The 116,582-nt window shown below is 49.1% G+C and overlaps 1 protein-coding gene across 3 annotated transcripts; it reads left to right on the top strand.

Annotated features, from left to right (window-relative positions):
- The first annotated feature begins 34,882 nt into the window (after positions 1-34,882).
- FLNB (filamin B) lies at positions 34,883-108,336 on the top strand. Of its 3 annotated transcripts, XM_075433016.1 has the most exons (46): positions 34,883-35,252; positions 59,355-59,603; positions 60,582-60,679; positions 61,571-61,718; positions 64,872-64,990; positions 65,739-65,816; positions 66,620-66,782; positions 68,075-68,272; positions 69,975-70,112; positions 71,327-71,453; positions 72,007-72,143; positions 72,514-72,707; positions 73,042-73,155; positions 73,671-73,814; positions 74,143-74,266; positions 74,530-74,690; positions 75,248-75,338; positions 75,605-75,774; positions 77,958-78,075; positions 78,782-79,044; positions 79,631-80,228; positions 80,423-80,596; positions 80,970-81,132; positions 81,520-81,680; positions 82,805-82,972; positions 84,481-84,604; positions 84,896-85,052; positions 86,770-86,959; positions 88,825-89,072; positions 90,823-90,897; positions 91,616-91,718; positions 92,598-92,738; positions 94,330-94,458; positions 94,957-95,130; positions 95,285-95,443; positions 95,821-96,024; positions 96,641-96,793; positions 97,118-97,240; positions 97,821-98,087; positions 98,545-98,682; positions 98,772-98,887; positions 100,728-100,860; positions 101,894-102,070; positions 104,480-104,698; positions 105,645-105,848; positions 106,564-108,336. In XM_075433016.1, exons 1-46 carry the CDS (start codon positions 34,904-34,906, stop codon positions 106,749-106,751), a joined length of 7,869 nt encoding a protein of 2,622 aa, XP_075289131.1. In that variant the 5' UTR covers positions 34,883-34,903; the 3' UTR covers positions 106,752-108,336. The 3 variants fall into 3 exon arrangements, with proteins under 3 accessions (XP_075289131.1, XP_075289129.1, XP_075289130.1); XM_075433014.1 differs by lacking the exon at positions 90,823-90,897 and having other exon boundaries at positions 34,892-35,252; XM_075433015.1 differs by lacking the exon at positions 104,480-104,698 and having other exon boundaries at positions 34,892-35,252.
- The last annotated feature ends 8,246 nt before the right edge of the window (positions 108,337-116,582 follow it).

The following is a 116,582-nucleotide window of genomic DNA, read 5'->3' as shown; positions in this document are numbered from 1 at the left end:
ACTGTCTTGCTCTTGCATCTCGGTATACTACGGTCTGCCTTGTGGGGTTGCCTTTCAGCTGGAGGTCCAGCATTGGGGTTAAGTGCATTTATGGAACTTCTGTTTTACCAGTACACACTGAATGGGCCAGCTAAGCAGTGTGAATCAAGTGAATGCTGTAGCAGAAACAAGATAGCGTAGCAGAGCACTGCATAAAACCCAACTTATCTTTACAGATTGTCATAGCAGGATGAAGCTTTGTGCTTCCTCAATGCAGTTTTAATCAATTGAGTTTCCTCAATGCAGTTTTAATTGGAGAGGTTCAGGTAACACTCTTTCAAACTTCTGAAATTCAGCATGCTGGAAGGGTGAAGTTGAGACGTGTGGCGCTTGCTGTGCACACAGATCTGTGCTGAGGCATCACTTAGTTTGCAAAAGGGAGTTGAGAAATTCTCCCCAAATATATTTGCTGCCTCCCAATAACTTTTAAGCTGGTGCTGAAGCTGGAAAGGATTTATTTTCTTTTGTTTTTGTGCTGCGTTGCCTATTGCTTGGAAAACTGACTCTTAAGCAAGGGGCTTCTACTAACAGCTTGACGTGTCAAAACACGAATTTTGAACACATTTCATCACGCGTTTCATGATGGAAAATGCTTCCCCTACAGCCTTCTGGAGAAAGAAGCCTTGCTGGTAGTTGCTGCTTCTGTTTTTCCTCAAGTATGTCAGGCTATTTTTGTTGAAGTAAGTTACTTGTCATCTTCAGTACGTGAAAGCCCTTGTGTCCGTCGTCGTGTTGTCTCTGAGTGTGTCACCCCCGCAGCGCTGTGCTGTGTGCGTGGTTGGTTTGGTTTCGTAGACAATGAGGTGCTGCCCTGGGAAGTGTGGCCTGGCCCGTGTCACCATGAGGGGTGGCAGGGGCCTGCAGGAGGAAGTTCCAGGTGTCTTGAGAGGAAGGAAATGAGGGGAAAACAGTGTGCTTTGGGGAAAGTTCCCACACAATGCAAAGGAGAGGCTTGGGGCGGGGGGGCATCAGGAAGGGAAGGGCGAAGGGGGAAGGATGGGGGTGTTCTAGGTTCTGCCTCAGAGGAGAACAGTACTCTGGAGACCTTGAGAGAGCATCCCCGTCTTCCCAGTTCCTGTCTGCTGCCCTGCCCAGCATGGCGGCGGATGGCCCCTGCCCACCCGCTGTCCTGTGCAGGCGGCAGCTGGCCCTGCAGTGGGGTGGAAGGTGCTGTTTCATGCACTGTGAAAGAGAGGGGCCTTGGAGACAATATCTGCCTTCCTGCCCTGTGCCTGAACCTCGCGGGAAGCCTGCTCCATTCTTTTCCCCTTCCTGGCATTGACCTGAGGGTCCGCTGTGACCCGAGGCTTCCTCTCGCCCGTGCGAAGCCAGCACCTTCCGCCACCACCGAGAGCTGGGCCGGCAGGCTTCCCTTGCCCCAAGTGCAGAAGTCTTCTGCTTTATGCAACAACATGGAGGTGACATGGGGCTTTGCTTGCAGCGTTAAGCAGGTGAACAATATAGAAAGCAGCTGCAGGTTACACCCAAGGGGGTTTTAATTAGAGACACCCTCCTAGTCACTGGGGTCTCCAGGAAGCAGAGGCTTTTGTCTCGGCAGTCACTGCAGCAGGAAACGTTGTGGAGTGAGGTTTGGTGGAGACCACCTTGCAGCGTACAGATGCACGCGCTGCTGTGAGGGCCCAGTGCCATGGCAGCTGTGAGCACAGCCCCCAGTAGTGGCTGCTCTCCTGGCCAAAGTGTCAGAACCTGGTATAGGGCACGGTGAAGGGCGGACCTGTGCCTGACGACGTCAGGAGAAGGTAAGATCTGTGGACCTCTTCTGCTGTAGGAGGAATGATGTTGGTGTCGGCACGTCCTCTGCGTGGTCTGAGTATTGCTTTGGCTAAATCGTGTATTTCGAGTGAGATGCCTTTGAGCATCTGTCGCCTCATTCATTGCCTCATCCATGGAGCTTGGCTGAAGCCATCCCTGTGGCTAAGACAGACAAAGATTCTTTAGAAACTTCAAAGAATCTTTGTTCTAGTTTTGTTTTGTCTAATTCTCCTTTGTATATAATAATGTATGTAATATATATGGAAAAAATTATCTTCACTTAAATGTTTTGTTCTCTACACACATGTAAGTGGGAAATGCTTCACAGATACTTCCTACAGTCCCGCAGATTCAGTCAGTGCAGTTCACAGTCCTGTTTTAATCTGCATTTAATGTTCAGTAAAATGAGGCAGTTTGTTAATTTCACCAGAAGCAGATGTCAAGTATAGCAGACACAAAGCAAAAAAAAACAAACCCAAAAACCAACAAAGCCCCCCAAAACAAAAGAAAAAAAGCTTTTGGACCCCCTCAGTGTGTGGCCTAAAGGCAGCAGTCCTTCCCACTCTGCAGCCCCAGCTGTGCTGCTCACTGGGGCCCTCGCTAGTCCCCGGGACTGTGTACGCTGCTCAGAAGGAACCCCCCGCCCCCCCCCACCCCACCCCCCGTTACAAGGCACGATAACACTTAGTTGTTACAACAATGTATCTCTGTGGGAAGAAAAATTCAGTTCACACCCTATAAGTCCAAACTGTAAGGTGAAAGTAATCCCTTTCTATTCTCTCCTAAACAGAACTGCTCCTGGGAAGCAGAAACAAACCCTAGTAATTGCTCTCTGTCCCTGGAGTCCCTAACAGAGCGTCTGCAGACGTGACAGGAACAAGACCTGCTCCGGGATCCCCGCAGTTCTCGGCAGTGGCAGAGATGGGTTCATGCGTTACTGTTTCAGTGCTGTGTGGGTGCTCAGTGCTGTGCTGTTACAAAGAAGATGACTTTATTTTCCTGCTGCAAGGAGGTTGAAATCTTAACATCCCGAACATATGGAAGGAGAGTTTTCTCTGACTGTCCAAAATCTCATACAATGTAAGCTGGGGGGGAGAGGGGAGGCCACGTGCATGCTCAGTGTTCAAGAAAAAGCTGTTTGTGCTTAGTATAATGGCAATATTTTTCAGTTGCAGCTCTCCTGTGCGGAATTTTAGTCTCCCTAATACGGGCAGAGTGAGAGCAGTGAGAACTACATGACTTTTAACTTAGCCAGTTTTCTAAGAACGAAAGAAACACGTGTCAAGTATGTGTTACGGGTCACTTCTGCACCTTCTTCATCTTTCTGTGTTTCTATTTATACCCTGGCCAGCTCCTACACTCTCCGACCTGGTGAGAAAGTTAATGTGGTTACTAAACTTTAAGAGGGAAGAGACTGGTTTCCTAGATTTGACCTGAGCGCCATTACCTTTATTAATATAAATAATGACATCATCCTTTATTGCAGAATGGGAACCTTAAATGCTTATGGGAGAGCAAATTTTAGAAACAGTGTCCTTATGAGACATATGTGATTCATCTTCAAGTGTGCATATTTTAGGACAGACGCTGTATCCTGAGCCAAATCAGCTCTGTGAATCTGACTTTACTCCATTTCAAACTGTAATTTATTAGCAAAAATTACTTTCTTTTCTTTTAAACCATGTGTAAATTGGTGCTTGCAGCCTGCTGGGGAGTGCTAGGCAAAGCACAGGCAGCTCTTTTGTCCTCTTCCAGCTTCCTCCAGAAATCTGCTTTTGCACTCCTCCAAAAGCCTTTTGTAAATGATGCCTGAACCATAAAGTAACGGGAACCGCTGTCTGGTTTCTGGGATTCACTGTGTTAGTCATTCAGCGTGGTAGTGTTCAGGGCAGTGATGAACTGCCGGTAAAGCGCTTGGTTTGCTGGTGTCTATTAGAAAATATCACCACATTCAGGTTCAGTCTCTTCTACGTAAGACGGCATGGAGGAAATGTGCATCCTTTTTGGCCAGAGCTGAAAAAGCAAATTGATACACCACAGTACAGCTGCAGCTGCTGCCAAGGATGAACATCTGCTCTACAGCTTGTCATTCAGCTTTTAAAGACGTCCTGTGAGCAGCCAAGAGTGCTGGCCCGGCTGGGTTCTGGCATCTGTTCTGTACCTGAATGGAAGATAACTCGCTCTGAAGGGGAAAGCCGCAGACTGGCAGGCTCCACCTCTGCGAGTGGCACACTGGCCGCAGCACACTGGTCTGTCTGCTGCCTGCTGCAGATAGAAAACTCTTTTTTTCTCCTCACCTGAACTTTCTATGCCATGTTTACTGAGAAGAATCGGTCCTGTAGTGAGTTGCCATGAGGAAAGCAGGCACATGCTCCCCATTTTCTAGCACCTGCTGTTGTGCAGGGACATGGTCTTAGTGTGCCTCTCCTCTCGTCGTCAGTCAGCGACTTCATCTACGCGAGTCATGCGAGGACAGAAGGCTGAAAGTGGTTTGGGTTGGTTGGTTTGTTTAAAAAAAATGCAGAAGTGTTTAGCAAGCATTAGCAAGATTGTTTTCAGATGGCTTGTTTTCAGACCTGACCTCCTGCCTGTGAACAGCCGGTGTCACAGTGCTCCCAGGGAGGACAGAGCCAGGAGGGCCTGGCGCGAGGCTCGCTCATCCTTAAACCCCTGCCTTTACTTCTTGCCTTTCCTGAAGCTAAGGAGAAAGCTCTCCTGCCACCGCCTCTGCCCCAGCCTCAGGGCCCTTCCCTCCTTGATGCAGGACTCTGCTCGATGCTGTCAGTGAGGAGCAGGAGCCCTCTCTGCTAAGCGGCTGCGCGGCGTAGCCGTGCTGGCACACAAATAGGGGTGCCACGGTCCCAATATCCTCCAGCTGTGCCCTGACCCTGCATACCTGCTGTCCTCTCTGAATTGTTTCCTCGGTAAATGAAGACAAATATTGCATTATTCTAGGGGAAGAACAGCATTTCCCAAACCTTTCTCATGTAGTGGCAGTTGCCACTGTTCCCTGGCTTTAAGCTAGGGCTGGCTCAGCAAACTTTTGGGTCAGACTTCTGATTTCTCTCGTCTGGTTGTTGCCTTTTCCCATTGCCGCTCACAGTGCTGCCAAGCAGGGAAGCGCTCATGGACCGACCCTTCAGCCTGGTGCCTGGCCCTGCGAAGGGCTCCGGTGCTGCCGGGACGGTTTGGAGGCGGCCACCGACTTGCCTTCTATGGCTTCTGCCGTGTTTCACTTGCTCTAATGCCTGTGTCTCACGCTAAGACGGGAGGAAGACCACATCTGAACATGTTCAGTCCTTTCAGCTCCTTGTGGGAGGGGTAACTCCCTGATGGCACTTCATGCCTTATTTTGATCTTATTTAGTGTCTTCACCCTCATCCCAAAACAGCAGCTTTTATGGACATATGAGCCCAGCTGGCACGGGGACAGAAGTGAGATGTTTTGGGGCATCTCACAAACAAACATCAGCTCCTCGCTGGGTCCAGGATTGTCTGTCTTACAGCAGTGCACCAAACAAATCCTTCCCAAGGGGCTCAGTGTGCCCCTCCGCTGGCGTGGGTCTGCCCAGCGCTACAGGCTGGTGTCCTGGCTGATGTGTAGGGCAAGAAGCAGTGTTCACTCCTCCTGCTTCCAGGAAGGTGAGGAGATTTTGACCAGTGTTGGAGAGGCTGGCCCTCATTTTGGAGAAGATTTTGGGTGCCACCTTCATGTGATGATTCTCAGGAGTACCCTCGAGATGCCATTTATCTAGGAGATTTGCTGTGCCTGGTAACTTTAGGGATGCGTGTTTCTTCTGTGGTCTTACTAAGATCCTGGTTAGCCATCTGGAAATCTCATCCTGTGATTACTCCAGAATCTGGAAGACCTTTTGTGACTACTAATCCCAGAAACAGATTTTCCCTTCATCCTGTCTGTCAACACAGCCTTTAACTTATTTTTATGGGCTTCAGCACATGTTTGAAGCATCACTGCCTTAGGATACAGTCTATGTTTTCCGGACTATTTCAGTGTTCTGTATATCTACGTATAGCACTTTCTGAAGAAGGGCTATTTAGTGGGTATTTAGTAGGAACTTCTGCGTCCTTCAAAACTCGACACATCTCCATTTGCACATCTAGAACAGGAATCAGCATGACTTAGCGTGTCATGACCATGAAATCCTAGGAAGTTATACTTTGCGATGCAATCTATTTTGCTTTGACAGAATTGAGTAATGTTTTCATTAATAAGATGTGGTAAAGATTGTATAAAAAAGTACTGATCTAATTGAAGCAAGGGGGAGTTAAAGCAAAAAAATATTCTGAGCTGACTGGTGCCATACTAGATTCTTAATTTTTTGCCTTTTTTGGGGGTCTTGTCCACTAGTAGTTGTTTACCCACCAAAATAACTTGTGTATGACATTTGCTTTATGTGTCTTGACTGCTTTATGGAGGCAGCAGGACACGGCAGGTAGGAATTGATCCCGTGTGCAGCGAAAGCTGTCCGATAGAGTGCCATCTGCATCGGGGTAGTTTCGGAGGCTCTGTGTTTTGATCTTGCCTTGAATTGTGGCCCCGTGTTCCTGCAAGGACAGCAGGCCCCAGGCAGTGGTTCAGGGAAACTCCCTGGCTGCGGTCTGCAGGACGTCGTCCCCATGGCTGGAGCATGCCTGTGTGGTGTAGAGGGCAGGAGGATGTCCTTGCGTGTATGCAGACCACAGCAGTGGGCTCACTTCAAGTCCACAGCGCTTCCAGGTTTGTTGGCATGTGCTTGATTGTAGGAGCGGGCCCTGGACTAGATGTGCTCCTTGAGCCCATCCTTCTGCAGCTGCAGAGCATCACGGAGAGCCACACTCTAAGAGTCGGGAGCAAAATGGGGAGAGCTGCCTCCTTTTTCTCTCTTGTTTAAGGAAGAATTCTCAAGACGTGAAAACATTTCTTGAGAACAACAGAAAAGCTTGACCTAATTGCTGCTCTAAATATATGCCTATGGCCCCTGAAAGGCCCAGCAGGATCGAAGGCCACCAGTTCCAGTTCTTATTTTTGCCAGAACTTCAAAGCGTTTCCTTTTATGCAGTAATCTTAAAACTAGTCCAAGAAAACACTCACGCGATTACTTAGATATTCCAGTTATGCCACCAATATGGAAACTTAAATGATGATATTTTCCACAGGCAAGGCTTCTGTCGTTAGTTAAACGCGATGGTCTTCTGCTTGCATGTTGGGAAGATACAACCTCCTTTCTATGGTCTGAGAAATGGTTGCTGCTCATAAGCTGAGCCAAGAGTGATAACTGGTGGACTAAGAAAATGGGACCATAACACAGTCACCAAAGACCTGTTTAGGCTTTAAATGGTTTTTAATCAGAGTCATAACCTTGTCTGGAAAAGAAGCCTTGTATGGACTAGCCAGTACTTATTTAATAAGCAGTTTGCTATGTTAGTATGTGAGTTTACAGTTACTGTCTTTATCAGTTGTGCATCATGTCCAAACTTTGAGAAAAAACTCATGTACCTACATTGATTAAAAGCAAAATTAGTCGGGCAGAACCAGCTCCTATCCCCCAAGTCTTAGTCTGTTCTTGAAAATGTTGTAAGCCGTAGTTCACCTACCTCTGCCAGTGTGGCCGTGCGTTTATTTTGTTTGTGAGGCCCTTGTGGAGGCTTAATTTGTGCATACTCAATAAGCCATAGCTGGTCTGCTCCAGAGATAATAACTGTATATTGTAAATATATTATAAAATTGAGAGGGACGTGGGGGTTTTTTGGTGGGTTGTTTTGAGATTTATTTTTTTGTTTTTCTGCTGGAATGACCTCGTGGTAGCACTTGACCTTGCAGTCGAGCTAAGTTAGGTTCATCCCTTGGCAGCTGGGCCCAGGAGAGCTGCAGCAGATGCTCCAGGTCCTGGTCAGGAGGAATTCCTGGAACGCTGAACGGCAGCCATCAGGGTCAGCAGAGACCCATTGTGCTTGAAGTGGTTTCAAGGGCTACAGGAAGCGTGGTCAAAAATGAAGACATCATTCAAGGATCGTTTAGATGCAGAGAATTCCTCCCGGTTAAGCCAATATCCTGCTGAGTTTCTCCTGGAAAAGAATCCAATGTGTAAGGCTGTATCTTTTCCAGATTATGAGGGATGGGATGCAAGAGAGAGAAACTTCTGTTTCTAAAAACTTAGAAAGCACGTGGGCCTCTAACTGTTTTCCCAGTTGGAAAGTTTGCTGTTAAAAAAAGGAAATAGGTTTTTATAAGCAACATTTAATTCAAGCTTTTGGCTAATTCTCCTGCTGCAAAGGTTTTAGGTCAAAGTCTGATTCATTGATGTGGAACTGGAATGAGAGGGATTAGGAGAGGAAGTAGACTCTGGAGTTAGGAAAACTCTCTGTTTTCTTGTCCACTAACCATTTTTTTCCTACCCATCAAATGTATATTTGACCTATGTTTCTAATTTAAGTGTCGTGGAGAAATGTCTTCCTTTGCTCTTTTTCTGCCCATTGTCATCAGTTCTGCCATGGGTGTGTTCGATGTTGCTCTTTTGGGAAGGGATCCTGATCTTTCCATATTTGGGGAGGTGCCTGGACATGACATGGTTGTACAGATGCTGTGAGTTTCTACATTTATTCCATTAGGTTAGAGAATGGAAAATGGGTGGTTTATTATTCTTATTACTCATTAAAAATATTTGTTGAAATAGCACCCTGTTCACAATGGGATGTTCTGCAGTAACGCAGGTGTTGGGGGAAGCCGTAGCCAGGACCTTCATTTTGTTGCTATGTGTGTGTGTATTTGCGTAGGTGCGTGTGTTCCGTTCAGGATTCCTACAGGGATCACTTTGGGGATCCATCTGAAAGCTTTTCTGCTGGCAGTAAGGTCAGTCTCCCTCTGTCCTTGCCATCTCCCCTCTGTGTGTGTGTGTGACCCCCAACTGCTGGTAGCCCTTGCTGTCCACTGCCCCGCTCTCGCCAGCCTCCAAAGCCTTCCCTTTTCCCCTTGTCCGTCCTCTTGTTGCCAGGTCTTAGAGACCTGGCAGTCGTCAATCTAATGTCACTTATGATATCCCATAATATCTGGAATGGTGACTGTGAGTGCTTTTCCTAGCTGTGTTCATACAGCAGCTACAAAAAGACTACCAGAGGAGACACGTCTGCGTCCTGGCCCGGCTCTGTTACTGTGGAGCTGTGATGGATTTACTGCTTTCATAAAAGCAGCAAATGGCGTTGCCAAACCCAGTGGTTTATCTGGGGCCACCCATGTGCTATGCAAAAAATAGTTCATCCTTGGAGAAAAGAATGAGGTGGGCTCTTTTCCTCGGCATTGCAATAATTGCTTTGGGAATAATTATGTTGCTCAAAAGAAAGAGAGCTGTGTTTTGTTTTGTGAAAGATCGGGGATGAGGACAAGGGGCGGTTAAATGTGACGAGTCCCGAGGCTGGCTGCGGGGCCGGGCGGCGAGGGCAGGCAGCAGCAGCCGCAGCGGGGCTCCAGCCCTGCCTGTGCCCCGGGGAGAGGGAAGCACAGTGGTGGTGGGCCCAGTCGCTGGGCAGGTGGGAGCTTCCCAGGAGATTGGGGGCATCCCGGGAGGTCACTGAACAGGGAGAAAACAGGGGACTTGGCAGCGTGGAGGATCGCATCATTTTTCTCCCAGTTTTTACCATGTAATTCATGCTTTGCTCTGTAAAGCATTGTGATATAGTTTGTATACATTATGTAAAATAAGTTGTATTCTATTATATTGAAGAAATATGAATATAAAATAAAGTCAAAGGATGGAATAAAGTAGCTGTGTGGTAACTGGACCCCCAGCCCCTGGTTGCACTGGTTGTCCTGTTCCCCAGGGCTGCGAAGCCTCTGGGGCCAAGACTGTGGTTACAGGTCTCTGCCACCCCTGGAATGATTTAGGAGTTTTCCACATGAAGATACGATGTTAAATACAGTCTGTCCTGGGTGAGAAGGGAAGCACAGATCAGTTTGTCGCACACTGTTCACCAGCGGAGCCTGTCTCCAAGATCTCAGGCTCTTGTTCTGTTCTGGCTCTTGCATCTCAGGAGCTTTAAGAAACAATTTTTAACTGTGCTTTTCTTTTTTTTTTTGAGGCTGGAAAAGCTTGGTTGTTTCTCCAGGCACAGCAGATATGAGCCCCTTAGAGGCAGTACATGTTGGTGATGGGACAGCATGCGGCAACTTCTAATCTTGGGAAAGCAAAACCCCAGATCTCCAGGGTTTGTATGGAGGGGGGGCTTGGGAGGGCGGTGAGGATGGCTACGAGCACTTCAGATAGGCAGCTTGCTATTGCTGAAGGTGGAATCTGCCTAAAAGTGCCCAGATGAATCTTTTATGGGAGCAAAGAAGTCATCGTGAGGGCGAGACCCTGCCTCCGCGTTTCATCCCTGAGACAGGAATTGCAGCCGGAGCCCCCCTCACCCGGTGTGCGTTGCAGGAGACCCGGCCTCCGAGGGCAGTCGGGGGGAAGGCCACAAACCCCTGCGGCTCCCGAGCATCACTGCCGGGTCGGACGCTTGGCTCCGCGAGGGCTGCTGAGGAGGTCGGCGCAGGGGGGCTGCCGGCACGAATACTTCTGCTCTGTGGGAATTTCCCCCTTGAACGACCGCTGCGCTTTTTAACCAGAAGATTAATGGAAGGGGCCGTGGAAAGGGCCAGAGTGCCGGGTATTAGTTCATCAGTCTCCAAGCAAGCACGCAGCCGGTGAGTCACCAGCACCGCTTCCTGTGCGCTGACGCCGTGCTTGGAGCAATCCCAGCGCCGGGCGATCCGGCCCAGCCCTGCGAAGGCTGGGAACTCGCAGGACCAGATCACCACATGCTGTGGCTGCGGGCTGCTAATGCTATAAAATAAAAACTAATCTAGATTAATTACACTGCACGCGTTACTCATCTATAATCCTGCTCCTCGGCCGCTTTCCCTCCCAGCACAGCTCCCTGTTGGTTTCTGTTCCTCTCTTAAGGTCCTTGGCTCCCTGCGGGTTCCTCTGTGTCTTCCAAGGAGTGGGAAGAAAGTGCCTTCGCCCCACGCACCGCTGGGAGCAGTTTGCCTCCTCTGACAGTTCTGCAGGGGAGGACCCGCATCTACGTATGTGGAGGCATAAATAGCTGGTGAGAGCAGCCAGTTGGCTTTGATGGGTCACCGGCCCCAGCAACGGCTCGCAGTGCCAGCGAGGTACCAAAGTAGAGTGAGGGGCTGGGAACCATCCTGGTGTCTGACACCAGATGTGATGGTCCTGCAAGAGGATGCTTCCATGGTTTTACAAAAATTTGCTGCTACTTCCTACAGAAAGAAGTTGAAAATTAAATTCAGCCATGCAGGGAACCAGTCTGTAGTTGCCACCACTTCATGCTCAGAAACGGGGCGTTGTGTCAGACCAGTCGTCTTCCTCGCTTAGAATTGGTGGTGTTGATGTGCAAACTCATGTGCTGTCACAGTCCTGGCTGCAGCACTCTGGGGTGAGCCGGCCCTTCATCGCGCTGCTAGGGCCAGCAAAATGCTGGAATTTCTCATTCCTAAAACACGTATCACACCCACGGTGCTGCCCCATGGTCGGGGAACAGAAACCCTAACCAGAGGTTCAGGGCTGGGGGCAATCCGGGTGCCCCCCGGCTCAGCCCCCACCTCAGGGAGTCCCAGCACGTGGTTTGTTTAGCAGGAGGTGTGGGGTTTGAGCTTGGAGGGACCCACGACAGTCGTGACGGAGCATCGTCAAGCAGGGTGCTGTCTGTTCCGCTCGGCTTGAAGCAGTGCTCAGCTCTGGCACACTTACTGTTACAATATGTGCTAGGGAGTGAAAAGGTGTCAGCTGGACCAGTAAGCGTGGAGGATAAGGTCTGGTTGCCGTGTGGAGCCTGTGGCAATGTTCCTGATGACTGGAGTGGGAGAAGCACCAAGACCCACATCTTGTGAGATGAGGAACAGCCAAGACTTGCTAAATCTGGACAAAATAAGCTGTACTTTTGTTTAGCTGTGAGTTGTTTCAGGCAAGCAGAGATTTTGAAAGGATCTTTGTACCTCATAGAGGATTGTTGAACTTTCATGTGATGCCAGTGGGATCAGTGGATGCTCCGGTGGGGTCCCGGGGTGAAGTGCCTGGAGGGCCCCAGCTCCCTTAGGAGCAGCAGTGGGTTATGGGCATCATCTGTGTATTTCCCAGGTTGTTCTGAACTAGTTCTGCTGCGGTCACTTCCAGCAGGTGTTTTTAAATGTGGTGACCATTTGTTCTTTTTCCAGCCTTTGTTTTCCTCTCCTCTTCATCGATTTGAACATTGCTGCCACAGAGGAGCAGACCAGGAGGGCTGGACCACTGGGCTGGAATTATTTTCCTTTTATTTTTCTGATTTTTTTTTTTTTTTAACAACTGCATTTTTAATTGACATGTTTAAAAGTATGGGCCTTATTTTCAAAACCAAGCGCACCATTAACTTTGTGAACAGCTGTTACAAAAGAGAGCCCAGACTGGAAACCTTTTGCATCGCTAACTCTGACCCTGTCCCTGCAGAAGCAGCGGTCGGTGCAGAGGACTTAGTTCTGGGGGTACGTACAGGAGAGGCTCGTGACCACCACAGGGCTGGAAGCAGCTGTTTTGAACTGCTTGTTTTAGCCTGGGCGGTAGCTTGAGCAGTCACTTGACTTGAAATTGGTGACAATGTTGAACCCTGGGGTTCAGGGAGGGAACCCCTCGGAAGAAGCACCCGAGGACCCCCGTTAGCAGGCAAGGGGATCCATGCGAGAGCAGCTGCCATCGCTGGTGGTAGTCAGGGTGGCAAGGGCCAACATGGGGCGGCCACATGGTGCTGGGTGTCTTGGCATAAATGAGTGCTAGGGATGTCCCCTGGAACTGGTTGCAGAGGAGGTCTCCGCTCCTGGTCCCTGCACGGGATGAAGCTCTTCCACCCACTCAGTCATCCCCAGCGCCACTCTTACTTGAGAAAGCAAGAGATTTCTGAAGTGGTTTAAATACTGTAATTTGGGGAATCTGCATGCTGTTTCGGTGAAACAGACCCTGTCAGCGCCCGAACCCTTCGCCCTGCGCCTGCACCCCAGCGAGCACCAGCCTTGGCCATGTGGATGCACCCTGTGTTTACTGGCAAAGATAAGGCACACACAGGTATGTTCTCGATGTGCGTCTGCTTGAAGTTGCTTTAAAATGCAGCAAGGGGCCAGCTACGGTTAAATGGACTCAGAGGCGAGGCCGAAGAAATGAGGCTTAAAATTCACAGCAGCCCAACCTGCCCCTCCACGCCGTAACCGTCTGAGTAACTCGCCGGTGCCGAGCCGTCGCCCTGCCTCCCGGGAGAGATGCTCTAGCAGCCCCTCACGCGGGCAGCTCGAATGATGTGCACAGGGGGGAGAAGAAAATCGTGTTTAATTGAAGCACTGCACATGTATAGATGTTTTTAGGATAAACAAAACTGATTGGGCAAATATTTATTTCTGCCCCTACTGCTACAAAGCAAACTTTCCCACAGCTTTTGACAGAGCTAATCTGTTTTTTAGTCATGATGGTGAATTTGTAACGACAAGTTTTCATTTTGAATGTTTCAGGATTTCCTGATTGGTTCTCATGCAATTATTTTGATTAACAATGGAGTTTTCAGAGCAACTTGAAAGGATCTTGGGGACTTAGGATAGACCTGGCTCTGTTACTGCTCTCTCACTGGGATTAGTTTCTACAGCTTTCTAGCACTTGTATCAAATTATTTGGAAATCAAAGAAAACTGCATCTTAGAAATATTTCAGGCCTCGACCCCTTCTGAGAAGGGCTTCTTTAAGTTTAGAAAAATGCTTGTTCCCATATAAAAAAAAACAACCAACAAAACAAACAAAATACCTAAGACTGTAAGAAGAATGAAAAACCAATGTATCTTTTTTTAATAAAAATGTATATTTTTAACAAAAAGATGAATGCTTTAGGTGGTCATTTCTGTGAGAAGGCAACGTCTGACAACAGAGACTGAGAAGTATTCGGGGCGTTTCTGAATAACGAGGAAATGAGGTCTCAAACTAGGAACCTCTGGATGTTTCTCTTTCATTATAAACGTAGGAGGTGGCTGAAGAAATTTGGAAAAAAACCCTGTTAGTGGTGTTTTCACAGATTTCATTGTTCTATTCGTATCATTTATGGGTTTTACCCTTTTTTTTAAGATGATGTGGAAATAGCTTTAGAGTGCACACGCCAGCAGATCCACACCGCCTGTCACCGTACCCCAGGCGATGGCATCTCCCTGCAGATGGGAACAGTCCTCTGAAGCTCCCATTCCCCCCAGAAAATGCCATCAAGGGCAGATAACCATAAGCAAAAGCAATGTATGGTGTGCTTGGACCTAGTGTACCCTGGCAGGGTGCAAATCAGCTGGGACTGCCCCTCCTTGAACTGTCCGCCCCGAGCGCCCGCAGCCCACCGGGCTCCTCCTCCCAGGGAGGTGAAGAATGGGAGACCTTGCTGCTGCTCACAAGAGATGCATGTGGAGGTAACCCAATCTCTCCATTATATTCAGTTGAGAAATCACCAGCATTTAATGCAACTCCTTAATTGACATCAGCAAGGGCAGAGGCCGGCCAGCACAGCTCCCCACTGCCCACCCCGGCCCCCTCCCTGGCACCGGGATGGCCATCCCTCACCCAGCCCTGGGGGAAGCGGGAAGGTTGATGTCAACCACGTGAGTCTACACGGTTGCGATGCAACGCTGTGAGGCGGCTGCTGGGACAGGTCCCACGTTCACTACTCATGTCCTAGATTGATTTGTCACCTTCTAATAATTTAAATCTAACAGCAGATTTAAGCGTCATAGTGGCAGAACCCAGCCAGGACGGGGAAGGGTGGTTTGGATACAAGCTGAGAAGCCTGTATTTGTTAATAACCCCCCCCTCTGGTTTTAGCTTTCTGTGAAAGTGAAGCTTTCTGAGTTCAGGCAATTACACAACCAAACTGCCCAAGTGTAGCAAACAGATTAGCTAAAGGTAAGTACGTTTAGTGGCGTATTTTCTTTCACGCCACAGAAAGTGGAAACATAAGCCATGCGTCTGATGTGATCTCCGTACAGATGGGTTTGAAATGCTGGCTCCATTCTGAAACATCAGTAATTTTACAGTGGACTTTTAAAAAGTATATTATTGCTGCTAATATTATGTGTACGTATTTTAGAAGTAATTTGCCTGGACTCCAATGAAACATTCTAACAGAGTTTTTTTCTCTAAACAGTTTTAACCCGTGTTTCTCCTTCTGGGGAGTGCTTTCGGCCCCCAGGCAATGCAGAAGAAAAATTGCTGGCTAAGTAACACCAGATGCAGGAGAGACTGCTGGCCGCTAGAGAGCTCCCAGATGAGAAGACCTTTCAGGCTGAAATACGAATTTATTTTGTAATGAAAGCAGAAACCCTCTTTTACTTCAGGACAGAGAGACCAGCCATGAAACACAGAAAGGTTTCTTGCTTGCGCTGCAGCAAGAGGCATCATTATCCGTAATTACATTTTTCATACTTGAAATCAAAAGCCCCAAAGCTGCCCTCCCTCCAGAGCAAGGTTTGAAAAATTGTCTTAAATGTTGGCCTGTAAGTCAAGTCACGTAGAGGGGCTGATCTTGGGGATGAATGACAAGCTGCAGCAGCCCGTCGGTAGGGGAGTCTGCACAGGGATTGTGTGTCGGCCATTGTCTCGAGTGCCATCGCCGGTGAAGCCCCGGGATGCCGTGTCCCCTGGAATTACAGCGCTGCGGTCGGAGCCTCCTACTTGGAGAACAAGGCAGGGGGGGCTCTCCCTACCCTCTCCCTCGCTCAGGCTCCTTGGGCTCCTCTTTCATTGAGGCTCCCATTACTGGGGACAAAAGTCACCTTTTGTGTAACTCGGGGTGCCTGGGTGCTCAAAGGGGCTGACTGTGGCCTGCGCTGACGGTCCTTTGGGAATCATCCGGGCAGGAAGAGGCGCTGATGGATGCATCCACCCGGGAGGGGTTGACTGAGGTTCATGGTGTTTCTGTGGGGCCAAAATGCGCTGAATTCACAGAATCACAGAATGTTAGGGGTTGGAAGGGACCTCTGTGGGTCATCTAGTCCAACCCCCTGCCAAAGCAGGGTCACCTAGAGCAGGAGAAGGAGAATCCACAGCCTCCCTAGGCAGCCTGTTCCAGTGCTCCATCACACTCAGAGGGAAGAAGTTCTTCCTCATGTTCAGACGGAACTTCTTATGCTTCAGTTTGTGCCCATTGCCCCTTGTCCTGTCGCTGGGCACCACTGAAAAGAGTCTGGCCCCGTCCTCTTGACACCCACCCTTACGATATTTATAAGCATTTATAAGGTCCGCTCTCAGCCTTCTCCAGGCAAAACAAGCCCAGCTCCCGCAGCCTTGAATTCATTCAAGGCTCTAGGCAAAGCCCGCACCCCGGGGAACTCGCAAGTGAAGCCCAGACGCAGGGTGAGGGGTGGGACGTGCTGGCATCGGAGCCGTGAGTTGCAGGAGCCTCATGTTTGTCATTTGCTCTGAGAACTTCGTTGCCAGCGATGGGACCCGTACGGATTCCTGCGGATGCACTGGGAAGGATGCGGAGGTTAAGCAGGGATGAGCAGCTGCTAGGCTCCGCATGGTGGGTGCCCATGGGACACTGCAACACCCCCAGGCACGTCAAGTCTATGAGAAAATCTCCAACACAGCTTGGCCCCGCTGCCATCCACCACCCCCTTGAAATGCTCCTGTCCCTGCCATGCGTGGCTGTCCCTGTGACGACCTGCAGCCTGCCCACCCGGCAACCCGTCCTGCCGGGGAGGCTGGCAAGTGTTCACGCCTGCCCCTTTCCTTCAACCGCCACAGCAGCCGAGTGAGAGCACAGCCCACATGTGACAGCAACTCTGAGAGCAGGGTTTCATCCCGAGCCATGATTTCATGCCTAACAAGTGGTATTTGAAGAAACCTTCACCAGGGCCAGACTTAGCTTAGTTTCCTGCGGGGCAGGAGCCTAAAAATTCCCGTCTCCTAGCCTGAGCAGTCTGCATGGAGCACGTGTGGTGGCCAAGGTGAGAGCAAGCCTGCAGCAGCGGGCAGGGGACAGAGCGCAGCACCTCGCAATGCAGAAAGCGTTTCCATCGCTCCACGGTTCTACAGCAGAGAAGTGCAAGAGGAACATGGAGGTCAGGGCTGACGTCATCACGTAACCGTTTCATGCATCTTGCTGGAAAAGCTGTATCTGGAGCTGCTGGTGGCTGGCCCTACCCATCCTATGCGTTATGGCAGTACCGCGTGCAGGGGCCGGTGCTGGCGCACAGGGAGCTGGAAGCCCAGTGGGCTGTGAGGGCCAAGCAGAGGCACGTTCTTCCCTCTGCTCTTGCATGAGCAGATGCCCTTTCATCTTGAGCTGGACCATCAAACCCCATCCCTGTCCCCAGGAACCTCTCTGTGGTCAAAGCCAGGAGGGAGGTGTCCAGGAACGGGCACAGCCGGGCTAGGTCTGGCTGGGGGCTCCTGGCAGCAGGGCTGGAGCTGGGATGTTTTAGGGCCACTTCCCAGCGCACCCTCATGGATCTGGGTTTCTCCTCTGCTAGAAGTGACTTCCATCCCCTGCAATTTCCCAGGGGACTGGTGAGAAAGGAAAAAAAGTGCTGTCAAAGGTTTTCCCTTTCCCTTCCCAAGTGTAAGCCCCCAGGGTCTCCGGCAGGGATTTGGCAGCCACAGGAATGCGTGGGAATACAGGAGGCTTTGGGACGGTGCTTGGGGGATGTAAGTTGCTAAGAGGAAGATCTCACCGCGGGCTTCTCTGCGGCAAACTGAGCCCCAAGTCTCAGAGCAGAACTGCCCACGCTGATCCCCACGTCCTGGGTTCGCCCAGACGTGTGTCCTCGTCTGCGGCAGCCTGGGACAAGGGTGTGCTCAGTGTCCCCAGCAAGGGACAAGCGCGGCGGTGCAGCCAGCCCTGCTGATATTTCACCTTCCAGGGCGTGAAGGAGTTAAACTTTTCAGATGGAAAACGAACTGAAGATCAAACCAGCAGCCTGGTGACCTCCCGCTGCCGGGACAGCAGCAGCTCCCCAGCCCGAGCCCGGCGGGTTCGTCCATCGGCTGGTCGGGCGGCAGGCAGCAGTGGCCGGTAGGTGCGAGGGGTGGCCTGGCTGGGCATCCCGCGGGACTCCCAGGCTGGGGCTGGTGGGCGATGGCGGGGTGTGGTGGTCCGGGGGATGGAGGGAGCGCCGGGAGCATCATCCCTGGTCCGCTTTTAGAAAAGGGACTGCTCAAAGCGAGCTGGTCCTACCAGCGCCTGGGGCAGCGCGGGTTCTTGCCTTCAGGGACGCCTGGTCGGCGGATCCTGAGGCTTCGGGAATGGCACGGTTTTGTAGTTGAACTCCTTGCATGCAGCAAGGGACGATGTCGTGGGTTTGTTTCTCCCTGACGAGGAAGGAATGATGGCCATATTCTTTAACCCCGTCCTCTGATGATGGGCAGCTATTTACCAATAAATGCAAACAGTGTGTGATGTGGGTTTACAGTTTCTAAACAGTGAAAGATCTTCTCGGTATAAATGGAAATTGTTATTATTTCCTTGAGCTGCAAACATCATGGTCTGATTCTAAGTAGTATCAGGCATAGCCTGTTACACTGAGTCTGTGCTGTCTGCCTAGGTCTTTGCTTTCTTAAATGGAAGCAAACAGTCACTGGTTCAAAGACACTGGGTCAGTAATTCGGATGCTTATTTTGCAGTAATAAAGTGGTGTAGTCTTACCTAGGAATTGCATAAACATTGATCATATCATTTACATTGTAAAATGTAACCATTTTACGTTATAGTAAAAATTCCTCTTGTTCAGAAATCAAGACTGAATCAGAGGTCATGATAATTTCTGGCGAACAAACAGGGATTACACTTAGTTCAAAGAAAAACAAATAGAACCACATCCCTAGAAAATTAAAACTAAAGTAGTATATTGTTCCCCTCGCCCTGAGAATACCCTCAACCCTTCTAGTGTTGCATATTTTTCCTTAGAAAGAAACTAGAAAATGTATTTCCCTAAAATCTGAGACTCTTTTTTTTTTTAATGAAGTGATCTTGGGATGGTGTCTGAAGGAGGCTGCCAGGCGGATGGCTGCTGAGCTGTAGTTTCTGACCAGGCAAATGGAATTGCAATCACCATGTTTCAGAGTCAGAAAAGCTCAGATTGCTCTTTACTGGCGTCCCAGTTGCTACAACCCGATTCCCACAAGGCACTTTCTGGCCAGAGATGAGGCTCTTGGTTACAGAAATGCAGATCTCCTGGTAAATGTATTTGGTTTATTCTCCCATGTTGTGGAGAACGAGTCAGTGTTATTCTTTGGAAGCATGAGCTCCTCCAAATGCTGACATGCAGGGAGAAAGAAAACAGCAATTTTTATTATCTTCTGAACAACAGCCGGCAGAAATGTACTTTGCAGCGAGCGCAGCCCGCGAGCCCTCCTGCCTTGGCCCCGGCACCTTTCCCAGGGGCTGCTGGCACAGCCGGGGACCCCTCCGGTGACCGCCTGCACACCGAGCAGGGGAAGCAATAATCTGAGCGGGGGGAAGGAGCCTGCGGGATACATTAAGAGAGGAGCTCTGAAAAGTCATTACTAGAAATGCAGGGGGGAGCCCTTCTCCTCAGGGCACCCCGGAGACAGCCTGCGCCTGCTCAGCGAGGCCAATGGGGAATCTGGGGACATCTCCTGGGGCCAGGCAGCGTGTGAGGTAGGTGACATCAGATGGGTCCCTGGTGTTTCATCTCTTAGGACAGCCGGCAAGGGATGCTGGATGCTATGGCTTTTGCCATGTGGCTCGCTGGCTCGACGCCTTCCTGCGATGGTGGGATTTGCCCTGTGGAAGTCCCTGTCTGCCCCTCGTTGTCCATAACTGAAGTCCCAGGGAGAAATGCCCGTAGGCAGATTGTGACACGTCCAAGGGGAGCAGAGCCTGCCCAGGCTGGTGGGGTTTATTCAGTAGGGACTTGATGCTACTCCCGTTCAAGCGGATAATAAAAGTCCCATTGACGTTTTTCATTTATTTAAGACTGTCTACGGACTCTCGATTACCACTGCGCCCTTGCCCGGAGTGCGCGAGTGCGCGGGGTGCACGGTGCGGCAGTGCAGAGGAGTCTGCTGTATCCTGTTTTTGTAAAGGGCTTTTCCTCTTAGAAGTTGTAGTGAAAACAAACATGTGGGAGAACAATGGGATTTTTTTTTCTGTTTCCCTCCACATTTTTAAATGCAATAAAAAAGTCTATTAAAATTAAATGAAGCATGTTAACATAAAAAAAGGATACCTATATGTTGGTGAGGAAAATAAGCATAACTAAGTGAACATGCAATCACAAGCACGAAGGTCATTTGCCTTCCTGAGCTCAGCCTGTATTTTTGCAGTTGAAAGTCTATTCTGAAAGCAGGGCACTGGTAAAGCAGCACAATGCCTGGGCCGCAGAGCTGTTCTCTGTAATAAAGGAGGGTCGGCCTCACGCCCCAGAGAAACACCCTCGCACGCTGCTGCGGCACTTGGCAGGCTGCTGAGTCGTCATCTCAGCCAGGAGCAAAGGGGAGCCCGCAGAAAGGATCTCCTTTCTTCAGATACACCTGTGGGTATTTTATTTGTTGTGTCTGAAATATTTGCAATAAGCAAGTAGGAATAGTTCTAGTTGCTGTAAAAGTGGAAGTAATAGGAAGGTATTATTTCTTTCTAGGAGCAAAACTTGGGATCGTTGTTTGTTGGACAAATTGCCCTGAAGGGAACAGGGACTGTGAAATCAGTGATGAAGTACAACGTAACAAGTGGAACAACCACCTTAATTGTTCCCATTTAAATTACGTGTGTTTTAGAGAAGCATCTGATGTTCTTTTTCCCATATGCAGCGGTGGAAGATCCACCGTAATAGGTGGACGAGGGTACAGCTGGTCATTCGCAATGCCAGGTTGCTCCTGTCGGAAAATGTTTCCCTGGCGCATGGCTTTGTGTAGCAGCAGCATTCTGCCAGGGAGCCTGTTTGCCTCTGGGGAGGGAGGACCCCCGGCCTCTGACATTGCTCTTCCCCATGCAGGCGCTGCAGCCCGTGACCACGTCTGGCCTTGACCTTCTCAGCAGCAGATCAGGCTCCCGAAGCCCTTTGCTACGAGGTGGGTTTCCCGTGCCACAGCCATCCTCCTCACCGCTCTCCCTTTTCTCCTTGTCTTCTCTGAGTGGTGGATACCACACCTGGGTGCGGGTTTCCAGCAGGTTTCTGCTATGTTGATACGGGATGAGACTATTCATGCCATTAATGCAGTCCAGCAAGTTTCTGATAGAGAAACTTGCACTAGACCCAGAAAAATACAAGACAAACTTCCCTTTTAAAAGAGATCACACCCACGGCTCTCCAGGTACCACAGAGTTAGGTTTGCTTTGTGTTTGGGTGTCACCAGCTCATTAAATAATCCCCTGCAGTGGCTGCTGCCTCGAGCATGGCTGTGTGTGAGCACCAAGGAGGGGGCACCTGCCTGGCCCCATCCATCAGTGGGCAGGTGAGGAAGGATGGGGACGTACTGGTGGGACTGGATTTCACCCCAGCGTCTTTCGTGTCTGTTGAGATCAAAATGCTTTGTGAAATCTGTATGAACTCGAAGGGATTGTTTTTAAGGGTGGGAGAAAGAAATAAGGTGCAATAATGTCAAAATACTGCATCCAGCACTACTCGGGGTGTAACATTCCAGATTTATTTTGAAACAATGTACCCTTTCAAGAATTGGTTTGCTTTTATTCTGTTCTAACACACCACACAAAGTCGACAAGAACGGTTTTGAAGCGCCTGAAACTGAGGGGAGCAGCTTTTTACCATCCCCTTCCTGAGAGCCACGCACATCAGGGTGTTGGCTCCGACTCACAGCCATGCTAAATATAAAAATCCTCGCAACATATGGCTCAACCTTTCTCTCTGCATGAAAGACACAATGTTGAAGTGATAATTTTCAGAACAAAGAACGCTTGGTCTAAACATTTTGTTTGGCCTAAACAAATTGCACTTGGTCTTGCAGTCACGTTGTTGGTGACAGCTCATGCAGCCTGCACCCTCCCCCTGTAATGCACCAGAGCGACGCAAATACACATCGTTGGGAAAAATTCCTTGTCTTTTGTCAAAGAGCCCAACTCCTGTCAGCAAACATATTGTGGGAATAGGAATCTGGAAACAAACAGATCATTAGAGGGTGAGTTAAGGTTTTATGATCTAATTCTAAACATGTTGAGTGAGGGAACCAGAGATGTGCAATGCCAGGAACACTGCACCAGAAGGGTTTTTTTCTATAATGAAAGTTGGTATTTTTATTGAATACAAAGTGCTTTGGGTGACAAAGATGGTTACATATGGAAAATATGAAGTTCCATTTGTTTTGGAGAATTAGGAAGATCACTTGATTAGAAGTAATGTTGCGCCGATGCAAGTTTTACATTCCTTCCTTTGTGGAAATTATTCATCCATTTACAGAACTTTAGTAACAAAGTACAATAATTTTCTGATGTGAAAAAGGGAATCTATATGAAGGACCTCTGCTTGCACAGAAGGTGGTGACTTGGGCTTTTGCAGTCACATCTCTTGTTGCGTTACATCCATGCTTTGCCCTGTTGCGTCTATAACGGGGTTGAGAACATAAGACAACTTCCCAGTTCAGAGCATCCTTGGTGGGATGAGCCCGCGCTGGGGCTGCGGTGCTGCTCTGGCTGCCACAGCCACTTGGGCTGAGGACCACTGGGAAGCCAGGGAGCTGGAGGAGCTCTTCGGAGGTCTTCTGAGATCATCTGTGGAGTCCTGAGAGGGCCTCGCTGTTGCCAGCATTTTAGAGAAAAGCAGTTGGAGGTTGTGGGGTGATGGGAATGCCCGGGGGCGTAGGGAGCCAGGCCCCATCCCTCAGCATGAGATGCTGCATCCCCTGGGGCGGACTGAGGGCTGAGCAATGGTGACCAGGCTTGTGCCTCTTCTGGGCTCTCATTCTTCTGATGCATCATAAAGGTCCCTCCTCCATGTCTAGACACATCGCTGTAGGACAGACACCCCCATTTGCCCCAGCCCCGCTCTGCAGGGACAGTCGCAAGGCAATCTGTGTCCTCGTGTATTTTGGCAGATGCTGGAGCTTTGCCCTCTCGGGGAAAAGCTGCTTTGGCCTCTCCCCTTCCTATAGCCAGACAGCTACTGTCTTGGCCCTATAGCTGTTCTGACATCAGCCCGAGGTGCTCCATAGCACTGAAGAGAAGGTTAGGGCCAGGGAGCAGCAGGACATCTCCACCTCGGAGTGCACCACCGAGCCCACAGAGACCTGTAAGTCTTCAAAGGCTGCTGCCCTGGCTGGCACGCGTGCCCGGAACGCTTTCTTCAGGCAACAGCAGCTCTGGACACCTCTGCCATTAATGGTTTCCTGTGTGGTGCCACGCTAATGAAAGCTGAAAAACCACTGAGATGGTCAACCTTGCCCACCTGCCACTTCCCCTCCAGCACTGCCCAGGCACATGCTGGTGTTCCCCAAAATACAAGGATCTGCTTCCTGTGGTGCTCCCACCTGCACCATTAACCCAGACACAAATGGAATATGAGAAGAGGGGTGAGAAAAACATTCATTTCCCAAAGTCTTTGACAAGATAGCAAAACCCTTCTCTTCCTTGAGCAGAAAGATGCCTTTATTGGAGTAAAAGCCCCTGCAAAGCTGGCTCACAGCCCCACGAGCTGCTTGTGGCCAGGGGAGACCCTCCCCAGGGGACAATGGAGCTCAAACCTAGAGATGGCTCCAGCTGCCCCTGCTGCTCGCGGCCCCTTTGCTGGAGGATTTCGCCATGCCGAGAGCGCGTCTTCTCTCGCCTGGCCCTTCGGCTGGGCTGTCTGCGGTGTGGTCAGGCTTTCAGTTATTTAATATATTTCAGTTATTTAAATGCTGAGTTTTATTTGCTGTTAATTTTATAGTGAGGTGGGGGTCAATCAATATCTTCTGCTATTTTCTACCTTCTCTCACAATACTGGTTCCAGTTGTTATTAACGAACCAACCCCCCCCCAAAAAACCCAGCCATCTCTGCGAATCCAGCCCCGTGCTCTGGGTAGCGGTTACAGGGGATGCACCGATGCCCGTCGCAGGGCGAAGGAGCAGCTTTTTGCTGCCCTTCTGCTGCACCTAGGAGAGAGCACCGACGCTGGAGCGGGCTGCGAGAGCGTGGGAGCACTGCCTGGAGATGCTGGGCTGTAGCGAGAAGATACCAGATGATAGTTCTGGAAAATCTGCCCGTCGGGGTCTGAGGCTGCCTTCAGAAGTGGTAATGGCAGGGATAATGTCTTGTTTATTGCAAACAGGCATCTGCAGTGACCTGGAAGGTCTGGATGTCCGACCGTGCTGCTACATGCATCAAAACCCCAGTGAAGAGTTTCAGCCCCAAATTCAGCCCCCAAAGCCAAACAGTGATGGTATCACAGTCGCTTTTCATTTCTGCGTGGGCACCGTGCCCATGCAGTTATAACACAGCTGATTCTGATTTTCGTATAGTTCATTGTTTACTTATGACTTACTATGAAGTTGAGCTTGTCTTCTTTATGAGCAGCCATGAAGATATGGGATTTCATCCTCTGGGTGATGACTCATTCGTTGGGTTGGACTCTCGCTCCTAATACGTGACATATTTTGGACTATGGGATGAACAGCATTTCTGCATGAGCCCAAATTAAATGCGGTGAATGGAAATAATTAGTTATTTGTTTTTAAAATCATGTTTGTAGCTGGGTTTGTGCTGGTTCAGCTTCCGGCTCGTTCCAGCGATGTGCTCAGGGGCAGGGTGAGCTGCCGTACGGCCGCGGTGCAGAGGTGACGAACAGCGTTTCGGGGTCAGACGTCTGAACGCGTCAGGGGCGACTTTGTTTCTGTTGCGCAGGGAAAAGCTTCGCAGCGCTGGAGCATTCGTCCAATACTTTCTATGAACTCTAATAACTGCAACGTTTCTTGTGCTGCTGCAAGCAATTTGAGAAACTAATTTGTAAAATCACTCATAAAAATCTCGTGTTCTTTCCATAATAATCCAGCTCCTTGGCTGGAAAAAGGCACACAAACCTTCAGAAAGAGCAGCTCAGCAGGAGAGTGCTTTAGCTGCTCTTGCCTGGGCCATGCTTTCCCCTCCCGTGGGTGCGTCGTGCCCGGTGAGCACGGCGGGAAGGATCCAGGCGCGGGCAGGAACACCGCCCCAGTAACGCTCAGCCACGGGAGGCGAGCGGGAAGCTCTCGAACCACCTCTCCCCCTCCTCCCACCCGCAGCTCCGGCAGCCAGGACAGGTACGCGGGAGAGGTCGGGGTCACTCCATCGCGGGGCGTCAGGGCTCCCGCGTTCGGGGGGCACGCACCGAGCAGCGGGGCCCTGCCCAACCCCCACTCAGCCTGCCGTCTGCAGGCTCCATCCCGCGTGGGGCACCCACGCGTGGTGGCCGCTGCCTCGCCGGGTCCCGCAGGAGCACAACAGGCGGCTTCGTGTCTGACCCCCAGCTCCCTTCTGCCCAGCCCAGGGCTGAAGCTCTCTGGGGCAGCGACGGCCTTTGCCATACCCCTGCGTCTTCCATGGCTGGCAGCGAAACGGACTTTGTGCTAGCAATTAGTGTTCCTAAGAGCTGTCGGCAGGGTTGGGATTTGCCGGGAAGCGAAACTCTGAGCTGCGCCAGCCGCTGCTCTCCTGCCTTGAGCCTTCTAGCCTGGAGTACAAAAGACGAAGACATCTCCCAGTTGCACTTCACCAGTTTGCAACCACTTCATCATGGCCCACCCCTCCCAGCTTTGCTACTGGAAACCTGCTGCTGTCAGGGAACCAGGGAGAGGAATTCTGCTTTGCAGAAGGAAAATTCGCTGCTGCTGTGAGAACTTCAGAAAACACAGCAGGCCGGTGCCTCCCCGGGTCTGCACGTGGCTGGGCACACCACCGCCGAGGCTGGCGAAGCAGCAGGAGGAAGGCTCCTGTGGGGCTGAACCAGGCTGTCAGAGGGCAGGGCATGGCGCGTCCGCCTGTACCGAGCTCTCAGGCCCCGGGCAGCGGCTGCGCTGCGGTACTCATGCCAGCTGGGCACCGGCGAAACCAGCCTGTTAACCACCAGGTTTGTGCTTCGCTCACAGGAGTGAAGGCTCTCGCTGCAGAGTCTTCCCAGCTCCTGCTCCCGGAGAGACGGAGATAACGCAGGGGTGCTGGTGCACGCCCCGCTCAGCCCGCGCTGGAAGACGCAGTGATAGCAGGAGCTTGCCAGCCAGCGACGGCTGGTGCCAAAAGGACCAAAGTCCTTGCAGAATGGAGTACAAGTGTTACAGGGAAAGTTCGACAAAAAGGAGATAGATCAGAAGAGCGTTGCTGTGCGGAAAGCAGGAGAAGGGGGCTGCTTGTGGGTACGCCTGGCCCTGCTGGCGTGTGTTGCAAACCGGGTGGCTGCGGGGGGTGGGTTCTGGTCCCCAGAGGAGCTGCTGCCACCTGCCTCCCCAGGCTCGAGCCTCAGCGAGGCCAGTAGCAAACAAGGGCTATCGGAGGTGCCTGGGTGGCCACCGCACAGTGCCCATGCCAGCAGCCAGGGCCTCTGAGAGCACAGCAGCGATAACCCAGAGCTTTGCAAGGCTCCTGCAGCCCTGCCCGGGCACCGGTGGAGTCCCCACTGCCAGGCCGCTGCGGAGCTCCCGTGTAGCACGACTGGCCCCAGCTGCATCACCTCCTTCCTGCCGCAACCTGTGTTATCACCATGGCTGTAAAGATAAAAACCACTTACCTGAGGCTGCTGCATGTATAGCTCATTCTTCCCTCTCCTTCTCTAACACCACCATCGCAGCAATGGGGCATCTGGGATGAAGGCCCAGTGACCACCCTCAAAAAAGCGTCTCAAGCCATGCCCCAACCCTGTTCCCCCATTACATTTTGCTCTTGCTCATTCCGATTAGCAGGGCTGGCTTGGTAGGGCTCGTTTTCTCCCCTCCGTGTCACACCACCCTCTGTTGATGTTTTCAGCCGCAGGGAAGCCACAATGCATACGACTTACGAGGCTCTTTGCTGGGAGCGCTGTACCAGATGGCTGATGTGAAGTGCAGTGCCAGCTACTGCTGTATACCTGAATTGCCCTTTGAAATAAGCTGTTCTTTGATTGAAAAGGATCTATTTTTACTTTTTGGTCCTTTTCAATCAGACAGCATGTGACCAGGCTCATTCTCGGTATTATCTCCTGTTTCAGGTCTCTGTCAGGCACGCAAGGAGAAAGAGGTGCCCAGCTATCTCCACCAGTAACACATTTCTGATGCCATCTTCTCTCAGTAACCTGGGAGTACTTCTTATTGCTTTTTTTAGCTGGTGGTTTTGGAGCTGCGTCACAAAATCCAGGAGAGACAAGCAGGAGCACAGGCACTGCAGGGTTTGCCCTACCAGGCACAGGCAGAGCCAGAGCAGAGCAGGGGTCCCCATGAGCAGACCTCGCACTTTTTAGGAAAAGTTTACACCCAGAAAACCTCCTGGGAACAGGTAAGGCAGAGATGGGGCCGTGGGGATGGGTGGTCTGATCAGCTTTCTTCCTGCCCTGTTTTCTCCCATCTGCGGGCTCCCTGTGGAGCCATCCCTGGACACCCAGCCCCCAGGTCCTGCTGAGCTGTGCCAGCACGCAGAGCCCAGGGCTTCCAAAGCCACCACCTCCCTCCTGCCTGCTCCCGGAGTGGCGTCTCCCATTATTTTCTGGGACACCACCAACACTCTGCCCATTTCCCCAGCTGGTGCTTCTGGTACCCACATAGCCACCTCTGCCTTTCCTCCTCGCAGGGTGTTGCTGGGCTGACCTGAGCCGTGGGACATTGTTATGCTGCAGCCTACTAACAGCGGAACTAACTAACAACTACGCGGGGGAACGGTGGCTTCAGGCTGGTCACTGCTGGCCAGGTCCAGGTGCTTTTCTTCCACCCTTTATTATTCTTAATTCTCACCCAAATCAGTGTAATGCTGCCCACAGAGGCCTCTGCCATTCCTTCTGGTTCTGCGACATGTTTAAAAGGTTAGTTCCCTTTCGAGGAGAGGAATGGCCCCAAATATATGGCCTCACACGGACAAGCATTTATGGAGGAAGTGAAATTCTCTAATTGCTTGGCTGGATCCAGCCCAGGCAGCCAGCGCCGCACCAGGCTGAGCCGCCGAACAATGCACAGCCCTTGTGTCCGAACGCGCCAGGCAGGGCTGATCAGCCTGCGTAGGGGCTAATAAAGGGGCTTGCGAAACGAGGCAGTAGTGTTAAGGCTGCTTATGCAAGATTTCTGTTTGGGAATATTTTTGTGAGAAGTCTTCAGCCTTTTGCAGAAAGCAAATCTACTTAAAGAGGTTTTTTGGTTGATTATTCACCATCATGAGAACACTGCAATGGGGACAGTAGATATGAGTGCTGCACAGCATCGTGCCTTGCTCCTGCAATAGCCGGGGTGTGCGTGTTTTCACTCACACTATGCACTGGAGTTCTCATCCCTGAGGCGGCCGCATCCCAGGGCGCGCGCCAGAAGAGCCGAACGACCTCCCCCTTTGGCTGCACATAGGTCAACAGTTTCGTTTATGTCACACAGAAGGGCTTTGGTTTGTTTAAAAAATATACCGTTTCATCCAGCTGTCCCAAGGAGGAGCTTGGCCGCTCGTCTGCAGCCGAACACAACTGTTCGTCTGTACCCCAGGTTAAAACAGCTCCTGAAGAGTAACCGGGGAGCACCTGGGGCGTCGTGCAGTCCACGAGCTCTGGCAGATGTGAGAGGTTTGATTCCGATTTTACACCGTTACTTCTGTGAACTCCAGCTCAGGGAGTAAAAGCACAAGAAGCCCAAACCCCGAGAAAAACGGGCGTACCGCCTTAGGAAGAGAGCCCCGGTTACTCTGAACGCAAACACAAGCAGTAGGTAAAGCTGGAAGCAAGCACAGAAAATGCCTAACGAGGACCGTGCCTGCGGTATCTGATATGGGCAGGAAGCCGTGATTAGCTGCACACTGGAGCATTGTGTCATTTTGTATAGGATCTGACTTCCCAGGTCATGAAATCAGATCCTGAGTTATTTTAAAAATGAGTTGCTATTTCAAATAATTTTTCAACTTCGTGTTTGGTATGTCACGTCACGTTTATTTGGGTAAGCCATGTTTCATTCGGACACCCACGGCGCGGCCATCGCTGCATTCCTGGTGCTCAGTGGGGGTTCTGGCTGGGAGCAGGCCCTGCCGTGGGGATATTTGCATTGCTGGGCATCATCCTCAGGTACCAACACAACTTCTATTTGGATTTTACAAAGAGAGAGATGCCTACCCACGGCTGTGAGTATACATTTTTGTACTTAAAACCATCTTCACAAATCAGAAACAAAATTAAACACCCTGCAGCAGTTTATCAGCCAGAAAAATAGATGAACATAGAGAAATGGATGAACTTTGCAGCATTTCCATAGGAACAAGCAGCGAGGGTATTTTGGACAAAGAAACAAGGTGAATTCACCCATGAGATGTGCTCCCAGGGAGTGCCCTGTCCTTGCTCTTCCAGTATGTGCTAAATGGATTCCAGTTTGGGTGTCTCCCCTGATTTCAGCTGCCACAGGATAGCAAAAAGCATGAGCAGCCTTGCTCTTGGGCTCTTTACAGCCTGTCTCAAACCCAGAGCTTTAAATTCCAGCTCTGAGTCTCTCCAGGATCCAAAGCAAGAGCAGCACTGTAAGTTCTGGCAAAGCACTGTGTTTGCCAGACGGATGGCTGCTTTTGGCACCAGTTTCAGCTTCAAGACACACACACATGCACACACGCACACACGCAGCAAGACCTTTACATACAGAAGAAAAATCGTATTCTTCCAGACAGAGAGATGAAAAAAATGCCCCAGACACAACTGCTACTACAAGCAACTGTTGGCCAAATAGACTTCCAAATGATAAATTTCAATACAAATTCCAGGACAAGTCTTCTATTTTTCAGCACATTTCTAGAGATTTCTCTGCCTACAGACATCCCTCTGTCCGATTTGGACTGAACTGCTGCTGCGTGCTCTCGTATTGCTGTCTTCCCTGGACAACAGAGGTAGGAGGAAAAAGAAGATGGAAAAACTCAGAACAAGTTGTATCAGATGTCCTAGCCAATATTTGTATAATGCAGAACTCCTTTGCCTTCCACAGAGCTGCTGAATAAGGAAAATGCAATCCATGACGCAATCCATTGAATTCATGCTTTGACTTGAATGACTTGTCTCGGTTTTGCTTCACTTGGTAGCGATCGCGGTAACGAAAGGGGAGGCTTGATGACTACTTTATCAATTAAGAAGAAACACTTCTATTGTCTTTTAAAACCCAGTAAATAGTATACCGGGTGAACAAAATGTGCTCTGTGTTTGGAAACCTTTGACGTGGGAGGCTGGGTGCTGCTCCCGGGGACCCGGCTGTGATTGCTGAGCCAGGATCGGTGCTGCCGGCTGTGCGGCAGTGCCATTTATGGTCACTTAGTCATGAAATCCCATCGAGTTACGGTGTCTGAGGCTTCTGAGAAACCAAACCTTGAACTACTTTGTGCCTCAGCTTCTCTGTCTTTAACATTACCGGCTGAGTGCTGGATTAGCGGGTGAGTTTCCCTGCGGCGCTGCGAGGATTAACATCTGCGCAGTTTTGAATGTGCGATAATTTGTTTTGTGGCATTTATTCCACATGGCTTTTGTTGCAGCGCACAATGCTGTCCTGTGTTTGGATAAGGCTATTACGTTGCCAAAAACTTATAAATATTTAAAATCTCCTGATAAACTTCTAAAGCTAGCTGGGTGCTGTAGCCCGTGGCACAGTTATTCCGTTGCCAAGCCATTGAGTGCCCTGACAGCTCCCAAGCTTGTGCTACAGCTTTGACAGAAGCCTTTGGAAAGGAGAGAGGCATCTTGCTGGCTTTTCACCACGTTTCTGCTGAGATGTGATGCACCTGGAAAGTAATTTGTGTGGGGCTAGTTGTAGCGCAGGAAAAAAAAATCAGTGCTCCTCATGCAGTAGCAGCATCACTGAAATATTTAAAAGGTGATGTTTCTAGTTGCACAGATCCTCAGAGAGGCAATAACTGAACCACGATCTGCCAGCAGCAGAGAAAAGCCCTTCCACCTGCGAAGACTCAGCCCAAAACACTCAGCCACCGCTGATTCCTGCCCTGAGCAAGCTGTGTAGATGTTGGATTAGCATTTGATATTAATTCTGATTCTTGTCCTCTTATGATCAAAGCAAGCTGTTGCTGAATAATGCGTCAAGCAGAGAGCACGTACAGTGTCCCAAATGGCTGGGATCTCTCATAAATAGCCCATGGAGGAATCCAAGAACACATCATCACATGGGACCGTGATAAAGTTGATTACCCTGAAGCAGACCACAGACTTCATTAGTCACTCCATCATGCGCTGCCCATCCACTGATGTCAGCGAGGGCCCGCGCCGCCGCTCCCCACACCCTTCTGCTTTTGCAAGCAGGGCTCAAGCAGACCTTTCCTGAATGAAAGAGCTGGTGGTCAGAGTTGATGTTTCCCCCTGCTATTGGGATGCTCCAAAAAACTAATGGCAAGTGTCCACTGCGGAGTCCCATGGTACGCGTCCAGGGCCCCCAAAGATGTGATAAATAACCTGTGCTGAGATTAAATTTCCATTAAGGATTATCACTGATCCCAGCAAAAGCAGCAGCAGACCTGTAAAGGCCAGCCAACTTTTACTTACCTTTACAGCTAAAACTATGCTCCGAATTTTTTTATTGCTGCCTACAAAGCGACTCCCTGAAAATTCACAGGGCCTGATGCCATATTCTGGTTTGAGAGACATTCTTCAATGTCTTTTTGCTAAAAATAGAGAAACTGAATGCCGTTATAATTCATTCAGTTTGTCAAGGCTGCATTTTCAAACGCAAATTATTCTGAGCAGTTCTGTGATAAAGCAGTAAGCATCTGGCAGTGGAACACCTCTGCTGCTGAATGAACAGGGTCTTTTTAAGCCCAGCCTTGCAGTGAATTATCATAAAGAGGGAGGAAGAGCATTTTTAAAACAGTGGAAAAAATTCAATGCTGTGTTTTGCAACTGCTTAAAGAGAAGCAAAAAAGCAATGAGTGTTCTTCCTTCCTTATATCTGCATCCAGTGAGCCGGGATGGAAAGATCCTCGTCATGCGGGACAAATCCAAAGTAAGAAGTGTCTGCCCCACAGCGCAGTGTTGAAATCTCCCTCCCTCTCTGCATATATACACGTCCACACAAACATCTGCCTATATAAATATACACATAAGGTATTTCTGCAAGGCATACATTAGTTCATTTGTAATAATATACAGTCCCAAGATGGTATTCCAGCAAGTATAGATTCACGGGTTAGCTTGTTTTTACTTCTCTGCCTCCTGATGAAACTTGAAACACGTGTTAACTTGTGTTAAAGTGTCTTCCAATTTCATTCCGAAGGAAATCCAGTTTTTCAGGCCAGACATGACCCCAAGAACAACCCGATCACGGGGCAGCACAAGGGGACTCACTCTCTCGTCGGCTGGGGAGGACAAGGCATTGGTGCCGAAGGAGCTGCCCGGGCCAGCGGTCACGGCCACAGCTGGGTGCCACGCTTGTGGCCAGGCAGCTCCCAGAGGCGGTGCCTCTGCCGCAGCGATCGCAAACACCCGTGCAGGCGATGGGGTGCACGCAAGGAGTGCCCCCCCGCCACCCATCAACCAGAAATGGTGCTCAGACCACAGCTGGGAGGGCTGTCTGTGAATGGGGAGGAAGGATGGAAGGAAGCAGGATCTGTTCCTCACAGCAGAAATTATTTTGCTTTTTTCATTCCCTTCCCATAAAGCAGTCTTTGTTTCCCAATAATCATGCAAGCAATCAGGGTGCAGAAGCCCTAATTCTGTGCAAAAGCCCTGTGATGTGCAGGGAAGGGTGGCTGCGACATGGGCTGCTGCACCCAGACCACCGGCATCCCACCTACCCTGCATGGTCCCAAGCAGCAGCAGCCCCGACTGCGCTGCCGCCCAGCTCCCGAGGCTGCTGTGGCGAGCTGGGCTTACGAGTCTGCGCTGGCGCGTTGCTGGGCGCTTCGCATCTGCTCACGTGCCCGAATGCTGAGGGTGGGGTGGGTGGTGGATGGATGGAAGGATGGAGGGATGGATTGATGAAATTGCACAAAACCACTCGAAGAAACCACTGTCCTTCTGTGTGCAGAACATGCGTTGCACAATACGTCATTGGGATGAAAATTTTCTTTGCTGGGTCTATGGAAAAAAATATGTCTGTTGAAAATCTTAGCTAAATATTAAAGTTAAAAATTAAGGTCTTGATCGGACCTTAATTTTTGAAAGGTTCTGCCTTTTTCCTGCGTAACTTTTATTCACTTCTTTTGTCACAGAAAAAAATGGCTGAAGCTTCAACTTTCAGTATGGCCTGGGCACAAAACGATATTAAAGGGTGTGCATTACTAGGTGTGGGAGTGGAGAGGAACTGAAATTCAAATGTTACAGGCAATCAGCTAATCTGGATGTGGAATGGTTGCTAAGGAGCCCCAGCCCAGGCCAAAGTCAATAAGCAATTAGCGTCTATTGAGAGATGAAGTATAGGACGATGGGAGAAAAGCCCTTGAAAAAGGGCTCAGCTCCGTGTTTCCAGCCTGCTTTCCCCTGGGCTGGACCAGCCTGTGCCGATGGCAGAGAGCTGCTCGCAGAGGCACAACTGGCCCTGGCTGGGGCACCTTCCCGGCCTGTTGCTGGCTTTGCTCTGTGAATAAAATCCCTCTTGTGAAGTCAGTTTTTATTCAAATCCTTCCTGCTGCTTGGCTCCATAATGTGGGGGAAGGGCAGTGGCCGCTGTGCCATGAGATACACGTCATAATTTTGTTGTATTAAATGTGATCTCTGATTCCTTTGCTGGTTTTAAAACAGGGGGTGATGCTGGTTGGGGAGCAATGGCAGTTTAGGCAGAACTCCCACTTTACCTCATTGTCATCTTTGCTTCTTTCTTCTTTTCTTGTGAACAAATTTATCTAATAAAGCTTACACAGTGTGAGGGAAGGAGCGGTCAGGCCACTGGAGAGAAATCACCGTGCCGCGGTTTAGTAAAGGCAACAGAATACAACCCTTGGAAGAAAATTGTTGGAAACCTGTGCTGTAATTTTAGAGGCAAGTGGCGATGGTAACTTTATCAAATTAGACTTTATTGGTTGTGTTTTAACGGATTTGCTTTCTCCGACAGACTCCCGCGTCCGTCAGCCCTGAGGTGACACCGGCTGCGCTCGGCACCGGCGGAGCAGCCCCGGGCAGCACAGCCAAGGCCGTGAGTGCGGGGGGGGGGGGGGGGCTGCCGGGGGGGGGGGGGAAGGGAGGGGGGCGCGGACCCCTCGGGACAGGGACACGCAGGGACCCCCTCCCCGCGCTCTCCCGGCCCGGCCAGCGCCGAGGGGCGGCCCGGCACCCCGCTCCACCCGGCCCGCTGCAGGCTCCCTGCCGTCACCCCGTGAGTCAGCGGCAAGCCGCAGCCCCGCCGGCAGGGAGTGGCAGGAAACCGGTCACGAAACGGGGGGGAAAGGCGAGGACCCCCCGGGAATTCAAGCCAGCCTGCCTCGGCCGCTCGTTGGAGCGTGTTTTGTTTCGATGGTCGGCAGAATCGCGAGTACCAGCACAGCGCCGTGCGAGCACACCCCCCCCGCCCGGCCCGGCGCAGCCCCCCGCCGTGTCCCGCAGACCGAGCCCCCGCAGCGCGGGGCCCTCACTGCCGCGCAGGCCCAGGCCAGGTCGCCCGCCGTCCACCCGCAGCCGCGCCCCGGCCCCGCCCGGCCCCGCGGCCAGGTGAGGGGCGGCCCGGCGGCACCATCCCCGCCGGGAGGGCAAAGCCCGGCGCCCGCCCGCCCGGCCCGGCCCGCCCCGGGCAGCGCCCCCGCGGGGCCGGCGCGGCGGGGCGCGGAGGCTGATGCAGCTGAGGGCGGGCCGCTGCCGGCGGATAAAGGCCGGGCGGCGGCGGGGGGCCCGCGCAGAGCCGGGGAGCGGAGCAGCAGCGCGGAGCAGAGCGGAGCGGGCGGGCCGACCGAGGCGGGGCCGGGCGCAGCAGCGGGGCCGCCGCTGAGCGCCGCGCTCCCTCCCCTCAGGCGGGCGGCCGGGCGGGGCGCGGGCGGAGCGGATCGCGGCGGAGGCGGAGCGGGGCCGCGCCATGAGCACGCAGGCGCGGGGCCAGGGCGGGCGCAGAGCGGCCGATCCCGACGGCGAGATGCCGGCCACCGAGAAGGACCTGGCGGAGGACGCGCCTTGGAAGCGGATCCAGCAGAACACCTTCACCCGCTGGTGCAACGAGCACCTGCGCTGCGTCAACAAGCGCATCGGGAACCTGCAGCATGACCTGAGCGACGGGCTGCGCCTGATCGCGCTGCTGGAGGTGCTCAGCCAGAAGCGCATGTACCGCAAGTACCACCAGCGGCCCACCTTCCGCCAGATGCAGCTGGAGAACGTCTCGGTGGCCCTCGAGTTCCTGGAGCGGGAGAGCATCAAGCTGGTCTCCATCGGTGAGTGCCAGCCCGGCCGGTCGGGATTGTTCCCCCCTCCCCGTTTGGTTGTGCCGACCTTTGCCCCGCGGGGTGTGGAGGGGCTGGGGGCGCCGGGCCGGGCGCTGAGGGGTCGCCGCTTCTTCCCTCTTTCCAGAGCAAGGTCCGGGGCTGCGGCGTGGCGTTGGTCCGAAGCGGCGTGTGCCGTGGGGCTGCCCCACAGCCCGGCTGCCAGGGCTGGCCGTGCCCTCCCGAGACTCTCCCCGAGAGCCGTGGCTCTGCTTTCGGGTCCCTTCGAAAGGCCCCGGTGCCAGAGCACCTTCTCCCCCTGCGCAGCCCGTTTCTCCAGGCGCTGACCCCGGCGGGAGATGCCGCTGGGACGGCGCTCGCCCCAGCCCGTGTCCAGCCGGGGGTAACTGGGCTCTGGCAAGGGGAGCGGGGCGACCTGCGGGGAGATACGTGTCACCGCAGGCTCTAGAGGAGAGCAAGGAAACTTCTCTTGCTCGCTGGAGCCCGGTAGATGATGCCAGTGCTCAGGGGAGTGTGGACGCTTGCCTAAGCGCCGTTGCGGCTGTTGAACAGGAGTGTACTTTCTCCTTAATCCTCCTGCTGTGGTAGGTCATGGGTGGAAGGCGTACGAGGGCCTCTGCTAGCCCAAGTGGCTTGAGTGAGAGCCTGCCCTGGCTGGCATGAGGGTTGCCTGTGCGTGCTGTACTGGAGGGTGCAATTGCTAGGGAACTGGTGGGCTGCTCAGGAAACTAAAGCTGTTGGCATGCACCTCAGGCTGCAGATGATCCCTCAGGAATGCATGTGGTGACCGTTCTGGGAACAGTTCAGGTGTGGCTGCAGTGCAGTCTGTAAAGCAATAATTTGAATGCCTGAGAGGTCTCTGGGAGGGAATGCAAATGCCTTTTCTAGCTCTTAGCCAGATAACTCTACTGCCTTCTGATGACTCTGGCCTCAATGAATTGCACAGCTGAATTTGGGTGAGTGCAGCTCTGCTCAGTTGCTTAAAACTCTTGGCCAAGGTGAAAGCTGTTTCCCTGCAGAGGATTTAGCTACAATAGCAAGAAAATATAAACTTCTCCAGTTTGGGAGAGACTTGGCCTTCTCTGGAAACCTGTGGCTGGGTGGACTGGGTGGGCACCCTGTTGTTCCTCGCTACTAACATGTAAAAGCAGCTTTGGATAAATGAGGACTATTGAGTCCTGAAAGGCTGATTATCCTCTTGGGGGAGAACAGCTATTCTACGTGCAGCTGGGAACGGAGCTGGTGCTAATTATTTACTCAGAGATGCATTCCCTTCACACACAGTGAGGTTCGAGTTGCAGCTGCTGACTCCTGGGCTGAGCTTGCTTTTGCTGACATCCGAGCTCACCTTTCCTCCTCAGACCCTGGAATAGCTCCTTACCAGCCGCAGTGCTAACAGCAGCCCAGTGCTCCCCTCCTATTGTGTTGTTTGCCCTAGAAAAATCTTGCTGCTCCAGCTGCCTTCCTATTTGTCTTTGGGACTTCCCGAGGGCTGTGGGCTCGGGAGATCAAGGTTAGTCCGGTCAGGCCTGGTGTCCAGCAACTTCCTTTCCAGCAATGGTGCTGTGGCAGCGCGGCTCCCTTACAAGATTAGACTGAGCTGTGGGGTGACCGTAATCACTTAAGACTTGTATGACTGTTTTGCAGTTAACTTGCATTGTGCTGGCTATTAGAAAACAAACAAATGAACAAAAAGCCCCACAAAACCCCAACAAAACAATGACAAAAAACCCACCAAAACAAACCCAAAACCCTGTAGCTGAAGCTTTGGAGAATGAAATGGCTGTGGCTGCTAGTGCCTCTGCCATATCCCAGCCTCTGCACGAAGGGGTTTACAGCTCCATCCGTGCCGTGGCACCAGAGCCAAGCGGTAGCACAGGAGCTCTACTGTACGTACAGTCCTGGATAAACCGAGCCACTCCTGAAAAAACATCCTGAACTCGCTTTCCAAAAAAGACATGCAAAGCAAGCCTTGCGGTGCTCCACGTGGCTGAAGCCCACACCGCCTCTCCCGCAGGCACAGCATCGGCTGGGATCCTGCCTGCCCTGAGCACGTCTCTCCCCGCAGGTTCTGAAGAACTAGCGGGCTTTCTTTTTGTTTCTAGTTTTCAGTCTCTGCTTTTGTGTTGCTGAACAAATACAAGGCCATTATGGAGTCTGGAGCTATGTACCAGTAAAGACTTTTTGGTGGAGAACTTTGTATGACCAGGTTGGTCTTCAGGGCCTGGGGTGTTGAGGGCCAGCTCTGAGCCGAATCAGCCGGGAAAACCTGACAGCTGTGGCTGCTGGATTTCTGGCATTAATAATGCCATCAGACCTCTGCTAAGTGGATGCGGTGCCTGTTCCAGTTATTATTTAACTTCCAGGAATGTTTTGGAAGCTGTGTATTATGGCTCAGCTACTGCTGCTGTGCTACAACCACACTTTTAAACTCTTTCAGTAGCAAGCTTTTGGCATTCAATTTTTGTCTATTTAAAATAAGTCTGCCTATACACAGAGAAATCAGTTTAAGTTTATAGTGTTTGACCATAACCCTTTCTGGATGCACAGTTAGGAGTCCAACCCGTCCTACTGCTTGTTTAGTCTCTGCTCAGAGTCTGTTGGTAGTTTCAAGATGCTTTCCTTCTAGGTGTGAAGCACTTTCACTGCAGTGCAGATGTGACCACGTGTGTGGTCTACTGTAAAAACGGCCATAAAGCGCATGGGTGCTTTGTGCCATCCAGCAAAGATGGGATTGAAAGCTCCGAAAAATCTGCTGTGAGGGAAGGTGACTCAAACATGGAGTCTTCTGCTTAGCATGAGGTAGCTGCTGTGCTACTCAAGCATTAACAAGTGTTAGGTCTAGCTCTTTTTTTGTCTGCTAGACTGAAGATAATTGCAGATTCCTGGGTGCTGAGTGGCATGTGGTGTGACAGGCGCAGGGGAGTAGGACGCCAGGAATGCAGAGCACAAGGGCTTTGCTCTTGGCTGAAGGAGCTGATCGACTGCAGAGATTACTTTGTATGGGAGCCACATCTTGCCTTGGTAAAAGCCATAGCAAGTGGCAGAGGAGGGGGGGTTGAAGCTAACTTGGCACTGAGCTTGCCCCTGGAAATGCTGATACCAGGCAATAGGAGTCAACGGATTCAGCTTAGAAACAGAGGACTTCAATGTCTGAAGCCTGGCAGGCGGTTTTGGGCTGCGATCTGCCAAGTTGCACCCAAGCCTGCAGGCGACAGGTCCTCGGTGTGTGCTCTGGTGCTGTTTGGTGCCCATTGACAGTGTCCTCGTGGCTGCTGCTCGCCTGGCAGCCCCGCATCGTTGGCAGATGCAGGGTGGGTGCCCAGCTGCCGGCTTGTTTGTGTGGTAGAACTGTGTCTTAGACTGCAGCAGTCAGATTGATCAGACTGACAAACATCGTTTCTCTTTGCTGAGTTGCACTTTCACCAGGGAAGTGAGCTGGTCTGGCTTGTCCCCCAACTGCAGGGTGTCACCGGGATGTGGTGCCAGCCTCAGCTGCAGTTGTGTGGTTGGTTTTAGGGTTTGTCTTTGCGGTGGTCCCCCAGAGGGAGGCGAGCCATGCCAGGAGGGAGATGGGTGAGGAGAGGGTGAGGTTATAGCCATGGTCTGTTGGCACTTGCCTCCTGGAGACCTTGGTGGTCTTGGGATGTCCCAGCTGCAGGAGTACTTCTGGAAGGGCGGTCTCTTTCTGACTGAGCCTAACCTGTGTGTTGGCTGGGTTTTTGGTCAATGCATGTGCTATGCTCTATAGTCCGGACCTCCAGCATGCTCTAACAATTGAAATATCTTGACCTGAGTCTGAGTATTTAATGGAAATTTCATGTTGGGAAAACAGTTGAAAACCAACTTTCTTCCCTAGGCTGTTGATGCACTGAAGGGTGACAAAGCAAATCTTAGATTTTTAGAGGAAAACTAGTCTATTCTAGAAGTGTGGTGTCCTGTAATGCTTAGAGCTAGGTGCTTGAAAACTGAAAAAGGAAAATGTGTTTTCAGCCTGTATACACTTAGGGTCTCTCTGTCTCACTCCAGGTGCTATTAACACATCATAAGGATGTAGTCAAAATACACTTGCATTTTGTCTGCCACTTACCTGTGACTTCCCTGGAGGCTGTTTTCTGGAAAATAGCCAGTGTGTCTTGGAAGCAGGTTTCTGCTTCTTGGAAATGTGACACTTAATCCTTCCCCTCAAAAGTATTTTTGATAGACTGGCAGTGGGCCTCACTTCTGGAGACTGGAGGTGGCTTTGATTTCTGAAAGTGGCTGATCTCCTCAGGACCTTCTGTTTCAGTAGTTGGACTGCTGGTCTAAAGAAAAAGTGGCTTTGCATGAGCTATTTTCTCCAAGTTACAGGAAACTTTAAGGTAGCTTACACAGACTGTTCTTGCATTCTTTTACATATGAGCGGAAACTTGTAAAGTGATCAAACTTCAGTAAAATTACTTGGGACCGGTTAGACTCATGTGCTAAACAGCTTTTTCATTTAAGATGCTGAACACTCTGCCAGCTATTCAAGAAGGACGAAGTCTTAACTGCTCCATGTTCTAATGCCATGTCCTGTATTGACTTACATGGGGATGTTTAAATCTAAATGGGTCAGGATAATTCTTTTCCTAGCCTACAACTGTAATGTAAGAACGTGGTCAGCTTGTGTGTGGCTGAGCTTCTGCATTGCCAGCATTGTTCAGTGTCTGCCTCAAGTGATGGGAAGTAAAACAATGATCTCTGAACCCCCCCATGCTGCAGAGGAGTTCTGTTTTCTCTCTGCCCCTCAGAAACGGACTTTGATGTGCAGCTGGTTGGGACCTGAACAAGAGCCTGTCAGGTTTAGACCACCAATATGTGCTAAGCAAGCACACCAGAGGGAAACAGTGTGCTGCAGGTGATGCTGATGTGAACAGACCTTGGCTGTACTGTCACACTCACCAGGTCTCTGCCACCAGCGTCAGGTGGACCTGCCTGTGGACCTGTCTTCTACTGCCTGGCATGTTACATGGCTCATGAATATGGCACCTGACCCATAAGTCACTACAATAACGACAATGCAAAGCTCAGCAACCTGGGGTTTGGCGCTGTTAGCACTCGGTACCAGTGTGCCTGAAGAGCCTGTCCCAGTGGCTGTTGCTTACAAAGCATCAAGCCTGACTTTGGCCCTAGGTGAGGTAGGCAGGCATTCTGTAGAGAAACCTGTAGGTTCCTGTGAGACTTTTTTTGCTTGTTGTGTGTGTACTCTGGTAGTGCTGTGGGTCCTGTTCCAGTGCACCCACCCATGGGGAGGGGGAGTCATGTCCATGTGGGTGCACCAAGGTAGTGGTGGCACACATGGTAGGTGGAAGTAGCTGAGGATGTGTTGCTGCAATCTGCTTGGACTTGGCAGGAAAACCAGAATCAGATGTTCCAAGTGTGTCTATGCTGGAGGAAGGAAATGCTGTGTAGCTGAGTGTTAACTGTTGCGGGAAGAATCGAAAACAAAATCTATGTAGAAAAGGCTAAGGGAAGGCACTGCCCATCTTTGTAAGGAGATCTGAGCGGTCTTTGCTGCAGGCGTCACTATATGGCACTGCTCACAAGGCTTAGTTTGTAGCAGGCTGAATTCGTGCTGATGGTGGGGGGAACAGGTATGTGCCTTCATGCTGTGTTTGGAGAAAGAAGAGTAGCAGTTTTCATGAAAACGCTGTCTGTGAAACCTGTGCTAGTTGTTCCCATAGCTTTTCTTGATTGCTCTAGCAGTGTGTGTGTGGCAGAGGTGGATACTCACCCACCCTTCTTGCTAACCGCTGCTAGGGTGGGGTGAGCTGAGCTACCCTTGCTCTTCCTGGGAACTTGACCTCAGGTTCAGAGTTGAGTCAACTGAGATCTGAAGTTATTTCTTCAGTGGGCCAAGTGAGCTCTGCCTGTTTATTTGGATTAATGCAGTGAAGCTCAAGTGAGGTTTTTTTCCTGGGTCTTGCTTCTGGGGACTTGGTATAGATTTTTTTTCCACCACAAGACAGAAGTTTCTGAAGCTTGCACTCCTGCCTGTTTGCATTCCTCCTGAGGAAGGACCAGTGCTCTGTAATCTAACAGGGAAGACGCTTTCTTCCAGGTCATAATTAGGGGAGAAATCCTAGTTCCTGTACTTGAAAGCCCTGCAGTGAGTATACGTTATATCATAACCAGATGGTTCTCTGGGCTCTGATGTGGCCTCTAACCCGTCTGAGCCTTCCTCAGCTTTCTGTCCCTCCTGCAATTAATGTTGGAGGTGTCTACATAATATCTGGTACGTCACAGTGAGGAGTGGGTCTGCTGTGGTGGGCTTTGCATTCAGCTAATGGATTGCAATTCCTTGTGTAAACACTATTCTGCTACAGGCAGTTGAAGTCTAACATCCGTAGTGAGATGTATGCAATGTCTAGTTCCTACTGTGCTAGCACAGGGCAACAGTAATACTCGCAACTGCTGCAAGAATAAACTGGATTTTTTTTGTGTTACCGAAAACAAGCTAGGCCACTTCAAACAACAGCCGAATGAAGCTTTGCCCAAGTTCGTGGGGAAGCAAGGGTTGCCTTGCACGTCCTCCCTTGTGCTGAGCAGCACAGCAGACAGTGCCCTGGAGCTGCCTGAGCTGGGCAGAGGATGGAGCAGCTGAATCCTGTCTCCCCTGGTGCGATGGGTTGGGGTTGTTTGAACCTCCTGCTGATACTGCCCTTGGAAGAAAGCAGCCATGGCTCTAGTAAGCTGTCTGAGTGGCCACGCATACAGCTGCACTGTCTGATTGCGAATGGGAGGCTTCTGCCGGGTCAGCTAGGTGATGGTCCTCTGCTGTTCCTTACAACTTGGAGAAGCAGACAGCTAATCTAATGGGAAGGAATCAATAAATACTGAAGGCAATCTCTAAAGCATAATTTCAGCTGATATTTCAGAGTTGTTTTCTCTGGGTCACTGAAATACAGCAAGTCTTACTGATAAGGCTGGTAAGTTGGTGGTGGCAGAGCTTTGAAAATCCAGGCTGGGATCTTTCTTGCAAAGGGACAAGCTCTTTCCAGCTAACAGCAGTAGCAGGTTGCGTGAACTCTCCTGCCAATGCTACCCAGTAAGAGCACAAAAATGGCTGTGGGCTGCAATGACGTCATGGGCTGTGGCTCCTTCTCCCTTGCTTCAGGGCATGCTGTAAATCATGACGCATTTGTTTGTCAGAGCATTGAATTACTCCATCAGGAGCTGGCCAGGCTGCCTGACAGCACGGCTCCCAAACACTGGGTCCTCTGAGGATGAGGTGGGCGCAGACAGACTGCCACGCTGACACCCACCCGCCCAGCCTGCCAGCTGTGAGGGACAGATTGGGCAAGGGCTGTTGCAGAACAGCACGTCCCGGTGTCACCCAGGCGCACGCTGGCAGGCTGTGCATTGCTGCAGACGGTGCTTGCGTGACGTGGGTGCCGTGCTGAGCAACCGGCCGGAGGCTGTGAGCAGCCCTCTGCTCTCCCCACACCGCCGGGCAGGCTCTTGCTGTCTTCTGCGAGCCTGGGTGGGGTGCAAGCGTTTGCAACGCTGGCCACAGGCCCTCTGCACTGCAGCTCTGCTGCGGAGCAGTGACTGGAAGCAGCGGAGCCACCCTTCCTGCTAGCCCACGGCTGGTGTGTTTCCACCCGCTTTTTGTGCTGACATCTGGGGACACTTCGGACCGTCTGCCTGCGAGATCAGCTCTGGGCTGAGCTGTTAAATGCTGCTCTGAAACGCCTGGGCCTGGCCTAGTCAGCCTGCCTGGACCTGGGGGCTGCCCCAGCCTGACCTGGGGGTGGGATGCTGGTGGCCGGCTCTGCTCCATGACGCGCAGCCCACAGCGATTTCGGGCTACCCCAGGCCCTTGTGGCTGCCTACTGGTTTTGATTAGTCTGTGGCCGCTCTTGTGAGGAGACAATGTGTGTGTCTGTATTTCTGAGCCTGTATTAAAGGGCACTGTCGTGGTTGGTGGGCCTAAAATGAGCCGTAGGTGGCATCTGGTGAGCTACATTGTGTAAACAAGCTGCGAAAGCCTCCTCTGGAGCCCTGCAGCAGAAGGCACAGTGTAGAGCTGCTCTGAGCAAACACCCGTGGTATGTACATCTGAAGGTCATTCAAACACAGAAGAGGAAACACTGTTCCTCTCGGCTAGATACTAATGTGCTCTATCTAGGCTTCCTTTAATTGGTATAATTAAGTGCTTTACATTGCCTTTTCTCACAATGACTTTGCAGCAGTTTTAGTGGACTTCCCATAGGCAAATAAATACCAGCAGGCCAGGTCTGAGCTAGTTTAGGTCTCAAAGCTAGAACACTGACAAGTGTGTCTTGGAAGTGACCTCTGCCTTTGTTCAGATCCTCCCGTTATTATAAGGTGAGTGGTAGCAGCAGGTCCCTCTGGGCTTGGACCACAGGAGCGAGGAGCCCAAGCTGGGGGGTATGTGCAGGGTCCTGCAGCTGTCTCTGATGCATCTCCTGGTCTGGGAACTGGCAGTGTAACAAATATACCTTGTATCTGTCATGGTATGAGACACAAATCTTGGATTAATCTGAACTGCTTTTGATCCTCACTGCAGAACTGGGAACACTGGCTTGCTAAACAAAGTTGGTGTCTAACTGTCGTCTTGATTATGCAAGATATCAACTGTTACTTCACCTTCATAGCTAGACAGTGAATTTCTGTAGAGTTTCCTTCTCTTTGCAAGACTCAGAGTAATTCTGCTTGTCAGTCTCCCAAATAATCCAAAGTCCAGGCACCTTTGAGCCTGCTCCAACACCTGGATGCTCCGGCAGAGCTGCTGTTTGCTGGTGTCACTGCTAGTCACGGTGGCTCGCTGAGCAGTTGCCACTTGCTCAGATGTGGCTTGTTATCAAATTCCCCTGTGGGGGAAGAGTCGGTGTCTGAGCGGACTCAACATGCCGGCTGTGGGAACATGTGGGGTGCTAATCGTGTTGTTTCAGCTTTGTTCCGGCTGTTGATTAACAGTGTGGCTGCATGCAAATATCTGATAGCTTATGTAACTGCTTGAACAAGATCAATGATCTAATTGAAAGTAAAATAGAAACAGCTTTAGTTGTCTCCGAGGATTATTTCAGTAACTCTTTTAGGCCTGAGGTAAAAATGCTGCTGTGAAGAAAGAGAAAAGCTAGGCTGGTGATTGCTGGAAAACTTGTGGTGACTCTTTCAAGAGTGGTGACTTTCAGTGCCACAGCTCGAGCTCAGCAGTGCTGGACACTGCGTCTGTCAGATATCAGGACAAAGACATGGGTACTTTTAAACTGGGACCATGGGAGCTGCTGTAGTGGTGCCATCTGAATGCTTTGTGGTTGTGTAGCCTCGTGGTATCTAGTGCTGGCTGAAGTGAGTTTGACACTCTTAACAGGATGGCAGCATGTGTGCTGGAGAACTGCTACATCGAATATGGACAGCCAAAGGGAGTCCAGTCCAGCTGCTATCGGAGAAGACCCTGGCTGGCAGAGGTTGGCTGTGTGTTGATAAACCAGTGCCTGTACTAATAGTACTTCCCTGACCTAACCAGAGTAGTGAGCAAGAGCAAGGATTGCCAGCTCCATCAAGTTGCCAAAGACCAAGCGAGGTGTCTGCTTGAGGGGCCACAAAACCAGGCTGCCGAGGAGCAGCTGCAGATCGCTGTGGCCCTGGGCTGCAGCGTGCCCCGGGGTTCCCCAGAGCTGTGTGGAAGCAGGCACGGCTCACAGGGAGCCAGTTGTATTTTTTTGCATCCAGAAAAGTTAGAAGAGCCTGAGATAGTCTTCGAGTGGCTCAGATTCTCCCCCAAGATGTAAGAGTGAAGAAGCACTAATTGCATTCAGCTCACTGCCACTGTAATCTGGGCCTGCCCTTGGTGCCGTCACACCAGATGATTAGTGGCTGCTAAGTGAGCATTATTGAGCATGCTAATGACTTGCAGACATCTGCAGTTATAGAGGTAGGAGCATGTGGAGCTCCTGGACAAGGGTATTGCAAAGACCTTGTCCCAGAGAATTAACCGCATAGTCACCAGGATGATCCTCACTTCCCAATATACTGTTTTCTGGGAGGAAACAGTTTGGAGCTGCTCTGCGAGGGTCAGCTCACAGAGGTGGTTTGCTCTGCTATGAAAGCACCAGGAGCAGCAGATTCCAGTGAGGAGCTGCTAGTTCAGGCCCTGGAAACAGCAGAGATGTCTGGGGTTTTCCTAGGTGGAAAGCTCTGCTGAATAACCCTGACTCGCCAAGGGAAGCCCTGTGAAGTTAGTGGCATAAATTCCTGCTTCAACAAATCCGCTTCAAATTTTGCTGTGGTTTTGCAGCCTAGCTCCGAGTTCCGTGTTTAAAACTAAAGAAATACCTCTTCTTTATAGATAAATAACTGAAGAAAACTATGCACCTTTAAGGGGTTTTTAATTGCAAGGAGGAAAAATGAACTGCTTCACATACAGTGCTACAACTATTGGATGAGAACACTGCCTAAGGCAGAAGAAGCTTAAATATTTTAATTAATCAGCTTCATTACCTAAACATAGGCTTTAACAAGCTGCAGAATATTTCATACTCTACCTGTAAAAAGAGTAGCTCAGGCTTCTGAAGCAGTACGTGGGCAGCAAAAGTACGAAAGCTCAAGCATAGAAGCTAAAAGGAGGAGCCCAGTTGTCATCTAGGAGTAGGACAAACACCTGTGTGGCTTTTGCTCTGTCTGGATGGAGGTAACAGCATATTACTAAACATTTTACATGGTAAAATGGAGGAACTGATAAAAAACAAGGTGGCCTAGTGCTGTACCTAACCTGACAGGTAACTGGAAAGGGGTATGGGAGATCGGGCAAAGCAGCAAAGCTTGCAATCTTGCTGGAACTATTCCAGCTATAGCACAATTGCCCCTAGAGCCAGTGCTTTATTTTTGTGTTGGGTTAAATGTGAAATACAATAGGCTTGCAAATGTGAACAATGCGAGATGGCAGATTAAAAATGAGATCTTGCAGCTGGTGAGGATTTGGGTAATTGCCTGTACCCTGCTCAGTCAGCCTTTGTGTGGTGGAGCACTGTCCTGAAGACAAGGGAGAGAGCTGCGAGCTCATGAGGTTTGGAAAGACTTGTATGAAGCCTTTAGCTGGAAGATTTCAAGTCCAGCCTCCAGAGAGGAAAGGTGGTATCCCCCTGAGCGCTGGCTAGCTCGGAAATGCAGTTAGCAGCCAGAGCCTGTTATTGCCAAGCAGCTCCCGACAAAGTTGGATTAGGCTGATGGTGTCAGATGAGCAGAGCTGCTCCTGCCTCTTGCTGGGAGCAGCTTACAGGGAGAAGAGTGGGAGGCTGGCCCCCGAGCAGAGCCTGTGTGTGGCACAGGACCCATGGTGTGGAAGAGCAGCTTCCGGGGCCAATGCAAAACTCGCATGTCAGAAGCAAAACTGTGCTGTGTGGTGAGTGAGTTTGGGTGGGAGGAGCGGGTACGTGGTCTGTGCGAGTGTGTCCTGCAGCTGTGGCCAATATGTGCTCAAGCTGTACCATGAATCCCATATGGTCCTCCTTAAGGTGCTCGGAGACCACCCGTGCAGATTCACTGCTGTGCTCCTGCTTGTGAAGGCTCCTCTCAAAAGAGGTCTGTCTGATAGTGGCTGCCACTGTTGGATGAATTACCTGGGCCTCAAGCCAAGTGTCTATTCCTTATGTTGGCAGCTTGTAGCTGAAACCGTATAAACACAGTGCTGTCCTGTGTGGGATGTTAAACACACAGGGCTTAAACCTCGACTGTCCGGGGCGAGCCTGGTGCTGTGTGCAGATGGAAGGGTGTTTACTGCTGGGTTGCACAAGTATATGAAAATGCGTTCAAATAACTTCACTCCTTTCTCCAGAAGGAGGGAAAAGCTCCTTACTTTAAGAAGCAGCTGCACAACACTGAGTATTTTTCATTTAAGGATCAACATTCCAGGAAGAAAGTGGCCTTCCTCTTTGGACAGGGATGGTCATGGTTTCCGGTGGAGGATAGGTATCTGTATGTGAAAACTCCTGAAGAGTAAACATCTAGCTAAAAACATCTAACACAAAAGCATTAAGATATCTTCACAGTGGCCACGCAAAACCACCAGTGCCTGCCAGGACTGCAGGGATGTGCAGTGGGTACACGTGTTTGTAGTGACTGTGCAGCTGCCCTGAGCATCCTCACTTGATGCGCGGGTACTGAAAGCGGCCCGGCTTGTGCAGATGTGTGTCCCCCCTCCCGAGGGACACTCACATGGCAATGCTGTGGCGGTGGCTGGAGCTCAGAGGCAGGACCACAGCTGCTTTCAGGCAGTTTGCACCATCATGGCAGCGCTGAATTGCAGTGGCATGGCAAGACATGTCCTGGTGGCAGTGTGTGGGTGTAGGGCTGCTTTTGGGGCTTTGTGTTTATATTAAGAGTGTGTGCTTATGTCTGCATGTCACAATGAACTGTTGAAATGGCTCAGATGTTGGAGGGAGATTTTTCAAAGCAGACAGTCCTTTCTGCAACGGGGGTGCAATTGCATGGTAGAGATTAATCACCTTTCCTATTGCTTCTCAGGGAAATGGTAAGATGGTGACAGCTAACCTGCTGATAAATTCTGGAATATCTTTGTCACTGCGCTACAGAGGGCTATAGAGCGTCTGTAACAGAGTATCTCTGCTTAAATGCTTCAAAACAAACCTGCATGGAGCAGTGCTGTTAGGTGCTCAGAATCAGACACTATCAAAACTGAGACAAACCACAAATCTTTTGCGTAGCTGACTGGCAGGGTGTTTTCTGATGTGTCACCAACCCCGGACCACAAAGTATGCTCCAGTCCTGAGCTCTTCGGCACTGCAGAGTGGAGTGGAGGTGGGTTGAGCCATGCGAGGCTCTGTGAATGGGGATTTCCTTCAAACAGCCCGGTGCACAGTGAATCACAGTCAGTACAGCCACTCTGGTTTTAGATGGAAAAATTGAATCTGTGTATGTTGTGGCCAAGGAGTTCCCCAAACAGTAATCACTTCTGATAATTTCCAATGTGTTGGTTTTGGCTTCAGAAACTCTATCCATTGCAGCTTTCACGCCTGGCGTCTGCCGCACAGAAGATGTTAGACAGCCCTATCTGAATGGGCTCATTTATCTCGGCAGGATTTTACATGCTGTTTCTTATAACTATCTTGACCTACCCCCAGTGTGAGTAAACACGCTCTTCAGTAATGCAGAGGTCACTCTGGCGTCTGGAAACCTCTGGATTACTTGTTGCTCTTCAGCCTACCCGAGGCTTTTTTTTTTTTTTGCAGCCATGTCTCTTGCACCTTTTCCATCTCCAGTGCCCCAGGGTGGACCTTCCTGTTGATCCCCTGCACTGAGGCTTGGTAACCTTCCTTCGGTAATGTAAGATACAGCACAGTGCTAATGACTTGTCACCTAATGTCCCTGCCAGCGCCTGGGAGGTCTGTGTAAGAACTAGCCAGGTTTTTAACCTTGAAGCAACCTGAAGTGACCTGGTGAGATTTAGGATTACCTTAATCCTGCGGAGATGGTTACAGAGCTCTCATGCTTCAGACACGCTTAGTTTTGTTGTATTGCACTTGCAGAAATCCGACTACAGCTGTTTTTATCAGTTCAGCCTTGCTGCTCAGGGCTTGGCTTTCTAGTTCTGTAAGCACAAGATGCGTTGTGAGGAGGCACTTTTTTGTTTGCATACATGCGTGAAATAACAGCCTCGAGTTTATCAGATTCCTAGACAAGTGTTTTGTGCTGGCTTAGACAATTTTGCACTTGACTAAAATTTTAATGTCTGTATTAAAGTGAGACTTGTTTCCTGTGAATTGGGCAGTGGTGTTGCTGACTCAGGCATAGCAGCCCACTCTGATGGGAAGAGAAGCCTTGCAGTGCCGTAGCAATAAATGTGCTGAGCGCTGGGGAGCAGCGACCTGGCGTAGGATCATTCCCCTTTCCCTCCCATCCCGTGCCCGGAGGAGGGAGGTGTAGTTAGTCGTGTCACTCGGTTTCAAAAGCCGAGCCAACGATTTCTCAGAGTGTGGCAACAGCAGGAGGACTCCTTTCTTCCCCCTCCCCTCCATCGTTTAACAGAAATCCCCTTTCCGGCATGCTCACTCCCCGCTGCAGGGACTTTCCTTCACAAGTCGTTCCCGAGTGATTAATCAGCTCGCGCTGCCCTGTCCCTTCGGGTCCCTGGTGCTTCCCTCCCGCGTGTGACCCCGGCGGAGCGGGTGCAATCCTGCAGCCCTTCGCACGGCCCCGTCCCACGCTGCCTGGCCCTTCCCGGGGGCCTTCCCAAGCTGCCTGTTGCCCACAGGGCTGCTGCAGCTGGTCTTTGGGGTGCTGCCAGCCATGCTGTCCGGGAGCTTGGGGGGCTGCTGTGTCCCCCCAGACTGGTGGGGACCAGGAATGTCCCAAGCAGACTCCCTTTGCACGGTGAGGTGCGGAGGGCTTGCAAGCCCGTTCCTGCCCTGCCGCCCAGCTTCCACTCATTCCTCCCCCGAAATGCAGAGCCTGGCGATCGAGGGCACTGAGCTCCAACCGCTGAGTTCGGCAGCGGCGCGGGGTGCTTCCGCCATCCCCGGCAGAGGCGAGCGGGAGCCGCGGTGCCTTGGCCGCTCCCGGGGCCGGCACCGGAGGGGCGGCGGGGTGAGCTCAGCAGCGGGGAATGCGCTTTGCTGGGCGCGCGGGGGGCCGCGCTCGCAGGGCCCGTTGTCGGGGCGGCTTTGGCAATGATGTCATGGACGGCGGCATGCCGCAGCAGGCCCCGCGCGCTCGGCAGGGCGGCCAGCGCCCGCTGCTCCATCGGCAACATGCGGGCGTGGGGGGTTTACGAGAGCGGGGAGCGTTACGGTGGCTCCTGCCCCACGGCCAGGCTGGTTAACAAGCCGAGCCAGGGTTTCGGGGTCAGAGCACGGCAGTGGGATGTTGGCCGGCTGCCCCACGGGGCTGGCGAGGGGCTCGCTCGCTGCGAACAAAGCAGCACTCATGGAAACTTGCTGCTGTACAAGGCTGAACAGTCAGACTGCTCCCTGCCCCCCCAGAAAGGATCTGCAATAATGAGCACGGCGTTCCTGTGTGTGGCTTTGCTGAGTATCAGCCCCGCAGCTGCGAGCGGGGACCTGCTTGGCGATGAGGAACTGGGGCGGGGTAGCCGGTGTGAATGGCGGCTCTTCCTCTGTGTTGCATCCGTGCTGGCTGCCGATGCCGTCGCAGCAGCGCGCTGGCAGTGGGGAGCCCTGCTTGTGCTCGTGGTGGGGGTGCTCCCCTGGAGCACTGGCTGCGGGGGTCGGATTGGTGCGAACACTTCCTGCCTGTGGCTTTGCTTCAGCGTGTGATCGACACACCTACCTTCTCGTATCTGTGACTTGGGATACGGCTCTTAAGGCAACAGAAACCCTAGGTGTATTCGGACTGAAAATATTAAGGAATTTGATGGTAAGCCACCCACAGTTTGACTCTTTTCTCCACCCACCCGAACAATTCCTAACTTTGAAATTCTTGACTTCTTCCAACCCCCTTGGGTGTTTTCAGTTTCTCTTGGAGAAGCTGGGCTGGTTGCTGCTGCTGTTAGACTGCTGGCTTAAACTTGCTTCGTGTTATGGCTTCCTCTTCTGGATGTGAGGCTAAAGTGGGCTCCAGGTGCCCATTAAGAAGTTGGGCAGAGCTATTTTAATCTGTATTTAGCTCCTGTGAGCTCCACTGGCTTGATTCTTTTTATTCTTTTCTGTATTAAAAGTCTGTATGATTTTGTTTTTTTCCTTGCCAAACTACACTGAAAGGACTGGATTTGACCTTATTTTTACAGTTGCCTGTTCCGCCTCATGAGAAATCCTTTCCAGCAGCCCAGTATGCACCAGTAGACAGTACAGGGTGAGGGATGCGATAGTGGCCTGAAGCTCTTGACTGGTCTGAATGGTTTCAAATCCAGTTAAAGTAAAAACTATTTAAAACCTCAGAATTGTAATGTTCCCTCTGAGGGTGACGGAGCACTGGAACAGGCTGCCCAGGGAGGTTGTGGAGTCTCCTTCTCTGGAGATATTCAAGACCCGCCTGGACAAGGTCCTGTGCAGCCTGCTGTAGGTGACCCTGCTTCGGCAGGGGGGTTGGACTAGATGACCCACAGAGGTCCCTTCCAAACCCTACTATTCTGTGATTCAATCTCTCAGATCCTAAAATGAGTCTCACAAAGGAATCTTACTTTTTTTTTTTTTTTTTTTAAATGACCAGACACTCTGGTAAGCACAGAGGAAAATAGTTTCTGTCCCCAAGCAAAAAAGCCCCAAAACAACCAACTTTTTTTTTTCCCATCATTCAGTCTGTGCCGAGATCAGCACTCAGTTATTGTTCTTACAACCCTCCAGTGAAATGGCATTCCTCCTGTGAAAATCTCGCCTTATAACGAGCTTAGTGGCTCTGCTGTGTACATGGCATCACTTTCGCTTCCTGAAGATATGCTTCCTCCGGTAACAAACGCCCTGGGGCTCCCCCGTGCAGCTGAGCACTGGCCGTGTCCCAGCCTGGTACTGGAGCTGAGCTGGGAGCGGATGAGCCAAAGCCAGCTGTAGATCAGGCAAGCTGGGTGCTGAGGAGCAGCTCTCCTGCGGGTCCAGCACCGACTGCAGACACTGAGAAGCGGAGGTGCGATGGGGCCGGAGCGCTGTGCTGTTAGAGGCTGGCGGGTCACAGCGAGGAATCCGCGAGACTGGCCAGAGTTGAGCCGCCCCGGTGCCACCACCTGTGCTGTCGCTGCGTAAGCCGGCTGCATGCGTCCGGATGACAAGCTGTGTGCCAGGCCCCGAGGAGCTGCGAGGTGAACCTGGCCTTAAGGGTCACTGGAGGAAATAGTTACAGTGTGTTCTCAAAGCACAGAGGAACCCGTGTAATTGATTTAAAGACATATTATCCCTACAGAGGACATCGCTGATGTCTTTAGCAGGCGCGGTAAGCCTGTGAACACATACTGCATGCTTCAGCAAAGAATTTCCTTAGGCAGCTTGCTCAGCTCTGTCTCATCTGCATACTTCTGTTTGGCATGCACGCAGTGTGGAGCAGGGCTTTGGAAGAGCTTGGTTCAGTGTGGAGTTTTCACTGTTCAGAAGACTAAGCCCTAATGAGTGCTTAAATTTTCTGCCCCCCAATTACTATAGCTGTTTAACAATAGGCGAGAATAATTAGAGGTGGGAAAGTACTCAGAAACTTCAAGACACCAGGATTTAAAGTTCCTACAGTCTATATGTAAATGATCCATAAATGAGATGGACTTTGTGCGCTATACAAAGTTCCTTCCGTGTTGAAGTAGGGAGTAAGGGCTGTCGTTGAGATGGCTCCTTTGTTTTTTTATTAAGAACCATGCATTTTGGGTTCTTCCTCTGTATAATGCATAAAACAGAATTGTACATAAGGAAGACAGATTGGAGAGGGTGACCACTTTTTAGAGAAGCTGGATGCAAAGAGCAGTGCTGGTCGTCGTAGAACTTCCATGTGTGATCAACAGCAAAACTTCTGAGATGACTTTGCCCAGACTGTGAACAAGCCGTGTTGACTGCAGCATCAGCCAAGAAACTGTTTTAAATAAAAAATTTGCTACTCAACATTTGCTTTTTCAACCCTTCATTTGTTTCATGAGACTTTGTACAGTCTGTATTAACTAGCTCAATTTAGTAAGGAAGCTGTCTGCTGCGGTAGCTTATCTTGTTTCCACTAATTGTCCAACAGAAAATGACTTGCAGCTCTGCTGTAGGGCAGAGTTCAAGGAGCGCTGCCACAGTCTGGGTAGTGCTTGTGCTTAATCTGAGTGCAGAGCAGGTTTGCACATGAGCAAAAGATACTAGGCACAGTGGTGTTTGTAATAGTGGAATTTTTTTTTAATGGTAGAATAATTTAATTTTGCAGAGACCAAATGAAGGTCGTATAGTTCAAGCCATGTGCTTACAGCAGACCCAACTTGATCAGGTTGCTCGAGGGTGTGTCCAGTTGAATTTGAGTATTTCAGAGGATGGAGACCGTATGGATTCTCTGGGCATCTGTTCCAGTGTGTGGCAACCCTCATGGAGAAGACTTTTTTTCCCCTTTTCCTGGAAATCTGCTTGGAATTTTCCATATTGCAACTTATAAACCATTTCAAGCAGGGGAGTGAGGGGACTCCCAGTCTTCAATATCTTCTTTTGAATTTTTTTTCCCCTCTGGAAACAGTGCTTCTTCCAGTATAGAGCTGACTGAAATATAGGGTGTACATTGGGCTGGGAAAAAGCCCAAGAAGGACAACTGAAACAGTTTGGAAAGATGCACGAGGTCACAGGGATTTCTCTAGCAGCACTGTCTCTTGAAATGAAGTGATGATGGATTGCAAGTCTAATAAATATTCTTACAGCTCTGAAGATGCCTAAAACTAAATTGTAACGTGCCTTGGGTGCTTACATTAAAGGCCAAAGATGCTGAATTTATTTAGTCAGGGAGATAAGGAGCCTAAGACAGCTCTATTTAAAGAGCCAACATTGAGTGAGAGATCTTACCATCCTGCTGGCTGTGGCACAACACTCTGGGTAGAGTTCGGGGATCTCTGCAGGAGTAGATGAATCTGCAAGCTTCAAATCAATGCTGGGTTTCAGTTTTGGCACTTGCTTCTAAGGCAAATATATGAACACAGAGGACCAAGCTCTGCAGCGTTGGTGGTTTTCCCACTTGATAGGTTGGGTTGGGAAGTTTTTTGTGGCCCAAACTGTAAAAGACACACATTTGCCTTGAGATGGTCACGTTCCTGGCTCGGACTAGGCACTTTAACATCTTTCTTTGTGCTTTAAGGAGTGTGACATTAACAGTCCAAGTGTAACATACCGTATTAATATTTAGTATAGAGCAACAATTTTAAATCAGCTTGAGCAGCTAAAGCTTGGTTCCTTTTCAAGACTGAGACTGGTGGCGTGCACTGCCGGCCTATGGAATTGCCATAATCCATTTTTTAGGCTGGTTGCCACATAGTTAATAGGATAATAAAAGGCTAAGAATTACAATCTAGACTCAGAGGTGTGATGGGGGAAGCAATGAGCTCTGGTTCAGTCTGTTTTCCTCTTCACCCTACCAGGCAGCCACTTTAAATCCTAATAGCTGACTAAGAAGCAGGATACTCCTACATAAAACTTAATGTTGTAGGCTATATATAGGCTTTTTTTTTTTTTTTTTTTTTAAACAGAAGAGTGAGTGCTCGCTTGTTCAATGCTGGTGTTGATTCTGCAGAACAGCTTAAGTCTGGTTGGCAGGTTTTCCCCAGCAGTCAGCGTGTGGGTCCTGTCGAGCTGCAGCCCGACGCCAGGACCTCTTGGCAGTGGGCTGCCTGCAGACGGCTCCTGCCTGCAGCGGAGCGACGGCGGCGGCCGCTGCATGGCGGCTGCCGTTGTGTTGATGCTGGATTGCCATCGGGTACTTTTAGGAGAGGAAAATAGGTGAGAGTTAGGGTAACTGATGTTAAAATGCGCATTGAACAGTGTACCTGGGAATGAGGGTTCTTGCTAAATCCAAACTTCAGTATTTCTGCTTTTTCTGCTTCTTTCTGGGTCAGGACCGTGTGTCTAGCCATGATAACTTGCAGACTGTCTGAAAGTGGTCACCTAACAGCATTCAAAAATTCAGAGTCCACAGCTGAGTGTCAGGAGGACTTGCATGTAACAGCCCAAAAATTCTTAGTTCTAGTGGGGGAAAAAAATCCCAAAGCCAACAAAAGCAACAGAAAACGCTCTCTAAAACCCTCACCTATTGGCTGTTCTAGAAGGCACCTCTAAGGTCATCTGTGTTTCCAGATGAACTGGAGTCCTCCCAAGGACTGGCCTGAGGCAGGTGAGAGCTCCTGTGGCATGGATTCCTGCTTCGTGCTGTAAAAATGTGTCCTTTGGAAGTACAAGTCCAATGGCCGTCAGCAGGTATCCTGCTCCGCTGCCGGTGCAGTGGCGGCACTCGGCTCTGCAGGAGCTCTGATCTCCAGAGCACGGATCTCCCACGGGTACAGTGAAACGGGGAACCAGTGAGCGAACCTTGCAGATGCTAACATAGGCATTGTAACGTGAATAAAGCAAATTACGCAGATGAGCACGCTCCTCCAAGAAATGTTACGTTAAAGCTGTCTGCAATGGTGCTGTAAAGAACTTGTTCAGCCCTGCTAAATTATCTTGGTGGATGAGATGCAACAGCTCGCTTCCTCCGAGCCACAGGAAGGCAGGGATCGGCAGCTGTCGCCTGTGTCGAGAGGCTCCTTTAATCTGCGGAAACTTGCCTGGTTCCGTGGAGTAAACACTCTGCGTTTCAGCTGAAAGCAGATGATCTGTTCCCATCTACCAAATTCATCAAAGCTGAAAGCCAAACGCTGCTGATGGTGGAGGTGCAGCCTTGGGGGACTAAGCTGTTGCGCCGTGGTTCTGAAGCACTGACCGCTACAAGTGTGCGTCTCTCTGTTGTAAATTTACTGAGAGCTCCAGAGGAGCAGTTGAGAAACATGGCTTGAAAGGCTCTGTACAACTGGGAAGTACAGATTGTGTGAGTAATAAGTATGCCTAAAAGTAATTTCATAGTAGCAAAGCAGTGTTGCAAGATCTGCTGTTCGTGTAATCCGTTTTCCAGCCTTGGATGACCAGAAAAAGTGTTGTGAAGCGGCCCAGGGAATGGGGGGAATCAGTGGAAAGCCAGCCGAGCTGGGGTACACGGCAGCACCTGCAGTACTGATAATTGGTGCTTGAGTGTCATTGGAAACACTTTTTTTTTCTTTTCACTGTTCCACAATCTTGGATGTATGAACTGGCAGCGTGCCCTTCGAGCTGTTGGGGGGTGCCTGCAAATTTGATTTTACTAAGCAGGTTTCAGGGTTCTCTGGACCAGCGCTGTGCTCCTTGTGCAGGACCTGTTAATAGATGCTTGCCTCGTAATGCCAGAGAGACCTCGTGGAGAATGTGCTGAATGTTTCCAGTCAGTTCATTAAAAAGGCGGCACCACAGCAGAGGCTCTTCTGGAGAGGCCGAATGCTTGGGTGGAGCTGAGCTCTGTGCCAGCGCTTGGAAACCAAGCCTGCTTTGGGCTGGACTCTGGTCTCTGCTTGGACATGGAGAGTCCTTTTAAATCGTGATAGAGATTGTGAGCCAGGGCTGAGCTGCTGCTGGGATGCCCTGTAGCTGGGAGCAGGGTGCCTGCGGGAAGGGTGCGCGGGCAGCTCTGCTGGGTGCTGATAAGGTCTCCTGTCCTGCCCAGGAGGAGTTTTCTCTCCCTCCTCCCCACCCCACATGAAAGCAGACCAGCCCTTCTACAGGTGGGCTTGGAAAAAATTACATCATGAGATCCCAATGCCTGTCAGGAAGCTGGAGGCTGTAAGAGCATGCCAACTTAGCTAACAAAGTGCGCTGGCGGGGATGGCACCAGCCCCGGGGAGGAAGAGCTGGCCTGTGCCTGTGGTGACCTTCTCCTGTCATCGGGGCAGCAGCCCCGTGCCCGGCCTCTCTGCATGAGGCTGATGGGACGGGATATTCTCGCTATTGATGTGAAGCTGTCTTGTGTCCCCAGGTCAAGGACCACTGCCCAGCTGTGCCCTTGGAGATGGTGATGGGGCGGTGGAGGAGGCTCTGAGCACGCAGCTGGTTGCTGCAGTAACCACAGCGCATCCACGTATGGATGTTATTTATGTGCTGTAAATGTGAAAAGGGCCATTCTTTATCTTGAGTACCATGCACGTAGCAGCGTGCTTGAGGTGACTCTGTCCTGCTGGCTTTCCTCCCTGGGAATGCTGGATGGCTTTCTGAAACGAGTTTGCTTGTAGTGTACTAAATCATCACTGCGTCCACTCTAGTGAAAAAGCTGATGTCAGTATGAATCTGAAACCGAAGCTCGGAGGCGTTTCTGGCGCAGGGCTGCGGTGGCCGGCGGCGTGCTCCATCGCCGCAGCGTGAGCGGGTGGTCCTGCCGTGGGGGCGCGGGGTGGACGTGCCGCAGGCACGGGGAGCGGGCAGGCAGTGGGGGCTTGCAGTGACGGGCTGGTATTTGCACACTGCAGCCCTTAATTCCAACTTGCAGGGCTCAGGCACCGTGGTGAGCCTGCCAGCAGGGCTTTGGGTCTCTCTTTTATGTAAAATGCAGCTTTTCCGTATGCTCTGACACAATTTCTTTCAAGAAAGCTTTCCCTGATAGTTTGTGAGGGAGCGTGTTGCTTCTACTGACCAGTTTGCAGCTCAGCTGAAAAGAGGGGGGAAATGGGTAACAGCAGGGACTGTTTGGTTGTTGCTAGGAGACACACTACTTGCGTGATGCAGACTTTTACCTTGGAACCTGTAATTAAAACCCAGTGGGGCTTAATCACCTCATAGCTATCTATTGTGTATCTCAGACTGGAAGTGAAATAAAGTCAAGTGGCAGACACTTATCATAATCCTGTAAGATTAGTCAAAACTGATGTTAAAAAAATCCAATACAAATAAAATCTGAGTAGAAACCAGATGTTAACTATCCGGTAAGGCCAAATGCCATTCAAGGTCTGAAGTTACAGTATTATCTGTTCAGGACATACCGCCCTATTGTGAAACCATGTAAATATTAACCACTTCGCCTGAGCATTGGGTTAAAGGGAACACCCTGGTGCTTACTGTTCTTGGTCACTATTCTGTATAATCACTTGTTCTGAAAGTCAGGAGATCTTTTTGTATTGATAAGGTGGTGTTGGGTTGCTGCTGCGGTCTCTGTAGCTGAAGAGGAGCAAGTAAGGCATGCCCGGTGGATGCTGGGCATGGTGAGGCTTGACTTGGAGGGCTTCACGTGTAAGCACTCTGAATTTGAGCTGGAGAAGGCTTTTGAAGTACTGAACACTTTTCCTTTGCTAGCTAGGACTGAATAAGATCCGTGTACCAGTATTTCGGTGACATGAAAGTGAGTTTATAGTACTGTAGTTGTCTTTACTCCAGCATCTGCTCTGGGACCTGAAGAGCAGACAAAAGCTTCCAGGTCACTTGTAACTTCTGTTGACTAAAGAGGGGTTTCTTTAGTAGTTTTCATTGTATGGAGGAAAGAACAGAAAAATTCTCTGCTGTGACGTGTTGCCATGAATGAAAGGATCAGTCAGGCTGAGGGTATCGCGTAATGGTGCAGAACAACCCTGGTTTGCTTGAGCTTGGACAAACTGGAGCTATTACAAGTATAATGCAACCTGAGGAGCAACTGCGAGCTCAGAGGGAGTGCATCTGGCCAGTGACTCACTAAAACCAAAGTCAATAGCAAGAGTATTCATAAAACTGTAGAGATCACTTCAGAAGGCCAAACTGGTGTAGAAAAATATCCTACCGCTTCACACAGCTTCTAACAACAAGCTGAGCTTGATGCCCAGCAGCCTTAAACTCAGGTGCACGGTGTGTCTTAAAGTAGAGATGCAGCGTGGCCGCTGTGGTGAAAAGCTTTTCCTAGGCTAGAGCGTGACATGGTCTTGCCAGAGGTGGCTTTTCCTTTTGTTCTGTCTCAATTTGTAGTGTGAAGGGATGACTTTTTGTGCAGGCAGGAGCGTGATGGTGCAGAGGATGCCCGATGGTCCTCCCCTCCTCGCTTTGCTGTTTGTACCCAGGTTCTTATGTATCTGGACTTTGTTCTAATGCCAAACTCTGGCTTTACTGGACTTCATCATACAGCACTCTTTTTTGCTACCATTTTTAATGCAGGCTATTGATGTGTGCATGGAGGCACATTTCTGTATATAAATGCAGTTTCCTAAATGGTGCTTTGGGTATGCCTTGGGGTATTTCATCCCAGCTGGGATGCTGTTCTTGTGAACTCCATCGCATGCTGTTTGGCCTCTTTCATGACACACAAATGCCATTAAAAATACCAGGTGGCAGTTGTCATCTAAATGCGGTATGCCAGAGATCTTAAACTGATGATTCTAAGCTGAACGTTGTAAAGCTTCAAGGGCAAGCCACACCACCCTTGGAGAGCACTGAGTCCTTAGACTCCTGTCTTTCCTCCCGTCTAATGCAGGGCATGAAGCATGGTGTTACTGCCTGAGCAAGTGTCTGCAGTGACCTGGGTCGCTTCTGTTGCCCTTGATTACCTGGGCGTGAGTGCAGGCACAGTATTTTAGAAATGTGCCTCTTTCCTTTAGGGTGGGAAATAATCAGATGTATGTCTTTTGTCTTCCAGATAGTAAAGCCATAGTTGATGGAAACCTGAAGCTGATCCTTGGCCTGATATGGACCCTTATCCTCCACTATTCGATTTCTATGCCAGTGTGGGAGGATGAAGGTGATGATGATGCAAAGAAGCAGACCCCTAAGCAGAGGCTGCTGGGCTGGATCCAGAACAAAATTCCTTACTTGCCGATCACTAACTTCAATCAAAACTGGCAGGATGGCAAAGCCCTGGGGGCTCTTGTTGACAGCTGTGCTCCAGGTGAGTCCGTTGCTCTGATGGTCCGTGTCTCCTTGCTCGCTCTCCTGGTGGCTGCTTCGCTGTTCCTATGGCAGGAGGCTCACACAGCTGAGCTGGAGATGGGAGCGGGGCTTTCAAGAAAACCAAAGAGGCCAGCTGTGGGAAGCAGCAAGTTGTAAATGACTTGGCCAAGAGAAATACTGGTCTAAAGCAGAATGTGTGATTGCATTATTGGAGGCGCCACGTCTGAGCTTTGTATGGGTGCAAGGGACAAAGGCGCAAATGCTGGCTCCTAAACGCAAGCAAGACTTGTTCCCACAGCAAGTGCCAACAACCTTTCAACTTCAGGGCGCAGCAGGAGGCTGCATGTGTTCTCCTGAAATAGGACTGCAGGGGGAGAACAGAGCAGCCAGAAGCTGCACACTACCTGAAACTTCAGTGTTTAGCAAGCTGAGGCTGTGCTCCTTAAGGCGAGTAATGTGATGAGGTGTGAAAAAGGCATGGTTTCTTCACTTTCTTGTAAAACACCCTTGCTAGTGCAATTGCTGGTGTTCATCTAATGCGAGCGGGGGTGCTATGGCAAGCAGCTGAAGTTTTCTTTTTGAAATTTGCTGCAGGAGAGCCAGTGAAACATAAAGGGTGGCTAGATGTATTAATGCTGAATTTGGAGGGTGTCTTGACCAGCTAAAGTTTAAAGCAGTGCAGTTGTGTGGCTGACTGAAAAGCTATATGTATTTTTTTGTTGAAAGGCAGGGTGGGTGGGAGCCTCTCTGAACTGGCTCTTGCTGTCTGTGCCATAAGGGCCCCTGAAGATGCTGGTTGTTGTGTCAGAAGCATTTTCAATGAGCAGCACATGCTCATCTTGTTTTGGTTACTTCTGCAAAACTCTGAATGTCTTTATATCAGTGTAATAGAAGGGGCTGTGGAGTTTGTACTTGGTTTCTTCAGCTAGGGAAGCTCCTTTGCAGATAACACCTAACAACTGAAATGTGCTTGCAGGCCTGTGCCCTGACTGGGAGACCTGGGACCCAAAGAAACCCGTTGACAATGCTCGGGAAGCCATGCAGCAGGCGGACGACTGGCTGGGTGTGCCGCAGGTAGGGCTGTGCGGGCTGCCTGCGGGAAGCACGTGGCTGGCTTTGTACTGCCAGCCCGCTTGAATTTAGTCTGAGGGAAGCAGGTGAAGTTGCTTGAACACTTCCAAAAGTTACAGTTTACTCATGTGAGATTGCCTGAGAAAGGGCAAATTGTAATGAAACACACTACTACGTTTCAGAGCTCTGGTTGTAAGACTTTGTGTAGGTGTCTCGGCTGAAGACAGCTGGTGTTGCAGCATGTAGGGTAGGGGAATAGTGCGTATGTTGTGGTGCCTGCTCTGTTCGTCTGTGGAGTGAGATTGTTTTGCTGCATTGAATTCCACAGAAGACAAACTCACTGGCTTCAGCAATCACCTGCAAAGATGACTTTCAAACAGCTAACAGTGTATTTGCAAACTGGATTGTTTTCACGCTGGTAAAGTTGGACAAAAGTGCTGAAGTCTCTGAAGCTGTCGGAGCAGCTTGTATCGTGGGGGCAGGGGAAGAGACTGGTGACAAGTTTCGCTTTGCAAGCACTGCAGTTCAGGGCTATACCACACAGGGTTACAAATTACTAATTTTTCCAGTTTCTGTTATCCCTGTGTTGCTTTTTGGGGGAAGCATAGCTACTGATGTCTTGCCTTGCTACCGTTTAGTTTGTCGTGGTCTCCTGAGAACCTCTCGTAACTAACGCCCAAAAAGCCCCCAAACTACATTTGGACCATAATGAGCTGCTTGATTTTCTTGCCTTGAGATAAGAAGTGATGTTGTGTGTATCAAAGGGAAAATAAATGTAAGAAATCACATTAGCATGTGGGAGTCTTGAAATGTAAGACTCTTACAGCTTTGTTTCTGTGTTGACATGCGGTAACTAAGCAGTGGTACAATATACTTAATTGCACTGTCTTTCAGGTTATTACCCCTGAAGAAATCATCCACCCTGATGTGGATGAGCACTCTGTAATGACTTACCTGTCCCAGTTCCCCAAAGCCAAGCTGAAACCGGGAGCTCCTTTAAAACCCAAACTGAATCCAAAGAAAGCAAGGGCTTATGGCAGAGGTAAGAACTCGGTGAGCTTAAGCTGTACAGAGCGTTTTAACTCCTCAGAAAGCTGGGTGGGGTTTTTTGCTTATGTTGAACTCCAAACCTACTGTAACTGACTTCAAAGTTTCACTTGTGTACTCTTGGTGTGGTGCCTAGTTTCAGAAATAGGTGGATATAGTCCAAAAGACACTCCTAGTTCTAACATGTAAATTCGCCAAAGTCTCTGAACCTGTTTTGCAAGCTGGCAGCCTTGCAGTCCACAGCTGGAAGAACTAGCATGGTACGGGGCTAAACCAACCTTGGTGTGAAATTTAAGCTAGCAGTATTGGTGCTGAGGGTCGTTGCTCTAGCAGCGAATGCCTCTTGTGATAAAGCACTCCTTTAAAGAGGAAAAACCTCCTTACACCTGCGTGTGCCCCTGAGCAGGCTCTCTGTAGAGGCAGAGTCTCCAGTTTCCCAGGCTTGGTGGCAGATGTGTATTCGGGTAGGCTAATTCTAAATAAGCTATTTAAGTTGATCGGTAGGTATGAATACTTAGTTTGCGCATGCACAAGGTGGGTTGGTAAACCTTCAAACATTAAATAGTGCTGAGCTTTTTTTGTAAGGGTTGTGTTTGCTAATTGGAAGGAGTTGTCCACAGACGTTTATGCAACTGTAGATCTACATAGGCATTGCATTTTTAACTTAGCTTTTAAATGGGTAATTCCTGTAACTTCTGATGTGGTTCTATTCTAGATTGAAATACAATCACAGCTAAATGAATAGCAGATTTTTATCTTTAATGTGCTTGGTTTGTAGCAAGACATCACTTAGGTGTTGCACTTTGTTCTCCATTCCATCATTTTTTTAAATCTGGGGGCAGCTGTGGTCCTTTGAGATTTTTTAGGATGAGTGGGTTTCAGAATTCAGTGTACAAGAGAGAAACAAAACTTTCCTTTTTTTTTTCTGGTTTTCTTGGTGGTTTTTTCCAACCTGATTTTCCACTGAAACTTTACTAGTGGAGTGAATGGATGTGGATACTATCTCTGCACTGACGAGCAGTCAATATAGTCAGAAGTGGGTTTAGTACTTGCCCTGCTTGGGGTTTATGTCCTTCATTGGTGCCTTCCACAGCAAACCACAATACATTGACACGTTTCTCAGATGCCAAATACACAGACTACCTATACTCCACTTACTGTGTAAATAACTGATGAGCCTGCCACAATCTGTGAAGTCTGGCTTTACTCGTGTTCTTATTCTTACAAAAAGTGGAATTATTTTGTTGTCTGCTTTTGTGCATGCAGTGCTCTGGAGCCATTGTACTGGAAATTGTTAAGGGTGAGCATCTCTTCTTGAAAGATTGATGTTAATTGTTAATTAACAATTAACAAAGTTAATTGCCAAAACAGAGTCGCTGAATAGAATTGACGATTCTGAGTGCTAACGTTATGTCAGAACCGAAAGGTGACTCCAGCAGCAAGGGGCTCACTGCCAAACTGGGCAGGATCTTTCGGACAAATGAGTAACGGGTCTTCATGTTTCCAGAAAAAGGTGATTGTCAGGTGCGAGGCTGGTCAGTCTTAGCTCTTTTTATTATTGTTTGTCCATATACTACAGTAAGTTAGTCATAACCTCCCGACGTGAATTGTGGTTGTGGTGCATCACCCTGGACACTGCAGTGGTTACTCGTGGGGCGGCTGTGTGTAGACCCGGCGTGAAGTGAGCCTGCAGAGCTGCAGTACGCAGTTGGGCAGGTCATCACTGATGCACTACAAGTTCTCATCTACACAGCCAAGGCAGATCTCTGAGAAGAGAATAAAATCTAGGATATTAAACGTAGTCTGAGAAAGTGGTGTGACCAACATTGTCCAGGCTGAAGCTGTCTGCTGAGGATAAGCAATCCTCTTCGTTGTGCTTGCAGAAGGAGGGATACTTAACTCAAATACCATATCCTAATGCTTGTGCGGTGGACAGAAGATACGTGGAGCGAATTTATAGCTGTTTGAACTAGATGATAATCTAGGGCTTACTTTGAAAGAATGAATATGTCAATTGTTAACACCTTATCGGAATGCTCAGATTTCCTAGTGAAAACATGATCTTCCTTGCATTGCTCTCAAGTTATTGTTTTCTGAAGATAAACAAGTTCAGGAATTCTGTTGTTCACAACCACTTCCTTTATAATCTATCAGACGTTGCACTTTCCACTAATTGTGCTATGGAGCAGTAGTGCCCACGGTTTTATGAATAAGACGAGGAGTAATTCCCTTGGAAGGAAGGGTATATATGTTTGGGCTAGTCTGGAACCGGCAACTTTGGGAAGTTCTTCCACCCACTCAGTCTTACACCACCATGACGGGTGTCATGACCTGGGGCTAAGGGTAGGGAGATGATGAAACCCTGCTGGTAAATGCGTGCTGTAGCAGGCCCTGTGCTGAGGAATAAGGAAACATTGATTAAAAATTAAATAGAAGTGGCACTGAATTGCAGGATTTTTGTGGTTTAAAGAGGTTCCTGTGTACCATTTGTGCAGTGTTCACTCTGGCAAATTAGTGTGAGCAGCTTTCAAAGAATAATAAATCTGAGCAGTGTCTGTACAGCTGGGTTCTGAAAATGGAGTAAAATGGAAGAGTGTAGGTAAGCAATTGCTTAAATAAGTCTTTCACCCTTGTCTCTAGGGCAATGCCTTTACCAAAAAGCTTCCCAGTGTTTCTCTCCTGCCTCCCTGGTTGCCTGTCCTGTGGTGTAGCACCATTGCAGCACTGAGCTATGTGAAGCAGAGCAGCTCCTCAAAAGCGACTGCTGCACGTACCCCGCTTGCTGTCAGCGTCGGCAGGCACTTGCCGGCTGGGGGGTGACCTGCGGTACCTTGCTCAGGCAAACAGGGTAACTTGCTTTCACCTGAAACCAGATGCCAGCTGGGTTCCGGACACGACAAGTGATCCTGAGATGAGTTGAGTGCCAATGATTCGACCAGTTTTTAAAAATGTTTGTGTTATAAAAATAGGGGTTTTCATGAGCGTGATGTTCTGGGCAGCTGGTGAAGAGGTGCCACAAAGCGGCCTGGGGAAGCTGGTGCTGAGGGCTTGTGTGGGAAGACAGTTTGGACAGTTTGTGCGTAGCCTCCAAACTACCTTTCGGGTGTTGTAGCAACTGCTAATGTGCCGCTCTGCATGTGCGTCACAGGGGTTGAGCCTCATGGGAACATGGTGAAGCAGCCTGCCATCTTCACGGTAGACACCATCAGTGCTGGGCAGGGTGACCTGATGGTCTTCATAGAGGATCCAGAAGGAAATAGAGAGGAGGTATGTATGTTAAATGTTTTGTGTGGAAAATGTAAAGCTGGTCTGAATGATGAGGTTTTTGCAGTAACCTCTGTCTCTCATAAGTGAGGTCTTAACAGCTAAGTAATCTAAAAAGAAGTTGCAAAATACCATGTATCAAAAGCCTAAGCCTCAAGCTTTTCCTCATGATTGTCTTACTGGATGAACTTGAAAAAATTTTCGCTATCTGCAACTAAGCATCGTAAGTCCAATGTCCAGTAGTTGCAGTGCTTTAGCTTGCCTGGCCAAGTACATTCTGACACACTTTTAGATAACACACATCGCTAAATCACTGTCTGCCCTTACTCATTCTGCAAGAATGGCTAAAGCAGCTATTTAGATGCCATGAATCATTTTGAGTTTAAATGCTGGTTTTAATGTTTATAGAAACTTCTCATCCAAGTGCTCCACTTGATCATGTTACAGCATTCCAGAAAAATACAGCTGTATGTTGGACTTAACGTCTCCTCAGTTTTGGCCTGCGTTATTAACAGCAAGGGAGAGGGCTGGGGTGGGGAGGAGGTAGCTTGCTTTGTCTCATGTAAAGACAAAACCAATGGGGCTTCTTTCTGTCTGAAATGGGGAGGTAGCAAGGATCCCTGCTCCTACAGAAACACTTCTATGACATTTCTGACTCTGGAAATAGTTCACAGTATCAGGCATTACCCAAAAAAGTCCTAGGCCGGAGTGCATAGGCACAACTCAGCGATGGATGTGTTTTCTCTCCTAGGCAAAGATAACGCCGTCCAGTGACAAAAACAAGACCTATTCTGTTCAGTATATGCCGAGGGTTACTGGACCTCACAAGGTAGGTTGTGTGTCAGTAACCAGTATTCTCTTGCTAAACGAGCTGCTCTGCAGCTGGTTAATGTGAGGGTTGCGTGTTTACTAACAGCGTAATAGCCATTCTGGGCATCCTACAGAACAAGTAACCTAATGTGGCCTTAATTCTCCATCCGGGCTATGGGGCTGCCCCCATCTTGAGGGGGAGGGTGGTGTGTGTGTTGGGAGAAAGTGCATGGATGTTCGGGTATCAAGTACTACAGCTGCCTCTCCTCTCACGTGGGCCTGCTTCTTGCAGCTCGTGAAACCAGTTTTGTGGGTTGTCACAGAGTCGAAGAGGAAAGTACCAGGTTGTTTCTATAAGGTGTTGCTTTGCTGATGATATTGTACACCGTAGGGGTTTTGCAGAGAAGGTTCCCCCCCCAACTCGGTCCGAAGACGCCTGCAGAAGCAGGTTTATGATGGGTGATCCCATTGCTTGGCACTTGCCTGAGTAGCCTGGTCCCTGCAGCCAGCCTGAAAAGACAAATGCAGCTTTTGCTGCCACACTTGATTACTGGATGGTGATCTGCCTCCTATTGGCACCTCCGTATTCAAGCATCCCCGCTGGTGAGGCTGGCCCTGTGATCAGTCACACTTTAAGGAGGTGGCCAGCACTTACGCTGCATGGAAAGGATGAAGGTTGTGGAATGGATGGTCTCTCTCACCTCTGAGGCATAGACTCGCTGTGCCAGGAATGCAGGCACTTCACCCTGTGCTTGGCTGCATGGCGATGACACTGAGCTCTGCCTCTGCTCGTGGGTTGGAGCTGACACTGTCTGTCTCTAGGTTTCGGTCCTGTTTGCCGGGCAGCACATCTCAAAGAGCCCGTTTGAAGTCAATGTTGACAAAGCCCAGGGAGATGCAAGCAAAGTAACAGCAAAGGGACCGGGACTGGAGGCGACAGGGAACATTGCCAACAAGCCTACCTACTTTGACCTCTACACAGCAGGTGAGCAGGGTGAACAAGTGCCAAAATGCTCCAGTTTCCTTAAATTTGAGGCGAACCTAACCCTTGGAGCAATAAACAAACTCTAACTGAGAAGTGGGTGAGGATTTGCAGCCCCATCAAGTTCAGAGGTGAAATAATAGTTGGGCTGCTCTGGGGGCTTCTGTTGTGTATTGAAGTGTTTGAAGTATGGAGCTGACCTGGGGCAGGAAGGGGCTGAGCATCACCCGGATATTTCCCATGAACTTGTTGAATGGCAGCAGGCAAGTTCCTGGCTGGTTTCTTTCCCCAACTCATTTTAAACAGGCATGTGAAATGCCCATCTCTGAAGGAAGAACTGCGAGTAAACTGTAAATGCTTAGCGTGTTCTGTATTTAGCTTTACAGAAAGAATCTGCTGCAGCGCCACTTTGAGTTCATACTTCAATGACAATCTGGTTTCAACTTCTCTTGTAATTATTAGAGGGTTACTATGTTCATTAGCACATCTCCATCATGTGGCTAGTTGCCTGCTATTAGGCCAATGCTGTAGCCTAGAGGAATGAGTCAATAAGATGCTACAAATGCTAATTCATTTAGAACAATGCGAAACTACTTAGAGCAGTTACTTGAAGTATTTAAACACTGAAATATGCTGAGTAGCATATTTTAAATTGCCCTCTGCCTGAGGGTGCTTAGAAATAAAATCAAATGTGGTTTTAGTGTGGGGAAGTGTTATGTTCAGCCTCTAATTGGGAGAGGGAGTGGTCTGAATCATGTAAAGACATGTCTGACCTCTGAAAGTGCATGGAAAAATGCTTTTGTTGCATGATAAGTTGAATAGAATGTGAGAGGAACAGGTGTCTGAACAGAAGTGGATACATATATTCTTGCAGAGAAGAACCCTTGTCCAGACCAGCATGCACATTGTCCAAGCTCTTAATCTAAACCACTTCAAAACTCGAGAGATTGAACCAACTGGTAAAATTGTGGGCTAGTCTGTGACAGAGGTGCTACAGGGTGGTAGCAGTAGAGTAACTGGACTGTATGTGTATTCAGTACTATCACACTGTTGTGAAACCCAGTGGATGGAACAGCAGAGCCCTTGTGATGATTTCATGGAGATGTCACCATCCTGTCTTGCCCCCTCCCCACTTGAGTGTCTGGTTGCTGTCAGCTGAAGCCGAACATTTAGGCTGTGCCTAGAAATGGTAGCAGAGGGTGGCTGGCTGAGCTCAGGCAGCTGGCTGTGATCCTAGGCGCAGTGTGTGTTGTTGTGGGGAAGCCAAGGCTCAGCTAGGCTTGTTGCCTTTGCAGGTGCTGGTGTGGGTGACGTGAACGTGGACGTGGAGGATCCTCAGGGGAGAAGCCTTGTTGAAGTTGCAGTAGAAGACAAAGGCAACCAAGTCTACCGTTGCACCTACAAACCTGTTCAAGCTGGTCCTCACATTGTCAGAGTGACTTTTGCTGGGGAGGGAATTCCCAAAACTCCTTGCACTGTTCTCGTCGGAGAGGGTACGCTTTTTAAAAATGCATCTAAATGTAGATGACTACTTTTCTTCTTGGATGTGATCACAGAATATGCTTGAATCTTGCCTTGGATGTCCTCTGTACCTTGCAACATCTTGGGCCTCATTCAGTGGGTCATGTGGGTATTCACAGGGTAAAACAGTGCTCTCTTAACAGTAATACGGCTTTTGTTGCTAGAGTTTCCCTTCTGCCTAGACCTCCGAACATTAAGCTGCCCTTTATCTTTTTTGAAGTATTTTATGCAGCTATGCCGTGTCTTGCTGTTTTCCACCTTTGTTCCTCAAATTGACTATATTTACTGTTTTCCTCCTTAACTGACACGTAACTTGCTTTCTGTTCCATCCTTACGTGCTCCTACGCTTTTAGATCTCTGCTCCTCTCTCCTGAGCTACCCTCCATTTGTGGAATTTTGGACTTCACTGCTAATGGCTTCATAGTTGGTAAGAGGTGTGCAGGATGCTCTATAATGTTTGCTTTTTGTAAGCTTCTAGCCTGCAGCTTGTCCCGGCAAAAAGGGTTTTTGGTTTTGTTGGGGTTAGGGAAGAAAGTTTAGGTGAACTGAAGTGGTGTGTGACCCAGTCAGTGAAACTGGCTTAACCACAAGCTGCCTGACTCAGCGGTGTAAGGGCGCTGCGAGCCGGTCCTACTCCACCTTAGGCACGCTCTGGTGTGCTCCCACCGAGTTTTCAGAGCTAGCAGATGGCATGCGATCTTCACTTACATGGTTTGGTGTAAGACACAGAGTGATGTTGGCTGCTGCAAGGGTGAGGGTAAAACTTGTAAGCTCTTGAAACGAGTGAAAACCTAACGAGCTGCTTGGCAGACTTGTGCTCCTGCTGTAAGCACCGGCATATTTTGGGGAAATGCATGTTGGGATTACACTGCCGGGAAGCTGTGATTATTTGTAAGTCTCTTTAAACCCTTCAGGTCTCTGGAGATGAAGACCACGTGATAGCTGGGATTGTGTAACGAGAACTGTTCATAAGTGCACGTTAGCATATTTACGTAGCCACCCTGTTGGCCTGGAGGAGCACTTGGAGTAAGGGGGTTAAGCGTAAGCTCAGCCATATGTAATCTACTGCCCCTACCCATGGCTGTTTTGGTCTATAGAGGGCTTGATGGGTTTGCTTCTGAAAGTGTGAACTGCCACAAGCAGGGGGTTTTGACATGACATCGCTTAACGAAGCACGTGCAGAACTCAGCTTTGCTAATAGCGGTTATTCCAGTCATGTGCTTCTGAAAGAACAGCACAATAATACTGTTCGCTGGGGCTTATCTGCAAAGGGAAACTTCAGCCCGTGCTGCAGTGTGCCTCTCAATGCAAAAGGCATCAAGCAGATTGTGCCTAGTGTATGCGATAGCTGTGTAAAAATTTTGTGTTGATAACTGGCATCAAATTGGGAAGCAACAGGGCTTCAGCATTGGCTCTAATTCCAAAAAATGGCCCTTGCAGGGGGTCAGTGTTGCCTGTCTGCACTGAACGTTACTGCCCAAAAGCCATGGTACATAAACAACGGCTGGGCAGACTCCTGTCTGTCTGCCTTAATGCTATATTGTTAAAACTTGTGCTGAAAGCTAAGCTGTGGTTGCCCTGAGTCAACACTGAACTACAGGTTGTTCCAGGCTGGCTAGGCTGCATTTGCGTTGAGAATCAAAGACGGAATTGATGTCTGAAATTCCCTTGCAGCCTGCAATCCGAATGCGTGTCGTGCCAGCGGTAGAGGTCTGCAGCCCAAGGGTGTCCGCATGAGGGAAACGGCTGACTTCAAGGTCGATACGAGAGCAGCAGGGAGCGGAGATCTCGGAGTGACTATAAAGGGACCGAGTAAGTGTTCGGGTGAATTCGTGCTGTGGATGCGTTTCGGAGAAGGGGGAGAAGTGGAGACTGCAGAAGGAAGACCAGTAAGGAGATGGTGGCCTGGTGGAACTGATGGGATTAATACCACCATAAAAAGCCAAATTTCAGAAGGGTTTTCTGCTACTTTGTGTCTAGTGTGAAGGTTTTGATCTGCAGGGCAGGGTAAGATTACATCTGGTTTTAGGTCTCTCCATTTTGATGCAGATCAGTTAGCAAAGCTGAGAAAATCCACATGTCTGCCTGCCGTGGCCTCCAAGCTTTACGGGTTCACATTGCATCTTCATCTGATCTGTGGGAGCAAGTCATGCTCCAGGGTCTCTGCCAGGCTGGAAATCCTGCTCTTGTAAAGCTAGGAATGGCTCAGAGCAGAACCCTTGGGTGCGTTGGATGCTTGGCCACATGAGCAGAGGAGGAGAGAGTCAAGGGAATGTGTAGGCTGACATGGAGACCTTCTGCTGCGATCCGTCCCCAGGTCCTTTGCTGTGTCCTGAGCTCTGGTTGTGGCCCTCTGCCTGGAGCAGGCAGGCTGGGGCAATGGGAGTGCCAGCGGGCACTAGCTCCTGCATCAGGCTTCTGGGACTGCCGGCAGTGGTGGCCGTGGTGCGGCCCTTGGGGACCTGCTGTGCATGTGCTGTGCCTGCGAGCCCGTCGCCTCCCCCCGGCTGGGACCACATTAAAAGGTGCATTGTATTGCCTTCACCTCCTCCACACGCACAGTGCTCTGACTGTGTGGCTTAGTGCGGTTGGTGGGGGGGAAGCAACAGACATATCAATGTAAATTTTAGTGTATTAAGCTTTTCTCCCTAAATTCTTCATCTTGACGAAAATGAAAAGTAGGCATTCCCTGCATACTTGTGGTTGCAAAGTCTGACAAATGTTAAGCTTTTTTGTTTTAACATATGACATGCATCATACTGCAGACTAAGAAAATAAAACACAAGGGAACCTATTAAGTCTGGTAACTTAAAATACTTTCTGCTGTATTTCTTCTGGAAGTGTTTGCTGTCTTTGTCCTAGAGGGCAACTAGAACTAACTTCCCTTTTAACCTGACCTTTTTTCCTCTGGTGGAAGAAATTTATTCTTGCAAGCTAAAATAAATACCAGAAAACATGAACTTGTCTAAGTAATTGAAGGCAGGATGGAAGCTGTTAAGTTTAATGCTGAACTGATCTTTCAACAGAGGGCTTGGAGGAGCTGGTGAAACAAAAAGGCTTTATGGATGGTGTGTATGCATTTGAGTATTATCCAGCTACCCCAGGGAAGTACATTGTCACGATTACATGGGGTGGGCACAACATCCCAAAAAGGTGAGTTAGAAGTAGCTTTTTTGGACTTTTTCTGCCCTTTGGTGGGTTGTGTGGTTGGTGGGCTTTTAAAGCAACGCTGACCTTTGAAGAAACTCTGACAAAGTTAGTGGCAAACAGTTGCTGTGATAGTTTGTCTACAGCCCCTTTTAGGGCTGCAGCAGTTTATATTGGGAAAGCCTTGAAGGGTGGTTCGCATCAGTCTGGCTAAACCCAAAATGATGAATACAAAAAAGTAATAAAACTTGGTGGATCATGCAACTTGGACTTCACTCTGAGTTTTTGGAGCGATCTGTTATTTTAGTGTCTAGGGCTACAGCAAGCAGCGCAAGCCAAATACTTGACACTCAGGATTTGTGGTGCAAGATGTAAGCACGTGATGGGTTGGATGACCTCTCTACTAGAAAGACAGTCTGCTGGCACTGTGCCACCACACGAGAGTTTCTATTAATTTTGGAAATCTAATGTAAAACCTCATTAAAATGCCTGGGGGGAAAAAACATGGATGCTGTATTTGTCCTCGTTTCTAATCCTGTGCTTTTCTTTTCTCTTGTAGCCCCTTTGAAGTTCAAGTGGGTCATGAAGCGGGTCCTCAGAAAGTGCGAGCCTGGGGGCCAGGGCTGCATGAGGGGATTGTGGGCAAATCTGCTGACTTTGTGGTAGAGTCTATTGGCACAGAAGTTGGCTCTCTTGGTATGCTACTTTACTTAGTTTGCCTGAAATATTTATGTATTGCAACTCTAGCAGTGAACTCATGAGAAGGACTAGCTTTCCCAGCAGTAAAAAACCATGTCTGTAAGACGTTCTGGTCTAAACATAAAGTTATATCAGAGTCTCAAAAGCAAGTCTTAGAGACAGGAATGTGTGTGATGGGGAGTGTTAATCTGTGGTTTTGTGGGATGAGATCCGGAAGGGAATGATGGATTATCTCCTGTGTTGCTAAAGAAGGGTGATAGAGAGCGTCAGGTGTGGTTAAGGCTAATAAAAAGCATTGTGGGGAAGTGGTGTTAAATTGGCAGACATCACAAACCTAACACAAGGAACCTACTTGTTCCTTTTTTAGGTTTTGCAATAGAAGGCCCTTCTCAGGCTAAAATTGAGTGTGATGACAAGAATGATGGCTCATGCGATGTGAAGTATTGGCCCAAAGAGCCCGGTGAATATGCTGTGCACATCATGTGCGATGATGAGGACATAAAAGACAGCCCTTACATGGCCTTCATCCGACCAGCTTCAGGAGACTTCAACCCCGATAAGGTGGTGTATAAGAGCTCACCCATGGCATAGCACGTCTTTGCTATCTACAGTAGAGATGTTTCTGAATGCTTCTGGTAATGGACTTGACTCTTAAGGTCTCTACTTAAAGCTCTGAATTTGCTGTGCTCCAGCCAGATATTACTCAGCTTTTTCTAACAACACTGTTGTGGTTTTGATTTAATATAATGAAAACTTGCTGAACTAGTGCAATTTCTCGACTTTCACACTAGCCTCTACTTGTATCCCATACTTCACGGGTTTTGTGGGAAGGAAACTTAGTTTTGCTTCTCTTTATTGAACTGCAAGCTAAGACTCTTGGGGTGGTTTTTTTTAGGTGAAGGCTTATGGCCCGGGCTTGGAGAGAACTGGCTGTATAGTGAACAATCCTGCTGAGTTCACAGTTGAAACCAAGGATGCTGGGAAAGCACCTCTGAAGATGTATGCACAGGTAAAAAGCCAAAGGCAGCTATGTGAAACTTGAGCGAAAGGTCTTTAATACTGTTGAGAAAAATGCCATAAGTATTTCTGCTTGTTTACATGCCACTTAGTTCTGACCATGTATAATTCTCTCAAAACTCTCTGCTTTCATCTGTGTAATATAGTCAGGCAGCAAACCTAACTCAAGAGAAGGTGACTTCTCCCTGGTGTATGAAATATATGGCTTTGCTTCCTTGCTTGGAGTCCCCTCAGCAAAGTAAGCTGTAATTTCCTGGAGTTGTCATTTGGAAGCACCCGAGGTGTCTCTGAGCCTGTGAATCTCAGGCGAGCTTGATAAAATATGGGTTATAAGATAGTGTAAGGAATGAGCAGGTGTTAGGTGAGGAATACTTACAGGAGTGTAATTTGCATGTTTCCTCAGTATTTCTGAGCTGCAGTTCTGGGAAAATAACCTGTGTTTTGGAACAAAACTATATAAATGTTTTTAAAGTACCTGAATATTTTGCTTGTGTTACTGCTTTTTAGGATGGAGAAGGAAACCCTATTGATATCCAGATAAAAAGCAAGCCTGATGGTGTGTTTACCTGTTCCTATGTGCCAGTTAAACCAATCAAACATACAATTTCTGTTGTCTGGGGAGGAGCCAATGTGCCCAACAGCCCTTTTAGGGTAAGTACAGAGATGGATATTACTATTTCTAGCCAAGTAGGACATGTGTGCTTGAAACTGCTTGTCATTACTACTAGGATGGTAAAGCCCTTCTGTGAACTTAGTGAAGTGTGCCTTTCTGCTGTCTTTTTTTTAGAAATCTTGAAAAGAGCTTTCTGCTTTTACAAGCTCACATATCAGTGGTCTTGTAGCAGTCCAGCTGCAGCCTGGGGGCATCGGGGCAATCAGTTCTTACCTTGCTACTGTTTGCCTGTAGCCTCTGTCCAAGCAATGCTCTGACTGGAGTGTGATGCAGATATGTGATTCTGACCCTTGTGAATCCCTGTAGGTCCTTATAGGTCAAGGGAGTCATCCTCAGAAAGTGAAAGTGTTTGGACCTGGTGTGGAGAGAACTGGCCTGAAAGCAAATGAGCCAACCCACTTCACTGTTGACTGCACGGATGCAGGAGAAGGTAAAGGCAGGCTTTAGCCCACTATTGCTGTGGTGTCAGAATCACAGGTCATACAGGGCAAGGGGTTATGTACTGTTTCATTCTGGTTTTCCTTGTTTCATGGAAAAAACATGGGAAACAGAACATGGCAATGAATTGTGATGTGCTCTGTCACACTAGTTAGTAAGGTGACTTGAGCAACTACTGGAAATGGAACTGTGCTGGCTCTTTGGCTAGCAATCTGTGTACTGTCTGGTAGCAAAACCTCCATTCACTTTTCCTAGGTGATGTCAGTGTTGGAATTAAGTGTGATGCTCGTGTGGTCAGCGATGAGGAAGAAGATATAGATTTTGACATCATCCACAATGCTAATGATACGTTCACAGTGAAATATGCACCACCTGCTGCTGGGCGCTACACTATTAAAGTGCTTTTCGCAGGAGAGGTTTGTAGTCTTCGTTTTACAGCCTGAAGTTTCTAGAGTCAGTTTATCTGCTCTTTGATCACTGAGCACGTCCTACTCCACAGCTGGTGGTGGTGGCTTACAGCTGGCTCCTTCTGTTTCAACTTACATGCACCTTGTCTGGTCACTGTGTCTAGATTTAAACGCCTTTGTAGTACTTGAAGGTACACAAATGAGAGGGGATGGCTGGAGACACTCGTGTTCACGCATGTGATGTGTTGGGCTGGTGTAATGAGCATGGTCTCGGTGATGGGGCAAAGGTACATTCTAAAGGATAGGAAACCTAAGTGACTCTCCAAGGAACTTGGGAATAAAAATAAATTTTCCTTGAAAAAAAGAGGGAGAGGTCCCTGCAAAGCATCCAGCTGATGACTTTGAATGCCAGCACTCAGTAAGGCAGAGCAGAGTGTTTCAGTGGGGTGAAATGTTGCTCAAGATGGTGCTGGAGTTAAAGCAGAAGTATCTCAAAATTATTATCTGTCTAGTCTGGGCTAGTGAAGAGTGACCTGGTTATGTTTAGAGCTGTGTTTTTGTTGCAGGAAATTCCTGCCAGCCCATTCAGAGTTAAAGTGGACCCCTCGCACGATGCCAGCAAAGTGAAAGCTGAAGGACCTGGACTGAACAGAACTGGTGAGAGCTGGGTTGAGATGGTGTGGCCAATGGTGTGGCCAGTGCTGGACTGTGAGGGGCTGTTGCAGGGTAGCCACTGCCTGGCTGAGCATTGCTGGGGTGCAGCGATGCAGCCCTGGATACAGTGGGGTGGGGTGGCAGGAAGTTGAAAACTAGCCCATTCCTTTGGCGTTTTGTTTGAGCAGGCTTTATAAGTACCAAATGCTTCTTGGGAGGAGTTTCTGTATGCAAGCTCTGCATAAATTGGAATTAATATTTTTCTTCAGGCGTGGAAAATGGGAAGCCAACGCACTTCACTGTGTTCACCAAGGGAGCTGGAAAGGCACCGCTGGACGTGCAGTTCAGCAGCCCGGTGCCGGGAGAGGCGGTGGCAGATCTGGACATCATTGACAACTATGACTATTCCCACACGGTTAGGTACACTCCAGTACAGCAGGTAGGTTCGACTCCTGTAGGAATAGAAGAGTGAACAGCTCATGTTGCCGTAGTGCCATGACCTCCCTCCCTGGTACCTGTGCACAGAGGAACGAGCAGATAAAACTTGCCAGGGTGTCCTGTTCCCTGGGATCCCTAACGCGTGCAGGACAATTGGGGTTGGAAAGCAGTGATGCAGTTTTCTGGCATAGTTATTGATAGCTTGTCACTGTTTTCTGGGAACAAGTGAGGTATTGAAGCAGTAGCACACAGCTCATGTTGTCATTCCACACCTCATCAGTCGAAGAGGAAAGGTGGAGAACCTTCCTGGGGTCCAAAATGGAGCTGACTGCTGCACCAGCTGTTCTGGGCTGCCGTGGTCCTGCAAGGCCGGAGCTATGGTGTGCCACCTCTCAGCAAGCTGCTAGCTGTAGTGCAAACCGGAGCAGGGACAAAAAGCACAGCGTTTGGGTGGTGATGCAGCAGCTCCCCAGTAGGAAAGTGAACGAGTCGGTGCTGAGGAGGGAAGCTGGGCTGCAAATGCATCAAAATATTTGTCTATATTTGAGGTTTTCCCTTGGGTTGGAAAAAAATTTAGTGTAACTCATTTTGTTGCACAGACAGATGCTTCCTAGCAGCACCGTTAAAGAGCTGAAAGTGGAAGCTGCTAATAACTAGGAGTATTTTTGCTTGTGCTGTTCTTGCATGTTTGTAAAGTGCCATTAAATGCCAGAATGCATGAATCTCATGTATTTCTGCAGATGTATCTGCTGTAGCACTGAGATGAAAGTGTTTTGCTGCTGCTGTTCTGCTGAACAAACACACGAGCTACTCTGTTATCTGCACCAGCTTCCTTGAAGGTAGCTGTATAAAAGGGGACTGATATGGAGGACTGCACCATTATTTATCTGATAATGCTGGATTAGCATTCTTGGAAGCATCATAGAGCTAGCGTTTGTTTTGGGATAAAGCAGTTGCATGATCTCAGGATGTGGCTGGTGTGCCTGTTAGGAGACGCTTTTGCTTGTTCAGTCAGGGTTGGTATGCAGAAGGGAGCCAAAGTCATTTGAACCCCACGCCTCTGTGTGTGAGCAGTACCAGATTGCTATATTTCACGTGAAAAGTAGCAGTGAAACAATCTGGGATGCCCAATCCAGTTTTCCCCCTTGGCTGTCACATCTGGAGTAGCACTTTGTGTCATGAAGGAGCTGTGGACTTAGAGGAGATGCTTGCAGACAGCAGTGCCAGGAAAGCAATGGTTACAAAGAGGAGATGAAAATAGGCTACGCAGTAATTAGAGTAGCCTTGTTGTCCCTCCAGGCTGTGAACGTGTAGGTCGTTCCTGGACCCCATCTTTCTTGGGTTCATAAGCAGTAGCTTATGAATGAGACTCTGGACTCTTCAGAGCAGGGGGAGGATGAACTAGGTAGTTAAATTCCTGAGGGGCTGCGTCAGCAGCAAAGGAGCCTTGGTTTAATGCTGTTTACTCAGCCTTATCTATTGCGCTTGTGGTGTTGCTACAGCTACCCGTGTGTGTGTTTTCTAAAAACAACCAAGAATAATCATGGAAGCTATTCACTAGCTTGCGTGAAACTTCCATGGCTGTTTCACTTGGGAGCTGAACTGGCCAAGAACGCAAAGTAAGCAAACAGTGAATATAGCTAAAATATGGACTGCGGTGGGAGAGAATAAAAGGAGCACACATCGTGGGCTGGAGCTTGCCATGGCTGTGGGGTATTCCAGCCAAAATACACAAGAGCATTAATCTTTCTGACTTGTAGAGCTTAAAACCCTGGTATTTCAGATGCTGTAATAATACGACCTCTTTGCAGGCTTGGCTTTGGCCTGGCCTCTCCGTGCGGTGGAAGGGGATACCTGGTCTGGAGCGCTGGGATATTCGTTCAGCTGTCGGGTCTGAGTGCTGGGAGGGTGGGAGCCAGCCTGAGACGGAGGCTTTGCCAGGCAGCTTGAATATAGTCTAATTAAATGTTGGAAAGAACAGTCTTTTTCTCTCTTCCTGCATTAAATAAAAACCATTTAATACTTTGAAGGGCTGTAGTGCAATGAGAGCTTGAGAGACCATAAACCAGTAAGTTTGGCTGTGGTCAGCTAAAATGGATTAGGTGAAGTGGTTACATGCTACTCGGATGTTAGTGCATCTGTATGAAGCGATGAACTGAGCTGACTTGTGAATTCTCCAACCAGGGTCCAATGAAGGTTTTGGTAACTTACGGTGGTGATCCTATCCCTAAAAGCCCTTTCACTGTGGGCGTTGCTGCTCCGCTAGACCTAAGCAAAGTTAAAGTCAATGGACTCGAAAACAGTAAGTAGCTCTGGGTTGGAAGCCCCATAGCCTGCCTCTGATGTGTCTCCTGGGTGATAGCCAATGTGTCCTGCTGGAACAGAAGTGGGCAAAACAATCTTCTTTTTAATTTGCAAATTTGGAGTTGGGCATCAAGCAGCTCCAACATTATAGCTTGACCACTCTGACTTAGTCAGTCCTCCTGAGGACTGGATTTCAATTTAGATTTTTTTTTTTTTTTTTTTTGGCAAAGATTACATAGCTGTGTGGACAAAGCACGTGTTGGGGGTTTAGTCCCTTGTGGTGAATAGAGCTGGACTCTTCACCAGGCAGGGCACCTGCTGATGAAATCTGGTTTCCTTGAAGCTAGATGGTGGTTTGTGCAATTATATGTAACTGCTGCAGTGCAGAATGTCATTTGAGCATTCTCTTTGTTTTCAAAACGTGGAAGAACTTACGGCTGTGAAATATTGTTGTGTTCCTGAAAGGAGCCTCTGATACTGTCAGGCCTCTTACAGGCTTGTTTAGCACTGTAGCTTTGTAATTCCAATTAACCAATGCACTTGTTTCTTTTTGGTTTGGCAGTTTTTTTTGCCTGCAGAGGGATGCAGACTCAGCAGGGTTCTGCCAGTGCTCACTCCATTGGTGGCATGTGCATGAGAGATTTCTTGGAGAACTGTCTGATGTTGAGTACTTAACGTAGTAATACGGGTTTTGTCTTTTTCAGGAGTGGAAGTAGGGAAGGATCAGGAATTTGTGATTGACACCAAGGGAGCTGGTGGGCAAGGTAAACTGAATGTTAACATTTCCAGTCCTATGAGGAAAGCTGTGCCATGTCTGGTGGAACCAGTTCTGGGTAAGGAGTGCAGCACTGCAAAATACATCCCAAGGGAAGAAGGACTGTACGTGGTGGATGTGAGTTATGATGGCAACCCAATCCCAGGGAGCCCCTATACTGTGGAGGCCACGCTACCTCCAGACCCCTCCAAGGTAAGTGAATGGTTTAGGGCTGCACCTGAAAACTGAACTGTGGGCTATTGCGTGAGACTTGGCTCGGTTTTGGCCAAACTAGACCCAGGAATATTCTTACTTAGAGCACTGAGTTGTTCCTTTTGCAGGCTCCGTGACTCATGGAAGTCATGCCTATAACACTGTATTTGAAAAAACATTGAACTAATTAAGAATACTGCAAGCATCCTGCATAGTATGGCAAATACAAGTATTGCTCCTAATTTAATAGAAGTTGGCCTCATGGGCATCTCAACTATGTTAATTGAGATGCTTCTTTCTAAGGAAATAGATTTCAAGAAAAATGTGTGTACAGCCATCGGATGTTTTAACGTTTCTACCTTTTATATCCCATGGCTATATAAAAATAGCTATGTTAAGAAGTTTCTTTGGAGGAGAGATGCCAACTTTACAGTAAAACTGGGAGGAGTGGCAAAGGAGGCATTGCTTTCTGTGTATTTTTAAGAGCTTGTTAATAAGTCCCACATACAAAGAAGTCTAACTGGGCAGTCTATGCTGGCAGTAACGTGAAAAAATGGGTTTAGCTCAACTGCATGTTTTCTTCTAGGTAAAAGCTCATGGTCCAGGTCTTCGAGGGGGCCTTGTTGGAAAACCAGCCCAGTTCACAATAGATACGAAAGGGGCAGGAACTGGAGGTTTGGGTTTGACGGTAGAAGGCCCGTGTGAAGCTAAAATTGAATGCTCAGACAACGGTGATGGAACCTGCTCTGTCTCCTACCTGCCTACAAAGCCTGGAGAATATTTCGTGAACATCCTCTTTGAAGAAGTTCACATTCCTGGTTCACCATTTAAGGCAGACATAGAAATGCCGTTTGATGCCTCTAAAGTTGTTGCCACGGGCCCGGGCCTGGAACGTGGTAAAGTAGGTGAGGCAGGGCTGTTGAACGTCGACTGCACGGAAGCAGGTCCCGGGGACCTGCGGGTGGACATGGTGTCGGATACTGGTTCCAAAGCTGAGGTCCAGATCGATGATAACAAAGACGGGACCTATGTCGTAACATATGTGCCGCTCTCGGCTGGCCTGTACACAATCAAGATGAGATACGGAGGAGAGCAAGTACCTAAATTCCCAGCCCGGGTCAAAGTGGAGCCAGCTGTGGACACCAGCAGAGTTAAAGTGTTTGGGCCAGGAGTGGAAGGGAAAGGTGAGAATAACTGTTGTTATCAGAGTTTGTAGGACTTGCGGTCCAGCATATTCTGAGCATTAAAAGTTGTAATAGCCTTGCGTGTTCTTATGGTGACCCTTGGATGGGGGCGTTTCGTTATGTTCCCAGATGAATTGTTTATCATGCTGGTTCACAAAATATTCACAAATGACTCTTCAAAATGTTTCCTGCAGATGTCTTTCGAGAAGCTACAACCGAGTTCACTGTGGATGCTCGACCTCTAACAAAGGCTGGTGGTGACCACATCAGGACGCAGATCACAAGCCCATCCGGCTCCCCCACAGACTGTCTCATCCAAGACAACGCTGATGGAACATATTTAGTGGAGTACACGCCGTTTGAAAAGGGTAACCTCTGGTCTGGGGTTTTTTCACTTGAGAGGGGAAAACCAAGAGCATGCAGCTCTTCTGACACTTTCATTTGGCAACTGCTGAGGTCTGCCAGTAACTTGTTGGCATCTTAACAAGACTTTTGCCAGCAGAGGAGCTAATTGTGCAGGAAGTAGCTCTATTTTAACTTGAACTGACTTTTACAGTAACTTAACTTCAGGAGAACAGTGTGTAGATGGCATCTCGATAATGAAACAGTAGTGAAGTCTTGTGAAATGCAGGAGGAAGCTCTTACCCATATACTGAAAAATGTCTGTAGCATCTTATAGAAATGGTGTGAAGTGATGAGAATATTTAGGGAATTCAGGGTGTGTTTTCATCCTCTTAACAGGTCCACACACAGTCAGTGTAACGTACGATGGCGTACCTGTGCCAAACAGTCCCTTCAGAGTGAACGTGACAGAGGGATGCCATCCAGCACGTGTGAAAGCACAAGGACCTGGACTCAAAGAAGCTTTCACAAATCAGCCAAATGCCTTTTCGGTTGTCACCAGGTAAATGGGCTTACTCAGTCCTTAAGGAATATCTGAGGGAGGGAGGAGTGTAGTGGGCTGTGTGATGCAGGATGCTCAACCCAGTACAAATACATATAAAAAGGCCCAGCTGTGTCCTTCTGATCACTGAGTGGGCTGCCTCATTGTGTACTGAGCACTCTGCTCTGCAGAGTCTAGGGGTTGATAGTGGCTGAGGATAAAATTCTAGGAAAATGCGAGTGAGGTTGTGCTGAATGGCTTTGCGTACCAGAACATGCTGAAGGCTGGACATCAGAAGTCGGGTTACTGCTTTTCCAGTAAGGGTTAAAATGCAGCCAGTGTGTGTGAAGGCTACGAAGCCGCTGTTAGAAGCGGGTAATTCTAACAATGTGCATTTCTGTCTTGCAGAGGGGCAGGAATTGGTGGCCTTGGAATAACTGTTGAAGGACCTTCAGAGTCTAAAATTAGCTGTAAAGATAACAAGGATGGGAGCTGCAGCGCCGAGTATGTTCCTTATGTTCCAGGAGACTACGATGTTAACATCACATATGGGGGAGAGCATATTCCTGGTAAGAGTTCTTGCTCAGTGGCTTTTGGAAGAGGGATGGTGTTAAGCTAAGGACTTCATGCCTTGGCTGCATCTCACTTCTGCTGGGGAATGTTGAGGTTTTGCCTTTCTGCTTTTCCTGGGAATTGAGGCAGAAACAGCGGTGACAGTTGTTCCTCATGCCCGGCGGGGAAGCGGGGAGTGGTGTGTGCTGTTGTGCGGTAGTTTTGAGGAAGGGCTGCAGTCTCTTCTCGTTTCTGGAACGACCTCTGTGGGGCTGTGGGGGAGCCTCGTCGAGACTGTAGCACCCGCAGGGGGGGAGAAAACACGTGCATACAGATGGATGGGGCAGAGAGAGGGACGCTGGCCCTTGACAAATAACTGGTAATATGCGCAAGTGGTGCATAACACATTAGGTCAAGAAAATAGCCCTTTGGTACGTGGATGCCTTCAAAACCGTTCTGCAGTAAGAAGGTCTAGTGGGTGAGCTAGTCATGGGGATTACATTAAACACCGCACGTTTTGGTCACTGCAGAAAGCATAGTAACTGTTTGTTAAACCAGATGTTTACCTGTGTATGCATTTGTACTGGATGTTAAGCTGAAGTGCAGTATGTTTAAGGAATGTTCCAGGTACATCTGACATCTAGCACTTGATGATTAAAAGAAAGATATTTTACTTGATACCAAGAATTAAATGCTCCTAAATGCCAGACAGATTTTGCTGCAAGGTTCGAGTTCTTACATGCTGTCATACAGCATACATTTAGGTATTCTTTTGTAGACATTGCGAGTCGATTCTTTTCCGTTGGTCCCGTTTTATTTGTCAAATACTGGCCAAATATGAAACAAGAGCCTGCATGACGCTTCATTTGCACTTCTAGTTTCTTTCATGCATTTTTTTCTGAGGTGTGAGAAGCAGATGGATCACAGCTGAAGTGTTGAGTAGATGGTGAAAACGTGTAAGCACTGCGATCACCCTTCTGGCTTTTGCAGAAGCACAGAAATAGTGTGGAGGCTGTGGGGTTGTCATTCCTGCCTGAGGCTGAGGAATGGTAATAAAAAAGCCCAAGGAAAAGTAGGAGACCTTTGGTTTCCTATAACTGTTGACTCTATGGTGTTTAACACTTGCTGATTTAATTTCCAGGCAGTCCTTTCAAGGTTCCTGTGAAGGATGTTGTGGATCCCAGCAAGGTGAAGATAGTAGGACCAGGTCTGGGAACAGCTGTTCGAGCCAAAATCCCGCAGTCCTTCACTGTAGATACCAGCAAGGCGGGAGTAGCACCCCTCGAGGTGGTGGTGACAGGACCCAGAGGTAAGAACTGAAATACTCCATCCAGCTGTGCCCCCATCTCTGTGTTTGGTGGGTAACATTGTTCTGGCCCTGTTTGCAAAGGTGGTGATACCACTTCAATGCACGTTTCCCTCTGCCCATTCATCCGGCGTGTGCATCTTGACCGCTGACCCATGTGTCATGCTCTAAAAGGAGGAGAACTGTGTCCTGGGTAGTGCTGCTTTGCGCAGTGTCTTTGATGGCTTTATCCTGATCTTTAGAGCTGGGAGAAGTGACGTGAGTAACCATCACTGGTGAACAATCATGGCTTAGATTTAGACATCAAAAAGTAAATCCAAAGTCTCATACGTGAATGGTGACTTGGGAAATCAGTGTCACTGGGTTGCAGGAGTCCCTGCAACACTGTGGCCCCGAGAAAGCAGCAGGGCCCTCAGGCGACAGCATTAGCAATGTTAAGCTAAGAAGCTGTGTCTTGGTGGCACAGTCTCTCAGTGGCGAGTACCTTTTGGCTGCAAGCCTCCCCTTGCTGGGAGGCGAGAGCTGCTTCCCCACTCAAGTGTCAGGTCACGCTGGTGTGGGTGCCCCTCAGGTAACCCTTCTTTAATTTTAGCCGATGAGACGGATTCCCAGGGATGGCGCTCCTCACTGAAAGCAGTTTCAGATTTTGTTAAAGGTGGTCCAAATGGTGACACTGAGACAGGTTTGAACTCTGACTGACTACTGGCAATTTTGGCTCTCAGAAATCCAATTGGCAACAGCAAGAATCATCTGGAGGAGGGAGTGGGAACTGACGGTGTTGCTTTTAGGCTTTGCATGGCAACTACACATTTCTTTCACGTATGCTTTACTGTTAATCCTTCCTGTGTTTTAAAGCCAACTTGTAATTGTAGACTGCTTTGTGTGTTGATCTGAACTGATATGTCGTGTAATCTGCTGTAGATTTAGCTTAATGCAAATGGAAATAATTGATCCTACTCTCCTAGGACTTTGGCAGCTTGCAGGGCTCTCCTGCCTAGGCAGCGAGCCTGCCTTGCCAAATACCCCATTGTGAAAGATTGGCACTGGTGAATGCTACGTCCTAACTGGCTTTGGGGCTCAATTCTGTGCAGTGAATCCCAGTAACAGTATGTAATCTTACAAATGACGGTTCAGGCAATTATAATCATTAATCATTTTCTTTCTCAAAAGATCTTCAGTGTGTTTTGAGCAACTCCTCTTGACCTGGGCTGTACAGAGAGACAGAATTTTCTCCAGTATTTTCTTGCCAGCTTTTGTTTACAGCAAGAAGATGGGAGCCCAGAGAGTGGTGGATAACAAATCTATTTCAAGTCAATGTCTCTTGAGTACAAAATAAGGGAAACTGATCACTGATCCATGCCCTTTGCCTTCATTAAAAAAAAAATAATTCAGATTTGTCTTATTGCAAAGTGGTAAATCGGCAGTGCATCTTGGAGCTTTGTGCAGCAAATGGCTGATGAGGAATTGAGTTTTAATAGTGCAGCCGATAAAATCGTCTGTTGCTTTTTTAGGAGTTGTGGAACCTGTTAATGTCATAGACAACGGAGATGGCACCCACACAGTGGTATACACACCTACGCAGGAGGGACCCTATATGATCTCTGTCAAATATGCTGATGAAGAGATCCCTCGCAGGTAAGGTGGTGAAGATAAACTTGGATGAACTGAAGATTTAATTACCTGATCATGCTCTCTCAACACATGAGCATTGTTCAAGGGCTAGCTGTGCTTCTTTCTACTTGAACAAGTGCAGCTCCTTGCACAACTTCAGGGTTCATCGGTTGTTTGAGACTGCTTGCGTAGATCTCTGACTGAGACCTACAGCAGAGGTGCCGCAGGGGAGGTGTATCCACACCTCAGCGTGTCCTGCAGTAACTATTAGCCATTGGCTTAGGATGAGGGGGCAATAATGTGTTTCCCTTTAAGTCCCTTCAAGGTGAAGGTGCTTCCTACATATGATGCCAGTAAAGTGACGGCGAGCGGACCAGGTCTCAGTTCCTACGGCATACCAGCCAGCCTGCCTGTGGAGTTTGCTGTGGATGCTAAGGATGCCGGGCAGGGACTTCTGGCTGTGCAGATCACTGTAAGTAACTGCATAACCAAGCAGGAGTGGAAAGATGTTGTTCTAGGTGGGCGCGAGTGGCTCCTGTTGGAAGTGTGCGTAGCTGTACCCTGACATACCCAGCGTCCTGGACTGGGCTGGCTGGACCTTAAGCTCTGGTAGAGGAAAGTCTTGCACTCTGTGTTTGTGAAGCTCTGGAGGCTTCTTTTATGAGACTACTGTCTTAAAGTCATCACCCATACTATATTTGGCTCTCGTTTAACCTTGTACTCTGCAAATGCCCAAAATGAGATAAATACAGTTTCTTGTAAGATTACCAAAATGCTGGAATTTGAAATGGAGACAGCCTCCTAGCAGTGTATTTCAGCAAGGCTGTGAGATAACATCCACATTGAGCATTACGTGATGGTAAATTAACAAACAAGTCTCCCTCAAGGTTGCCAAAAGTCATAAGCTACTTGGAGATACTACAGGAATGTCTTTATTTGACTTTGTTATTGCTCTTCCTGAAATTTCCCGTGCCTGGATTCTGTGGCCTCAGCAAAAAGGTCTCTGGTTCGTGGGCCATAAAGTGCAGTTCTCGGCTGTGGCATGCATGCCTAGGTCATGGCATGGCCAGTTGTACTTGCCCTGCTGCATTCTTACTCCTGTGCTCCTGCTGCCTGCTTAGGTGCAATCGCCTTTATTCTGGCGTCCAAGTGTGCTCTTAAAGGATCCAAAATGCTTATCAGAGCTCCCAGCCTGCCATGGCTTTGAAGATCAAGTTCCACAAGCCCTGCATGGTAGGAGCACGTAGGAGGTCTTCCTCATGGCATTTGTTTGCTACTCATTCTGAATTGTTGAATGTCAAACATCTCACAAGCCTTCCTGGAAGGAGTAAGCTCTTTCATGCTGTACCTAAAATCTGGAGTCCTTTGCAGCTTATGCTGTACCCCAAGCAGTGTTAAGTCATAAAACAGGACGGGGTCAACACACTGTTCTCTGTGAGCAGGCCTGGAAGACTTGCTAAAAGGCTTCACTCTTTGCAGCTGATGGATTGCACTGAAAGCTGTAGCTGGGAATAGCTGCTTTGGAAACATTTTGTACAGTGCTGATCTTAGGTTTGGGAATAAAAACTTGATGCTGAAGCTCAGATCTGTATTGTTCATGCATCTCTTTAATTCTTGTATTCAGTGGAGAAATGGTGCTTGAAGGGGCTACGTAGGCCTGCTTGTAACTGTAGACCTTGAAGCTTGTCAGGAGCTGGATGCCCCATCCAGGAAGGTTGATGGAGACTCCAGTAATGTTTCCCCTGACCTCAGACCTTTCAGGCAGCAGCTGGCCAAAGCTACCCAGTGCGTTGTCAGGACAGAGCTGTGCAGTCTGGCTCCTAATCTGTGCTTCAGAAACCTGGGAAGTGTTCTTCCTTTCCAGCAGTGGTATGACAGTGAAGCCTAAGAGCTCTTATTATTAATATAAAGTTCATTAAAATGGCTTGCTGCATCTCATAAACATTCTCGTGCCAAGCAAGGGATAATTAATGATAGCACCAGTTGTGTTTTACAGGGGTCTGATACCTTTTTGCTTCTAATAGTCAATTTCTGTTACTAGTGCTTGAGTGAAATATGTTTAACCCTCGAAAAGCTGCAGTTCTGAATCTGAGGCTGATTAATTATGATTGTGAACAGAATTGGTGCCCTACTAAAGGAATTCATAACTAACTTCATAGTGCCTAAATCTTATGGCTTGCATTCCTCAGGACCAAGAGGGCAAACCCAAGAGAGTGGATATTCATGACAACAAGGACGGCACTTACACAGTCACCTATGTCCCTGACAAAACGGGCCGCTATACGATTGGTGTGAAGTACGGCGGAGATGATATCCCCTCCTCTCCCTATCGGATCCGGGCATCTCCAGCTGGAGATGCCAGCAAGTGTTTGGCCACAGGTGAGTTGCTGTTGTTTGTACTTGGTATAAAGCTGCCTTCTGAGCGTGGCACGGTTGAAATAGTGGGTGGAGAATACGCTAGAGACTCGTGTAATCTGGCTGCTCTTACAAGAGGGGCTTTCCTAAAGATAAAGAAGCATCCACCCTGCAGGTCAGCAGGAGTCTCTTGTGGTCTCTACCAAAATCTGTCAAACTGCCTGGGTTGTTATAAACAGCCAGATGCAACCAAAGGCTGATGCTTATTTTGGCCTAGATAAATCCTGCTGAGAACTGCAGTGAGGTTGATTTAAAAATAACACATCTGCACACGTTCACTGCATTGTGCTCCCTGCGAGCGTTGTAAGAAGCTTTTTATTCTGAGCAAGAACAGAATAAATTCTGAGGGTGTAAATAGCTGGCTGTCTGCTTCTACATTAGCAAAGCCTGTTCAGGGTGGGTGTTATTAGTGGAGGTTTCTGCTGCTTTTCTGTCTGATCAAGGTTGGCTAGAGTCTGAACAGACTTCTGGAAGGTGTGGGTGGAAGGAGAGAACCTAAAGATAAGATGTTACTGCAACTTGGGGAAAAAAAAAATCATTGCCTCAAAATTCAGTGACCTGGTGTAGGGGAGGGTCTCCAAATTTGTTGCTGTAGGAGCACACTTAGAGCTTTGACCCTCACCCTTTCTCAGGATGGGTGGTCGTCGCATGGCTGTGGGCTGGCCACCGCGGCACGCTGCCACCTCCCAGCCGGCCTGAGGCTGTGGCAGGGAGCAGAAGCGGCAGGAGCTAGTTATAGGAACGCCACCGAATACCCTGATTTAAAACAAATAAATGAATCGGGCAAATTGAACAGGGAAGCTTAACCTGTGGTTGTGGACCTGTGCGAGTGTCTGGGCATTGTGCTGACCTGCATAGAGCAGTCTGAGCGTACCCAGTGCCTGTCCGGCAGCTGGCTGCTTTCGAGCCTGCTTAAACAGAAGTATATTCCCAGCACAATGGAAAACAAAGTGGCAGGTATCTCCTTTGTTTCAAAATTTGCCTAAAAGAGGCCTTAATGGCTGAATCTGATACTCTTCCAAATAACTCAGGTCTCTAACTATTCAAAATAACTGTGGTGGAGATTACTCTCAGATGCCAGCTTAAATTTCCCCTTTCCAAGACTTGCCTCCGACTCTGCATTGTAAAGCTGAAAAACAATCGCTGTAGGAGTAGATGCTGGAATGCTGTCAAGGTATTAAAACAGCAGGTTTATTGCCACTTGAAAATGAGCCATTTTTCTGGTAACAAGTGCTGCTCAAAAGCAGGAGTATTAAATATATACTGAAATAAGACTTAATAGTTCTCATTTAAACACAGTGTTCTTCAAGCTGGGTCTAATTGCTACAAATCGGGCATTGTTTCATGATTTTCTTTTTTTGGGATGTGTGGCAGAACAGTGGAAAATCATTTGTGGGTAGTGTAGGAGGAAACATGGCCACGGCTGCTACTGTGCCCTTTTATAGCTGTTTACACAGGGAGGTTTATGTTAAAGCAGGACAGCCAGGTCGCTGCCTGGGGCAGAAGATAGTGCCTTTGGCTCTGCATAAAGGCGTATGACGATAAGAGTATGGGTTAAGGCATTGCTTTCTTCAAACTTAGCTTTTTTCCCCTATGTTCTCATCCAGCCTCTCTGATTGCAGAGGAGAAGGACTTCTGGTGGCCAGCTCTCGCATGCTGCTGTGCTGACCAACACTACGAATGTCTTTTGTTGTACATTTGCTCCCAAAACCACATCCGTGGGTCCCTGGGACCAGCGTTTTGGTGCCATGGTTCCCAGGCGCCTCGTGGGAGGCCTGCCTGGGAAAACTGTGCTCTGCACGCTTTCTGTAACAAAAATTGCCTTGTAGGTCCTGGAATTGCACCCACTGTGAAGACTGGTGAGGAGGTTGGTTTTGTGGTAGATGCCAAATCAGCAGGGAAGGGAAAAGTGACGTGCACCGTCCTGACGCCAGATGGGACAGAAGCTGAAGCAGATGTTGTTGAAAACGAGGACGGGACTTACGATATCTTCTACACTGCTGCCAAACCAGGAACCTATGTGATTTATGTCCGCTTTGGTGGGGTGGACATTCCCAACAGTCCCTTCACCGTCATGGTAAGCCAGCTCTGCTCCAAAAATACCTCCCACTCGGATTCCTGCTGCCGTGTTTTATTTAGTGATAGGTTAACTCTGTGTGTAAAGGCTTGTTTAGGCATTTATTAGACTAGCAGGAGCTAATGAACCCTTGTTACTTGCAGAGCTTATTTTGAGCAGGCAATACAGTTAAGAGGGATAGAAGCCATCAGAGGACGAAGACTTGGCTTCTCTAAACAAATTCACTTTTCATTTCCTGACCGTGTAGTTTTTTTCTAAATGATGTAAGGGTGGTTGTAATCAGCTTCTCTAATTACTTCAGCTGTTTTTAGATACAGTGCTCTGGCTTGTCCGTCTCTCACTCTTTATAATGTTGACCCCCAAATAAGGAATGGTCTGCTGACAGATCCCAGGGAAGCAGGCTGTTAGCTCACACTTAAAAATGATTTGCAAGTGCCTGTTAAACTGTTATAGGCAAATTCTCCTCTCTCTAATTATGTTCCTCCCAATGTGCAGTACTTCAGCATGACTAGGTTTAAAAAGCAAACAGAACCCCAGCCTCCCTGCGGAGCAGACTAGGTGCCTCTCGGGGCTCACAGAAGCCCTTTGCATGAAGAACAGTTCTCGGTGTTGGCAAGACAAGTCTTGGTCTTGTACTCTCAGCCGAGGCAGCCTCTGGTGCATCTCAGTCTGTGAAACTACAGGCCGTACTCGTGCTGAGTCTGGCCGGAGCCCACGGGCGAGTCCTTGGGGTCGGGCATCCTGGCTTTTCGTACTTGCCTCCCCGGCAGATCGCTACCGGCGTCTCCAAAGATTTCCATGAGAAAAACAGCTCCTTTGGTTGCTGCTCAAAGCTCACTGCAGGAAATGCCTCTCGAGGTCAGCGAGCCTGCTCCTGGCCAGCCAAAATTCTCACTTCCTAGCTGCCTGATACAGTACGTGTTTGACTTGGGTGTCTCAGCGAACAGTGAAATACCAGTATTTCTGTTTTGCATTGGTTTTCCTAGTGGAGTCTTTCCATGGCTGAGTTTCCTGTAGGTTGTTTGCTAGGGTGGCTTGCAGTGGTGCAGACGGGCAGGAGGAGCTGGGGTGGCTGAGCCCAGTGGAGCTGCGTGTGTGGGTGTGAGCCCCAGCCACTCTTGCTGGGCTAAGTGGGGGAGGTGGGAATTTGCAAGTCATCCTCTTGGCATGCCTGGTGGGAAGGGAGGCTGCGCCGGGGGAAAACACATTCGGTGTCTTGACGACGCCATCCCAGCTATGAATCAGAAGAATAGCTTCGCAGCTATGACTGGACGTGGGCTGGGTCTTTCACCCAAAGCACGTGAGCTGGGAGCAGCCTTCCCACGGCAGCAGGCTCTCCTGCCTCCCAGCTCGCACACCGTGCTGCGCAGCGCTCAGGGACTGCCATCTTGGGTTTAAACCTCTCACTTCCCTCCCTGCACCAGTCCGATAAAAAACTCTGAGATTCAGTTCCTCCAGTGTTTCGGTGCTGCTTTCCAGCTTCCCTGCCAGGCTGCCAACAGCAGCATGTACCGGCCTCGTCCCTTTGTGCCACTGGTGGCTTCCCCCAGTGCCCCAATGCCTGTGGATACGGGCAGTTTCCCAGCTCCCCTGGCTGGATCCAGGTCGCTGCATTGAAGAGAGGACTGGGAGGGCTGCGTGGTGGGAGGAAGGTGTTGAGGAGCTGGAAGGAGCTGTGTTTTCTGCACTGTGAAAGGTGGGAATGCCTCCGTGCCAGAATAACACCTAAACTGCCTTTACCCCTGCCCAGGCTGTAGATGCAGATGCTGCTGCTGTGCGGTCGCAGGAGCCAGTGGGTGCCCCCCCGCCTGGATTCCGCCCTTGGGTACAAAATTTTTACATTTTTCAGCTATTTTTCCCCCATCTGTGTTCCATTTCAGATGACAGCCTGCTTCTTGGGACTGCTTGAATTGCTCTGGTCATTGTGTTCATTCTTTCTGTTTGATCAATTGTTCTTGGGATCCAGACCTTGTTTTTTCTTTGCTGCTTGAAGGGAGTCTCCAAATAAACTCTTATTTAAACATGAAGAAGATTATTACACCTACACCTTCTACTTTTTCAATTTCTGCTGTTGGTAAAAGCAACCTGAGTGCATCGCTTTGTTTTCTCAGTAAAACAGCACAGTGTCTTGAGTCCAGAGTCGCATTGTGAAATGTGTTTCTTTTGTCCATTTTGTGTTGCAATCACTCTGCCCCATTCAAAAATCACTTTCTCTTCCAGGCCTTAAGCAACTAAATCCTTTCAGATGGAACCACTTTGGTCTTGTGTGTGCTACATTGTCTTCCATCCCTGTGTTCCATTTTTATCTCTAACTTTTTTCCAGTATGTCTTCCATTCGCACCGTGTTTGATTTGCTCTGCTCGCCGTGTGGTGATGTTACGAAGGAGAGCCTGGCCGGACGCTGCTCTGGCTGAGCCCAGTCCTGCGGCTGGCTGCGATAATCACCGCACGCTCTCTGCTGCTTTTGCTCACAGTGGAGTTGCACAGTGCTCGTTTGGGTCTGCCGTCCTTATTGAAGTGACTTGTCCTTTTGCTTCCTTTAGGTCACGGAAGAGGCTTACGTCCCAGTCGGAGACATGAATGGCATGGGATTCAGGCCCTTTGATATGGTTATCCCTTTTGCCGTAAGGAAAGGAGAAATAACAGGTACCTGGAGTACCCGTAGCCTTTTGGCTTTTGCTTTTTCTTAGCATGTTTATCCGTTTGCAGCTAACAGTCTGGGTGGCCTAGACCACAGCATGCAGGGGAGGATTGCATCCTGCCAGCAACTTAGTTGTTTAATTTCACATCAAGTGGCACCCGCTGAGGGTGAGTTGGATACACCCTGCCAATGGTTTGAGTTAAATGAGGGGATTCTTGGTGCTGCCGTGGTCCTTAGTACTAGGCTGTGAGCTGCTGCAATGTAGGACCTATTGCTGCTTTTTTCCCTCTGGAGCAGCTACATGCATCCTTGATAAACTCCATTATTTATTCTGTGTGGATGCTGCAAAACAGTCTAACCCTGCATCCCTGCCACGTACCTTCTCCAAAGCAGGCAACCCCTCTTCCACAGGTCTGGCAGCTGAAAGCATCGCCTCAGTAACACCCCAGCTGCACTAAGCTCCTGTGCAGACAGACTGTGTTCCCTCCTGCCCACCTCAAGCCCTGGTCTGTCCCTGCTGAAGGGACAGTCGATCTTTCCTTTTCTGAAGAGCCGCAGGAGAGGGAGCGTCTTGTGATGAGGCAGATCAGTGCCTTTCCTGGGACTTGCCGTGGAAATTTCAGTGGCTAAAGCAAACAGCCCTGCCTGTAGAGTTTGTAAGGTCACAGGACTGTTTGCCAGATGTCTACCACTGTATTGTATTCATGTAGCTTAAGCAGAAAACATGTCTGGTTAGTGTTCGCATTAGTCTCTTATTTGTGCCTGTGGGTAAGGAATTAAACAATCTAAAATGCTTGTTTAAAATGGCTAGACAATTCTTTGCGGGTGGGAGAGGGGAAGCAGGCAGCTTCTCCTTCTCTAACTCCCACGGTGGCTTTTTGTAGGTGAAGTACACATGCCCTCTGGAAAGACGGATACGCCAGATATTGTGGATAACAAAGATGGCACAGTAACAGTGAGATATGCTCCTACTGAGGTTGGGCTGCATGAAATGCACATAAAATATATGGGAAAGCACATCCCAGGTGAGTGACAAAGCAGACGACACAAATCCAAGTGCAGTGTCCTGCTGGTGCATCTGCTTCCTGCTGAGGTTTCTGTAGCTTAGTTGTGTACACTGCAGTAAGAACGGCCCGGGACATCTTACCTTTCAGCTGCAGTTCATCTGCAATCAGTCCAGAGAGAAACTAAAGCAAAGGAGCAAGTGTCGGCACATGTGAGCTTCCATTGTGGTTTAGTAGTACCAGCTAGGCTTAAAATGGATTTTGGTTTTGGAAACTAGCTTTTGTGGCATTTTATTATGAAGAAGAAACATGCAATTTTCAAACTACCATTTTTTTCAGGCTGAAATTTACTGCCGTGGTGCTCCACAAAACTAGTGGTTACAGTATATGTTTATCCTTAAAACTGCATTGGCATAAAATCTCCAATCTGTGGGGAGGACTAAGTGGCTAAAGCACTATAGTTACTCTTTCCATCTCATTGCAATAAAATAAAACATGCATGCATGCTATGCTGTAATCTTTCTTTCTTCCTGGCTGCTTCCTAACGAACAGAAACCACTGCCTTTCATTCCCTTTCACTTCTCTTCTTTGTCCTTACTTCACCAGCTCCTGCAGCTCTGCAGCCAAAGCTCTGCCTCGCCTGGAGGCTGAGGCTGCCCTGCGGTTCTCCGGGCATGCCGGCTGTGTGGGGCTGGGGCGAAGAGGGGCAGATCTGTAGAAGGATGTGTAGACATGAGACAAAATACCTTCAGCACTGCCTAAACTGGGGTGCTGGTTCTGTGGATGTACAGAATCATAGGATATCTTTGATTGAAGCAGGGATCTCAATAATGTGATGTGATACGTGGTGCTACTTCAGTATCTTCAGCCCTTTGTATGGATACAGCAGTGCTGTAAGTGCCAAGATGCCGGATGCATCGGTTCAGTAAGACCGTTACTGGGTAGAACGATGATGTGCTGTAATGTTTCCTCCTTGGAGGCTGTCATGAATCAGACTTGCTACTGTCTCAGCTGCAAAATCTTGCTTTGGACTTAAGAGCTATCGGTGCCTTTTTCTGAAACTATTATTGGCTGTTGGTGACTGTACTTTTTGTTCTTGTGCACCAGCTTAGCTAATTGGAGGCTGGCGAATACGTTGTTGGATACCCTTCAAATTTGCTAGTTCAGATTCATTGAGTCAGACAATGTGCTGTGCTAGTTCCTAATTCTGAGCTACCAAAATTCAGGATCTGTGCCTGAACTGAAAGCCTGCTTCTGAGTCATGTTCTGATTTAATGTGCTAAAAATAAACTCATAATGAGTAAGACTCTTTACAACATTGTTGAAGCTTATCTCTGATAATTTGAGTATTGTCATGACTGAATGTGGAACAAGTTGTGGAGAAGTGTCTTTTGAAGATGAAAGTGGAGGCTTACTCATTTTTTAAAGTGTATTACAGTCACATAAAGGTTCTTCAAATATCAAGTAGTGAGAAGGGCATTGAAGAATATGGGTATCAGTAAGCATAAGAATAAGGCCCTGTTGGGTTGGAGCAGCTTGATGCCTGTTTTGTTCTTGTAGTCCAGGCCACTCATCCTTAAAAGTGCTTCTTTTGGATTTTTTTTTCCTTTAGAGAGCCCTCTGCAGTTCTATGTGAATTATCCAAACAGCGGCAGTGTGTCTGCTTATGGGCCTGGCCTCATTTATGGGGTTGCCAATAAACCAGCAACTTTCACCATTGTCACAGAAGACGCCGGGGAGGGTAAGTCTGTTCCTTAAACCCACCCTACCCTAAGCTAGGAACTTCTTGGAAGTGTAATGTGCATCGGCATTGATTTGCATTCATCTGTCCAACTATGAATCTCTGGTGCGATACAAATGACTTGTTCAAATATCAGGTGAAATGGATTTCATTAAGCTGTAACTTGCAGTAAAAACTGTCTTATTACTTCTTCCCGAGAGCGGTAGATGTACCCTGTGGTACAGGGTGCAAATGATTCATTTAATTAAAAATGAACTGAAGGCAGCATAGATCTAGTGGATGATGACTGGATCTGGAATCGCTGTTAGGTATATCTAGCAGACTGAATACAGTCGTTTTCTTAGTGGATTGGCCTGAGCTCTTTTTGACGGTGTCCTTTGAAAACATGCATCTAAGCTGCATTTTCAGTACCGAGTACTGGATCTTCCTCTTTGGATCGAGTCTTTGGACTTGGTGTGCACAAAGATTTACAGAAATACTGTTCTCCTTGTTTCCTAGGTGGGCTGGACTTGGCTATTGAAGGACCTTCAAAAGCAGAGATCAGCTGCATTGATAACAAAGACGGGACGTGCACAGTCACGTACCTGCCCACTCTACCTGGGAACTACAGCATCTTGGTCAAGTACAATGACAAGCACATCCCGGGCAGTCCATTCACCGCCAAGATCACAGGTATGAAGTTTAGGTTTCTGAAAGCACTTCATAATGAATATTAGCCTCTGAGAGCACAGGGGGCCTAGTTTGTGGCAGGAACATGAAGTCCTCAAGCTTGTTCTGAACTTAACCTTGTAGTATTTTCTGGCTCCTTTTCTCTTTATATATGCAGATGATAACAGAAGACGGTCCCATGTTAAGCTTGGCTCTGCTGCTGACTTTTTGTTGGACATCAACGAGACTGATCTCAGTCTCCTAACAGCCAGCATTAAAGCCCCATCAGGTCGCGATGAGCCTTGTCTTCTGAAGAGACTACCAAATAACCACATTGGTAAGCTCTGATAGCCTTGATCTGAGAGCAGTATAGTAGCCTCAACTCCAGTTTGCTTTGCTATGTAAAATGACTGACTTCTCTGCTCCGTCCTGGAGGAGCATTGGCAAATCAAGTGGTTGATATAGTTTGGTACAGTTGGCCAAAGACAGATGAGTATGAAGAATGACCTCTTGTCTCTTGTGTTAGCTTGCATGATTGAAGTGCTTTTTGCCAGCATATGTGAATGGCTTTGTGGCCCATTAGAGAGCAGCACTTCAACATGTGTAGAGAGAGTGCTCTTTCAGTATTTCATTTCTTGGTATGATTAAGGATTTTTAATCAGGTATAACATGCATAAAAAGTGAGTACATTTGTCACATTTCTCTGCTTTGTAGGCATCTCATTCATTCCACGGGAAGTAGGAGAACATCTGGTTAGCATCAAGAAAAATGGGAGCCATGTACCAAACAGCCCTGTAACAATCATGGTGGTCCAGTCCGAGATAGGAGATGCCAGACGAGCAAGAGTTTTTGGACGTGGCTTGGTAGAAGGACGAACCTTTGAAATGTGTGACTTCATTGTAGACACGAGAGATGCAGGTTAGTTCTGTTGCAACGGGACAGTGAGATGCTGTGAGATAGGTATGCTCTCTAAAGGAAGGCGTTGTCTTCCTCGGCATGTGACCACCAGGTCACAAGCTGCAAAGCAGCAGGTGCAAATAGTGTGCTAAGCACACGTGGTCATTACTGTCGGTTATTAACTACAGACAATACTGTTAACTTCTAAAATGCTTTGCGTTGTCTTGGCTGGCATCATCTGTTGCAGCCAGCAGGGTCTGTCACTGAGGCACTGAGGAAGCTTTTCTTTCATTTGATGGTGCTGGTTCCAGTATCCTTGTGTGCAGCAAGAAGGAAACAAGGAAGATATTTCCCTGTTGGTTTAATGTGGAGCCTTGGCCACAGTCTTTGAAGTTAACTTTTCAACATTAATGAAATAAAAGGGATATTTTCAGAGCGTTTTAGGAGCTGAATGCATGATATGCCTTGAATATCTGACTGAAAAGGACCACAAAAATGTCACTGAGGCATCATGCAACTCCCGTGTGCCCATTCTGTTACAAACCTACCTACTAGCTACTGCTATGGGCTTGGACTATTTTATGTCAAGTTTATAATCGCACTGTGGAAATCTGAGGCTAACTCATCTGTGTTGTAGGTTATGGTGGGATCTCACTGGCAGTTGAAGGACCCAGCAAGGTAGATATCCAAACTGAAGACCTAGAAGATGGAACTTGCAAAGTGTCCTATTTTCCAACTGTACCTGGTGTGTACATTGTGTCCACTAAATTTGCAGATGAACATATTCCAGGTAAGCAGAAGTGTCGGGCAACTTTTTGGTTAGTACAATAGAAGTCTTACCTAGCTGGCCAGTGCACTGGAACTGTGGGTGGGCTGTGTGATCTGGCTCGGACCGTAAGTCCCAAAGATTCAAGGAGGTCCTACCAGTATCCTCCACAAGCAGTAAGCATCCAAAACTGCTCCGGTTACACGGGTGTATTTTACTTGGACCTGGCTGTTAGCTGACTCTAAAATGTTCATTATGATACACTACAAGTCAAAGGAAGCTTTCACTCCTCCCCTTGATGTGGTGTGTAATGAGAAGAGGAAGAATGACTTACTGTGGTACTTACAGGCAGCCCATTTACTGTGAAGATAAGTGGTGAAGGAAGAGTTAAGGAGAGCATCACACGAACCAGACGGGCTCCCTCTGTTGCAACAGTAGGAAGCATATGTGATCTGAACTTAAAAATTCCAGGTAAGCAATGTCCTTATCCCCATAACTGTAACTTGCACTTGTATAGCGTGGGTGTACCTGAAGCAGTGGAAGTAGCAACTTCAGTGTTGTTGAGACATTCTCATATTAAGATAGTTTAGGGAAGAAACACTGGTAGTGTGGTCTCTTTGAATGGTTAAAAATAAACATAACCATGATCAACACGGGGAGAAATAACTATCAGGGAGGCCTTAATCTATTCTGTGTACAGCAGGCTGGAGGACAGGCTGCACAGCTCGCCTTGTCTCCAGGGTTTTAAGATCATCATGCTGGCTTTCAGGTGTTTATACTGCTGTCTGGCAAATAAGGATTATGTAGGCCAGTCTTAGCAGGCTGCACTTATCCAGCCTCTTCATCTGCCTCTGCAGCATCTGGTAAGCTGTAACTTGCTGGGCTACCTGCTCAGCAGCACGCATCTAGCTGAGCGTACAAACTGGCACTTACGTGCCTCTTCGGTCATTTATACTATGTAATCACATGAGCTCAGGTCCTGTTTCCAAAAACAAAATACCAAAACCCTTTGTCACTTTCTAATCTGCATTTTTTATTCTCCTGTTGTTAGAAATTGATTGTGGGGATATGACAGCCCAGGTAACTAGTCCCTCTGGAAGAAACTTTGATGCTGAAATCGTGGAAGCTGACAAAAACACCTATTGCGTCCGCTTTGTGCCACAAGAAATGGGGGTCCACACTGTGGATGTCAAATACAGAGGGCAGCCAGTGCCGGGCAGCCCCTTCCAGTTCACGGTGGGGCCGCTGGGCGAGGGAGGAGCCCATAAAGTCAGAGCTGGAGGCCCAGGGCTGGAGCGTGGGGAGACGGGCATCCCAGGTGAGTCCTCTGCTCTCACTAGGCTCCAGTGCCCGCCGTGCACAAGTCTGCAGCCCAGTGCTTTGGTTTCTGTTGGTGTCTACTCTTAAGAGCTCGAGCAGAGCTTGGTGTAACACTGTAGGGTCGCCCCAGGCCAAGGCTGGTCAGTGGAGAAACACGGGGAAGTAATATTACTGCATCATGCAGGTGGAGAAGTCTGGAAATCCACATTTTGGAAACCGAGTGCTCTCACAGAATGTGCTGGAGGGTTGTAAGGTGTGCTGTGCAGGGCTGCTAGGCTAATTTGAGGCTGATAGCAGCTCTGCAAGCGACTCCTGAGTGTTACCACCCAGGATGGTGGGACGAGGTACCATTCTTTGTACACATAAGTATGGGATGCTGCACAGTCTGTTAGAAAGAAGCTGAAACCCAGCAGCAGCAAACTTATGCTTGTGTGTGCTCTCATGTGCTTCAACAGCGGAGTTCAGTATATGGACACGGGAAGCTGGAGCTGGAGGGCTGTCTATTGCTGTAGAAGGCCCAAGTAAAGCAGAAATCGCCTTTGAGGACCACAAAGATGGATCTTGTGGTGTATCATACATAGTTCAAGAGCCAGGTATGTACTAAGACCAAATTGTACTGAAATAACACTGAATGCTACTTTAGTGATCCTAAGGACACTCACTGCTTCTTTTCTTCCCCCAGGCAACTATGAAGTGTCCATAAAATTCAATGACGAGCACATTCCTGAAAGCCCCTACCTGGTTCCCGTCATCGCCCCCTCCGATGATGCTCGCAGGCTCACTGTCACTAGCCTTCAGGTGAGACATAAGGAAACATCTCCACAACTTGCCACACAGACTGATTTCGTCCTTGTTCTCTGAGACCAAAATGATTGTCCTTTCTTCTTAGTGATAGCCTTGCCTTGACTGGTGCTTGTTTTCAAGCTCAGCTTGCAGCCAGAGAGAGGTTTTTGGCAGCTGGCCTCTTGGTGACTTGGGCCGGTAGAGCTGGCCCAGCTCTGGCTAGCCAGAATTTGAAGGCAGAAGGCTCAGCTGAGTGCATTACAGGTGGTAATGTTTGGGAATTAAAAATAAGAGGCTCTGGAAATAGTGCTGGAGGAGCTGAAGTTGCTTTCCACTCCATTAGCTAGGGGAGGCCAAGGAGAACTGAAACATGAACATGAACCACCAGTGATAATGCTGGCGCTGAGCAGCTCAGCGGGCACTTGGATGGAACAGCTGGATTTCCACGAGTCAGGCAGCGTAGGGCTGTGTGGTCAGGGTGTTGCTGCAGCCTCATCAGAACCTTCACGTGGGCGGATGGAGGGGGCCCTGCCGTGAGGTCAGGGCACAGATTTGCTCTGGCTGACATCACGAAACCACACAGTTGCAGCTCAGATAATCCAGTCTCAGAGTGAATCCCAGCTTTGTAGTTAGTCTGGGCTCATCTGTTAACCACACCGTATTATTTGTGTGTCTGTGGTTACGTGTATTGAAGTACAAGTAACATTAAAGGCCTGACTTAAACCTTCAAAGCCAGAAACTTGGACGCGAGACTGAGGACCTGTGTAGATATACTGTACATCAGTTCTCATTGTGTGGTGATAAGCAATTAGCAATTCAGCTGAGGCTCTTTTTGGATATATCCCAGCTGTGGTCCTCAGGAGTTTGCCTGGGCTGCAGGACTCCTCCACCTTGGCTGTGTAAATGGATCATGACAGCCTCATCCGATAGTATCTCTTCTAACCAGGAGTTACAAGGGCGTTAATTAGTCACTGTGGTATTGATGTTTCTCTTGTGTTTCATTTAAAGACTCTTTGACAGGAATGCTCGCTTCGATTAAGTCCTGGAGAGGCAGATAAAGCTGAGTATTTGGTAACGGAGCGCAGCGTGCAGCATCAGCCGCCGCTAAACCCACACCAGCGCCTTGCTTTTTACATTGTACCTCAGTTCTACTCAGTTGCATTTATTTCCCTCTTCAGGATTTAGTTGAAAAGGAAGTCAGGTAAAGTATGTTCAGCATGAAATATTACTGCTGGATAGCTGCATGGGCTGCTCTGGTTGAGGACCATTGCAGCACAGATGCTGAGCTGCCTCGCCTTCCACCCCTGGCCTGACAGCACGGCAACATCTGGTTTTGTGTTTTAAATTACTTTCTCATGTTAAGACATCTTGTGGTGGCATTCTAAATGTAGCCTCTTGTGGCAAATATAAACATGCATATTACTCTTTCAGACAACTGGATTATCAGAGGCTTTTCCCCTGAATGAATCTGGAATGAATGAATGGGCTGAAAATGGAGCCATAGCTTAAACATCCTTTAAATCAAGTGCCTGAATACTGGGGGCTGACCTCAGTGATAACGGGTGACTAGGCTCATAGACTTGCCTCTACCTGATTTGGCAGAGTCGTCTGGCTTCCAAAAACAGTCCGTTACCGTGGGAAAAATCAGCCTAGCCACCGTGGGTGACTCTTAAATCAGCCACTCCCTCAGAGGGAGAGAGCTTCTGGTTTGAGAGTTAATGCAAGTCGCAACTTTATGCCTTTTGTTGAAATCTGAAAAAAAAAATTGTGCTGAAATGGTTATTTCCCTGCCACAAATCCTGCTCTGTCTGAAACAAGAAGTTTAAATTTGATAATCTGACTGTTACATTCTCAGGAGTCTGGATTAAAAGTTAATCAGCCGGCATCCTTTGCTATAAGGCTGAACGGGGCAAAGGGCAAGATCGATGCTAAAGTCCACAGCCCCTCCGGAGCTGTAGAAGAGTGCCACGTGTCTGAGCTGGAGCCAGGTGAGCATGGCGTTACCTTGGTCAGAACAAACCACGTGACCTCCAAAACACGCTCGCTGACCCACAGTGAGGGGGTTTAGTCCCTTTGGATTACAAACAGTGCACCCAAGGACAGGCACCTTGCTTGGAGAATGAATTCTTGGTGTCGAGAGTCTTTCGGTCTGGGTTATGTCTGTGCTTTTCCTAGATACATGTTAGGGCTCGCTCAGTTCGTGAGCTGAGATACAGATATTGAAGTCTTGGCTTACTAGTGAAGGTACAGGGATATTAGTCATAAATGAAATACAATGTGGTTGATGAATTTAGTCAAGGAAGAAGTTTTATTTTTCAAAGCAATGCTTCCATCTTTGACTAATAGTTTACTTTTAACTCACACTCACTCCTTCATACAAAACACCAAGGAAGCTGAATATAAGCAAACACTACAGAAAGCTCAACGCCTGTTTCGTCAGTGAGCTTTTCTTTTTCACTTGAAGTCTGAATGAGTTATGGTCTGTGCTATGGACAGACAGCAGCTGTCTGGCTGGGAAAGATCAGTCCCTCTTGGGGTAACATGCAATCAGAAATGTTAAATATCAGCAAATTGCTAAATGACTTTATTAAATAAAGGTGCGGTGTGTGTCAGCACACTCAGCCCGATGGTAAGATTTGGCTTGCTCTTACCAGCTGCTTTTCTTCTCTGCGCTGCTCCCTCGACCACTGACAGGTTGGGCTGTGATTAAGCTGTCATGTTTAGTGCACATGTGAGGCAAAAAACCCTAAAACTCACCCTGCAGACTAGATGACAGCTGAGATCAGGTCCTAGTAGACAGGGTGAGAATGCAACCCGTGACACCTCCTGTGATAAATACAGCGTTTTCCTACTTAAATATGAGCTTAGCAGCTTGTGTAGCTGAGTTTGCTTAAGCTGGGACTGAAATATGTTGAAGTGTTACAGAAGCCTTGCTCGGGTTGCTAACCAGCCTTGCACTGTGTTTAATTGCTGTTTTATTGGTGTATCTGGTAGATCAGAAAAGCCACTTCTCTCTTGCAGATAAGTATGCCGTTCGGTTCATCCCCCACGAGAATGGCATCCACTCAATTGACGTGAAGTTCAACGGAAGCCATGTCGTGGGCAGCCCCTTCAAAGTGCGCGTTGGTGAGCCCGGGCAGGCGGGCAACCCCGCGCTCGTCACGGCGTATGGGTCCGGCCTGGAGAGCGGTACCACGGGTAACCCTTCTTCTGCAGCTCTGATGCAGACCTGTTTGCGCTTTGGCTTTCTGAGGGAGACGGAAGCTGTTCCTAGGTGTATTTTTACATGACTTTCCCTGCTAAGGCAGCTGAACTAACCCACATTCTCTGCCGCCCTGGGCGCAGGCTAATTTTGCTTTCTCGCATGCTCCTCAAGTCTTATAACCATCAATTAGCGAGTCTGAAAGCTACACTGAGGCCTAACAAACTTAAAACTTCTGCAAACAAGCAACTGCAGCACGAGTTCACTTGAGCTGGTTAGCAGCTGGGCTACGACTCTGCAGGTTAGCTTAGCTCCACGTCGGTGGTCCCTCGGAGCCCTGGAGATGCTCTGGCTCCCTTCCACCTGTGAACATGATGTCTGCAAAGGCCAGAGGGGTTTGTGAATGCAGATACCAAGTTGGCTGTCTAGTTGATCTCGTTTAACTTGCATACCCCTGTTAATTATATCAGTACGAGGGTATACCCAGTTACCTTTTCTTCAGTGCTTGCACCTGTAAGAAATTTCAAGTTAAAAGTAATATGATATGTAAACTCTAAGGAGTGTGGTGGATTGTGCTGTTTGTAGTGTGAAGCGTGAAGGCTGAATCCTTGGAAATCTGACACCTAGTTATCTGCTGTGGCTGCCCCATCCCATAGTTCTCAACTCAGGAATGTAAGGTTTAGGGTGGGTTTTTTTAATTTATATGATTTATGGCCTTAGTAAGACACTGTGAAAACATTCCAGGATATGCACTTCGATTTATTTAATTGTGTGCTGTCTTCGGCCACACACACAGGTGGATAGCAAAGTAAAACTCATTTTTTTTTTCTTTTGATATGCAAGGTGATAGCTAATCTAGCTATCTACTTCTGTCTTTTGTGGATTACATTTCATACCTTTTTTTCTCCCTGAAAAAAAAAAAATACTGCAGTTATTCAGTCAAAGCTGCTGCTGTTCTGGAGAAACCAAACAGCTGGAAACATGCGAGTATACTGTGTAAAATAAAGATACTATAGCCTGTGCCGCTTTAATAGGTGGAAACAAAAGCACTCATTAATACTAGCCACTGATGCATCAGGGACAGGGGATTTTTTTCTCCGTCTGTGAAGGTGCTTGGGGTTGTTTTTAATCTAAATAGACTGTTTAACTTCAGCAAAGTTATTCTATGCCCCCTTGTTGAATCCTGGCCGCTGCCAAAAGCTCGGTGCCCTGGGAGCTGCTGAGCAGCGTTTCCAAACAATGATCTAGTGTAGCGGCTTCAATAGCCGGTGGCTGAGCACCTGAAAGCTTCCCCCAGGAGGGGTGCGCGTCTGCGGCCTCCAACAATGCGAGCCTTCATTTGGGGCACAGGGAAAAAGCAGTGACTTCGGAGCGAGAAGTCTTCGCTGAGGAGCTGTGAAGCTTGCTGGCTTTGGAAATTAATTTTCCTCCAGTTGAGCAGTGCATATTGCAAGCAGACTGCCTTACCCCCCAGGCAGGCGGTGCCAGGGAGATTTACTGCTGAAGCGCTGGAAGATGGTACAGCACTCTGTGGGAGCCGGGTTCTTCCAGCATTACGACACAGCAGCCTCCTGCGTGGAGAGGCTAGAAGCTTCTTAGTTTATCACCCCACTTGCATGCTTCAATCACAGCTGTAGTAAACTTTCCCATGGCCGTCCTGGTTTTGATTGAGGTCGATCACTTTATTCCTCCTCAGCAGTGTCTGATACAGCAGCCCAAAGATCATAAACATCTGAAGCCAGAGCTTGACAGTAAATTATTTGGGGGCTGAAAGCCTTGCTTAATTTTTTTCTTGTGTTGCTGGCGTTGTGTCAGTGGCTTAGTATTAGCAGCTATAATTCAGCTGTGTTAACCAGATGCTGTAATTAAACAAGCTTTTGTTTCCACAAACTGCTTGGAGTGCTGTTGCCGAGCAGTTCAAACACCCGTCTCCTCCAGGAGATCTCCTGCCCCTTGTCTCTCTTGCTTTCTTGTGGGCTCTTCGCTGCTGATTTACGGTCCAGGCAGTGAGATGGCTCCGAGCCTTCCCGAGCTTAGCCGTGTGGGAGGCTGTGTCGGCGTGGGCTCCGACGCCTAGTAGAAAGGCTCTTGTTCTAAGACTTTTCTCTCTAAGCCAGTTTTTTTGATGCCAGAATCCTTTTGTTTTGGTCCTAAAGGGCTCTCATGACCCCATTTCCCGCCTCCCCGCAGTCACACAGCGTGAGTGGAGGAGGGAGCTGGGGTGCAGAGCCCCCGGTCGGGCTGGCCCCTGCGAGGATGCTGGGGGGAGGCACGCTGTCCCTCCCTGCCTGCAGCCTTGTGCAGCCTCGTTTTGCACAGAATTACCCATTCCCCTTTAATAACAGGCTGCTTTTATAACATCGGGTGCGAGGAAGAGTGTGTCTTACTGTGCTACGTCTTTCTAGGATTGCAGTCGGAGTTTTTCATTAACACGACCAAGGCTGGTCCAGGTACCCTCTCTGTTACAATTGAAGGGCCATCAAAGGTGAAAATGGACTGCCAGGAAACTCCAGAAGGTTACAAAGTCATGTACACACCCATGGCTCCAGGAAACTATTTAATTGGAGTTAAATATGGTGGACCTAACCACATAGTGGGCAGCCCCTTCAAGGCAAAGGTTACAGGTAAAAACCTAACCAGTATTTACTGTGTGCCTGAAGTAGTTTGTGTCATTCAGCAAATATGTCCCTCCGAGACAGGGTGGCAATCAGGTTTAGATGCCCAGAAACATGAGACGTGAAGCGTTCTCCCTATCACTTCCAAAGCCTAGGTAAGGGATCTCGGGAGAGGCTACAGGAGCGTTAGTCACAGAGTTTGCCAGCTTGACTCAGCAGAGGGCTGTAGAGCAGCTGCATGGGGAACATTAAATCCTGACCTAGCGCTAGGATGTTTCATTTGCAGTGGGGAAATACGACTTGTTTACCCACTTTCTTACTGAAGCCTGAAACCTGGTCGCCTGTAGCAGAAGTGAAGCCCTTCTTGGTCTCATTTTGGTGTAGGTGTCACCTAACCGAAGGTCGGTAACATCTGAGATGCTTTTAGATGATGCAAGGAAGGCTGGTTTAGGAAGCGCTTTCTCTCTTCAGTGCTGTGCTTAAGCGCAGACTGGAGTCTATCTCTACTGCTGCCCCTGAGCTAGTGAACCCTCTCCTGGTGCCCGTGGCGTGGTGGTGTTCTTGGGAGTGGACAGCAGGGACTGTGCTCCCCTGGGCTGGGACATGCTCTGCTTTCAAAATGGGTTGTTGCAAAATTGCACCTGCTTTTCTGCCAACTTGAGTAATTTTTGGCGTTTCGTGATTGGAGCACAATTAACTCTTCTTAAGCGGCCAGCTTTGCTTAATAAATCCTGAAGTTCTGTGGTCCTTTAACCACTCAAGGGCTCTGGGATGGGATTGTTGCCAGCGATGCTGGAAGATGTCGGCTTGAAAACCCAAGTAGGAAATTGCTCCTCTCCAAAAATGCATTTTGGATGCAGAATGCATGCTAGTCATTAGGAGGGTTTCAAAACCTCCTTGTAAATGCCTTTCAGATGGGGTGAATCTGAATGTCAGAAGTCTTCTCTGTTTCCAGGACAGCGACTGGTTAGCCCAGGCAGCGCCAACGAAACTTCTTCCATCCTGGTAGAGTCGGTGACAAGGTCATCGACTGAAACTTGCTACAGCGCCATTCCCAAATCCACCTCGGATGCCAGCAAAGTGGTTTCCCGGGGAGCGGGACTCTCAAAGGCTTTTGTGGGTCAGAAAAGCTCCTTCTCCGTGGACTGCAGCAAAGCAGGTACGAGTACAGGAACCGGGTGGATGCCAGGGTGGTTTAGCCACATTTTTTTTGCCCTAAACCAAATTGCAAAGTTAGAATTCAGAGCTTGGGGTGATGATCTGGTTCTAAAGAAAAACTCTAAACGCTACAAGGTGCTCACCAAATCAGTCCTAATACAGAGGCTGTAAAGATGCCAGTTCCTCTCCACATGGCTTTCTCTGAGCCAGCTGCACCTGAAAGAAACCGCAGGGTTATGGCATGAGAACAAACAAGGCTGCTGAACTTGAGGAACCCTCGTGGTGCATTGTGGCATGTAATGCAAGGTGTTCCCGTAAGCCTCGAGCGCTGGTCGTCATCATCTGGGAGCTTTGCTGCTGGGTGGATTACAGGCCAGCCACGTTCGCTGGTCTCTGCTATTAACTTCTAACGAGGTACTTGAAAGGCAGTGCCCGCTCGCTTCCACAAGCAGTGCTAATGTCTCCTCTGCTCTAGTTAGACAGTGGTAGCCTGTCAGGCCTGGCAAAATGCACAGATAAACCCTTGCATCTATGAGGTTAAAGGCTTTTTTTAAATAAAGTTCCTTCTCATACTGAATTAGCTTAGCCATCCCTCAGACTACTGTTCTGTGAATTAAAATAACAAAATCCTTGTGTTGTGGAGCTAATATACTATGGTACAGCCATGCTTGCTTGTTTAAGCTTAGGAATGCTGACAGTCTGTCCTTTTGCTGTAGGTTCAAATATGTTGTTAGTTGGCGTCCATGGACCTACAATACCATGCGAAGAGGTATCCATCAAGCATTTGGGCAGCCATCAGTACAACGTAACGTATGTCGTCAAGGAAAGGGGTGACTATATTCTGGCGGTGAAATGGGGTGACGAGCACATCCCCGGGAGTCCCTTCCATGTCACCGTTCCTTAAATTGGCCGAGCGTCAGAGCTGATCTTTGCGTTTGCAATTCAGATGTAGAGTTATACGGGGTGCAGTCCTGTTGCAAAATGCAGTATCTAGATACACATGGCTCACATTTCAATACAGTCAGAAGTAAACTCTGTAACTTTTTTACAAGCATTTCACTTCTCTCCTGCTTACCAACCTAATGCAAATCTATTTAATGTCCTCCTCAAATTGTACCTTTGCAGTCCTGTCCGGGTCACTGTTAATGTTTGGAGAATCGTGTGGATAACTAGACACTAATTTCCCTTGCGGATGTTAAAGACTTTAGGTGTTAATTGAAAACTGGAATTTGTCTTTGTAATTGGGTATCTTAACTACTGATTTTATGTGACTGGAGACTTTGCGTTTTAGTTATGGAATATGACTTGGGCTGTCCCCAGTTCAAATTCTTTTCTGTAAAGAAATGAGGTAAAACTGGTACTATAATAGGTGCCTTTGTATACTTGATCAATTTTAACGCTTAACATTATAAAAAGCTACTAAAAGTGGCTTTACCACTCAAATTAAAATGTTTCTGAAAATGCTTTGCTAATGGTTTACATCTAGGAAAAGTTTATCTTTTATAGCAAACCAAAAGCAGACTAAAAATGACTTCCTGGAAGCTTTCAGCCGTTCTTTGTTAACGCTTTGTAAATCTAGACAGGGAGCTTTTTGGCCATGATGCAGTTTTTAATTAGCTTGGGATTCTGAGATTTCTGTAACTTTACAGGTAACTCCCCGCACTCTTCTTGATTTGTTTTAACAACAGCCCCCAGTCTGGTTGGGTTAAATAAAGCCCCTAAACTTGCCGAGCCAGATGTAGCTCTCCCCAGTGTGACCCAGAACTGCTGCGGTCAGAGCCCAGCGGTGTGTTGGGAAGATGACCAGCGGCTTCCCCGGAGGCTGCGGGCCAGGGGAGTAGCTGAGACGGTGCAAAGAAGCCAGCCTGGGGATGGGAGCTGTGTCTGTGGTCAGGAGGGAGGGCGGGTGTGCAAATTTACCAATAATAGCAATACCAATCAGCAAACCTGTCTTTGGTGCAAGTCGTTGTATTATATCTCAGTCCAAGGACATGCCTGAAGCATGCTCATCTCTCCCAAAATCCCCTTTGCGCTGCGAAAGGCATTCCTGCTGAGGGTCAGGGAGTGAAAACTTCCATTGTAACTTGTCTGTCTGTCCCGGATTACTCCATGCTGCTTCCCAAGTGCATGTCTGAATTGCTGGGGCTTTAGTAAACTCTCCAAATGAGCTTTAACTCTGCAATTAGAAGGTAGGATTTGTTGAAAATCTGTTGAAATGTCACTGTCTGTCCCTAGGGAGAAGTTCATGCTTACAGTTCTGTAGTTACATGTGGATGCACTACTCCCAGCACAGTCATTGGAGAAATAAAGGAACGTTGGGGTTTTTTTTACTGTGCTTTTTTTGTGCCTTAATGTGAAATGCTCACTACATTGTAAACTAGGAAGTGAAAACAAAATAAACTGGAATAAAATGCAGGATTGTAAAATTGTATCTTATAACTTATTAAATAGAAATGTTTGCTTCATTAAAATGTGCATGTTAAAAATAACATTGGATTCTTTTCATATGTAGTCAGTGAAGTTCAAACTAAAACCACAGCACCCAGCAGTTTCAGGCAGACTGAATAACCCCCGGCCCGCGAGCTGTGCAGGTAGCCGTGAAAAACTTGGGCATAACCTCAGTGCCATTCTTTTTGTTTTCTCTAAAACTTTTTTTTTCCTAAAACAAAATGTCTGGCAAGAGTTTAAGTCACCGCATAAACGTACTGGGTGGCAGCAGGCAAAGTGTGACCGGGACAGGAGACGGCCGTGCTGGATGTCCCCTGTGTAGACCCCCGTTTCGGGGGCAGCAGAGCTGGGGGCTGCCTGCCCCGGAGGTGCCCAGGGGTTGTGGCTCCGATCCTGGGATGGTGCCAGCATTGCCCGCTGGCTCCTCCAGGCTCCTGGGGTTGTTTGCAGAAGGTGGTTCCCTGCACCTGGGGCCAGCCGACTCCAGCGCACAGCCATGGAAACCAGCAGATGTTTTCCCAAATACGGCTCCCGCTGGAAGCCCCGCCGAAACCTGAGACGCAGTGGCTGCCAAGGACTTTTCTGCCCCAGGTTTATCAGATTATTTCCTTTTTATAGTTAACTGTGTTTCATTAGCTTTGTGCTACGTCATCCTGAACCTCCTGTTTAATGTTTTTAAAGAAAACAAAACAAAACCTGGATACAACTGTTGGGTTGAGTAAACCCGGAGAGCCTTGTGCCTGTGTAACTCCCCTTGCCCAGTAACCTTGCTCTTGCCTGGCCTTCTCTTGCCTGTTGCTGTTGGGCTTCTTTGGTCCAGTCACACTAGCTGAAACTAACAGGAGTTGTCTGTGAAGGTGGTGGACCCTGATTGTTAACTTGCTTGAAGTTACCTGCAGTGAAAGCTGAGCTCTGCTTCAAGAGAGCAGTTCTGCCCTGCCTGGGCACTGACAGCTGTGGGGTGGCCACAAAAATTCACTTGCTAAGGGCAGTGAGCAACGGGTGGTGTCAATGAGAAGAGCTTTTGGGGCAACTGGGCTGCATCAATCTTCTTTGGCAATGGCATTCAGCCAACTCCACCAACTGTGAAAGCTAAGAACTGACTTTGTGTTGGGCACAAAGTGGTGCTTTGGGGAGGACTATGCTCCCCTTTTGGTCTCTGGCACCTTGATGAAGGTTTCCATTTGCAGCAGCCACCTTAGCAGGCAGTCGTGGTGCTGACATGTCAGTGTACTGGGTTACTGGTGTCCCAGTGCCTCTTGCTGGGTAGACTTGCAATGGTGTGAGATGCATTTTCTTCATTATTTGCAAAGGACTGGCATGGATTTTTGCCTCTAGCTGTGGAATTGGACTATGCTTTTTAAATTTTTTTTTCTGCCAATTTGGTGGAACGTAAGTTCCTGGTTTATGATCTGTCTCATTCATGGTGATTTGCAGTAGGATTTGGCACCTGGTACCTGTGTGTCCCGCTGGGAGCTCCTCCATCCCTCCTTAGCTGGCCCAACCTGTCCTGCGAGCACTCGTCTAGATCTGGCAGTGCCCTTGGTGGCCAGCTGGACCCTTGCCTGCTGGTGACCTGCAACCCAGGGCAGCCCGTAAGTCAGGGCACTGCCATGTACAAAAGCCTGCTGGGCCCTGCCGCACATCCAGGAGCTTCACCAGGTGTTTCCTGTGAGGTGAGTCCCTGCAGCACACCAACCCAGAGACAGTAACTCTCAAGAGCATCCTGTCCCCTTGTCTGGTATTGGAGGGTTTTGGTGTCGGAAGCACTTCTTCATCTCAGTGGGCTGGGGAGGGGTCTTTGGAGACCATGTCCTGGAGATGGAGCTCTTGACAACCTGCACACCCAGCCTGTCCTTCACTCCACCCTGCTTGAGTCCATCCTCTAGCAGTACCCATCCTTGTGCTGCACTTATTCCCGGTGTAACCCAGGGCCTCACCTGCGTTTGCTGCCCGCTGGTTTTCTCCTTTGGTTTGGGGAGTTGTTGGAGTTCCTTCTTCAGACCCCTCTGGGTGTCCCTGGCCTTGCCCCTGTCTGTTTCTGATGGCCATCACTGCAGCCAGCGTGGCAATAAAAATATCTTGTATACTTGGGCATTGCTCAAAACTGAGAATTGCATTTGTTCTTGTGCAGCTACGGTACAGAAATGAAATCAGGAGAGCATCCGCCACTTCTCTTCCTATCAATTCCTTGGAGCCTGGGGGGAAGTGGGGTGGTTGATGGCCCCTCCACACGCACATGGTGTACTCAAGCCTGCTGACAGCCCGGCCCTTGCTTTCTACACACAAACGTGACCAGACGCCCCTTGTTCTGTTGCTGCTGATACTAAAGATGCAAGAGGTCTTGTGTTAGCTGGGGGAGGCAGCTCGCCACAGGCGCTCCCTGACAGCGGTTACGGTGCCCGCGTCCTTCCTGCTAGGCACGAAGCTGCCTGCTGCAGGGCGTTGTTTTGGGGGAAAACCCTGCACGTGGGCACTTCCAGCCGCTGTTTCTAAGGGCAAAACTTTGGAGCAGATGCGCTGCAGCCTGGGGTCAGCCAGCGGCTGGAAGTGCCAGGCTGCAGCGCATCTGCTCCAAAGTTTTGCCCTTAGAAAGGCACTGAAAGTTCTCCCAGCTCCTCTCTAAGCGGGTCCTGCTGTGCCTGCCGGGCTGCCCCAGGCCTGGGGGCTGTGGGCACCCCGGAGGGGGCGTCTCTCCACCCCAACTCGCTCTCCCCAAGCCCTCCTTCACACATCCCTCGGGAGCAGCAGCCACAGAAACAGGGTTTCTCTCACATTTTATGTGTCTCTGGTTACCAGATGGCCCTCGTTCCATAGGTGGCTGTGTCTGTGCTTCGTTTTAGTCTTTTGGGTGGGCTCCTTTATTCTTGAGCAATTGTACATGTAAGTAAGATTGAATGCACATTCATAGTGCTACAGCAAGATTTCTTTGCCCCAGCATAACCCTAGCAGCATTGCAATTCACTTTTCAAAGTTGCTTCAGCCTGTTTTAAATCAAGTATTAAAGTACAGCTCCTTTCAAAAGCTGTAATGTGGTGTTTTGACTTGGGTCCTTGCCTCGGGCAGGGGAGAAGGTGATCCGTCCACAGCCTGGTACGATCTGGTCTTCACCTTCAGCGTTCGTGTGCCAGTGTAACAGCTCTCACGCCCGTTGTCACCTGGTGTGTTGTCCTTGCGGTACACCAAGCGCAGGGTGACGCTGCCTGGGATGCAGCACCGAGTGCCCCGCTCTGCTCACGGGCTGAGCCACGTCCCCCGCGGTGCCTGCGCCGAGGCGTGCCGGGGAGCGCCGCAGCCGGGGCGTTGGGGGGCTGAGCGCGGGGGGCACGGGCAGAGTGAGGGCTGGTGGCACGTTACCACCCTTCCCAGTGTCACTGTAAGTGATTGTCTCTAATGAAGTAAAGATATATATATATTTTTAAACTATTTTAATAATTTAGATTATTAAATCTTTAAATCAAATTTTAAATTAATCTTTGGTTTATTTTAACTACATATATATTATATATATCTTTAATACATTTAAGATAACCCCATATACTTAATTTTTCTGGAGGTGTTACTGCAGCAGTAAGTCTCTAGCCCATGCCAGGCCTGGGACTGTGCTGAGTGCTCTGGAGCTCCCTTCAGCGCCCAGGCAGCACGGAGCTGCTCTGACGTCTGTCGGGTGTCCTGCCAATGCGGGTGGCAGGGCTGTTGCTTAGCAGGACTCTGGTTTTGGTCAGATTGTGCAAACCCTGTAATTAGTTTTCCCTCTAATTGTCTGTGGAAAGCAAGAATGTGAAGTTTACAATCCAGAGCCTGCTTTTTTCTCTACTCAGTTTTAACTTCTAAACGTATTTGTTTTAAGCTGATTTGATTTTGGTTTTTTTGCATTACACACAATGCGCCTTTCTCACTTAAAAAAAAGGAAACAGTCTGTGTATTAATCATATTTAAAAGCCTGTCCAAAGTGGTTACACGCAAACAGACATCACTTGACAGAAACTGGGATGGAGTTGTGCGAAACTTAGTTCAGGGAATGGCACAATGCTTTTTTACACAGTGTTTTTTATTTGTTTGAAGAAAGACTCTTTCCAAAGCATTTGTTATCATGACAGCTGGCTGCGCCGTGCTCTCCCACGGGCCACACAAAACCAGTTGCCCAGTTTGGCCTCTGCAAGGTCAGGGACAGCTCTGGACCTGCTGGCACCCAGGGGACAGGACCCTGCAAAGCTGCCATCAGCATCCCAGGGTGTTTGTTCTGTGCTCTGTGCCAGCTGGCTTGGAGGATTTTTCTTATTTTTCTTATTTTTCTTATTTTTCTTATTTTTCGCATCTCCTGGACGCATGCAGAGTAGCAGAAAGGAGTATCTGAAGGTTTGCCACCAGCAGAGGTGATGCGGGACGTGCCGCTGGAGCAGCCAGCCCTGTCCTATCCCTGCAGGCCAGGAGCAAACCCACCTGGTACCCACACCTTTGAACATCAAACTGCCCAACTCCTGTAAGCAAATATTTATTTTAAGAAATAACTTTTCCCTGTGTTACAGTAGCTTAGAGATATTCCCCATCCCACTGCAAGGTGCCACATCTTCACAGCTCCATCTGAGCTGGAGGGGAAGCAGCAGGATGGGCTGCAGCAATTTTTTTTCTCCATAGCCTGCAGTGATCGTTAATATTCATTAGGTCCCTCTCGCAGAGGTTATCAAAACAGCCTTGCTGCCAGCTGCCAGCTCTTGCTCTTGTGCGGGGCTGTTTCCCCAGGGCCTCCTGGGAAAATGCTTTTAAATGGCTTTTCAGAATTTCTCAGACTTTCAGTTAATTTCCACAGTTGTGAATTTATATTGCATGCTTAGAAAAACATTGTTACTAAATCAGGCTGGATTTATAGCTCGTGTCACTGTTAATGTGACCAGGATTTAAAGCGCATTCTTCAGATAACATGAATGAAAGGCTAATATATGTGATTTCAACAAAAAATTTAACAGGCAAAATATAATTTAGCAGGACCCAGGTGTATGTGTGACAGCTCGTTCTGGTGATGAACTGCCTTTCTGCAGGACCTTGGTACTGCAAATATTTACACCCATGCTCAGCTGGAAGCCTGTGGATCCTCCGAGCCCCGTGGAGAAGCTGGGAGGGTATTTCTTTCTGACAGTGATGTCCTGCTAGGGTATTTTTTGGGGGGGAGGGCGTGGGATTTTGCATCTGGCTTCGCTGAAGATGGCTGAGCTCAGGCCTCCCTCCGAACAGAGACACACAGCAAGCCGTCATGTCTCTAACGCCAGAATTCGCAGAGCTTTTCCGGGAGGTTTCTGATTCCTTTGCCAATATGGAAATTCATTCCTATAAATTTGTCTCCCGACTGACAGAAAATACCCTGCAAACACCGGCAGCTGAGGCACTGTATTTAAATTGACACCTGAAAGATTTAACCCTGTTTTTTGTACTGCCTGGAAGGGCAGACTGCGGAGAGAGGGCGTTCGTAGTTTTACACCAGGGGATGGTGACAAGGTGGTGTCGCCCAGCCCTCGGCGTGGCAGAGGAACGTGGGCCAAATCTGGCCCTGAGGGGTGCGGAAAGAGTCCCTGATCCACACGAGGGCTTCCCCCAGGGCCGAAGAAAGGGTTGGCGGGGCCATGGCGGAGAGGGGATGGTGACGCTGATGCCTGAGCCGCCTTGCATCAACCCCTGAACCAGGTGCAAACCGTCAAGGGGCAGAAGTGGGGACACTGAGGGACACCCTGAGGGGCTGGAAAGGCTGGGATGGCCGCTGCGCAAAGCCAGGCGCCCCGCTGCTCCGGGGGCGGGCCCGGCGGGGGACAGCGAGCCGTGCCCGGTGGCCTGCGTGGGCCTGGGAGCGGCTGCCTGCGGGGAGCCCGTCCCGGGGAGCCCAGCCCGGGGACCCCAGCCCGGGGACCCCGTCCCGGGGAGCCGCGGGCGCAGCGGGGTCCCGGTGCCGCGCGCTGCCGCCAGGGGTCGCCGTGGCGCCGCTCGGTGCGCGCGGCGGGAGCGTGCGGGGCGCGGGCGGCGGTGGGAGCGATCGCCAGGAGCCGGAGGCGAGGGGGGAAATGTGAATTTATTTCCACGTGGCTTTCTTTTCTGAATAAAGCCAGGGGAAAGACGGCTGCTGCCTCCTCCTGCTGCTCCCCGCCTCCGTGGCTCGCTCGGCGGGGGTAAGCCCCGCCAGGGACCGCCGAGCACTGAAAACGAGCTCCCCGGGGTGCCCCTGCCCTGCGCCCGGTGCTCGCCCGCAGCGGATGCTCCATCGCTGGGCGGCCGAGTGCGGCCTGGGGCTCTGAGCTGCTCCCCACAACCCTGCCAGACCCCAAGGGGCCCACGGAGCCGCCTGGCTTGGACCGGCTGCTGGTTTCAGCAGTCCCACGCTGGTAGGCTCGGGTTTTTCTGCCTTCGATGTTGCTGTCGGTGCTACCGGCCCCGCTGCGCGATGGCACAACGCAGCGTTCCTCGGGGCTGCGGCTCACCTGCCTGCTGCACGCCTGCCTGTGGCCGCTCATCTGCACATGCGTCCGCCTGCACGCCCGGACACGGGATGCAGACGGGTCCCAGCCCGAACCCCGCCAGCGATGGCTTTGCTGCCTGCTCCCGCTCGCCCGCTGCCGCGTGGCGGGGAGGCAGTGGGAGCTGTGGAGGGTGTTCAGTCTCGAGTTGCTCCTGTGTATTTGTGGATGGTTAAACTTTCAGGGAAGCAAAGGAAACGTGGATGTAAACCCAAGTGAGAGAGGCTGGGCTGCACACGGGCACTGCCGTGCCAAAGGGCTGCAGAGCTGGGGACGCTTGCTGTGACGCGGGGAGGGGACAGCCGCCGGTCCTGCTGGCCTTCTGTGCGGTTTGTTGAACGGCACATCTGAGCACGTTAGTCTGACTGGTGGTGGTTGAGATACAATTTCTCAATTTTCCCTAGTGCCGCATGTTTAATCACAGCGCATGCGGTGTTGGTCTGTGCTTGGGGATATACGGACCCCGAACGAGCAAGGTGAGTGGGCTCCTGTGGGGTTTCGTGTCCTCGTTGCTGCCAGTACCTAAAAGGAGGTACGCAGAGCTTCGCTCAGGGCCAAAGGGTCTCTCACCCTGTGGCACAGAGAGGTGTTGGGGTCCTTGGGGGTTAATGGGGAGCAGTGCCAAGGCCAGGAAGAAGACACAAGCCCTGGTGAGGTGAGTCCAAGGTGCAAACGGACAAACCTAGCCAGTGGAGATGATGGAGGTTATGGAGTAATGGCAGTCCTGCCTTGGGCTGCAGCTGTGGGTTGCTGGGACTCACTCCCCCAGGACAGCAAAACCCACGTTCGGATGGGTTTCCACAGGGCAAGGGGCAGCCCTGGCTCCATCCTGGGTGCTGGGCAGCAGGGACCTCCCGTGAGGCTGGGGAGGGGGTCTCTTTGGGGTGATGCAGACCTCAGGTCTGCAGAAAGCCAGGATGCCTCCAGCATCCTGCACTGGAGAAGGGCTTTCTGAGGACCCAGACCTGAGGGATCAGGGGGAGTCTCAGCAGTTTTTGTTCAGCTGGACCCTGTCTGCTCTGTGTTCTCACCCAGCCAGGGCTGCTGCGGAGGAAACAGAGTTTTCAGCTTCTGAAGAGCCTCTTTGTTTCTCTCCCAGCTGTGATCTGAGACCTGGCTTGCATGAGACAAAGTCTCCCTAGGCCGTATCAGATTCCCAGTGTAGAACTCTAGTTTGATCATAAATAAAGCTCAAGAAGCCCCATTCATCAAAAGAGAAACTTTGTTCTGGCTGCAGAATACGTGGAGGCTCCTGCGGGCTGGAACACGTTAAAAACCACTTTGCAGTTGGGACAGCTGGGTAGCGATCCCGCGGGAGGGGGAATCTAAAGATGCAAACTGTGAAACGTTTTAGGATGTGTTTACAATATTGTCGTGAATGAGTGGTCAGGTCGCTTAAACAATCACTCAAAGGTTTTGCAAGGAAAAGATTTTACTGAAAATTTAGAAAATATGATTTTACAAAGTCTGTTGGCAAGGTGCACTCAGTTACTTATTAAATGAATGGAATACAAAATCAAAGGAGGTTTTTGAGTAGAAAATGATTTATACAGAGTGGAAGAAAAGTGTCAGGGAATAGGGAGACTCCCCCACTGAGTCACCAGGTTCAGACTGGACCCCTGTGCTTGCTAAACTCCTCTCAGAGAGGAGCCTAGGTGCGGCTGCATCCAGAACCAGCCTTAGACCACAGTGGTTTATGTCTAAGGAATACGTTTAGCAGCAATTCAGGTTGTGTTCACAGTTTAAAGAGAGAAAGAATAACAGGGATTTAGCAGCTATTAATCACT

This window comes from Opisthocomus hoazin, chromosome 11, assembly GCF_030867145.1.
Source record: "Opisthocomus hoazin isolate bOpiHoa1 chromosome 11, bOpiHoa1.hap1, whole genome shotgun sequence".
NCBI lineage: Eukaryota > Metazoa > Chordata > Aves > Opisthocomiformes > Opisthocomidae > Opisthocomus > Opisthocomus hoazin.
Note: the sequence above shows the minus strand (reverse complement) of the source record. Positions and strands in the feature narration are given on the sequence as shown.

Bases quoted from the DNA above. Each gene is read 5' to 3' on its own strand.
- FLNB (XM_075433016.1), top strand. From the start codon at position 34,904: ATGAGCACGCAGGCGCGGGGCCAGGGCGGGCGCAGAGCGGCCGATCCC. The intron at 74,691-75,247 runs GTTTGTAGTCTT...TTTTTGTTGCAG, and splicing joins AAGTGCTTTTCGCAGGAGAG to GAAATTCCTGCCAGCCCATT. The intron at 94,459-94,956 runs GTAAGTCTGTTC...CTTGTTTCCTAG, and splicing joins CACAGAAGACGCCGGGGAGG to GTGGGCTGGACTTGGCTATT.